Source organism: Oncorhynchus mykiss, chromosome 2, assembly GCF_057628025.1.
Source record: "Oncorhynchus mykiss isolate SJ-2025 chromosome 2, ASM5762802v1, whole genome shotgun sequence".
Taxonomy (NCBI): domain Eukaryota; kingdom Metazoa; phylum Chordata; class Actinopteri; order Salmoniformes; family Salmonidae; genus Oncorhynchus; species Oncorhynchus mykiss.
In genome coordinates this window covers 90,744,117-90,888,295 of record NC_143023.1, presented here as the reverse complement: position 1 = coordinate 90,888,295, position 144,179 = coordinate 90,744,117, and the positions used below count along the sequence as shown (strand labels likewise).

Below are 144,179 nucleotides of genomic sequence, written 5' to 3'. Positions count from 1 at the left end.
ATGGATATAATTGATAGAAAACATTCTAACGTTTCTAAAACTGTTAAAATTATGTCTGTGAGTATATCATAACTTATTTGGCAGGCGAAACCCCGAGGACAAACCATCCAGGAAAATGTTTTTTTGAGGTCACTCTCTTTTCAATGGATTTTCTATGTGGATCTAGATTTCTTTCAGGCACTTGCTTGCAGTTCTTATCGCTTCCGCTATATTTCAACAGTCTTTATAAATTGGTTAATGTTTTTCCTTTGAGAAATTAAGAAGTAGGGCTGTTCAGAACAAGGGTCGAGTCTAGTGTACTGTTGTGGTTGGGGCGCACGACCTGAAAGCTCACTTCACTTTGTTTTCGTCCGGTATACAGTTTATCCCGTCTTAAATTTGATTGATTATTTGCGTTTAAAAATACCTAAAGATGGATTAGGAAAGTTGTTTGAAATTTTTGGATCAAGTTTAGATACTTTGTAGTCATGTTGCGCGAGTTGGAACCAGTGTTTTTCTGGATCAAACGAGCCAAATAAATTTACATTTTGGAGATATAACGACAGAATTTATCGAACAAAAGGACCATTTGTGATGTTTGATGGACATATTGGAGTGCCAACAGAAGAAAATCTTCAAAGGTAAGGCATGAATTATATAGTTATTTCTGACTTTTGTGTCGTGCCTGGCGGGTTGAAATGTGATTTTCATGTGTTTGTTTGATGGGGTGCTGTCCTCAGATAATAGAATATTTTGCTTTCGCCGTAAAGCCTTTTGGAAATCTGACTTCTCAGAAAACTGTGATAGTATCTCGGGGACAGCTTCATAGAGTTCCGACTACTGAAGGGTAAACTAAACTCAACAAGCCTTAATCCCTACCACTTGAAAGACCTGTCAAGGTGGCTTCAAGATAAGGCTCAGCAGCAGCGAATCTCAACCAGACTTGTCCAGCACAATCATCAAGAACAGTGGTAGAGCACCCGCAGAGAGAGGCAGACCCCCAGGTTCAGCATTACATCCCCAGGTGTCCAAAGATCAAGGGAGAATTCAAGAGCAAGACAGGTGAGTGGATTAAAGAGGGCAAACAATGCTGGAGGAATGGCCAAACCCACTTGCCTGAAGAGTGTACCACGAAGAAGCCATGTCACGATTGTGGTGGGATACATTTACAGGTGCTTCATAGAGTGGCCCAGAAAGAATCCTCTGCTCCCCCAATAATTTATCTCCAATGGCAGCGTGTACCTCCCCATTCCAACCAAGTTGGTTGGGTTCTCCAGAATGTGGTTCCAGTGCTCTTGAGAAATGGTCACTCAAGACTTTTGCGATTCTGGACGATGGAGCAGAGAGAACAGTGTTACTGCCTGAAGCTGCCCAACATCTCCAACTGTCAGGAGACCAGGAGACCCTTATCCTCCCCACTGTCCATACAAGACTAGGGTGGAACCTACAAGGCTTTGAGGGCCTCCCTACCAGTCACACACGACGCCAGTGCAACAGTGCCATCTAACTTCCACTGTCATGCCCTTTTGGACTCGATACCGTCAAGTGGAGAAGCCAAGCTCATAGGTCCTTGATGACCCTGCAGATCTAAAATGACAGCTTTACTGTCACAGACTTAAAGAATCATATCCCAGATGCTGATCAGTGTGTTTCTAAAGGCACAAAAAACAGCTCCTCGGAGTAGCCGGCTCCGTAACCCTGTTCCTGAGCTGGATCACACAACTGGTCTCCAGAGAATGCAGGGAAGACTCAGCCGAATTGTGGAAAATAGCCTGGAGGAGTTACATTCAGTCATATTGGACTCATGCTGTTCAGCCACAAGGCTCCTTATCAAAGACTTTGATGACCAGTTGCTGCATCCAGGATCTGACCAGGTCTTGGCAGATATTTGTCGGCAGTATTGGATTTTACACGGAACACCACACAAAATCCAGATGTGCAGGTCTGGTCTAGTCTAAACTGTTCAGGTATCTGATGGTTGCCCCAGAGATGGGATTTTAAAAAAAATGTTGCTTCTATCTGCTTATTGTAACATGTTTGATTTTCTTTTCTTCAGCGTCGTTGTTGTGTGTTTTGTGTATGAGGTGTATGTGTTATGTTGTTATTGTTGATAACTGTGGTATGCTGAAAATATTACTGTTTGAAAAAAACGGTAGAGAAACAGACTGTACCATCGTCATTGTTGAAACCTCAAACTCAACTCTGGACCTCAAGCCAGTTCGACTGCATTTTTGCATTGTTCCCCTCTAATCAGGGACATTTAGACCAGGGACACCAGGTGTGTTCAATTAATTATCTGGTAGAACAGAAAACCAGCAGGCTCCGGACCTCGTAGAATTAGGTACCCATTAAATTGCACTTTTACTGTAGCTATACTGTAGCAAAATGATATCAGAAATCATGTTGTCTGCTATATATTATAATAATGATTACATTGAAATAAATGGTTGAAACATTTATAAAGTAAATTCAAGTTTATGCATGGTGGTTGAAAAGCTATGCACCACTGTACCCATAATGTCATGGCTAGCAGTACTTACTGTCCATAGTTCGAAAGAAAGTATTAAGCAGCTCTCAAGGTTCACAACCCTTCAGGTCATTGCATGGTACAAGGAAATAGATGAATCAATTAGATTGGATTAGTGAATGCTTTGTCTCCCCTGGACACTTTCAGTCAGAGCCAGTCTGTGTGGAGTCGTCTAGCTCTTAGTTGGGCCTTAGGCTGGCCTGGCCCATTGGGAGCGCTCCCGACTCCTGACTATATACAGTACCCTCTGGTGACAGGGATTCAAGACCCACCATTGCTGCTCACCTGTGAATAATTGCCTGTCTAATAGTACTACAGGTACTTAGCTCACTGCAGGTACGCATTCAGAATAGTAACATGTTGCCTTAGCTTCTCTGCAAATATGCGTTAAATTAAAACAGTGAAAGGTGGCAAAATAAACACCCATGACCTGATGCTGTTTAAGATTTGTCAGTAACTTCAAAAGCTTTATTTCTTGAGATGCTGGCTAAATTTGGCATAGTTCAGAGAAATGTGATTGACAACAGGAAAGTTCATTTACAACCATCAAATACGTTAGTTTACGGTGCACTAAGTGCCTGTAAATGAAACCTTCCTTTACAAACTGTAGAAAGGCTTCAAGGGTTCATCAGTTTCAAACATACCGTAATCCAACATTAGGCTTTCACTAAATTACCCTGGCATATGGAGCTAGTTTCCAAGTTTTTAGAATTATATTCACTACTACTGTGCTCCTGCCAAATGTCCACGTTGATGCATTCTGTATGTTACAGTGAGCAATACCATGTGTGTGGAGAGAACACGGTGAAGGAGAGGTACGATGAGGCAGCCAATAGAACAGGTCAAATCTAAGACTGGGTAACGCTTTACCATAAGTTGCTTTTTTCCCCGTGTGTATTTACACAGTAATGATTACAGTGAGCCTAGTTTGTGACACAGTGGTATTATGTTATTACACCAGTGGAATAAGCTTAAACTGCTCAACCCTTTAATTATGCAATTTTAATTAGATTACTAAGTAGCTACCATAACATGTTAACACTATGACGCCCTAACGACAGGATTAAGCTTGGAATGAAGTTTATGCTCCTCTTGCCTAACTGTAAACTGCTCAACTCCTTTATTAAGCAATAATAATGGGATTACTAAGTAGCTACCACAACATGTTAATACTATGACGCTATAGCGACAGACACAAGCCATGCACTCTGAACTTCCAAGTGAAGGAAATCCAATGCCCAACAGTACAGTTGAGACGGTTTCTAGGAGAGATCGTCCACTCTTTTTTTTTTTTGCCTGTTCCAAAGTTCCGGACTTCATTTTGCCATCCAGACAGACATGGGAGTGGGTGAAAATATACACTAGACCACCACTTTCATGTATGGCCATCATTGTAAATAATAATTTGTTCTTAACTGACTTGCCTAGTTAAATAAATAAAGGTTAAATAAATAAAACATGAAACAAAATGTATGGGAGTTGCTATCATCTTTCCAGGAATCTACAATGACTATACTAGATAAGCAAAAAGTGAAAACCTTTAGTAACACCGGCCGACTCTCTTGAAAACAATTTCTTTGTTTTTGATCTATTTTTTTATTTTTTTCTGAAAGTGATACACTAGTCAAATAACCCTAAACTATCATAATGCGTTCAAGACATTCTGATTCCTGAGGACCTTTGTGGGGTCAAAGGTCAAACAATACACCCAGACATCTAGGTGGCAACTGGTCCAGCTGTGGGAGGACAGGTGACTTTTGCTCTCAGCATGTCTATTCACATACCGTAGTATTTGTTTTTTTCCTGAACCCAGTATTCTTTTTTTCACTTTTCCTTGCTTCATAATTGTAAAATTATAGTGTTATTTGAGATGCATTATAGAACTGTTTCAGACATGCATACAGTCCAGTTGAGTCACACTGAAAACACTCAAGAGGCTGCGAATACATTAAAAAGGATAACAAATTGCAACCCTGGGAAAGCAACATCAATGTATTGTATCTTATATTGTGAAAATCATCGCATCATCCATCTTTGCGGTCCCATTCACACACTCCCTCATCCTGCTAGCATGGCCTCTGGGAAATGTAGGAAAACCTATTGCCTGTCTAGGAAACTAATGGAAAATGGGAAAAAAATCTATATAGCCTCTAATATTTTATATTCCTGTGTGAATGGGGAGTGTTCCTTTGTACTCTTACTGGAAGCAGAGAATCCAGAGGCATTGATACATGACCACAACAACAATGTTTTCAGTTCATAGTGCTATTTCTTTAATTTTTTTTTTATAGCTAAGAGTCCTATAAGGGTCAATAAAGGGGGACTAATTAGGGTGTCATGTCCAACCATATGCGTCTCTGGCCAAATATTCCCAGTGTTTCATAAAAACAGATTAGTTTGTGGTGCATGTCCAAAAACCAACTGGTTATACTCATACTGTACCAGGACCTCTCCTGGTCATACCACTGGTTATACTCATACCAGGACCTCTCCTGGTCATACCACTGGTTATACTCATACTGTACCAGGACCTCTCCTGGTCATACCACTGGTTATACTCATACTGTACCAGGACCTCTCCTGGTCATACCACTGGTTATACTCATACTGTACCAGGACCTCTCCTGGTCATACCACTGGTTATACTCATACTGTACCAGGACCTCTCCTGGTCATACCACTGGTTATACTCATACTGTACCAGGACCTCTCCTGGTCATACCACTGGTTATACTCATACCAGGACCTCTCCTGGTCATACCACTGGTTATACTCATACTGTACCAGGACCTCTCCTGGTCATACCACTGGTTATACTCATACTGTACCAGGACCTCTCCTGGTCATACCACTGGTTATACTCATACTGTACCAGGACCTCTCCTGGTCATACCACTGGTTATACTCATACTGTACCAGGACCTCTCCTGGTCATACCATTGGTTATACTCATACTGTACCAGGACCTCTCCTGGTCATACCACTGGTTATACTCATACTGTACCAGGACCTCTCCTGGTCATACCACTGGTTATACTCATACTGTACCAGGACCTCTCCTGGTCATACCACTGGTTATACTCATACTGTACCAGGACCTCTCCTGGTCATACCACTGGTTATACTCATACTGTACCAGGACCTCTCCTGGTCATACCACTGGTTATACTCATACTGTACCAGGACCTCTCCTGGTCATACCACTGGTTATACTCATACTGTACCAGGACCTCTCCTGGTCATACCACTGGTTATACTCATACTGTACCAGGACCTCTCCTGGTCATACCACTGGTTATACTCATACTGTACCAGGACCTCTCCTGGTCATACCACTGGTTATACTCATACTGTACCAGGACCTCTCCTGGTCATACCACTGGTTATACTCATACTGTACCAGGACCTCTCCTGGTCATACCACTGGTTATACTCATACTGTACCAGGACCTCTCCTGGTCATACCACTGGTTATACTCATACTGTACCAGGACCTCTCCTGGTCATACCACTGGTTATACTCATACTGTACCAGGACCTCTCCTGGTCATACCACTGGTTATACTCATACTGTACCAGGACCTCTCCTGGTCATACCACTGGTTATACTCATACTGTACCAGGACCTCTCCTGGTCATACCACTGGTTATACTCATACTGTACCAGGACCTCTCTTGGTCATACCACTGGTTATACTCATACTGTACCAGGACCTCTCCTGGTCATACCACTGGTTATACTCATACTGTACCAGGACCTCTCCTGGTCATACCACTGGTTATACTCATACTGTACCAGGACCTCTCCTGGTCATACCACTGGTTATACTCATACTGTACCAGGACCTCTCCTGGTCATACCACTGGTTATACTCATACTGTACCAGGACCTCTCCTGGTCATACCACTGGTTATACTCATACTGTACCAGGACCTCTCCTGGTCATACCACTGGTTATACTCATACTGTACCAGGACCTCTCCTGGTCATACCACTGGTTATACTCATACTGTACCAGGACCTCTCCTGGTCATACCACTGGTTATACTCATACTGTACCAGGACCTCTCCTGGTCATACCACTGGTTATACTCATACTGTACCAGGACCTCTCCTGGTCATACCACTGGTTATACTCATACTGTACCAGGACCTCTCCTGGTCAAACCACTGGTTATACTCATACTGTACCAGGACCTCTCCTGGTCATACCACTGGTTATACTGTACCAGGACCTCTCCTGGTCATACCACTGGTTATACTCATACTGTACCAGGACCTCTCCTGGTCATACCACTGGTTATACTCATACCAGGACCTCTCCTGGTCATACCACTGGTTATACTCATACTGTACCAGGACCTCTCCTGGTCATACCACTGGTTATACTGTACCAGGACCTCTCCTGGTCATACCACTGGTTATACTCATACTGTACCAGGACCTCTCCTGGTCATACCACTGGTTATACTCATACTGTACCAGGACCTCTCCTGGTCATACCACTGGTTATACTCATACTGTACCAGGACCTCTCCTGGTCATACCACTGGTTATACTCATACTGTACCAGGACCTCTCCTGGTCATACCACTGGTTATACTCATACCAGGACCTCTCCTGGTCATACCACTGGTTATACTCATACCAGGACCTCTCCTGGTCATACCACTGGTTATACTCATACTGTACCAGGACCTCTCCTGGTCATACCACTGGTTATACTCATACTGTACCAGGACCTCTCCTGGTCATACCACTGGTTATACTCATACTGTACCAGGACCTCTCCTGGTCATACCACTGGTTATACTCATACTGTACCAGGACCTCTCCTGGTCATACCACTGGTTATACTCATACTGTACCAGGACCTCTCCTGGTCATACCACTGGTTATACTCATACTGTACCAGGACCTCTCCTGGTCATACCACTGGTTATACTCATACTGTACCAGGACCTCTCCTGGTCATACCACTGGTTATACTCATACTGTACCAGGACCTCTCCTGGTCATACCACTGGTTATACTCATACTGTACCAGGACCTCTCCTGGTCATACCACTGGTTATACTCATACTGTACCAGGACCTCTCCTGGTCATACCACTGGTTATACTCATACTGTACCAGGACCTCTCCTGGTCATACCACTGGTTATACTCATACTGTACCAGGACCTCTCCTGGTCATACCACTGGTTATACTCATACCAGGACCTCTCCTGGTCATACCACTGGTTATACTCATACCAGGACCTCTCCTGGTCATACCACTGGTTATACTCATACTGTACCAGGACCTCTCCTGGTCATACCACTGGTTATACTCATACTGTACCAGGACCTCTCCTGGTCATACCACTGGTTATACTCATACTGTACCAGGACCTCTCCTGGTCATACCACTGGTTATACTCATACTGTACCAGGACCTCTCCTGGTCATACCACTGGTTATACTCATACTGTACCAGGACCTCTCCTGGTCATACCACTGGTTATACTCATACTGTACCAGGACCTCTCCTGGTCATACCACTGGTTATACTCATACTGTACCAGGACCTCTCCTGGTCATACCACTGGTTATACTCATACTGTACCAGGACCTCTCCTGGTCATACCACTGGTTATACTCATACCAGGACCTCTCCTGGTCATACCACTGGTTATACTCATACCAGGACCTCTCCTGGTCATACCACTGGTTATACTGTACCAGGACCTCTCCTGGTCATACCACTGGTTATACTCATACTGTACCAGGACCTCTCCTGGTCATACCACTGGTTATACTCATACTGTACCAGGACCTCCCCTGGTCATACCACTGGTTATACTCATACTGTACCAGGACCTCTCCTGGTCATACCACTGGTTATACTCATACTGTACCAGGACCTCTCCTGGTCATACCACTGGTTATACTCATACTGTACCAGGACCTCTCCTGGTCATACCACTGGTTATACTCATACCAGGACCTCTCCTGGTCATACCACTGGTTATACTCATACTGTACCAGGACCTCTCCTGGTCATACCACTGGTTATACTCATACCAGGACCTCTCCTGGTCATACCACTGGTTATACTCATACTGTACCAGGACCTCTCCTGGTCATACCACTGGTTATACTCATACTGTACCAGGACCTCTCCTGGTCATACCACTGGTTATACTCATACTGTACCAGGACCTCTCCTGGTCATACCACTGGTTATACTCATACCAGGACCTCTCCTGGTCATACCACTGGTTATACTCATACCAGGACCTCTCCTGGTCATACCACTGGTTATACTGTACCAGGACCTCTCCTGGTCATACCACTGGTTATACTCATACTGTACCAGGACCTCTCCTGGTCATACCACTGGTTATACTCATACTGTACCAGGACCTCTCCTGGTCATACCACTGGTTATACTCATACTGTACCAGGACCTCTCCTGGTCATACCACTGGTTATACTCATACCAGGACCTCTCCTGGTCATACCACTGGTTATACTCATACTGTACCAGGACCTCTCCTGGTCATACCACTGGTTATACTCATACTGTACCAGGACCTCTCCTGGTCATACCACTGGTTATACTCATACCAGGACCTCTCCTGGTCATACCACTGGTTATACTCATACTGTACCAGGACCTCTCCTGGTCATACCACTGGTTATACTCATACTGTACCAGGACCTCTCCTGGTCATACCACTGGTTATACTCATACCAGGACCTCTCCTGGTCATACCACTGGTTATACTCATACTGTACCAGGACCTCTCCTGGTCATACCACTGGTTATACTCATACTGTACCAGGACCTCTCCTGGTCATACCACTGGTTATACTCATACCAGGACCTCTCCTGGTCATACCACTGGTTATACTCATACCAGGACCTCTCCTGGTCATACCACTGGTTATACTCATACCAGGACCTCTCCTGGTCATACCACTGGTTATACTCATACTGTACCAGGACCTCTCCTGGTCATACCACTGGTTATACTCATACCAGGACCTCTCCTGGTCATACCACTGGTTATACTCATACCAGGACCTCTCCTGGTCATACCACTGGTTATACTCATACTAGGACCTCTCCTGGTCATACCACTGGTTATACTCATACCAGGACCTCTCCTGGTCATACCACTGGTTATACTCATACTGTACCAGGACCTCTCCTGGTCATACCACTGGTTATACTCATACCAGGACCTCTCCTGGTCATACCACTGGTTATACTCATACTGTACCAGGACCTCTCCTGGTCATACCACTGGTTATACTCATACCAGGACCTCTCCTGGTCATACCACTGGTTATACTCATACCAGGACCTCTCCTGGTCATACCACTGGTTATACTCATACCAGGACCTCTCCTGGTCATACCACTGGTTATACTCATACCAGGACCTCTCCTGGTCATACCACTGGTTATACTCATTCCAGGACCTATATATCAGGCGGTGTGAAAGGAAGGCCCGGAAAATCATTAACGATTCCAACCACCCAAGCCAGAGACTGTTCTCTCTGCTTCCTCACAACCAGCGGTACCGGTGCGTCAAGTCTGACACCAACAGGCTCCTGAACAGCTTCTATCCGCATGCCATAAGACTGCTAACTAAATAGCTAACAAAATGACTATCTGAGTTGACCTTTGTATTCTATTGTTTGTTATTTTTTTTAAAATCTATGCACACTCACAGGGCCCTACACAGTACACACACTGATAATCCAACACACATACAAACACTCACTCCATCATTTGCTCACAGACAAACAATATGCACATACATTTATACTGACTCTACACACACACACACCCACTCACATACAATCATTATATATATATGCTGCTGCTACTTTCTTTATCATACAGTACATCCTGATGCCTAGTAACCTTACCCCTCTATGTATCTACCTCTATCGATCCAGTATCCCTCCACATTGTACTATCGTGTTCTTCTTCTTTCTCAATGTTATATCTTGTGTGTTTTTGTTCTACCTTGTTATTTTTAGTACTACATTGATATTGATTACTGCATTGTCGGGTTTAGAGCTTGTAAGAAAGGCATTTCACTGTACTTGTGCATGTGACATTACAACTTGAAACTTGGTACGTGTGGCTACTTTCCAACATATGCACTGTGATTATATGGCCAGAAATACATATGCTGTATGTCTAGATGCAAGACAACCTAAAGATTTACCCTTTAAAATGGATATATCCGTTTTGAAGAGGCTGCACTGTTGTGAACTCCCAAGGTAAACAATGTTCAAGTACTGAATTAAAGATGAGTTCGCCTAAAGCAGACTGATTGGTTAGTGTACGAACTCGGGAAAACAGACAATTGCTAGCAAAAAGATAATGACAGAGAGCCAATGGTGTAATGCTCAAGAAAATAGGACTTGTTGCCTTCTCTCTGAATACTTTTTCTACTCTTCAAGGTCTGATTTTTATAAGAAATACATCTGATATGTGTGACGTGTAAGACTACATTCTTCTGATTAGTATAGGCCCATGACTGAATTCAAATTCAAATTTGTTTCGTACTGTGTAAGTATTGTTTTGTAGAGTAAATGTGCTTTCCTGCTCTCCACAAACGAGGTTGTTTTTCCACATTCTTTAAATCTTTTTATAGGCTTTGATTCAATAAAGTAGTGTACAACCAACAGTCCCTTTATTAATCTATTTACAGTTAGGTTCACTCAGTGTGCTCGGATCAATGCAAATGCCCATGTACACAGAATTTGAACAAAAGAATGACTTGTACACATTTGCACATTGTAAAATGTTCTTAATGACCAACATATGCCAGCGATTTCTTGTATGGTAATTTATGAGTGCTTGTCAAATGGTCAACTTGTGAAGGATGTTTTCTTTTGTCTTGTATTTTATTAGGATCCCCATTAGCTGTTGCGAAAGAAACATGACATAATACATTAATTTAAAACAAAAGGACAATTTAGGTTCACACATTGCGCTCTCTCTGATCTAACCAAAACTCTATGAGTATCGTTCTTAACGAACAACATACAGGGCCTATAGAAAGTCTACATCCCCTTGAACTGTTTTCACGTTTTGTTGTGTTACAAAGTGGGATTCAAATACATTTAATTGTCATTTTTTGTCATTGATCTACACATAATACTCCGTAATGTCAAAGTGAAAACAAATTCTACACATTTTTACAAATGAATACAATTAAATAAAACAATAGTTGTGAAATAGTTATTCAACCTCTTTGTTTAGGCAAGCCTAAATTAGTTCAGAAGTTACATTTAGCTTAACAAATCACATAAGTTATATGGACTCACTCTGTGTGAACTAATAGGGGTTGACATGAGGTTTTAACTACCTCTTCCTCTGTCCCCCATACACACAACATCTGTGAGGTCCCTCAGTCAAGTATTGCATTTCAAGCACAGATTCAACTACAAAGACCTTGACAGAGCTTGAGGAATTTTGAAAGAATACTGGGCAAATATTGCAAAATACAGGTGTGCAAAGCTCTTATGAGACTTACCCAAGAAGACTCCAAAGGTGTTTCTTATTTGTATTGACTCAGGGGGGTGAATACTTATCTAATCAAGGTACTGTATATTAGTGTTTTATTTTTTCATTCATCTTTTTTTTTAAATGTTAAAATTTTTCTTCAACTTTGACATTACATAGTATTTTTGTGGATAGTTGACAAAAAAAGACAAATCCCTTTTAATCCCACTTTGTAACGCAACAAAATGTGAAGGAAAGAGGGGTGTAGACTTTCTATAGGCGGTTTAGGCCCGAGATTTCTCCACCAGTGTATGTGGTAATATATGCAGGTGTGTCAAATGGTCAGCTTGTGCTTCAGGATAATTTTCCTGCTCCATGTTAGGCTGTGAGCTTCAATGCTCTCCGAGGAGCTATCAGTCCAGGAGAATCTATCATCGGCTGATGTGTGCTAACCTTGCTACCTCCTTTATAAGCTGAATCACAGCCTGGTTCCTCTCTAGGTTTCTTCCTAGGTTTTGGCCTTTCTAGGGAGTTTTTCCTAGCCACCGTGCTTCTACACCTGCATTGCTTGCTGTTTGAGGTTTTAGTCTGGGTTTCTGTACAGCACTTTGATGTGTCAGCTGATGTACGAAGGGCTATATAAATACATTTGATTTGATTTGAATCATTAATTTGTTGTCTTTAAACCTAAAAATAATTTATGACATGAAACGGACCACAGACATGTCCTTGTTTGATGGAAACCTGAATCTCTCCTAACTTTCTCCCTCGCTCAAAATTCTCTCTCTCCCCTTACCTCTACAGTATGTGATTTAAGTCCTCATTCGTTCTCATTCGGACCTACCAATCAACAAGATATTTGGGTATAACTTATGAGGGCTGTGAAAAACAGGTGTAGTAGACAGTACTAATCAATGCGTATGGGCAGATACTAGCGTGTGAAGGTTTTGGGAGGCGGTAAGAGATAATAGTGTGAATGTAAATCACTGAACCTGTTGGAGCAAAGCCAGATAACATTGTGCCTCTAGTGAAGTGGAAAGTTTATATTCCACTGGGTGCATGCCAAAAGCCCCGCGTCTATGACACAGTGTGTATCCCAAATGCACCCTATTTATCATTTAGTGCACTACTTTTTTTTAAACCAGAGCTCCATTGGCACTGGTCAAAAGAAGTGCACTACAAAAGGAATAGGGTGCCATTTCAGATGCATACCATTTGTGCTGGATGGGTTAGCATTGATTTACAATTGCCCCGAAGTCTAATGTCTTTAAGGTGATGGTAACACAGCTCGTAAACTACGTTGATATCTTGACACAAGGAGAGATAGTGGAAAAAGTTGCAGCTGGATTTAAAGACCCAGTGCAGTCAAAATTCTGTTTTTCCTGTGTTATATATCCTATTGTACAACAGTTGATGAAACTAACACTGTAAAAGTGTGAAAAAAATGTGTCAGTGTTATTTCCTGATAGTTTATGGGAAATTACAAAATACACAGGACCTTGTAATCAGCTTCGCATGGGCGGGAGGGGCGGGAGTTTCAGTTTTCCATGGTGACATCACCATGCGGTAAATTGGTTAATAACCAAGAGTTCCAAAACTGTCTGCCAATAACAGCTAGTTTTCAATTTCCCCTTCCCAACTCAGACCTCTCACTATCAACATTCTTGCTTGAGAAATAGTTTTTGGTACTTTTTAAGGTACTTAATTGTAACCCAGAAGTGATTTGATATTAATACTTATGTGTGATCTTAATTGGTGCCAGTTTTCTACAGCAGGAAAATAATCCTGTTGCAACAGGAAATGTGGGAATGTGGATTTTTAGTAAAGGGTGATTATTGTTTTGTTAACAGCAAATTAAGTCCAAAATGGAAATTACAAACTTTAGAAACCTGTTTAAACCTCAAATAAACTACAAGTTAGCATTTCCTGCTTAGCAGGAATATTCTCAGCAACCAAAAAAATGCCTAGTTAAATAAAGGTTAAAAAAAAGGAAAAAAATCATAAAAAAGAGTGACCTTACTGGTTTAATGGGATGCGATGTACAGTGTAGTTTATAACACGCACATTCAACCCTTGGATTACTCCTTTGCCCTCAGTACACTGGGTCAAGGGTTAATTCCATTTGTATGTTGGTGTTCATCATTCACTCAGTTACATCCAAGACTGTAGACTAGATGTGGGTAAAGTAAGAACAGGCAAATCTTGGAGATCTGGTGCATTCCAAAAAATGTAGTCAAAGAAAATGACATTAGCGACATTAATGACATATTCCGTCCCCCTCCTCCCACCGGCTTAAACTTTTAGAACTTAATTATTGCCAGCTACCTTTGGAAATCCCCACATTTTACATGTTCACATTTTACTCGTTCCGTATAATACCCAAGTTCTTCCTTTTGGTGAACAGTGGAGGTTTGTCCTCAGCCCAAATCTAATAGGATCACTTACAGACAATTGAAGCCATGCCAGGAGCATCATGACTCGTTTAAGGAAGAAATTCCAGCTGCCAACCTCTAGGCCAGCGGCCAGTAATTCAATATGATGTACTTTTGGGCACAGTAAAGCTGGATAAAGGTGCTTAACATAGCCCAAGAGGTACAGTAGTTAAGGCAACAGCAGCCCAATGTTTTAAGTGTTGTTCTCCTGCCCTGTAAATATGTTGTTCACCTGCATTCGATGGCAGGTTGTCTTCCTCATTGTGGTTTTAGAGACATGTGTAATACGATTTATGTATAAACTCCTATTTGAATATTTATGAAATGCACATTCTTATAATTGGCAACACGGTTCTTTTTACTTTTGGCTCCAGACCTACTGTATTCGCTGCACTAAACGGATGTGGGTGGAGCAATACCTACTTATGGGTGCAAATAAGAAACACTCACAAAAGCTCAGACGAATGCCAAGAGGCTGACATATACATTTTTAATAAAATAAGTGATACTAGTAAGAGTAGTGTGCAGGTTTCTCTTTTCTTAGAAGTGGTCCTATGTGTACTGTACATAACAATAAGGTGGAAATGGTAACTTATGACATGCTCTGTATTATTGATTGGTATGGCATGTAACAATTGTTTGATTGCTGCCATCCCGGAAATAGGTATTTTATATGACAGATATATTTCAATGTAACATATTGAAATTGCTTAATTCAATCTAATATTCATGATGAACTTTCTCTAATACCTCATGTTCCGAACTCTATTTTCATATCGTGGCAGGAGCTTCTTCACTTAATGAACCTATGCATATGTCGATAGGGCACAATCCTGTACATCTATTTGTGATTAGGATGGCTATAATCCTGTTAGATTTGTGCCAGCACTGTTGCTAGGCTGGACAACCAGGCACCACCATGAAGTGGAGCGAGGCTAAGACACACACTAGCCACGTAAATCAAGGCAAATTGTCTAATCTGTATAAGCGTTGCAGAGAAAAGCTGAGAGAACTAAGAGAAGACTGAATCCTAAAATGCGCGTAACTCTAATGTTTCACCATTTTCCCACAATATCCTACATAATATACACAAAAGTCAGATACAACACAATATATTCCTAAATTGTCCAATGTAGCCATTTTTATCTCAATATCAAATCACTTCTGGGTAACAATTAAGTACCTTACTGTGATTGTTTTCAATTAAAATGTTCAAAAATAAACAGAAATATACTAGGACTGTCTGGGAGTGGTCTGAGAGAGGGGCCTAATTGAAGGAGCCTAATGGGGGGGATGTGTAACCTGAAAAGGAGCTGTAATCAAACCTTTTCAAACGGCTACTGCACTAAAAGTGCATTATCATAATTTTCACAATTTCACAGTATTATTCCAACCTCATAGTGTGGAAATAAATATAAAACACAGGGAAATCGTGTTTTTGACTGGACTGCTCCTTTAAACAATGAATTGGCAATGTAAGACCTCACACTTCATCCCTTTGCCAAGCATGCGTTGCAAAATCTGTGTGTATGCTTTTATGACAAAACCAATTAAGCAATATTTATCGGTGACCTGGATAGATTGTAGAAGGGTGTGCACTCTTGATTGCATGTTCATTGATATTTTTTTGTGCCAGTTTATTCATTGTAAAAGGAATAAGTAAGATATAATAATTGGGTCGCTTATAAGAAATCCCGCTACGACGATCCATTCAACAGGCAAAGCGTCAATAGAGGACTAAGATCGAATCTTATTAAGCTGGCTCTGACACTCAACGGATGTGGCAGGACTTGCAAACTATCACGGATTACAAAGGGAAACACAGCCGTGAGCTGTCCAGCAATCCGAGCCTACCAGACGAGCTTAATGCCTTCAATGCTCGCTTCAAGCATGAGAGCACCAGCTGTTCCGGATGACTGTGTGATCTTGCTCTCCGTAGCCGATGTAAGACCTTTAAACAGGTTCAAATTCACAAGACAGCGGGGCCAGACGGAATACCAGGACGCAAAGTCAGAGCATGCGCTGAACAGCTGGCAAGTGTCTTCACTGACATTTTTAACGTATCCCTGACTCGGACTGTAATAACGACTTGTTTCAAGCAGACCACCATAGTCCCTGTGCCGAAGAATGCCAAGGTAACCTGTGGCCGCACATGATTCCAACACCATTATCAAGTTGCTGACGATACAACGTCGGTAGGAGTGAGCACCGATGATGATGTGGCAGCTAATATAGAGGAGGTCAGAGACCTGGTAGTGTGGTGCCAGTCAACCAACTTCTCCCCCAACGTCAGAAAGACAAAGGAGCTGATCGTGGACTACCGGCAATGGAGAGGCAAGCACGCCCACATTCACATCAATGGGGCTTTAGTGGAGCGGGTCGAGTGCTTCAAGTTCCTCAGTGTCCACATCACTAAGGAATTAACATGGTCCACACACCCACACAGTTGTGAACACCGCCTCCTCCCCCGCAGGAGGCTGAACAGATTTGGTATGGGTCCTCAGATCCTCAAAATGTTTTACAGCTGCACCATTGAAAGCATATTGACTGGCTGCATCATCGCTTGGCTCTGATGCCGAGCTCCCTGCCTTCCAGGACCTCTATACAAAATTGTCAAAGACTCCAGCCACCCAAGCCATATCCTGTTCTCTCTGCTACCGCAAGGCAAGCGGTACCAGTGCACCGAGTCTGGAACCAACAGGACCCTGAACAGCTTCTAGCCTCAAGCCATGAGACTGCTAAACAAGACTGCTAAATAGCTAATCAAATGGCTACCCGGACTACCTGCACTGACCTTTTTGTGCGCTAACTTGTGCACAAACAGATCAATAAAAACAATGTTATCTGATACAAAATAAAAAATTGGCGAAATAGCCAATTGTTTTTTTGGGGCATCATGTATTAATTGTGATAGGCTCACGTTTTACCAGTACCTCGTTCCCCCCTATTTATTTTGATGGGAGGCCATACCGGACAGTACAGCCTTACTTTCACCCCTGACTAACTCTCTTGCACTGACTCTATGCACACACACTGGACTCTACCCACACACTCATACATACTTACACAGACACCCCAACACACACATACACACACACACACACACTTTCCCACTCACCACATATGCTGCTGCTACTGTCTACTATCTATCCTGTTGCCTAGTGACTTTTCCCCTACTATATGTACAGTACATAGCTAACTCAATGACCTAATATCACTGCACATCAACTCATACTGGTGCTCCCTGTATATAGCCATGTTATTTGTACTCGTTATTGCTATTCGTTATAGACTCGTGTCACTCTTTCTATTTTAATTTTATCTTTAACTCTGCATTGTTGGAAAAGGACCTATAAGTTAGCATTTAATTTTTAGTCTACACCTGTTGTTTACAAAGCATGTGACAAATAAAATATGATTTGATTTGGTAATTGCATTTTGTAAGATAATTTGTTCCATATCTTCAACACACACACATTTTTTCAATTTTTTTATTTTTTTATTTCACCTTTATTTAACCAGGTAGGCTAGTTGATAACAAGATCTAATTTACAACTGCGACCTGGCCAAGATAAAGCAAAGCAGTGTGACACAAACAACAACACAGAGTTACACATGGAATAAAGAAGCGAACAGTCGATAACACAATAGAAAAAAAGAAAGTCTATATACAGTGTGTGCAAATGGTGTGAGGAGGTAAGGCAATAAATAGGCCATAGTAGTGAAGTAATTACAATTTAGCATTTTTTTTATTGATACCCAATGGTAGAAAGGAACCCCACAAGTGCCAGTAAAAGAATGGAACAGCCTAAAATAACCTTACACTGTATGGTAGATTGTGTGAAGGCTAGAGACCTGTGGGGTTTAAGTCCTGCACAGAGTTCAGTTCACCAGAATAATGTAATGAGGACAGCATGCAGTCAGAAAGATGTTTTGTCATTTGAATTACACTATATATACAAAGTATGTGGACTCCCCTTCAAATTAGTGGATTCCAATATTTCAACCACACCCATTGCTGACATTCGAGCACACAGCCATGCAAACTCCATAGACAAACATTTACAGTAGAATGACCTTACTGAAGAGCTCAGTGACTTTCAATGTGGCACCGTCACAGGATTCCACCTTTCCAACAAGTCAGTTCGTAAAATTCCTGCCCTGCTAGAGCTGCTCCGGTCAACTGTAAGTGCTGTTATTGTGAAGTGAAAAGTCTAGGAGCAACAATGGCTCAGCCGTGAAGTGGTAGGTGCAGCGCATAAAAATTGTGTGTCCTCGGTTGCAACATTGACTATCAAGTTCCAAACTGCCTTTGGATGCAACTTCAGCACAAGAACTGTTCGTCGGACGCTTCATGAAAGGGGTTTCCATGGCTGAGCAGCCACACATAAGCCTAAGATCACCATGCTCAATGCCAAGCGTCGGCTGGTGTGATGTAAAGCTCAGCTGGCCATTGGACTCTGGAGCAGTAGAAACGCGTTCTCTGACATTATGAATCACGCTTCACCATCTGGCAGTCCGACCGGCGAATCTGGGTTTGGCGGATGTCAGGAAAACGCTACCTGCCCGAATGCATAGTGCCAGCTGTAAGTTTGATTGAGGAGGAATAATGGTCTGGGTATGTTTTTCATGCTTTAGGCCACTTAGTTCCAGTGAAGGGAAATCTTAACGCTACAGAATACATATCAGATTATCAGATATACATATCAGATTATTCTGTGCTTCCAACTTTGTGGCGACAGTTTGGGGAAGGCCAATTCAGCGAGGTCAATACAAATATTGTTTGTTAAGATCCGTGTGGAATAACTTGACTGGCCTGCACAGAGCCCTGACCTCAACCCCATCAAACACTTTTGGGATGAATTGGAACGCAGACTGCGAGCCAGGCCTAATTGCCCAACATCAGTGCCTTTTCTCACTCATGCTCTTGTGGCTGAATGGAAGCAAGTCCCCCCAGCAATGTTCCAACATCTAGTGGAAAGCCTTCCCAGAAGACTGTTATAGCAGCAAAGGGAAACCAACGACCATGTGTCCATATACTCTTGGTCATGTAGTGTATCTGTAGGCCCCCGTCTCTCAGGAAATTAGCCTCTGCATCTACAGGTTCATTTACAGTAATAGATCCTGCTCCCTGCTGGCTGCATTTCCTCCCTTACTGGTTCCTATTAGCTTGAAAAATGCAAAACCTACAGGAGTAGGTCATAAAGCCTCAGGAAGCAGTAGCTTCTTTAGGAAAGGCAAAACATGACTGAGGAATGGGTGCGTTGTAAGCCAAAAGAAGACAAGTCTACTGATTGCAAACCTTGAGTCGCTAACTTCTCAGGCTTCAGGATGAATCATGTATCTTTTTTGGGGGGTCCAGTGACGTCAAGTGCAAACTTCAAGGATCCACATTGAATTTAGAAATTTGACACAGCTGCACTCAACAGCCACATTAAATTTGTTGTGATGTTTATTTTTTCTGGAAACAATATAATCATAGTTCTTTTAGAAGATTTTACCTACCTACTTGGGTCTGTCAGAAACCCCTAAATGCTTTTGTTGCTGTTGTTTTATGCGGTCAATGTCAAGAGTAGATATCAGATGCCAGTGCTAGTAGGGCTTGCCTTTTGGGATGTTTTATTAGCTCTATTGATGTTATTATTGTGACCTGACTAACTTTGCTTTGTTACATATCTTCCCGTTATGCCCTATGAATCAACTTTAGTTGAGTTTAGCCTTGTGATACTGGAGGCCTATGCAGGCACAAAATCAGACGAGTCAAGAGACCTTCTAAAAATACAATTGTGCATTTGTCTTGAGACAGAGATGAAAGGTTTTGCAGACTCTCGGATGTCACACTAGATTTTGGGATCAGGGACAAAATATTCCATTGCATCCAAGAGCGCTTGTTTGATACGTAACCTTGCCTAAGAGCTGAAGCTGTGCGCTAACGCAAACTCGCGCCTTGACATACAGGAGAGCCAAATTGTGTCTTCATTATAAGCTAATATAGTTTTGATAAATTGGTACAGTATGTATGATTACTGCACCATAATGCAATATATCAGCACAGATATCCTATTTAATCATAATTCATGTAAAATCATGGCATGATTCTATATGTAATTCTATCCCTATCAGTTTTAAATAAAGCTAGCTTATTCCTATGGTTTACGACTGAACTGCTGACAAGGTAGGCCCACTGAATGATGTGTGTCTTGATAAATCCCTGGTTTTCATCCTCATAACTGTTCCTAAAACCAAATTCATTTTGCTAGGCTCATAGGCCCCAAGCCGAGTTGATGGTGCTAGAAGATAAATCCTTTGAAATCCAAACTTCTTCCTGCAGCTTAAAAAGCATTGGAAAGCATGGAAGAAAGTCTTAAATACCTGTGAAGATTGAGGGATGTGACTTGAATGGGCTACATGTTGTAACAAATACTGACAACACCTCATTAATACTTTTCAATGATATTAAACAAGAGTGGCACTTATCTTTTCTACAGTCTCATGTAAAAACAGAGATTTGTGAAGAACCCTTGTCATGACATAATGCCAACTCGGTGGCTTTGTGGTTAGAGTGTCTGCCCTGTGATTAGAAGGTTGGGAGTTTGATTCATAGCCAAGTCATACCAAAGACTGTCAATTGGTCCTAATTTGTCTCTTCCTGGCACTCAGCAAAAGGAGATGGATTGGGGGTGTACTTGAACATCATGCTACAGTTGTGTCAAGTTGGCAAGATGTCTTTTGGGTGGTGGACCATTCTTGATATTATATAGGCTCTGGCTTGTGCAATGCTACTTACTTACTTTACTTGTCATAACATAAGGAATATATAGTATATCAGGTTTATTGATGACACATGCATTAGTCAACCAATCCCCTTCCATCTTGTTAGTCTCAGTTCAAAAACATATACAAAAGGTCATTTGGAAGAGTAAAGTAAAACGGTATAAGAACTCAACTGTACAAAATAAGCTGCAATGATAAAATCCACAATGGAATGTTTAGAGCAGTGTTTATTATGGTTGGATTCAACCCTTATCGCAGAAGAACCGCGTTAAAATGTAAAGCTAATTTATGATTGAGCTGACATATGCAGTGTTTACCATGAATGCAGTCTGTGCGAACGTGGGAACATTGCCTTTATATTTCAAGCTATAACGTGGATCTTCCGCAATACTTCTGTGATACGGATTGAATCCCGTCCTTAATCCTGGTCCTGGGAACCCAAAGAGGTGCACATTTTTGTTTTTACCTTAGCACTACATACCGTGCTGACAAGATACAAATCTGTCGTTCTGCCCCTGAACAGGCAGTTAACCCACTGTTCCTAGGCCGTCATTGAAAATAAGAATTTGTTCTTAACTGACTTGCCTAGTTAAATAAAGGTAAAATAAAAAAATTAAAAATTTGAGACATGAATACTCTTAATACACATTTCAGATGCACCAATCTTAGCCCTTTATGTGACTTGAAAGTTCATTTGAATGATGATAATGGATACATCTGTCTTCAAGTCTCATAAAGGGCTAAGATTGGTGCATCTGAAATGTGTATTAAGAGTATTCATGTCTCAAATGTTTAATTTTTACCTTTATTTAACTAGGCAAGTCAGTTAAGAACAAATTCTTATTTTCAATGACGGCCTAGGAACAGTGGGTTAAATGCCTGTTCAGGGGCAGAACGACAGATTTGTATCTTGTCAGCTCGGGGATTTGAACTTGCAACCTTTCGGTTACTAGCCCAACACTCTAACCACTAGCTACCCTGCCGCCCCAAATGGACTTGACATTTGTGTACAGGATGCAAATCCTGACATCTTGGTATTGTTTGAAACTTGTCTAAATGATTCGATCGCTGATAATGACAGCTAAATTCTTATAATGTATTTACATGTTACAAGATAAAAAGTGGGTGGAATGTCCATATACACTAAGTGTACAAAACAAGCTCTGTCCAAGACATAGACTGACCAGGTGAATCCAGGTGAAAGCTATGATCCCTTATTCATGTAACCTGTTAAATCCACTTCAATCAGTATAGATGAAGTGGAGGAGACAGGTTAAAGAAGGATATTTAAGCCTTGAGGCAGTTGAGGCATGGATGTGTACGTGTGCCGTTCAGAGGGTAAATGAGCAAGACAAAATATTTAAGTGCCTTTGAACAGGGTATGGTAGTAGGTGCCAGGCGCACCAGCTTGAGTGTCTCAAGAACTGCAACGTTTCTGGATTTTTCACGTTCAACTGTTTCTCGTGTGTATCAACAATGGTCCACCACCCAAAGGACATCAAGCCAACTTGACACAATTGAGGGAAGCATTGGAGTCAACATGGGCCAGCATGCCTCTTGAACGCTATCGACACCTTGTAGAGTCCATGCCCAACAAGTTGAGGCTGTTCTTGGGGCAAAAGAGCATGCAACTCAATAGTAGCATAGTAGCAAGATGTTCCTAATGTTTTGTACACTCAGTGTGTTTTATATATTGTTGAGAAAACATTCCATTAAAGAGGACTGAACTGGCTGATTTAGCCTCGGTTTCAATCATCCTCAATGAGAAATGCGACTGTGAACGAGATTTGGGACAGTATTTTCTATAAATTCTCTCATTAAATGCTTTCAATATTTGTATACGAAATCTTACAATTTATAGTTGGTTTGATGTTTTAATATTGTCCCATGTACATTGTGTAATTTACTGATCGTCCCGAACTAGCCACATAGGGATATCCAAAGTCAAACCAAATTTACCACGGGCATTACGATCGGGTTGCTTGCAGCTGTGCTCCGAAATCATATAAAAGTTTATTGGTAGCGTACCCAGTTTAGAAGGTGTTATAGTGGGTGCAGCGAAATGCTTATGTTACTAGCTCCTAACAATGCAGTAGAATGTCAAACAAGTACACAAATAATTAAAATGTTACAAAATATATAATTCAAAAGAAACAAGAATCAAGAACGGTGGGACAAATCCAATTAACAACGCAAATAACACTGTAGCAGTTGTCAAAATGCAATCTACACATACAGTGGGGAGAACAAGTATTTGATACACTGCAGGTTTTCCTACTTACAAAGCATGTAGAGGTCTGTAATTTTTTATCATAGGTACACTTCAACTGTGAGAGACAGAATCTAAAACAAAAATCCAGAAAATCACATTGTATGATTTTGAAGTAATTAATGAGCATTTTATTGCATGACATAAATATTTGATACATCAGAAAAGCAGAACTTAATATTTGGTACAGAAACCTTTGTTTGCAATTACAGAGGTCATACGTTTCCTGTAGTTCTTGACCAGGTTTGCACACACTGCAGCAGGGATTTTGGCCCACTCCTCCATACAGACCTTCTCCAGATCCTTCAGGTTTCGGGGCTGTCGCTGAGCAATACGGACTTTCAGCTCCCTTCAAAGATTTTCTATTGGGTTCAGGTCTGGAGACTGGCTAGGCCACTCTAGGACCTTGAGATGCTTCTTATGGAGCCACTCCTTAGTTGCCCTGGCTGTGTGTTTCGGGTTGTTGTCATGCTGGAAGACCCAGCCACAACCCATCTTCAATGCTCTTACTGAGGGAAGGAGGTTGTTGGCCAAGATCTCGCGATACATGGCCCCATCCATCCTCCCCTCAATATGGTGCAGTCGTCCTGTCCCCTTTGCAGAAAAGCATCCCCAAATAATTATGTTTCCATCTCCATGCTTCACGGTTGGGATGGTGTTCTTGGGGTTGTACTCATCCTTCTTCTTCCTCCAAACACAGCGAGTGGAGTTTTGTCCAAAAAGCTCTATTTTTGTCTCATCAGACCACATGACCTTCTCCCATTCCTCATCTGGATCATCCAGATGGTCATTGGCAAACTTCAGATGGGCCTGGACATGCGCTGGCTTGAGCAGGGGGACCTTGCGTGCGTTGCAGGATTTTTATCCATGACGGCGTAGTATGTTACTAAAGGTTTTCTTTGAGACTGTGGTCCCAGCTCTCTTCAGGTCATTGACCAGGTCCTGCCGTGTAGTTCTGGGCTGATCCCTCACCTTCCTCATGATCATTGATGAGATGAGATCTTGCATGGAGCCCCAGACCGAGGGTGATTGACCGTCATCTTGAACTTCTTCCATTTTCTAATAATTGCGCCAACAGTTGCTGCCTTCTCACCAAGCTGCTTGCCTATTGTGCTGTAGCCCATCCCAGCCTTGTGCCGGTCTACAATTTAACCCTGATGTCCTTACACAGCTCTCTGGTCTTGGCCATTGTGGAGAGGTTGGAGTCTGTTTGATTGAGTGTGTGGACAGGTGTGTTTTATACAGGTAAAGAGTTCAAACAGGTCCAGTTAATACAGGTAATGAGTGGAGAACAGGAGGGCTTCTTAAAGAAAAACTAACAGGTCTGTGAGAGTCGGAATTCTTACTGGTTGGTAGTTGATCAAATACTTATGTCATGCAATAAAATGCAAATCAATTACTTAAAAATCCTACAATGTGATTTTCTGGATTTTTGTTTTAGATTCCATCTCTCTCACAGTTGAAGTGTTCCTATGATAAAAATTACAGACCTCTACATGCTTTGTAAGTAGGAAAACCTGCAAAATCGGCAGTGTATCAAATTCTTGTTCTCCCCACTGTATGTACACCGGGAGAATTTACACAAGATATACAAAGAATAATAGGTACAGCTACAGTATGTCAAGAATCCAGTATATAAATAAATAAACAGTGTAACTAAAATACGATGTACAGAAGTAGAAATATTATAAGCAGCTTTGTCGGGATGTAGTATTTTAATACACCATGTGAAACAGGAAGTGTCCAGTAGTTCAATGTCTCTATAATATGTGACACGAGCATCGGCTGTGTGTGTGTGTATGTTAGTGTGTTTGTGATTATGAGGTGTGTGTGTGTGATAGTTTGTGTGTTTTGTGTGAGTGAGTGTGTATGTTAGTGTGTTTGTGATTATGAGGTGTGTGTGTGTGATAGCTTGTGTGTTTTGTGTGAGTGAGCGTGTATGTTAGTGTGTTTGTGATTATGAGGTGTGTGTGTGTGTGTGTGTATGTTAGTGTGTTTGTGATTATGAGGTGTGTGTGTGTGATAGCTTGTGCGTTTTGTGTGAGTGAGTGAGTGAGTGAGTGAGTGAGTGAGTGAGTGTGTATGTTAGTGTGTTTGTGATTATGAGGTGTGTGTGTGTGTGTGTATGTTAGTGTGTTTGTGATTATGAGGTTTGTGTGTGTGTGTGATAGCTTGTGTGTTTTGTGTGAGTGAGTGTGCATCACCTGGCTAGTGATGGCTGTTGACAAGTCTGATGGCCTGATAATAGAAGCTGGTTTTTGTCTCTCTGTCTTGGCTCTGATGAACCTGTACTGTCTCCGTCTGTCAGACGGTAGCCGAGTGAACAGTCCGTGGATCAAGTCATTGAGGTCCTTAATGATGTTCTTGGCCTTCCTTTGACATGAGTGCTGTAGATGTCTTGGAGGGCAGGCAGAGTGTTCCTGGTGATGCGTTGGGCTAATGGCACCACCCTCTGGACAGCCATGCGGTTGTGGTCTGTCTACTGTGGTCCACAATAAGCTCCTTTGTTTTGCTGATTTTGAGGGAGAGGATATTTTCCTGACACCACTCCGCCAGTGCTCTAACCTCCTCACTGTCATGTCGTCAGCAAACTTGATGATTGAGTTGGAGTCGTGCGTGGCTATGAAGTTATGGGTGAACAGAAAATACAGGAGGGGGCTGGTGGGCCCCCGTGTTGAGGATCAGTGTGGCAGAGGTGTTGTTGTCTAACCTCACCACCTGGGGTCGGCCTGTCAGGAAATCTAGGATCCAGTTGCACAGGGAGGAGTTCAGATCCAGGGCCCTGAGCTTAGTGACGAGTTTGGATGGGAACTATGGTGTTAAAAGCTGAGCTGTAGTCAACAAACAGCATTCTCACGTAGATAATCCTCTTGTCCAGGTGAGATAGGGAGGTATGCAGTGCAACGCTGATTGTGTCGTCCGTGGATCTGTTGGGGTGGTATGCGAATTGTAGTGGGTCATGGGTGTTGGGTACGGTGGAGGTGATATGGTCCTTGACTTTCAAATATCATGATGACAGACGTGAGTGCTACAAGGTGATTTTAATTTTGTTTTATTTTGATCTCTTTTAGTCCCCATTTGGGCTAATCTTCCAAGAGACCTTAAACATTAAAATACAATTTATAATACAAACACACTTTCACATTTAAACACACTATTACAAACATACATAATATACTAGCATAATGACCCCAAAAATATTGATTCTTCATCTACTATAGTCCCACAACATTTCTATATACTATATTTAAATTGTTTTAAAATAATGTTGAAATGTATATATTGAAAGGTTTCTAGTTTGCTCAGTTAATTTATTCCATTTCTGTATTGCTCTAAATCTAAATGTTATTTTGCCTATTTCTCTTTTCAGTCTGGATAACGCATAGATGTTGGACAATCTATTCCTAGTATTTACGGAATGTCTGTCTCTTACCAACTGAATACCGTTGTGAATAGAACTTGGCCGTTTGAAATGATGTATATGATAAAATAAAATAAGCATGTTTTTTTCAATGACGTTGTCGATTGATGACCAACCAAGAACACTGCACATGACTGCAACAGAAGAACCATATCTTCACCTTAAAACAATCCTTGCTGCTTTATTCTGTGCATTCTGCAGCCTCCTAACTTTACTTGATGATGCATTTCCCCAGACCACCGAACAGTAGTTCACCTGACTCTCAATTAATGCTTGTGTTATTTGCTGAAAATTTTTCCTGGTAGATATTTAGCTATCCTTCTGATTATGCATGCTGTTTTATTTTTTAAAGAATTTTTTTTACATAGATTAGTTATTTGAGACGACCATGATAAACAGTTGTCTAGCTGCACTCCCAATAGTTTGGTTTCTGCCACTTCTTCAATTTGTACTCCTCCCATACTTAATTGTATCCCATGCTGTTTTAGCCTTTTCCTAGTTGAACAGACCAACATAACTTTGGTTTTCTTGGTGTTTAAAACAAGTGTGTTTTGGCAAACCCACTTCCTGATATTCTCAAAATGTCCTTGTAAAACCTGCTGTACCTGTTGAACTGATTGTCTTGCTGCATAAATTGTAGTATCATCTGCAAATATAGTAGAATGAGTTTCAACCAAGGCATAGGGAAGGTTGTTGGTATATATTAAATGGAGAAGTGGTCCAAAGCAGCTGCCCTGCGGTATTCCACAGTTTAACACATTGGGGGAAGAAAATGAACCATTGATATAGGTGGACTGTTTCCTGTCAGTTAGATATGACTGTACCTCCTTAAAACCATAATGCATTAATTTTGTCAAAATTATTTTGTGATCCACTAAATCAAATGCTGCACTGAAATCCAAAAATAGTACACCTACATAGTACATTTGCCATTATCCATAGCATTGAGCCACTGGTCAGTCATGTCAACCAATGCAGTGGAGGTGGAATTGTTTTTGCGATAAGCATGCTGATTGGCTGTTATCAGATCATTCTTTTCCATGTACTCCCACATTTGTGTACTCACAATACCCTCCAATATCTTACTGAGTGTAGGGAGTATACTAATTGGTCGACAATTGGCAGGAGTAATGGGTTCTTTGCTGTCTTTCGGAATAGGACACAGTTTCGCATGCTTCCATACATTTGCAAACATCCCCTTTTCCAGTGACCAATTAAATATGTATCTCAGTGGAACTGCAATCTGGGGAGCAGCAGAGCGAAGCAAAAAAATGTCCATAAGACCAGGTGATAGTCATTCAGTTCAGTTAACTTAGCTTGCTTGGGTACAGGAACAATGGTGGCCATCTTGAAGCAAGTGGGGACGACAGACTGGGATAGTAATAGGTTGAAAATGCCATTAAAGGAAAAAGAGGACCGAGCACGCTCCCATTCTCATCGACGGGGATGTAGTGGAGCAGGTTGAGAGCTTCAAGTTCCTTGGTATCCACATCACCAACAAACTAACATGGTCCAAGCACACCAAGACAGTCGTGAAGAGGGCACAACAAAACCTATCCCCCCTCAGGAGACTGAAAAGATTTGGCATGGTTCCTCAGATCCTCAAAAAGTTATATAGCTGCTCCATCTAGAGCATGACTGACTGGTTGCATCTTCTGCCTGGTATGGCAACTGCTCGGCCTACGACCGCAAGGCACTACAGAGGGTACATCACTGGGGCCAACTTCCTGCCATCCAGGACCTCTATACCAGGCGGTATCAGAGGAAGGCCCTAAAAATAGTCAAAGACTACAACCACCCTAGTCATAGACTGTTCTCTCTGCAACCGCACGGCAAGTGGTACCGGAGCGCCAAGTCTAGGTCACAGAAGCTTCTAAACAGCTTCTACCCCCAAGCCATAAGACTCATGAACATCTAATCAAATGGCTACCCGGACTATTTGCATTGCCCCCCCTCTTTACACCACTGATACTCTCTGTTGTTATCATCACTTTAATAATTCTACCTACATGTACATATTACCTCAATTACTAACCGCTGCCCCCGCACATTGACTCTGTACCGGTACCCCCCTGTGTATAGTCTCGCTATTGTTATTTTACTGCTTCTCTTTAATTACTTGTTACTTACATTTTTTATTCTTAATCATATATTTTTTTTAACTGCATTGTTCGTTATGGGCTTGTAAGTAAGCATTTCACTGTTGCATTCAGCGCTTGTGACTAATAAAATTAGATTTGAAACACTCCAGCCAGCCGGTTTGCACATGGTCTGAGAACGCGGCTTGGGATGCCGCCCGGGTTGAGAAAAAGTTGTGCATGGAAGTGCAGAGCAATGTCGGCGGGTGAATTCAGATGTAGTCCTTGGAAAAATGATACCTAAAATTATTATTTTAGGATATGAAGACAACACTGTATAAAAAAAAACGTATTGCAACTTGCAAAACATGCGGGAAGAAAATTATAGACGGAGGCGCAACAATTTCTAACTTTGTTCGACATTTGAAGCTGCACAAAGAACGGTAAGTCGTGGCTAATATAGATGACAGCTATATAATTTATAACTTTGCTAGTGTAGCATGTAGGCTAACGTAACGTTAAATCAATGAGCCTCCACACAGTCAGTCAGTGCAGGAATGTGATCATTGCACCCAAGATTGAGCTACACCTGGCTAGGCAGTTGGTAGCCTAAATCCTGCCTGATGTTACTGCTGTTCCTAAAACCATTGACATACGTTAGCCTACTGTAACCACACACAGAGATTGTGTGTGTGTGTGTGTTAAGGTTGGGCGATTGTGTACAAGCCTACATCGCCCGATTGCGCCCCATAGCGATCCTCGATAGTCGATCACTATTGGGTGGGGGGTATGGGGTCTTTCTCAAGGCTACCCATGTATTTCCATGGAAATATAACATTTATTTGGAAAGTAATAAATATATAGATATTTTTTAAATCATTCATGATTTGAGTAAATGTAATAATCGAACTATTACTCTTGTTAAAAATGTGAAATGGTATTACATTTGGCGAAGAGCACATTATGACTTGTTTAGGACTCGAAACTCAAAGTTTAGGACTTGAGAATTGACTTGATACTTGCCTGTCTTGACTTGGGACTTGACTTAGGACTTGAGTACTAAGACTTGAGACTTCCTTGTCACTTGTAAAACAATGACTTGGTCCCTCCTCTGCACTTGCGGGGGATTTACATGGCTGTGACGATAACCGCGGAGAGTTCTCTTGGGAGATAGTACGGTCGACATTGATGGTGCGGAATTCTAGGTCAGGTGAACAAAAGGACTTGAGTTCTTGTATGTTGTTACAATTACACCATGAGTCGTTAATCATGCAACATACACACCTGCCCTTCTTCTTACCAAAGAGACGTTTGTTCCTGTCGGCATGATGCACTGAAAATCCCGTTGGCTGTACGGACTCCGACTGCATGTCCCCAGCTAGCCATGTCTCCGTGAAACAGAGTATGTTACAATCCCTGAATGCTGGATGTAACTGAGACAGATGCTGGATGTAACTCTGAGCCGGATGCTGCATACTGGATGGAACTCTCAGTTGGATGCTGGCTGTACCTCTGAAACAGATGCTGGATGTAACTGTGAGCGGGATGCTGGATACTGGGTGTAACTCTGAGCCGGGTACTGGGTGTAACTCTGAGCCGGATGCTGAATGTAACTCTGAGCTAACTGCTGGATGCTGGATGTAACTCTGGCTGGATGCTGGATGTAACTCTGATCTGGATGCTTGATTCTGGATATAACTCTGAGCCTGATGCTTGATGCCAGATGTAACTCTGAGCCGGATGCTGGATGTAACGCTAAGCTGGATGCTGGATGTAACTCTGAGCCAGATGCTGAATAATGGATGTAACTCTAAGCTGGATTCTGGATGTAACTCTGAGCTGGATGCTGGATGTAGCTCTGAGCTGGATGCTGGATGTAACTCTGAGACAGATGCTGGATGTTACTCTGAGCTGGATGCTGGATGTAACTCTGAGCCGGATGCTGGATAATGGATGTAACTCTAAGCTGGATGTTGGATGTAGCTCTGAGCTGGATGCTGGATGTTACTCTGATCTGGATGCTGGATGTAACTCTGAGCCAGATGCGGGACGTAACTCTGAGCTGGATGTTGGTTGTAACTCTGAGCTGGATGCTGGATGTAACTCTGAGCTGGATGCTGGATGTAACTCTGAGATGGATGCTGGATGTAACTTTGAGCTGGATGCTGGATGTAACGCTGAGCTGGCTGCTGGATGTAACTCTGAGACAGATGCTGGATGTAACTCTGAGCTGGATGCTGGATGTAACTCTGAGCTGGATGCTGGATGTAACTCTGAGCTGGATGCCTGATGTAACTCTGAGCTGGATGTTGGATGTAACTGAGCTGGATGCTGGATGTAACTCTGAGCTGGATGCTGGATGTAACTCTGAGACAGATGTTGGATGTAACTCTGAGCTGGATGCTGGATGTAACTCTGAGACAGATGCCGGATATAACTCTGAGCTGGATGCTGGATGTAACTCTGAGCTGGATGTTGGATGTAACTCGGAGCTGGATGCTGGATGTAACTCTGAGCTGGAAGCTGGATGTAACTCTGAGACAGATGTTGGATGTAACTCTGAGCTGGATGCTGAATGTAACTCTGAGACAGATGCTGGATGTAAATCTGAGACAGATGCTGGATGTAAATCTGAGACAGATGCTGGATGTAACTCTGAGCTGGATGCCTGATGTAACTCTGAGCTGGATGCCTGATGTAACTCTGAGCTGGATGCTGGATGTAACTCTGAGCTGGATGCTGGATGCAACTCTGAGCCGGATGCTGGATGTAACTGAGACAGATGCTCGATGTAACGCTGAGCCGGTTGCTGAATGTGTCTGAGCTGGATATAGCTCTGAGCTGGATGCTGGATGTAACTCTGAGCTGGATGTTGGATGTAACTTTGAGCTGGATGCTGAATGTAACTCTGAGACAGATGCTGGATGTAACTCTGAGCTGAATGCTGGATGTAAATCTGAGACAGATGCTGGATGTAACTCTGAGCTGGATGCCTGATGTAACTGAGTTGGATGCTGGATGTGTCTGAGCTGGATATAGCTCTGAGCTGGATGCTGGATGTAACTCTGAGCTGGATGCTGGATGTAGCTCTGAGCTGGATGCTGGATGTAACTCTGAGACAGATGCTGGATGTTACTCTGAGCTGGATGCTGGATGTAACTCTGAGCCGGATGCTGGATAATGGATGTAACTCTAAGCTGGATGTTGGATGTAGCTCTGAGCTGGATGCTGGATGTTACTCTGATCTGGATGCTGGATGTAACTCTGAGCCAGATGCGGGACGTAACTCTGAGCTGGATGTTGGTTGTAACTCTGAGCTGGATGCTGGATGTAACTCTGAGCTGGATGCTGGATGTAACTCTGAGATGGATGCTGGATGTAACTTTGAGCTGGATGCTGGATGTAACGCTGAGCTGGCTGCTGGATGTAACTCTGAGACAGATGCTGGATGTAACTCTGAGCTGGATGCTGGATGTAACTCTGAGCTGGATGCTGGATGTAACTCTGAGCTGGATGCCTGATGTAACTCTGAGCTGGATGTTGGATGTAACTGAGCTGGATGCTGGATGTAACTCTGAGCTGGATGCTGGATGTAACTCTGAGACAGATGTTGGATGTAACTCTGAGCTGGATGCTGGATGTAACTCTGAGACAGATGCCGGATATAACTCTGAGCTGGATGCTGGATGTAACTCTGAGCTGGATGTTGGATGTAACTCGGAGCTGGATGCTGGATGTAACTCTGAGCTGGAAGCTGGATGTAACTCTGAGACAGATGTTGGATGTAACTCTGAGCTGGATGCTGAATGTAACTCTGAGACAGATGCTGGATGTAAATCTGAGACAGATGCTGGATGTAAATCTGAGACAGATGCTGGATGTAACTCTGAGCTGGATGCCTGATGTAACTCTGAGCTGGATGCCTGATGTAACTCTGAGCTGGATGCTGGATGTAACTCTGAGCTGGATGCTGGATGCAACTCTGAGCCGGATGCTGGATGTAACTGAGACAGATGCTCGATGTAACGCTGAGCCGGTTGCTGAATGTGTCTGAGCTGGATATAGCTCTGAGCTGGATGCTGGATGTAACTCTGAGCTGGATGTTGGATGTAACTTTGAGCTGGATGCTGAATGTAACTCTGAGACAGATGCTGGATGTAACTCTGAGCTGAATGCTGGATGTAAATCTGAGACAGATGCTGGATGTAACTCTGAGCTGGATGCCTGATGTAACTGAGTTGGATGCTGGATGTGTCTGAGCTGGATATAGCTCTGAGCTGGATGCTGGATGTAACTCTGAGCTGGATGTTGGATGTAACTCTGAGCTGGATGCTGGATGTTACTCTGAGACAGATGCTGAATGTAACTCTGAGACAGATAGTGGATGTAACTCTGGATGTAACTCTGAGCTGGATTCTGGATGTAACTCTGAGCTGGATGCTGGATGTAAGTCTGAGCTGGATGTAACTCTGAGCTGGATGTTGGATGTAACTCTGAGCTGGATGCTGGATGTAACTCTGAGCTGTACAAGGCTCTATGTGATCTCTAGTCTGCCTTAAGTGATTTTGAAAAAACTATTAATGACCTTAAATTTGTATTGAACGTGGGAAAAACTAAGTATATGTTGTCTTCCGGACCGCATAAAAAATGACAAACTATTATCTCGGATGGTGCCCACTGAGATTGTGTCCTTGCTTACAAATATCTGGGCATCTGGATAGACAACGGACTGTCTTTTAGAAAGCATATTGATGAGTTAGTGAAGAAATTAAGAATAAAAATGGGCTTCTTCTATATAAATAGGTCCGCCACTTACTTAACAGTAGAAAGAAGGTCATTCAATCGACATTCCAGTCGGTTCTAGGCTATGGTGACATCATCTATATGAATGCAGATGCCACTTCATTAAAGCCATTAGATGCAGTTTACCATAGCACACTTCGTTTTATTACGGGAGACAAATTCAGTACACATCATTGCATTCTTTACCAAAAAGTAGGCTGGCCCTCTTTGAAGTCACGCAGGTTGATTCATCGGCAGGCTGTATCACATCCAACCGTGATTGGGAGTTCCATAGGGCGGCGTACAATTGGCGCAGCGTTGTCCGGGTTTGGCCGGGGTAGTAAATCATTGTAAATAAGAATTTGTTCTTAACTGACTTGCCTAGTTAATAAAGGTTAAATAAAAATACAAAAATCGCCCTATTTTTATTTAAAAGCGCTCTTACAAAAACTCCTGCCATACCTTAACTCCGTCTATAACCATTAGACATACGAGTTACCATACTCAGTATCAGGGATGGCTAAATCTAGAAAGGCCTCCAGTCTCCTCAGAGTTAGGTACAACTGCTTTTAGTTTCTTTGCACCCCATGTATGGAACAATCTACTGAGTTCCCCACAACTGAATGTTATGGTACCTCGTTGAGTTAAAAATGTTGATTGGGGACCTGAATGTGATTGTTTTTCTTTAATAAATGTGTATTTTTAAAATTTGTATTAGCAGGGTGATATAGACCTTGGTCCCAATGGGAATCCCTGTTAATATCAAAGTTAAATTAAATGAAATAAAAAAAAGAGTTTAATGTTTGAATCAACGGTGTAGTGTCAGGGCAAAATCAGTCTGAGCCCTTTACGTGGTTTGAAGACAGATGGAATATCCGTGATCATCATCAAACGTTGATCATCATCAAGCTGGTATGGTATCCAAATGGTATCCATCATCATCATCATCATCATCATCATCATCATCATCATCCTCATCAAGCTTTGATGATTTGAATCAGGTGTGTAGTGCTAAGGGTCCCCAGGTACAGGGTTGAGAAACATTATTTAGAAGAATAGCCCTTTATCAGCGAAGTTGATCAATTGCAGAAATAATGTGCAATGTCAAGGTGACTAGTACATATAATATCCACACTAGCATATTACTAAGTATACTTGTCCAACACATCACTTAATACTTTGTAGTGAACGAGTTTGGATATTGTGAGAGTATCTTTTTTTTGTGTTTCAGGTTCAAAAAGGTTCAATTAGTTCAATTAGTTGGCAGACGCCTTCTTTTCACAAAGATTTGGCTGATAAGGCACATTCATCTTTGAGGTATATGACAACCAACATAACAAAATGAAATTGACAAAGGACCAAAGTCTTGACTTAAATATGTAATTTATTTGCATTTGCGAATTCTCCCCCTCGCTTCCAGTGCAATGGAAAGTAATTGCATTGGATTTTGACAAATAAGAGAGAAGAACCAGGTGTGTGACAGTTCCAAGTCTGTACCCACCACCCTGTGTTATGATGCCATTGGCAGTAAAGCCACAGCTGCTGGCAGACTCAGTCTAAAAGTGTGGTGGAGAATACTAGTGGTGCTAACAGTGTGCTAATCACAAGTTCTTTGTTCTTTATTCTTCAGATCTCCATTAGTTGGCACCTTAGCCACCGCTAGTCTTCCTGGGGTCCAGTTAAGTCTGGAGACATTCTTATGTTCTAAGTTCTGGAGACTTGTAAGATGGAAGGAAAGGCAGGTACCGGAAGAACTTGAACCTCTGTAAACAGTTAGTACAAAAAGGTATATCGTAGCAGGACCGTTCTGTCATCGTGCTGCCTTCCTCTGTCACTTTCTTACGCCAACTTTTAATGCCCCTCTCTTTTTCAGTGCCTGTAAAAATTAAAATCATTGCAACTTCCTCATGAATCCATGCAAATCCAATTGTGTCCATAACATGACTGTGAAATCAGTGTCTGGATGATCTTTTAAGCTTGCACATGTGGAATGTAATCATATGGATGTATACTGTTGTTGTATTGGCTCACCTGGAATCGTATTGTCCAATACAAATCCAAAGAACCCACCGATGAACATATGCGTAGTGAAGAGAACAACTATAACTTGGTCCAGTTCTTTTACCCCTGTGAATACAAAGATATGGTTAACTACAGTACAAACCAGCTTTGTTTCACCTATCATTGCATGGTTCTCCGCCTTACTGGTTTCAATAGATGATTTTGGAACAAGAGAACCAGGATATTGCTTTGGGGGCATTTGTGCCTTACCTGGAAATCAATCTAGCAGAATGTCTAATGTGGACAACATGTACAGTACCTTCAGAAAGTATTCACACCCCTTGAATTTACTGCCTGAATTTCAAATTGATTCAATTGAGATGTGGTGTCACTGGACTACACACAATACCTCATAACGTAAAAGTGTAATTATGTTTTCAGAAACGTTTACAAAATAATTCAAATGAAAGCCGAAATGTGTTGAATCATAAGTATTCAACACCTTTCTTATGGCAAGCCTAAATAAGTACAGGAGTAAAGATTTGCTTAACAAGTCACATAAATGGCATGGACTGACTGTGTGCAATAATACTGTCTTAACATGATTTTTGAATGACTACCTCATCTCTGTACCCCACACATACAACTATCTGTAAGGTCCCTCAGTTGAGCAGTGAAATTCAAATACAGATTCAACCACGAAGACCAGGGAGGTTTTCCAATGCCTCGCAAAGAGCACCTATTGGTAGATGGGTAAAAATAAATAGAGAAAACATGGAATATTCATTTGAGCATGGTGAAGTTATTAATTACATGTTGGATGGTGTATCAACACACTCAGTCACTACAAAGATACAGGTGCCTTTCCTAACTCAGTTGTCGGAGAGGAAGGAAACCACTCAGGGAATTTAAAACTGTTACAGAGTTTATGGCTGTGATAGGAGAAAACTGAGGATGGATCAACAACATTGTGGTTACTCCATAATACTAACCTAAATGACAGAGTAAAAAGATGGAAGCCTGTACAGAATAAAATATTCCTAAACATGCATCTTGTTTGCAATAAGGCACTATAGTAAAACTGAAAAACATGTGGCAAAGAAATTAACTTTATGTCCTGAATACATATAATTGTGTTTGGGGCAAATCCAACACAACACATCGCTGAGTACCACTCTTGATATTCTCAAGCATGGTGGTGGCTGAATCATCTTATGGGTATGCGTGTCATTGGCAAGGACTAGAGAGTTTTGTAGGATAAAAATAATAGAGCTAAGCATAGGTAAAATCCTAGAGGAAAACCTGAATGTCTGCTTTCCAACAGACACCGGGAGACAAATTCACCTTTAGCCAGACAATAACCTAAAACACAAGGCCAAATATACACTGGAGTTGTTTACCAAGACGACATTGAATGTTCCTGAGGCACCTAGTTAGAGTTTTTACTTAAATTGTCTAGAAAACCTGTGGCAAGACTTTGCTGTCTAGCAATGATCAACAACCAACTTGACAGAGCTTGAAGAATTATTTTAAGAATAATGTGTAAATATTGTACAATCCTGGTTTGCAAAGCTCTTAGAGACTTATCTAGAAAGACTCACAGCTGTAATTGTTGCCAAAGGTGATTCTAATATATTGACTCATGGGTGTGAATACTTCTCTATTTAACTTTGAAATAATTTGCTACAAAAAAAAATGTAAACCATGTTTTTTCTTTGACATTTTGGGTTATTGAGTGTAGATGAGTGAGAAAAAAACCCACATCAAACGGACCTGTACAGTAAACAATAATCCGGGAAGGTGGTGAGGCATCAGTCAATAGTTCAGATACACGGCTTAGCTCCTGTAATTCCCAGGGGTGTACTTTGTGCATGTAACAAGATCCTGTATAATAACCACCATGTTTAACCAATGCAGCAGCTGTGCTGTGAGAATCCTAACAGGATGGTGAAGGGGGTGGGAGGTGAGGACAGGTGAAGTCAATAAGTAGCACTAGTAAGCCGGCTGGCCGTCGTAGCCGACTGTCCAGGTGGAGCCTAAACCGAGTCAACTGCCAGATTTTTGTCACGCAGTGACACAGGTTGGCCAAGAGGATTTGGAGGTAAGCAGTCCTGACCTGATGAAACCAGACAAGACTGGTGCGTATGTGTGTCATCGCATACAGTCAGCTTATCCCATATATTAATCCTATATACTACAGTGATAAGATGACGCCAAAGAGGATGGCTGACGTTTTACATGCCCGTAACGAATTGTGCTATTTTTGTGATTTTTGTATGTTGCTGCTATCGTCTCTTATGAGCAATAATAACTTCCGGACATCAGAACTGGAATTACTCACCACGAACTGGAAGAAGCTTTTTCCTTTAACGAATCTGACGAGAAGGATATACTGCTTTCCTGGGAACAGACCCAGATCCCCGTCATTTGCGTGAAGAAAAGACGGAGGAAAAGAGGATACTGATCGGGCTGCCTTTTGAGAATCCGTAGGCAAGCGAGTAAACTCCCACTGCTATCAATTCTACTTGCTAACATGCAATCATTAGAAAATAAAATTGATGACCTACAATTCCAATTATCCTAAAAAAGGGACATTAAGAACTGTAATATCTTATGAACGACGACACGGATAATATAGAGCTGGAGGGATTTTCAATGCACCCCCTGCAGAACAGAGAAGCTACGTCTGGTAAGACGAGAGGTGGGGGTTTTCTGTCTTTCTGTCAATAACAGCTGATGCACGATGTCTAATATTAAAGAATTCTTGAGGTATTGTAGAGTACCTTAAGCTGTAGACCACACTATCTACTAAGAGAGTTCTAATCTATATTATTCGTAGCCATCTATTTACCACCACAGGCCAATGCTGAGATACCGCACTCAACCAACTCTATCTGACCATAAATCTGACCATAATTCTGTCCTCCCGATTCCTGCTTGCAAGCAAAAACTAAAGCAGGAAGTACCATTGCTCAATATGGTAGTGGTCAGATGACGCGAATGTTACGCTACAGGACAGTTTTGCTAGCACAGTCTGGAATACGTTCTGGGATTCATCCAATGGCATTGAGGAGAATACCATCTCAGTAATCGGCTTCATCAATAAGTGCATCAACGACGTCGTCCCCACAGTGACCGTATGTACATATCTCAAACAGAAGCCATGGATTACAGGCAACATCCGCATCAAGCTAAAGGCAAGAGCTGCTGCTTTCAAGGAGCGGGACAATAATCCAGATGCCTATAGGAAATCCCTCTATGCCCTCAGACAAACCATCAAACAAGCAAAGTGTCAATACAGGATTAAGATTGAATCCTACTACACCGGCTCTGACGCTTGTCGGTTGTGGCAGGGCTTGAAAAATATTACGGACTACAAAGGGAAACCCAGACACGAGCTGCCCAGTAACAGGAGCCTACCAGATGAGCTAAATGCCTTTTATGCTCGCTTTGAGGCAAGCAACACTGAAGCATGTACAAAAGCACCAGCTGTTCTGGATGACTGTTTGATAACGCTCTCGGTAGCCGATGAGAGCAAGACCTTTGAACAGGTCAACATTCACGAAGCCGCGGGGCCAGATGGATTTTTTTTCTTCAACTGACTGAGTTTGACTGAGTCTGACCATAGTCCCTGTGCCCAAGGAAGCAAAGGCCACCTGCCTAAATGATAAACCGCCCCGTAGCCATAAAGTGCTTTGGAAGGCTGGTCATAGCTCACATCAACAGCATCATCCTGGATACCCTAGACCCACTCCAATTCGCATACCACCCCAACAGATCCACAGATGACGCAATCTCAATTGCAGTCCACACTGCCCATTCCCAACAGGACAAAAGGAAGACCTATGTGAGAATGCTGTTCATTGACTACAGCTCAGCGTTAAACACTGGCATCTGATCATAAGGTGCTACAGAGGGTAGTGCATAGAGCCCAGTACATCACTGGGGTCAAGCTTCCTGCAATCCAGGACCTATATAACAGGCAGTGTCAGAGCAAAGCCCATAAAATTGTCAGAGACTCCAGTCGCCCAAGTCATAGACTGTTTAAACTGCTACCGCACAGCAAAGCGGTACCGGAGCGCCAGGTCTAGGACCAAAACGCTCCTTAAAACAGCTACTACCGCCAAGCCATAATACTGCTGAACAATTCATCAAATGGCCACCGGACTATTACATTGACACCCCCCCCCCCCCCATTTCTTTTGTACACTGCTGCTACTCTCTGTTTAATATCTATGCATAGTCACTTCACCCCTACCTACATGTACAATTTACCTCAACTAACCTGTACCCCCGCACACTGACTCTGTACCGGTACCCCCTGTATATAGCCTCATTATTGTTATGTTATTGTGTTACTTGTTTTTATTTTTTACTTTAATTGATTGGTAAATATTTTCTTAACTCTTCTTGAACTGCACTGTAGATTAAGGGCTTGTAAGTAAGCATTTCACGGTAAGGTCTACACTTGTTGTAGTCGGCACATGTGACAAATAAAGGTTGATTTGATTTGATGTGACATAATCACCTGTGTCAATGATGCCTGGGTTTGAGTGGAACCAGGTAGGCAGCACCAGGCCACTGAAGGTTGAGAAGCCCAAGATGAGTAAGTTCCTGGAGGAGTTCAGGTCCACGTACTGTGGGGAGCAGAGTAACCCATTAGATTTGTATCTACTTCAACTTTAAGTTAAGTTCTTGAGAAAAATCATATTATCTTAAGCAATAACGACTTGACCAAGAGTTGTCTGATTTTACATCAGCCTTATCCTGGCTTCCTGATCATTTCACCACTCTACTGAATTAGTGACAGGTCAGCTTCTCCGGTATCACTTGCTGTGCGGTAGCAGAGAGAACAGTCTATGACTTGGGAGGCAGTGATGCTCTCGACGGTACAGCTGTATAACTTTGGAGGATCTGGGGACCCATGCCAAATCTCCTAAGGGGGAAAAGGTGTTGTCTTACCCTCTTCATAACTGTCTTGGTGTGTTTGGACCATGATAGTTTGTTGATGATGTGGACACCAAGGAACTTGAAACTCTCGACCCGCTCCACTATAGCCCCGTTGATGTTAATGGGGGCCTGTTCAGCCCACCTTTTCCTGTAGTCCACGATCAGTTCCTTTGTCTTGCTCACATTGAGGGAGAGGTTGTTGTCCTGGCACAACACTGCCAGGTCTCTGACCTCCTCCCTATAGGCTGTCTCATACTTTTTTGGTGATCTGGCCTACCACTGTTGTGTCATCAGCAAACTTAATGATGGTGTTGGAGTCGTGTTTGGCCATGCAGTTGTGGGTAAACAGGGAGTACAGGAGGGGACTAAGCATGCACTCCTGAGGGGCCACAGTGTTGAGGATCAGCGTGGCAGATGTGTTGTAGCCTACCCTTACCACCTGGGGGCGGCCCGTCAAGAAGTCCAGGATCCAGTTTCAGAGAGAGGTGTTTAGTCCCATGTTCCTTAGTTTAGTGATGAGCTTTGTGGGCACTATGGTGTTGAACGCTGAGCTGTAGTCAAGAAAATTCTCACATAGGTGTTCCTTTTGCTGAGGTGTGGAAGGCTAGTGTGGAGTGTGATTGAAAATGTGTCATCTGTGGATCTGTTGGGGCGGTATGCAAATGTCAGTGGGTCTAGGGTTTCCAGCATGATGTTGTTGATGTGAGACATGACCAGCCTTTCAAAACACTTCATGGCTACCGACGTGAGTGAGGCCGGTAATCGTTTAGTCAGGTCACCTTCACTTTATTGAGCACAGGGACAATGATGGTCTGTTTGAATCTTAGTCCTGTATTTACGCTTTGCCTATTTGATTGTTCATCTGAAGGCATAGAGGGATTTCTTATAAGCGTCCGGATTAGTGTCCCGCTCCTCTAGCCTTTAGCTCAGTGTGGATGTTGCCTGTAATCCATAGCTTCTGGTTGGGATATGTATGTACGGTCACTGTGGGGATGACGTCATCAATGCACTTATTGATGAAGCCGGTGACTAAGGTGGTATACTCCTCAATGCCATTGGATGAATCCTGGAACATATCACAGTCTGTGCTAGCAAAACAGTCCTGTAGCATAGCATCCACTTCATCTGACCACTTCCGTATTGAGCGAGTCACTGGTACTTATGGTCAGATCTGCCAAATGGAGGTCTAGGGAGAGCTTTGTATGCATCTCTGTGTGTGGAGTAAATGTGGTCTAGAGTTTTTTATCCTCTGGTTCCACATGTGACATGCTGGTAGAAATGAGGTAAAACGGATTTAAGTTTGCCTGCATTAAAGTCCCCAACCACTAGGAGCACCGCTTCAGGATGAGCATTTTCTTGTTTGCTTATGGCTTTATATACTGTAGCTCGTGGTGAAGAAGGCGCAACAGCGGCTCTTCAACCTCAGGAGGCTGAAGACATTTGTCTTGGCCCCTAAGACCATCACAAACTTTTACAGATGCACCGCTGAGAGCATCCTGTCGGGCTGTATCCCCGCCTGGTATGGCAACTGCACCATCCACAATCACAGGGTTCTCCAGAGGGTAGTGCGATCTGCCCAAAGAATAACGGGACATCTAAAGCACCCGGTATTACGGGAAGACCAAGAAGATCATTTAAGACCTGAGCCACCCGAGCAACGGCCTGTTCATCCCGCTACCATCTAGAAGGCGAGGTCAGAACAGGTGCATTAAAGGTGGGACAAAGAGACACTACACTATATGACTAAAAGTATGTTGACACCGGCTCGTCAAACATCGTCAAACATCTCATTCCAAAATCCCCACTTTGCTGCTATAATAGCATCCACACTTCTGGGAAGGCCTTCCACTAGATGTTGGAACATTACTGCGCGGACTTGCTTCCATTCAGCCACTAGAGCCTCAGTGAGGTCTGGCACTGATGTTGGGCGATTAGTCCTGGCTTGCAGTCTGCATTCCAATTCATCATAGAGGTGTTCGATGGGGTTAAGTTCAGGGCTCTGTGTAGGCCAGTCATGTTCTTCCACACCAATCTCGACAAACCATTTCTGTATGAACCTCACTTTGTGTATGGGGGAAGTGTCATACTGAAACAGGAAATGGCCTTCCCCAAACTCACAGTTGTAAGATAGCATTCTACTGGCATCCTCTAAACCCAGATTAATCCGTCAGGCTGCCAGATGGTGAAGCGTGATTCATCACTGCAGAGAATGTGTTTCCACTGCTCCAGAGTCCAATTCTTGGCTAGCTTTACACCACTCCAGCCGACGCTTGGCATTGCGCATGGTGATCTTAGGCTTGTGTGCGGCTGCTCCACCATGGAAACCCATTTCATGAAGCTCCCGACAAACAGTTATTTGCTGACGTTGCTTCCACAGGCAGTTTGGAACTCAGTAGTGAATGTTGCAACCAAGGACAGATGATTTATATGTGCAACGTGCTTCAGCACTCGGTGGTCCCATTCTGTGAGCTTGTGTGGCCTACCACTTCGCGACTGAGCAGTTGTTGCTCCTAGACTTTCCACTTCACAATAACAGCACTTACAGTTGACTTGTTGGAAAGGTGTCATCTTATGACAGTACCACGTTGAAAGTCACTGAGATCTTCAGAAAGGCCATTCTACTGCCAATGTTTGTCTTTGGAGATTGCATGGCTGTGTTCTCGGTTTTATACACCTGTCAGCAATGGACGTGGCTGAACTAGCCGAATCCACTAATTTGAAGAGGTGTCCACATACTTTTGTAGATATAGTCTATTTATACTCCGGACTGACATTGCCGTCCTAATATTTCTATATTTCTTAATTCCATTTGTTTGCTGTTTAGATTTGTGTGTATTGTTGTGTATTGTTAGATATTACTGCACTGTTGGAGATAGGAACACAAGCATTTAGCTAAATATGTGTATACGACCAATACAATTTGATTTGATTTGTGGTCCACAGGAGACCCAGGTTCAAACTCATCAGGTCATAACGGCTTACAACTGGATCCTGGATCATAAAAATATAATTTATGTTTTCTTGGAAAGACTCAATACAAGTCCATAAGCTTTGGGTCACAGACAGTACAGAATTCTTTGAGGAACCACTGCTCTAGTTTGCCTTATAGCAGCCATGCAGCTTGACAGCAAGCGCACAGCAGCCCCAGACCCCTGTTCAGGTGCTAATGCTTTATCAGTGCTTCGTGGATGAGCTGATTAGAATAATGGTTAGAAAATGTTTCAGTGTGAGAGGCTGCCCTCCCTAAACTCGCTTGCCAGCGGCATACCACCCTGCATACCGCTGCTGGCTTGCCTCTGAAGCTAAGCAGGGTTGGTCCTGGATGGGAAACCAGATGCTGCTGGAAGTGGTATTGGAGGGCAAGTAGGTGGCACTCTTCCCTCTGATTTAAGGAGATCCCAGGGCAGTGAAAGGGACATTGCCCTGTGTAGGGTGCCATCTTTCAGTTGGGATATTACACGGGTGTCCTGACTCTCTGTGGTCACTAAGATCCCATGGCACTTAACATAAGAGTCCTGGCAAAATTCCTTACCTGGCCCCATTCCATCATGGCCACCTAATCCTCCTTCCTAATTGGCATATGTCACTGCTTACCTCTCCTGCTGAGGGTTGAGGCTTACCTCTACTCATGGTTGCCATGAGGTGAGTTTCCTCCTTACTATGCAAAGGACTTTGAGTACCTGAGTTGGTAGAAAAGCTCTATATAAATGCAATCTATTATAACCTCTTCATGACGCTTCTGTGATGTTTGATAATACAGTCAGATCCAAAATGATTGGCACCCTTGATAAAGATGAGCAAAAAAGACTGTATAAAATAAATAATATAAATACTGAGCTATAATTTGTAAGCTAAAAAAAATTGTGGAATTATATTATTTAAAACTAATATAATTAAAATGTAAATAAGTTTGTTTTCAAAACTATTGGCGCCTCTAAATATTGTTATAAATGAAATCAAACAAAATCAAATCTGCATCACAATTAAACTTTTTTAAGTTGTAGCTTATAGAAGCTTAAGGGACTCTATTGTGGCCTTCCATGGCTTCCTGTTTCACTGGGGAATAAAAATGAGGTAACACGCATGTAAAATCCCTTTGTCATTCATCACCATGGAAAAAGGGAAAGAACTCATAAATGAAAAGAAGGAAGTCACCCCCCTCCACAGACAACATATAATTATGAACACATAAGTTACGGCAAAAACATTTTTAGAATTACACGACGCCACTGCCTGACAAAGGACAGAAGTCTTGTAGAGATGTATGATTCATAATGATATTTTAAGCATAAACATATATCTATGCAGGTGTATTTTATCCTTGATGATACTTTATCAATAAACAGATGTATTGATCTAAACAGAACTTCAGTCGACCCATTTTTTCTATTACATGTTTTTTACCTGAAGGTTGGAGATTCCCACAGCTGCAATCATTCCAAACATGACGAGGAACATGCCTCCGATGACCGGGTCTGGGATGGTGATGAAAACGGCCCCGAACTTCCCAACGAGTCCTAGGATAATCATCAGGAGACCAGCGGTCTGAAGGACCAGTCTGCTGCCAACCTGGCATGATGGACACAACGAAGAGGGCACAGCATTACAAGTCATTAATCATTAAGGTATGGGGGCTATCAGTCATGATATCTGTGGCAGGCTGACAGGCTGGCAGACTTATTTGGGCCCTGAGACATCAGGGCCCAAATAAAAAAGCTTAGATAGTCCTGCATGTTTTATCAAGTCATCATCACATTCCTATACTGAACGTGGCACAAAATAGTCTATGGAGGACATACTTTAGTGATGCCCAGTGCTGCAATGTTCTGGCTATAGGATGTGGTGCCATTCCCACTGCCCCACAGCGCTGCCAGGATGCAGCCAATGCCCTCCACAGCGATACCCCGGTTGATTGCGTGGGTGGGCGGAGGAGGGGCACCGGACAGACGGGCACAGGCATAGTAGTCCCCAATGGACTCCATGGTGGAGGCAAGGACGCCAGCCATCATGCCCAACACCGAGGACACACTCACTGTGGGCATGCCCCATTGGCCTAAAGGGACAGAGAGTAGACAGATTATCACACACACATTCATCTGCACACACATACACACACAAAATATGTATGTTTTCAAGCACATACTGTACATTACCTTTTAAGGAAAATTATTTGGTGACACTGACAGAAATATTACAGTTGTCTACAGTTTTTTTTTGTTGAGACTTTCAACATTGTAAAGTATTCTTTGACAGGTGCAAATGCTACAGTACAGAAGAGGTGAACTGAGAGAGATAAACTATGAATTCCTTGCTCTTTGTGTGGTTTGCTCACAAATTCTTTGAGGCTGGGACACATAAACATATACTGCATGCTAATTAAACTGTGTAAACAACTGCCAAATGATGAAAACCAATAATTAGTTGGAAGTCATGTTCTATTCAAAAAGGTTGTGGTAGACGACAAATAGTTTATTTTTGTTCCATCCAATACTTTCATAGCATTTGTATCACTTGCAGTTGCAGGAATGCTAGTTTAATGAGCTAGGTTATCTTGTTTGGCAGGTTCTAGGTTTGCGTCCAAAATGGCACCCTATTCCCTACATGGTGCCCTACTTTTGACCACTAAGGGCCCTTGTCAAAATTATTGCAGTATGTAAGGTAAAGGGTAACATTTGGGACACATACCTAGATGAAAGAGGCTAACTACAGTAGGGGAACTGACAGACAAGCCTCGATTACCTACCCTATTTTATGCAACAATCTCTCACAGTGTCACCGCAGAATTTTTCCTATCCAGAAGTCACATTTCAAAGTGTTTTTGACACTTTTGAGTTGCTCCCTCTGCTCAGTATCGTTCTGTTTCTCCAAACGTCAAATTTTGAAGTTGCTTCAATCGTGAAATTTAAAAGTTTTAAGGTTTAGGATAGGGTTAAAACTTTAAGATTAGGCATTCATCCCAAATGGTTAAAGAAGGGTTAAAGGCCCAGTGCAGTCAAAAACATGATTTCTCATGTTTTACACACTATGAGGTTGGAATAATACTGTGAAATTGTGAAAATTATTATAATGCCCTTTTAGTGTAAGAGCTGTTTGAAAACATTTCTGCCTGTTTTGGTGGGATAGAGTTTTGGCCTGCCTGGATACATTACCAGGCAATAAAATGCTTAATAGAACAATAAGAAAGTGTTCCAAACTTCTCTGCCAACAGAAATTCTTGCTTGAGAAATTGCTCTTGCTAAGAAGGTATTTTTGCTTCTTTTTGACCAATTTAATTTAAAACAGTCACAGTAAAATACTTAATTTTATATTGCGATTAAAATTAGGCCTTGAAGGTTTGGGATATATATACACACACAAAAGGAGGGGATGGTAATAGAGGGGAGGTACGTGAGGCGACGTTGACTCTCTCTGCTGGGAATACGGGACCTGGGAACCACGATACAGACAACTCTAAGTGGAGGTAATTAGAAGAAAGTGCCAACCAGCTGTGGAAAAGTGATTTTCTTTGTTATGTTTATTTTCTGTCTTAGTAAAGTTGTTTTTGCAGACTAAAACCTCGCTGTCTCTGTGTCAATCTCTGCAAGCTCAACCAAACTCCCCACGGTTTACCAGATTTGGTGGAGAATGCGGGCAGCTCAGTAGCTTTGGGTGCCGTGGGGTTGAGTGTACGGAGATTACCATGGAGGAGCTGGTGGCTCAGTTCATCCTCAGCCAGCAGAAGCAACAGGCTCTCCAGGAGCAAGCACTGGAGGAGCAGCACCAACAAAACCGCAGACTGGTTGCGGAGGTACAGTGCCTTGCGAAAGTATTCGGCCCCCTTGAACTTTGCGACCTTTTGCCACATTTCAGGCTTCAAACATAAAGATATAAAACTGTATTTTTTTGTGAAGAATCAACAACAAGTGGGACACAATCATGAAGTGGAACGACATTTATTGGATATTTCGAAATGTTTTAACAAATCAAAAACTGAAAAATTGGGCGTGCAAAATTATTCAGCCCCTTTACTTTCAGTGCAGCAAACTCACTCCAGAAGTTCAGTGAGGATCTCTGAATGATCCAATGTTGACCTAAATGACTAATGATGATAAATACAATCCACCTGTGTGTAATCAAGTCTCCGTATAAATGCACCTGCACTGTGATAGTCTCAGAGGTCCGTTAAAAGCGCAGAGAGCATCATGAAGAACAAGGAACACACCAGGCAGGTCCGAGATACTGTTGTGAAGAAGTTTAAAGCCGGATTTGGATACAAAAAGATTTCCCAAGCTTTAAACATCCCAAGGAGCACTGTGCAAGCAATAATATTGAAATGGAAGGAGTATCAGACCACTGCAAATCTACCAAGACCTGGCCGTCCCTCTAAACTTTCAGCTCATACAAGGAGAAGACTGATCAGAGATGCAGCCAAGAGGCCCATGATCACTCTGGATGAACTGCAGAGATCTACAGCTGAGGTGGGAGACTGTCCATAGGACAAAAATCAGTTGTATACAGTGCCTTGCGAAAGTATTCGGCCCCCTTGAACTTTGCGACCGTTTGCCACATTTCAGGCTTCAAACATAAAGATATAAAACTGTATTTTTTTGTGAAGAATCAACAACAAGTGGGACACAATCATGAAGTGGAACGACATTTATTGGATATTTCAAACTTTTTTAACAAATCAAAAACTGAAAAATTGGGCGTGCAAAATTATTCAGCCCCTTTACTTTCAGTGCAGCAAACTCTCTCCAGAAGTTCAGTGAGGATCTCTGAATGATCCAATGTTGACCTAAATGACTAATGATGATAAATACAATCCACCTGTGTGTAATCAAGTCTCCGTATAAATGCACCTGCACTGTGATGGTCTCAGAGGTCCGTTAAAAGCGCAGAGAGCATCATGAAGAACAAGGAACACACCAGGCAGGTCCGAGATACTGTTGTGAAGAAGTTTAAAGCCGGATTTGGATACAAAAAGATTTCCCAAGCTTTAAACATCCCAAGGAGCACTGTGCAAGCGATAATATTGAAATGGAAGGAGTATCAGACCACTGCAAATCTACCAAGACCTGGCCGTCCCTCTAAACTTTCAGCTCATACAAGGAGAAGACTGATCAGAGATGCAGCCAAGAGGCCCATGATCACTCTGGATGAACTGCAGAGATCTACAGCTGAGGTGGGAGACTCTGTCCATAGGACAACAATCAGTCGTATATTGCACAAATCTGGCCTTTATGGAAGAGTGGCAAGAAGAAAGCCATTTCTTAAAGATATCCATAAAAAGTGTTGTTTAAAGTTTGCCACAAGCCACCTGGGAGACACACCAAACATGTGGAAGAAGGTGCTCTGGTCAGATGAAACCAAAATTGAACTTTTTGGCAACAATGCAAAACGTTATGTTTGGCGTAAAAGCAACACAGCTGAACACACCATCCCCACTGTCAAACATGGTGGTGGCAGCATCATGGTTTGGGCCTGCTTTTCTTCAGCAGGGACAGGGAAGATGGTTAAAATTGATGGGAAGATGGATGGAGCCAAATACAGGACCATTCTGGAAGAAAACCTGATGGAGTCTGCAAAAGACCTGAGACTGGGACGGAGATTTGTCTTCCAACAAGACAATGATCCAAAACATAAAGCAAAATCTACAATGGAATGGTTCAAAAATAAACATATCCAGGTGTTAGAATGGCCAAGTCAAAGTCCAGACCTGAATCCAATCGAGAATCTGTGGAAAGAACTGAAAACTGCTGTTCACAAATGCTCTCCATCCAACCTCACTGAGCTCGAGCTGTTTTGCAAGGAGAAATGGGAAAAAATGTCAGTCTCTCTATGTGCAAAACTGATAGACATACCCCAAGCGACTTACAGCTGTAATCGCAGCAAAAGGTGGCGCTACAAAGTATTAACTTAAGGGGGCTGAATAATTTTGCACGCCCAATTTTTCAGTTTTTGATTTGTTAAAAAAGTTAGAAATTTCCAATAAATGTCGTTCCACTTCATGATTGTGTCCCACTTGTTGTTGATTCTTCACAAAAAATACAGTTTTATATCTTTATGTTTGAAGCCTGAAATGTGGCAAAAGGTCACAAAGTTCAAGGGGGCCGAATACTTTCGCAAGGCACTGTATTGCACAAATCTGGCCTTATGGAAGAGTGGCAAGAAGAAAGCCATTTCTTAAAGATATCCATAAAAAGTGTTGTTTAAAGTTTGCCACAAGCCACCTGGGAGACACACCAAGCATGTGGAAGAAGGTGGTCTGGTCAGATGAAACCAAAATTGAACTTTTTGGCAACAATGCAAAACGTTATGTTTGGCGTAAAAGCAACACAGCTGAACACACCATCCCCACTGTCAAACATGGTGGTGGCAGCATCATGGTTTGGGCCTGCTTTTCTTCAGCAGGGACAGGGAAGATGGTTAAAATTGATGGGAAGATGGATGGAGCCAAATACAGGACCATTCTGGAAGAAAACCTGATGGAGTCTGCAAAAGACCTGAGACTGGGACGGAGATTTGTCTTCCAACAAGACAATGATCCAAAACATAAAGCAAAATCTACAATGGAATGGTTCAAAAATAAACATATCCAGGTGTTAGAATGGCCAAGTCAAAGTCCAGACCTGAATCCAATCGAGAATCTGTGGAAAGAACTGAAAACTGCTGTTCACAAATGCTCTCCATCCAACCTCACTGAGCTCGAGCTGTTTTGCAAGGAGGAATGGGAAAAAATGTCAGTCTCTCGATGTGCAAAACTGATAGAGACATACCCCAAGCAACTTACAGCTGTAATCGCAGCAAATGGTGGCGCTGCAAAGTATTAACTTAAGGGGGCTGAATAATTTTGCACGCCCAATTTTTCAGTTTTTGATTTGTTAAAAAAGTTTGAAATATCCAATAAATGTCGTTCCACTTCATGATTGTGTCCCACTTGTTGTTGATTCTTCACAAAAAAATACAGTTTTGTATCTTTATGTTTGAAGCCTGAAATGTGGCAAAAGGTCGCAAAGTTCAAGGGGGCCGAATACTTTCGCAAGGCACTGTAGCACAGATGAAGGTTGTGAGGGCTCAGGAGTCTGGCCCAAATCAGTTCCTGGTTCCGTTAAGGGAGGAAGATGATGTGGAGTCATATTTGTGCACCTTCGAGAGGACGGCCCAGAGGGAAGGATGGCCCCAGCCCAAGTGGATCAGTCTGTTGACACCCTAGCTCTCTGGGAAGGCCGAGAAGGCCTACTTTGATTTGAATACTGACCAGGACACGAATTATGAGGGACTCAAATGTGAGATACTGAGCCGTTATGGGTTCAATCTCGCACGCCGTGTACAACTGGTCCACGACTGGGCCTTTGACCCCACCCTTTCCGCCCATACTCAGATGAGCGACCTGGTGCGCCTGACCAAGGGCTGCCTACTGACAGAAGTACCGTCCCTCCCGATGCTCGACAAGATCCTCCTGGATAAATACCTTCGGGCCCTGCCATACGAGATGAAAAAGACGGTGAGCATGCAGAACCCCCAGAGCCTGGAGGAATTGCTGACCACTGTGGAAATTCATCAGAACACCCAGGACCTGCTGAGAGGGGCCCGAGCAGAGAGAGGAGACGCAGGGCCCGCAGGGCCCGCCCTCAGTCGAAGTTGCAATGGGGGAAGACCTTAGCCCGACCCAACGACAAGAGTTCAGAGAGTTGGTCCAGGGTAATACGGCCGTGTTCTCCGAGGTGCCGGGGCGCAAGGATCTCGTGAAACATCATATCCACACCCATCCAGGAGAAAAAGTACGTAAACGGCCATACCAGATACCAGGGTGGCGGTCCAGCAGGAAGTGGCGACAATGCTAGAAATGGGGGTACTGGAGGAGTCACACCGTGAGTGGTCTAGGCTCATAGTGCTGGTTTTGGACGGAACCGTCTGCTTCTGTAATGACTTCCGGGGCCTGAACAAGGTCAGTTATTTCAATGCCTAACCCATGCCCCGGGTGGACGAACTGATCGACCGCTTGGGGATGGCGAGATACGTCAGCACCTTGGACCTGACGAAAGGGGTACTGGCAGGTGCCACTGGCCACTGGCAGCCACTGGCAGCGGCCTCCCGGAAGATTTCTTCACCCCGGGGGGGCTATACCACTACCGGGTTCTGCCTTTCGGGCTCCACAGGGCACCAGTGACCTTTCAGTGACTCATGGACCGCGTCCTAAGGTCACACAGTGAGTATGCTGCTGCTTATCTGGATGACATAATTGTGCACAGTGACAGTTGGGAGTCACATCTTTGCAGGTTACAGGCAGTGGTGGATGCGCTAAGGGATGCAGGTCTGACCGCGAACCCCCACAAGTGCAACCTGGGCTACGCCGAGGTGGAGTACCTGGGCTATCAGATCGGGAGGGGAAATGTGAAATCTAAAAAAAAATCGCTGCCATTAGGGGATGGCTGGACCGCCGAACCAAGAGGCAGGTGAAGTCATTCCTGGGGTTAGCAGGGTACTACAGTAGATTTGTACCTACATTTTCAGCAATAGCTTCTCCCCTCACAGACTTAACTTCTCTAGGGTAGCGGGCAGCATTCGGAATTTTGGATGAAAAGCATGCCCAAATTAAACGGCCTGCTACTCTGGCCCAGAAGATATGATATGCAGATAACTGGTAGATGTGGATAGAAAACACTCTGACGTTTCCAAAACTGTTAAAATAGTGTCTGTGAGTATAACAGAACTGATTTGGCAGGCGAAAACCGGAGAAAAATCCAGTTTCAAGCTCCTTGGTGTCCACATCACCTACGATCTATCATGGTCCAAACACACCAAGACAGTTGTGAAGAGGGCACGACAAAACCTTTTCCCCCTCAGGAGACTGAAAAGATTTGGCATGGGTCCCCAGATCCTCAAAAATTTGCCACAAAGTATTCTGCATTCTGACCGGTTACATCACAGCCTTGTATGGCAACTGCTCGGCATCTGACCATAAGGCGCTACAGAGGGTAATGCATAAGGCCCAGTACATCACTGGAGCCAAGCTGCCTGCGATCCAGGACCTATATAATAGGCTGTGTCAAACGAAAGCCCATAAAATTGTCAGAGACTCCAGTCACCTAAGCCAAAGACTATTTTCTCTGCTACCGCAATCATGGTACATAACTGATTCTAATACAACATATGTCTGTCCTTGAAATCATTATTTTAAAATCGCACACAGAAGAAGTTATAAGGATAATTTAGTTGCTAATGGCAGCCTACAGTACTCTGGTCAGCCTTCAACTTGAGTTACTCAATGAGAGGGGGCAGCACTAAACTAGCCTGCAACAATATTTCCATCTTAACCGACATAATTTGGCTTTTGCGCTATTGCGTCTTCACATAGGAATGAATGGTGTCACATGATCAATGTCTTTGTTTATCCATTCGCTAGCCATATTCAGTCAATGGATTACACCTATCCACCACCCCGTCCATAACGCCCTAGAAAAACCCAAGCCTACTCAATGGTGCTTTTCTGCTGTTTTGTTTTACATTGTATTGTTTTTTGTGTTACTGGGATTAGGGCAGTATTGGGAATGAAACCCTGGTCTCAATGGGTTTTCCCTGAATAAAGAAAGAACACAAATAAAAAATAAAATAATGAATGATATTGCTCCATCTCACCTGGATATGGGACGTGGAACCATGGTGCGCTGGTGATGGCATCCAGGTTCACGTCAGTCCTGGCTGTGTAGCCATACTGGTCCGGCTGAGAGGGAAGGGCTTCAAAGATGGTTAGCAAAAAGCAGACCAACCAGGCACCACACATCCCAAACAAAGCCTGTGGATGAACAGAAAGGAGAAATGTATTGTTTAGTTTACTGGTCATGCTCTAGATTGGTTTATAAATTACCTATCAAATCGTACACAATGTATAATGGCGGATGGTTGTAAATCTGAGTCCATAGAGGTGTACTCAGGTGTTCCGCAAGATTCTATTTTGGGCCCAGTGTTGTTCATTTTGTATATCAATAACATTGGGGATCTTATTGAAACAGCAGATGTTCATTTTTAGGCAGATTATACTGTTCTGTATTCAAGTGGTAGTAGTTTATCTTTAGCTTTTGAAAATGCCCAAATAGCATTTAACATCATACAACAGAATCTGTGTGATTTAAAGCTGATTCTAAATTCGGGTAAAACAAAATGCATGGTATTTTCAAATGCCTGGCATGTTGCAAATCATGTCATTGCTACATTGGCTGGACATACTATAGAGCAAGTTAAAGTGTGCAAATATTTGGGTGTGTGGGTTGATGATAAGCTGAGCTTCACTGTGCATGTAGAGAACTTGATAAGGAAGCTCAAGCTGAAAATAGGATTTTATTACTGGCATAAGGCTTGTTTTTCTTTTGAGGCCAGGAAGGCGCTGGTATGATGTACGTTACTGTCGGTTTTAGATTTTAATGATGTTATATACAGTGGGGCAAAAACGTATTTAGTCAGCCACCAATTGTGCAAGTTCTCTCACTTAAAAAGATGAGAGAGGCCTGTACTTTTCATCATAGGTACACTTCAACTATGACAGACAAAATGAGAAAAAAAATCCAGAAAATCACATTGTAGGATTTTTTCTGAATTTATTTGCGAATTATGGTGGAAAATAAGTATTTCGTCAATAACAAAAGATTATCTCAATACTTTGTTATATACCCTTTGTTGGCAATGACAGAGGTCAAATGTTTTCTGTAAGTCTTCACAATGTTTTCACACACTGTTGCTGGTATTTTGGCCCATTCCTCCATGCAGATCTCCTCTAGAACAGTGATGTTTTGGGGCTGTTGCTGGGCAACACGGACTTTCAACTCCCTCCAAAGATTTTCTATGGGGTTGAGATCTGGAGACTGGCTAGGCCACTCCAGGACCTTGAAAAGCTTCTTACGAAGCCACTCCTTCGTTGCCCAGGCGGTGTGTTTGGGATCATTGTCATGCTGAAAGACCCAGCCACGTTTCATCTTCAATGCCCTTGCTGATGGAAGGAGGTTTTCACTCAAAATCTCACGATACATTCATTTTTTCCTTTACACGGATCAGTCGTCCTGGTCCCTTTGCAGAAAAACAGCCCCAAAGCATGATGTTTCAACCCCCATGCTTCACAGTAGGTATGGTGTTCTTTGGATGCAACTCAGCATTCTTTGTCCTCCAAACACGACGAGGTGAGTTTTTACCAAAAAGTTATATTTTGGTTTCATCTGACCATATGACATTCTCCCAATCTTCTTCTGGATCATCCAAATGCTCTCTAGCAAACTTCAGACGGGCCTGGACATGTACTGGCTTAAGCAGGGGGACACGTCTGACACTGCAGGATTTGAGTCCCTGGCGGCGTAGTGTGTTACTGATGGTAGGCTTTGTTACTTTGGTCCCAGCTCTCTGCAGGTCATTCACTAGGTCCCCCCGTGTGGTTCTGGGATTTTTGCTCACCGTTCTTGTGATCATTTTGACCCCACGGGGTGAGATCTTGCGTGGAGCCCCAGATCGAGGGAGATTATTGGTCTTGTATGTCTTCCATTTCCTAATAATTGCTCCCACAGTTGATTTCTTCAAACCAAGCTGCTTACCTATTGCAGATTCAGTCTTCCCAGCCTGGTGCAGGTCTACAATTTTGTTTCTGGTGTCCTTTGACAGCTATTTGGCCATGGCCATAGTGGAGTTTGGCGTGTGACTGTTTGAGGTTGTGGACAGGTGTCTTTTATACTGATAACAAGTTCAAACAGGTGTCATTAATACAGGTAGCGAGTGGAGGACAGAGGAGCCTCTTAAAGAAGAAGTTACAGGTCTGTGAGAGCCAGAAATCTTGCTTGTTTGTAGGTGACCAAATACTTATTTTCCACTATAATTTGCAAATAAATTCATTAAAAATCCTACAATGTGATTTTCTGGAACTTTTTTTTCTCATTTTGTCTGTCATGGTTGAAGTGTACCTATGATAAATTACAGGCCTCTCTCATCTTTTTAAGTGGGAGAACTTGCACAATTAGTGTCTGACTAAATACTTTTTTTGCCCCACTGTATATGCAGGCTTCAGCCACTACCCTGAGAGCACTTGATTCAGTGTATCATGCAGCCCTCAGGTTCATTACAAATCAGAAACATCTAACACTTCATTGTGATCTCTACAGCGCTGTTGGCTGGTCGTCATTGAACTTGCGTAGGCTTAAACACTGGTATACACTGATTTATAAGGCCATATTGGGTAAAATGCCATTGTATCTCTGTTATTGTTTTGTCAGGTCAGTAAATAAATACTAATTACGGTCCCATTCTGATTTGCTTCTAACAGTTCCAAAAATTAGAACAGGTCATGGTAAAAATAGTTTTGGTTACTTAGCACCGTGGTCCTGGAATTCCCTCCTGAACATTTTAAAATGTGATGATCTAGTGTCGTTGGTGGAGTTTAAACACTTGATCGATGTATATATCATAGAAGAGTGTAATTGTTTTTAGGCCAGCTGTCTTTTAGTCAGGATGTAAGTGTTTTTAATGTAATATGTAATTGTTGTACTGTATGTGTATAGTTTTGTTTAATGTTGTGTTAGTGTATGTAAGTTGTTTTGTCTGGAACGTTGTTCCCCCTGCTGCTATTGGACCAGGTCTCTCTTGGAAAATAGATATTATCTCTGAGAAAAACTCTGCATAAATAAAGGTCAAATAAAATAAATAAATAAAGTTTAAACTTTGTTTCAACATATTGTTTAGTTTAGACATCTCATTAAGACATCGTTTAGACACATAATTTAGAAACATTGGTTAGTTTAGACATCTCAATCATTTAAAAATACAATTTAGATACATTGTTTAGACATATCATTTAGTTTAGATGTCGTTTAGACATCGTTTAAAGACATAGTATTTATGCTGCTACTTTGTGGCATGTTTTTGTTTGTATTCATTGTGTCATTTCCATCAGACGTCAAGTTGAAATGTGAATGGTAGGTATCCATGCAGAGAGGTGACAACTCTAAAGTGCTGCTAAAATGTAAATGTAAGGTGTGTGCTTGTCTTGACATACAGTACCTCTTCCACATTATCACAAGTGAACTCCAGAAGTTCCCTAGCTGCAGGGTGGAACATCCTCATTCTGATACTAAACTCTAGGCTTGTTAGGCTCTCTTACAAGCTTTTTGTTGTGATGTTGACACCTGAGTGACACTTCCCAACTGGCAAAATTTGAGTTCTATAGAGGTGCATCGAGGAGTAGATCGGTGTGCAAATAAGAATGACTAGACCCTGCTGTGAACTCCTTTTCATCTATGGTTTAGCTTTTTTTCTATCCCATCCTTTTTTAACTTGCCTTTGGCATAGACTGTCCATTAATCATCACTCCCAAAGGAATGTATTGCTACTAAATTGGTGTTAAAAGAGAAGGCACTGAGAGTGACATTCATATTATGCTTGGCTCCAAAAGTGTTCTGTTCCTGTAGCGCACAGTGGGCCAGTTTCCTGGACCCAGATTAAATGTAGTCCTGGACTAAACAACAAGCTCTCACATCAGAATCAGACGTTCATCCATGTTTCTCCAACGTCAAATTTAGATGTTCTTTAAACACGTCAAATTTCAAAGTGTTTAAGGTTAAGTTTAGGCATTAACTCCACATTTTTAAGGTTAGGGTTAGATTTAGTCATTAACACCTATATCTTAAGGTTAGGTTTTAAATCAGAATGGTTAAGGTTAAGGATAGGCTTAAACCAAAACTCAAAAACTACTTTCTATCGCTGGATTTGAACATGCAACTTTTAGCACCAGAGGCAGATGCTTACACCCATCCGCCACGTCCTAGTAAAACTGAAACCTGCAGTGGTCTAAGGCACTGTATCGCAGTACTAGCTGTGCCACTAGAGATTCTGGGTTCTAGTCCAGGCTCTGTCACAGCCGGCCGCGACCGGGAGACCCATGGGGGGCGCACAATTGGCCCAGCATCATCCGGGTTAGGGGAGGGTTTGGCCCTGTGGTGGGCCCGGCGCAGTGCACATTGACACAGTCGCCAGGTGTACGGTGTTTCCTCTGACACATTGGTGCGGCTTTGTTGGGTTGTGTTTCGGTGTTTCCCCTGACACATTGGTGCGGCTTTGTTAGGTTGTGTTTCTGAGGACGCACGGCTCTCAACCTTCGACTCTCCCGAGTCCGTACGGTAAGATATTTCTGGTTTAAGTATACATTTAATTTAGAACAATAGAGTTTTTATGGTAACAGATGTGTGAATGGTAACAATGTTCATACATTTTCTTGTAAGAAACGCATTTTCTTTAAACAGAAGTTGTATACTGCAGGTGTTTATGCAAGGGCTACGAACGTCTACGAAGGGCTACGAAGGGCTGTGAAGGGCTACGAAGGTCTACGAAGGTCTACGAAGGTCTACGAAGGGCTGTGAAGGGCTACGAAGGTCTACGAAGGGCTACGAAGGGCTGTGAAGTGCTGTGAAGGGCTACGAAGGTCTACGAAGGGCTACGAAGGGCTACGAAGGTCTATGAAGGGCTACGAAGGGCTGTGAAGGGCTACGAAGGGCCAAAAAGTACACGCAGTCTGTGTCTGAAACGTTGTAACGTGTGCAGAATTAAAGTGTGATTTACAAAACGGTGATGTACTGTATATATGAAGCAAGTATCTTTCAGCACAGAAAACAGATATAGTAACTTACTGAAAACAGCTTAAAGAGAGGATACTGGAACACTTCCCACTTCTTATCCTTGTAAGCAATCAAAGGAACTTCAACTTTGCTCAGGTACTGAGAAAACAGAAGGATGAGGCACACTGTCCTGTGGGAAGGAAAGACAAACACAAGGATTCTCACGCACATTGGACCACCTTAAGCCAGTGGTTTCTAACCCAGGGCCAAAATAACTTACACATTTGAGTAATTTAGCAGACACTCTTATCCAGAGAGATTGCAGTAGCAATCGGGGTAAAGTGTCTTGCTCAAGGGCACATCAACAGATTTTTCACCTAATCAGCTCGGGGATTCAAACCAGCGACCTTTCGGTTACTGGCCCAACACTCTTAACTGCTAGGTTACCTGTCGCCCCCATATATAGACTTGACATGTTTTCATACACATCAACTTGGAGTGAATTAGCTCGAAGAATAACATGTCATTACATGCGGTTGTGCGAGTGTGATCCCACCCTTTATTTAAGACATTAAGACGTTGCTTAAAGCTCACAACAAAAGGGAGATTACGGCTAATCCTGGGTGATAAAACTAACTGAAATTCATAGTGTATTAAAGATAAACCCCAGAACATATTATGACAATCAAATGCATGTTATCTTATGTAATTGTGGGATACTGATGGTAACTATTTGTAGATTGATAACAGCGCTCAGATGAGTGATAACCTGTTCACTAAGTTTGCATCCCAAATGGCACCCTATTCCCTATGCGGTGCACGGGCAAAAGTAGGGCACTATATAGGGAATAGGGTGCCATTTGGGGCATATTTCCTAACACTACACTGCCTGGCCTTGGGTGCTATCGGTGCCGTCTAATATTGTGACAGCTGTATGAAGCCGGTCAAGGGTGTTCCCCACGATGCAGATCCTCTCTTCAACTCCCAGCACTGTTTCCAGGAATAAAGCCTATCTAATTCACTATCGATACATCCAACCATGCAACCACAGTTTTTGCCTCCATAGCAAACCTTCCCAGAACACAGGCTAGATATGTGACCCCTATTTTCATTATTTACCTTTATTTCAACATGGAAGTCATGTTGAGACTAAAGTCTCTTTTTAAAAACGAGCACTGGCCTGCGCATTACAAAACAAGTCCATCAATAGGCAAGTATAGATAAGCATAAATATACACAATACACATATTAACATACAAAACACAGTCAATTAAAACAAACACATTCTTGATTATAAAAATCAGTCAGTTGTCAGTTGTCAGATTTGCCTTAGGGACACTGAAGCATCCAGTCGAAACGTACTGTATTTTGGAGATTATTCCAAACATAGGGTACAAGGAAATTAAAAGCTGATTTACCTAACACTCTAGACACACCTGTGAATGGGTTTGATAACTTGTAATTTGATGTTAGGTAAGTCGGAAGTTTGTGGAGCAGAGCTTTGTAAACAAAAATAGCTTGTGACTTGAAAGCGGTCCAGCCAACCTTTGGTAAAGAATGCAGTGATGAGTAATTAAAATGTTTCCTGTGATAAAACAAAGGACGCTATGATAAACAGCATCCAGGGGTTTGAGAGTAGTGGCAGCTTTGGTTCAGAGATTGACAGTTTTCCAGAATTTAGACGGATTCCCCTTACTACCAGAAAGAGTGGTTACATAATAATTTCCCCAGCATAAAGGGCACTTGACAGAGGTTCCAAGGAAGGGTGTGGATGCCTGTCTGCCAGCAGTGGAGGCAGGTGAAGGAAATGAGGATGGCTGGAATGGAATTAATGGAACGGTATCAAATGTAGACATTGGTCTAGAAGCTCAGTGGTCACTTTTGCAGCTTCCATTCATAAACCGACACTGTCTGGCACAGCAACAACAACAGTGGCCTCCCCGTGACTCGGCTAAGCTCCTGAGCATGCAGGAGGACTCAAGATGGTAGGAGAGAGGGAGGAAAGGGGCACTAGGCTAAGTGGGATGTGGCTGATTAGTAGCCAGACATGGAGACAGGATCCCACAAGATTCTCTCACCGTAATGCATTTAGTTATGACATTATCCAGAGACGCCCACCCGCCCGCCCCTTTGTAAATAAAGATTCAACATTTCACAGGGGTTGGGGTGGGGTTGGGTGGGGGGGGTAAGAGTTGAAGGAGAGGCTGAGCGAGGGGTGCAGTGAGTTGGCTGGTGACAGTTCTGTCTGCAGGGCACTTTTTAAGATCTGAGGCAGTTGGAGCTTTGTCAGATTAACTGGTAGGGAGCAGATGTCGTCCGTTCGCTGGGCAAAGAGCCTGTACAGACGGGCATTTAGGACAACACAGATCAATAAATCGGAAACATTTGCTTAAATTGTCATTTGGGGATGAGAGTTGAATAGCATGACTACTGAAGTCGGGACTGAAGTTGTGTTACTTGAATCAGAACCAACTATTGTGACACAGATAAAGCCTGAACATTGGGTCAATTGAAGCTGTGTCTCCTGGGAAAATATTTTGTTTTCTCCTTGCTTACTGTGAGTTACCTCTTAGAAGAGACTGTCACATGTTCTACTGGCTTGTTTGTTAGACCACACGGATCATATGTGACTCATTTTAGGAAACTACTTCACAGGAGAGGCATTTGGAAGTAAACATTTGTTTATCAAAATGCGTTTTTTAGCAGAAATGCCTTCTGGAACATGTGCCTTAAAAACAAACTTGTATGCCATCTGTAAATACTGTGGTAAACCACAGGGTGTTGGATTTGAGCGCACAGGGATGGACACAGAGACAGGGAGATTCTAGTCAGAAGGCACGCCTTTATGACTAGAATCTCAACTTAAAACATACATTTCAACATAAAATAAATGTAACAACAAAATAACTTTCTGGGCCACCTCCTCGTATTTGGTTCCGTGCCCCGGGAGCTTTGTTCCCGCCTCTTGGCTCACTCTCTGCCTCTCTTTTTATCTCCTACGGTGTGCCATGGTGCTCCCTATATGTGGGCTGCACTGCTGGTTGGCATTCTCCCCTAATTGCCCCTAATTTGTGCCATCAGCTTAGTGACCTGCAGTGTTTGCCATTATAATATACCCTGATGAAGACAGCTTGTCTGTAGGAATGTTGGTTATTAGGTTATTACATTATTGCATCTGAGCTCCTAAAGTGTGCGGCTCACATTTTCTTTTTTGAGTGTTCTACTCCACTAACCAGAACCTCGCCTAAACGGGTGTGCATTTCTTTCGCCTCCAGACCTCCCGGGATACCATAATACAAATAAAATTGTTAAATTATGAGCCTAGTTGGTTTAGCCACGGAAAAAGTCAGGAACCTTCACCCTAGCCATACATGATTAGCTGAGATAAAGGATGGGCTGGACATGCCGGGAGATGAGTTCAGATTGGTCTGCCATGTCTATAACATGAGCTGCTCAGTATGTGTAGGTAATCCTCTCTAACACAGCTTTTTTTTAAAGATATCACGAAGAACTACAAAAAAACACCTGTCTCCGGATTATATTTATGAAATAAGGGCAACCGTGGCATCCGTAACAGAGAGGGAGAAGCGTTCATCCATGTATACAGGTAAGAGAGTCTAGTTAGCTACATTTTCAGATATTATACGTTATTACTTTTGCCAGAAAGTTATTTTCTTTGCAGGTTAAGGTGTACTGTTAGCTAGCTAGCTAAAGTTAACTGGCTGGCTGGCTCACTAGCTAACGTTACGTGTATGATCTGTGTAGTAATATTATTCGTATCTCAGAGACATTTGCATTGCTAGTTAAAGCCTAATGTTAGCTAGCTAGCTAACATTGAACCTAGTTGGTTAGCTTTAGCTACCTGTAGATTCATGCATGGTAGTAACGTTATGATTTGGGATTATGGCTCATTGTCTAGCTAGCTATATGTCTAAACAAAAGACCCCACTATGCAAGGAACCATTTCATTGTACAGTTTACGCCTTCTGTGTTTGTGCATGTTACAAATAAACATTGATTTAATTTGATATGGTGTGTGTTTGTCTGGAGAAATAAATGAAAGGTTCCATCGCTGTAGGAGCTGTATCTATTATGCTTTGTTTCAGGGCAAACCGGATCACTCAGAGTTCCATTGTGGCAATTGTGTGACCGTTCCTGGTGCAAGAACAATGTCCTATCCCGGAGCTTGGGTGAATGACATTACAAAGCTGCTCCTGAATGTACCACGTCAGAACTTGGAAATCAATTCTATCGTAGTCCACGTGGGTTTTAATGACATTATGAAGGGCAGCTCTGAACAGTTGAAACTGGATTTGACTCTCTGCTACTGTAGACACTAATAAAAGACCCATCATATCTGGCCCCGTGCTCTCTCTGAATTGTGGCATTGAACGCTTTAGCGAGATTTTTTCTCTTCCCAACTGGCTGCGTGATTATTGCAGCTCCATGGGTGTAACTTTTGTTGACAATTTTGATGCCTTTTGGAAACAAAACACGTCTTATAAGTAGTTTTGGATCCACCCAAATCATTTGGGTTCCTGGATCCTTTCACAGCATTATAGAGACAATGAATGATCAATGACCCGAGCCCAGCTCAGTTAATCCCTATCATTGTGACACTGAGCTGTCATGAATCTTCAGCAAATGTACATTATACCATGGGCATTGGTAGACACAATGTAAGTACCCTAATTTATGTCCCTCTAACTGCCCTGAATGCCTCTGCTGATCCTACAACTATTGTATGCAATAATCATGTGCCTATGAACCAGATGTATACTGTTAACACTGAGGTGGTGTGCCCTAGTAGGAAGTCCACTGTGTGCAGCTCACCCTGCACAAACATAAATAACATGAACATATCTACATCTGCTAAGCTTCCTAGTAAAGCAATGAAAATAAGCAAGCATCCCAGAAGAAAAGTGCGCAAAATAGCCCACATTAACACAGCTTAAGAAACAAGGTTCATGAAATCAATTATTTCATAGTAACAGATTAAATTTATATTCTGACTATCTCTGAAACTCACTTAGATAATACCTTTGATACAGTGGTAGCAATACATGTTTATAAGATCTACAGAAATGCCAAAGGTGGAGGTGTGGCCATTTTATTTTCAGAACCACATTCCTGTAAAGCTTAGAGAGGATTTCATGTTAAATACTGTTGAAGTAATATGGGTACAAGTTTATCTACCTCGCCTAAAATCCATTCTTGTGGGAAGCTGCTATAGGCCACCAAGTGCTACCAGTCAGTATCTGGATAAAATGTGTGAAATGCTTGATAATGTATGTGATATCAACAGAGAGGTATATTTGCTGGGTAATGTAAATATTGACTGGTTTTCATCAAGTTGCCCACTCAAGAGAAAGCTTCAAACTGTAACCAGTGCATGCAACCTGGTTCAGGTCATCAGTCAACCTACCAGGGTAGTTACAAACAGGAATGAAATCATCAACATGTATTGATCACATCTTTACTAATGCTGCAGAAATTCGCTTGAAAGCAGTTTCCAGATCCATCAGATGTAATGATCACAATATAGTAGCCATATCTAGGAAAAATACAATTCCAAAGGCTGGGTCTAATATAGTGTACAAGAGATCATACAGTAAGTTTTGTAATGATTCCTATGTTATTTGTCAAGAATATTTGTTGGTCTGTTGTGTGTAATGAGGAGCAAACAGACGCTGCACTTGACACATTTATGAAATGCTTATTGCAGTTACACACCCATTAAGAAAATGTCTGTAAAAACTATTAAATCTCCATGGATTGATGAGGAATTTAAAAATTGTATGGCTGAGAGGGATTAGACAAAAGGAATGGCAAGTAAGTCTGGCTGCACAATGGATTGGCAAACGGATTGCAAATTGAGAAATCATGTGACTAAACTAAATAAAAAGAAGAAGAAACTACAAAAAAACTAAGAAACTATGAAACAAAGATAAATTACATAAAGAATGATAGTAAAACACGTTGGAGCACCTTAAATGACATTTTGGGAATAAAGGCAAACTCAGCTCCATTATTCATTGTATCAAATGGCTCATTCGTCACAAAACCGACTACTTAATGATTTTTTCATTGTCAAGATTAGCAAACTTAGGCATGACATGCCAGCAATGAGTACTGACACTACACATCCAAGTATATCTGACCAAATTATGAAAGACAAGCATTGTAATTTTGAATTCCGTTAAGTGAAAAAATGATTGTTGTCTATCAACAATGACAAGCTACCGGGGTCTGACAACTTGGATGGGAAATTACTGAGGAAAATAGCGGACAATATTTTCAATGTAAGCCTACTAGAAAGTGTGTGCCCTCAGGCCTGGAGGGAAGTAAATGTAATTCCGCTACCTAAGAATAGTAAAGCCCCATTTACTGGCTCAAATAGCCGACCAATCAGCCTTTTACCAACCTTTAGTAAACTTTTGTAAAAAATTGTGTTTGAGCAGATACAATGCTATTTTACAGTAAACAAATGTCCTTCCGTTTCAGCATGCTTAAACGGAAGGACATTCAACATGCACAGCACTTACACAAATGACTGATGATTGGCTAGAGAAATTGAAGACAAAAAGTATTGTGGGGCTGTTTTTTTATACTTCAGTATGGCTTTTGACATGAATTGATCATAGTTTGCTGATGGAAAAACGTATGTGTTATGGCTTTACACTCCTATCTATCCACTATATTGTGGATAGATAGTTACCCGTCTAAAAAAACACAGATGGTGTTCTTTAATGGAAGCCTCTCCAACATAATCCAGTTAGAATCAGGAATTCCCCAGTAAAGCTGTCTAGGCCCCTTACTTTTTTCAATCTTTGAGTAAAGCCAGTGTGTCTATGAATGCGTATGACTGAACATTATACATTTCAGCTACTACAGCAACTGAAATGACTGCAACACATAATTAACAAAGAGCTGCAGTTAGTTTCAGAATGGGTGAAAAGGAATAAATTAGTCCTAAATGTTTCTGAAACTAAAGGCATTGTATTTTGGACAAATCATTCACTAAACCTCAACTAAATATTGTAATAAATCATGTGGAAATTAAGCAAGTTGAGGTGACTAAACTGCTTGGAGTAACCCTGGATTGTAAACGGTCATGGTCAAAACATATTGATACAACAGTAGCTAAGATGGGTAGAAGTCTGTCCATAATAAAGCGATGCTCTTCCTTCTTAACAGCACTATCAACAAGGCAGGTCATACAGGCCCTAGTTTGGTCGCACTTGGACTACTGTTCAGTCATGTGGTCCAGTGCCACAAAAAGGGAGTTAGGAAAATTGCAATTGGCTCAGAACAGGACACCACGGCTGGCCTTTGGATGTACACAGAGCGCTAAAATTAATGATATGCATGTCAATCTATCCTGGCTCCAAGTGGTGGAGAGATTGACTTCATCCCTACTTGTATTTATGAGCGGTATTGACATGTTGAGTGCACCGAGCTGTCTGTTTGAACTTGTGGTGCACAACTCGGACACCCACGCATAGCCTACAAGACATGCCACAAGAGGTCTCTTCACAGTCCCCAAGTCCAGAACAGACTATGGGAGGCGCACAGTACTACATAGAGCCATGACTACATGGAACTCTATTCCACATCAGGTAACTGATGCAAGCAGTAAAATTTGATTTAAAAAACAGATAAAAATACACGTTATGGAACAGCGGGGACTGTGAAGCAACACAAACATAGCCATAGACACATGCATACACACACACGATAACATACGCACTATACACACATGTACACATGGATTTTGATTGTAGATATGTGGTAGTGGTGGGGCAGGGGCATGAGGGCCCACAGTGTGTTGTGAAACCTGTGAATTTATTTTAATGTTTTTGTAACGTCTGCTTCCAACTCACACCCACAAACACGTAGATCCCCTGAACGCAGGCCACTTTCCAGCCCACTTTCCAGCTCACACTCTCAAACACCTAGATCCCCTGAATGCAGCTCACTCTCCAGATCCCAATCACCTGAATTCTAATCACCTGTTCACACACCTGTATGTCATTATCACACCTTATTTAGTTCAGTTCTTTGCACCCCATCACTGAGGTATTGTTTGTTTTGTGACACACGTCTTTCAGAGCGCTGAGTTTCCTGTGATTTACACCTGTGTATGATAGATTTTGCCTGCCTCACTAATGATGCCTTTTTGCCTATACTTTAGCCTATTGGATTTCCTGTTATCTTCCTATTGCCTGATCTCCCGGACTACGTTTCTAGCCTTTTCCCTGCCTGTACTGTTGCTTTTTTGGACCCCCTGTGTATGACCTTCTGCCTGCCCCTGGACCCAGCTACCTGCCTCCTCCTGTGTATGACCTTCTGCCTGCCCCTGGACCTAGCTACCTGCCTCCTCCTGTGTATGACCTTCTGCCTGCCCCTGGACCCAGCTACCTGCCTCCTCCTGTGTATGACCTTATGCCTGCCCCTGGACCCAGCTACCTGCCTTCTCCTGTGGGCCTTTGCAATAAACACCTACTGAAACCAGCTCTCTGTCTCCCCTCTGTGTTTTACAGTTTTTAAAATTGTATAACTGCTCTAATTTTGCTTTACACCGGGAAGAGTAGCTGCCTTGGCAGCAGCAAATGGAGATCCATAATTAATACAAATACCAGAGACGTTGTTCTTCACATTACCATGACCTGCATCAATGTCAAATTAGGATATAACGTTAGGCCAACGAGACAGTATCCAAGTTCTAAAATTCTACAGTAGAAAGGCCTGCTTTAATTTTGTCACACTCACAACCGTAAGCTATTTTCTGTAATTAGCTCGCCATTAACTTGTAAATAATGATCTTGTAGTGAGTTTATTTTCCTGTAATAATGAATACAAATGAGCTAAAGTTAAGACATTGTCAGCTATATGATATAGCCATTATTTGAACTGGCTATCCAGCTAACTTAACGTTGGTTAGCTAGCTAACAGGCTAGAAATAAGCCAAAACATTGTTTAGAATGTTGCTTTCAGTTGCCTGGTTTGCTAGATTTACATAATACTAAATACATTTTTAAACAGATGGGTTTATTGGTGTTAAAATACACCAGTCATGCAATTTTGGACCACCAGGCTGCTGATGTAATGTAGCTTGTTTTTGTGTATAATCTTTCATAACGACAAGTTTGATGTCAATATAATTTTATTTTACTTTTATTTAACTAGGCAAGTCAGTTAAGAATGCATTCTTATTTAACAATGACGGCCTACACTGGCCAAACCCTCCCCTAACCCGGAAGGTGCTGAGTCAGTTGTGTGCCACCTTATGGGACTCCCAATCACAGCCAGTTGTAATACAGTCCGGGATCAAACCAGGGTCTGTACTGACACCTCTAGCACTGAGATGTCGTGCCCACTCGGAAGCCCTAAAAACATTAATGATGTGAATGAGACAACTGTATACAGACATGTCGATAGACAAAGTATAAACCATTCGTGAAAGCTTTGGTTGTTTAGTGTCACACCCTGATCTGTTTTACCAGGCTTCAAATCAAATCAAATGTTATTTGTCACATGCACATGGTTAGCATTTCACGAGTGTAGCGAAATGCTTGTGCTTCTAGTTCCGACCATGCAGTAATATCTAACAAGTAATCTAACAATTTCACAACAACTACCTTATACTAGAGATTTGAGTCAGTATGTTGGCAGCAGCCACTCAATGTTAGTGATGGCTGTTTAACAGTCTTATGGCCTTGAGATAGAAGCTGTTTTTTAGTCTCTCGGTCACAGCTTTGATGAACCTGTACTGACCTGACCTCACCTTCTGGATGATAGTGGGGTGAACAGGCAGTGGCTCGGGTGGTTGTTGTCCTTGATGCACTTTTTGGCCTTCCTGTAACATCGGGTGGTGTAGGTGTCCAGGAGGACAGGTAGTTTGCCCCCAGTGGTGCGTTGTGCAGACCTCACTACCCTTTGGAGAGCCTTACGGTTGTGGGCGGAGCAGTTGCCTTACCAGGCGGTGATACAGCCCGACAGGATGCTCCCGATTGTGCATCTGTAAAAGTTTGTGAGTGTTTTTGGTGACAAGCCAAATTTAATCAGCCTCCTGAAGTTGAAGAGGAGCTGCTGCGCCTTCTTCACCACACTGTGTATGTGTGGACCATTTCAGTTTGTCCGTGATGTGCACGCCGATGAACTTAACTTTCAACCTTCTCCACTATTGTCCCATCGATGTGGATAGGGGGCTGCTCCCTCTGCTGTTTCCTGAAGTCCATAATCGTCTCCATTGATTTGTTGACATTGAGTGTGAAGTTATTTTCCTGACACCACACTCCGAGGGCCCTCACCTCCTCCCTGTAGGCTGTTTCGTCATCGTTGATAATCAAGCCTACCACTGTATTGTCATCTGCAAACATGATGATTGAGTTGGAGGCGTGCATGGCCACGCAGTCATCGGTGAACAGGGAGTACAGGAGAGGGCTGAGAATGCACCCTTGTGGGGCCCCAGTGTTGAGGATCAGTGGGGTGGAGATGTTGTTTCCTACCCTCACCACCAGGGGGCGGCCAGTCAGGACGTCCAGGACCCAGTTGCACAGGGCGGGGTTGAGACCCAGGGTCTCGAGCTTAATGACAAGTTTGGAGAGTACTATGGTGTTAAATGCTGAGCTGTAGTCGATGAACACCATGCTTACATAGGTACTCCTCTTGTCCAGATGGGTTAGGGCAGTGTGCAGTGTGATTGCGATTGTGTTGTCTGGGGACCTATTGGGGCGGTAAGCAAATTGGAGTGGGTCTAGGGTGTCAGGTAGGGTGGAGGTGATATGGTCCTTGACTAGTCTCTCAAAGCACTTCATGATGATGGAAGTGAGTGCTATGGGGCGAGTGCTACGAGTGCTACGATAGTCATTTAGCTCAGTTACCTTAGCTTTCTTGGGAACAGGAACCATGGTGGCCCTCTTGAAGCATGTGGGAACAGCAGACTGGGATAGGGATTGATTGAATATGTCCGTTAACACACCAGCCAGCTGGTCTGCGCATACTCTGAGGATGCGGCTAGGGATGCCGTCTGGGCCGGCAGCCTTGCGAGGGTTAAACACGTTGAAATGTTTTACTCACGTTCGCTGAAGTGAAGGAGCGTCTGCAGGTTTTGGTAGCGGGCCGTGTCAGTGGCACTGTATCGTCCTCAAAGCAAGCAAAGAAGTTATTTAGTTTGTCTGGGAGCAAGACATTGGGGTTCGCGACGGGGCTGGTTTTCTTTTTGTAGTCCGTGATTGACTTTAGACCCTGCCACATACCCCTCGTGTCTTAGCCGTTGAATTGCGACTCTACTTTGTCTTTATACTGACACTTAGCTTGTTTGATTGCCTTGCGTAGGGAATAGCTCCTCTGTTTGTCTTTACTCATGTTTCCGGTCGCCTTGCCCTGATTAAAAGCAGTGGTTCGCGCTTTCAGTTTTGCGCGAATGCTGCCATCAATCTATGATTTCTGTTTGGGGAAGGTTTTAATAGTCGCTGTGGGTACAACATCACCAATGCACTTGCTAATAAACTCGCTCCACGAATCAGCATATTCTTCAATGTTATTTTACGACGATATGCGGAACATATCCCAGTCCAAGTGATCGAAGCAATCTTGAAGCATGGAATCTGATTGGTCGGACCAGCGTTGAACAGACCTGAGCACGGGCGTTTCCTGTTTTAGTTTCTGTCTATAGGCTGGGAGCAGCAAAATGGAGTCATGGTTAGATTTTCTGAAAGGAGGGTGGGGGAGGGCTTGTATGCTGATAAAATTTAGGGAGCCTTGTTTTCAGATTAGCCTCCCCAGCTACAATAAATGCAGCCTCAGGATATGTGGTGTCCAGTTTACACAGAGTTTGTCTCCACCCCCCTCCAGGTGTCGCCAATCTTCCCCATTATCCCCCAGTGTATTTATACCTGTGTTCTCTGTTTGTCTGTTGCCAGTTCATTTTTTTTCTGTGAAACCTACCAGCGGTTTTCCCCTTGCTCCTGTCTGTTCTAGTTCCTGTTTTTCTCGGTTTTGATCATTCTGCCTGCCTGCTTACTTACTGACTTTATTGTCCCCATAGGGAAATGTTGTTGTAGTGTCATGTACACATTTAAAGTTAAATTCAAAACAAAATTGACAATACAACTTTCATAACAGTTACATAGCAATAAAAAAATTATATATAATAATAATAAAAAAATTAAAAAATAAAATAAAAAGACTTGCCTGGTGGCCTTACGGAGTCGATAGGAACATTAGCCCGAGCTATTTAGGAGGGATATCACACCTGGCACAAATGATTGTCTAGTTCTGTTTTTCCTGCTCAGCGGTGCCCTATACCTGCGCCCAGAGAGGAATAGTTTAAAGTCCAGGTACAGAGGGTGGCTTGGGTCTAAAATGATTATGTGAGCCTTACGGAGGGCCCTGACCTTAAAGATCTCATCCAGGCCTGACTGTTTGACTCCAATTATCTTGCTTGCTGTGGTAATAATCCTTCTCAACATATTTATCTGGCTGACAGTGGCATTGCCAAACCAACAAACAATACAAAAGTTAAAATACTCTCAATAAAAGATTTGTAAAACAGAGTCAATATAGTACAGTCTACATTAAAAGATCCCAGCTTGTAGATCAGGTCTGTACATTTACTTCACTGAAGCTTATTGTCCAAAAGGACATCCAGATATTTGTATTCCTCAAAAATGTCTGATAGATGTTGCAGAGGTAGGTGTTGTATGCTTCCTGAAGTCTATGCACATCTCTTTGGTCTTGTTGGTATTGAGGACCAAGTGGGATTCCTCACACCACTCTTCAAAGTCATCTAGGACCGGGCCATGATGTTCCTCGTCATCATGCAACAGGCTGATCAAGGCAGTGTCATCAGCGAACTTAACGAGGTTTCTGTCAATATGGGAACTAGTACAACTATTAGTGTACAAGATGTACAGGAGTGGGGACAAAACACATCCCTGAGGAGAGCCTGTGTTGTTATTGCGTATATCCGACACGTGGGGACCTATTTTGACTCGCTGTGAGCATGGCTCAGGAAGTCCAACAGCCACAAAACCAGCCCCCCATCTAAGGAGAAGTTCCAAATGAGTCACTGTGCCAGGAATGTAAGGCTGGTTTGTATTGAAGGCAGAAGAAAAGTCAACAAACAGAACCCTGACATGGGATTTGGCACCCTCTAGATGTCTATAGACCATATAATGGAGGGTAAGAATGGCATCATCAACTCCTCTGGTAGGCTGATATGCAAACTGAACTGGGTCGAGAAGCTTCTGAGTGACACTGAGAATATGACTTTTCACAATTTTCTCAAGGCATTTCATCACTAAGAATGTCAAGGCGACAGGGCGGCAGTCATTCAGCACAGAGGGATTAGATGCTTTAGGAATTTGTGTAATTATTGAGATTTTCCACAATACTGGCACGTGTTGCTGGTTCTATACTTTGCCACACCACACTAGATTATTAACCCCTGCCTGCTCTGACCTTGAGACTGTCTGCCGTTCTGGATCTTTTGCACCCTATCTGGATTACCAACCTCTGCCTGCCCTTGACCTGTCATTTTGCCTGCCCCTGTACTAGTAATAAACTGGTGTTACTTCAACACTGTCTGCATCTGGGTCTTACCTGAAATTTGACAGTTTAGTACACTACCGTACTCACTCTGTTTAGCACATGGCCTTATATGTGAAAGAGATGGGTGGGGTTAAGGCTTAAGAGGGTGTGAACAATTGTCATGCCCTGACCATAGACAGCTGTTTAATCTCTGTTGGTTGGGGCATGATAGTGACTAGGGTGGGTCATCTAGGTGATTAATGGTTTATGTTGGCCTGGTATGGTTCCCAATTAGAGACAGTTGTTTATCGTTGACTCTGATGGGGGATCATATTTAGGCAGCCATTTCCTCATTGTGCTTTGTGGGATCTTGTCTACAGATAGTTGCCAGTGTGCACACCAGTAGCAGCACGTTTCGTTTGTGCTTGTTTGTTTTGTTAGTGAGTTTCTATTAATTAAAATATGTGGAACTCTACGCACGCTGCACCTTGGTCCAATCATTATGACTATCGTGACAACAATGCTGAATGGGTGTAGACAAAGAGCTCTCCAGTAGGTGTACTCAAATATTCACAGGCAATTTTCTCAAAGTTTCTCAACCTTTCAAGCATAATTACTTTCCCATTGTTCCTCAACTGTAGTGTATGATATACAATTTTCTAGCTCTGAGTCTCTACTTTTATCCAATGTAAAAAACACTATTTAAAATTTTGCTACATAAGACAGAATCGAGCCAGTCGGTCACATATTTGGTTTAGCATTCAAAAGGCTACAAAAACAGAGCGTATTTAGACATACAAGAAGGCTTGGTCATTGTCAGGCCCCTCTTATTATTAATGGTTTGCTCGCCTCAAGGTTGCATTGGTCACAGAACAAGTGTCATATTATCTGAACATTGAGTGCTGTGGCGCCAAGTGAAGCCTCAAGGTTGCATTGGTCACAGAACAAGTGTCAAATTATCTGAACATTGAGTGCTGTGGCGCCAAGTGAAGCCTCAAGGTTGCATTGGTCACAGAACAAGTGTCATATTATCTGAACATTGAGTGTTGTGGCGCCAAGTGAAGCCTCAAGGTTGCATTGGTCACAGAACAAGTGTCATATTATCTGAACATTGAGTGTTGTGGCGCCAAGTGAAGCCTCAAGGTTGCATTGGTCACAGAACAAGTGTCATATTATCTGAACATTGAGTGTTGTGGCGCCAAGTGAAGCCTCAAGGTTGCATTGGTCACAGAACAAGTGTCATATTATCTGAACATTGAGTGCTGTGGCGCCAAGTGAAGCCTCAAGGTTGCATTGGTCACAGAACAAGTGTCATATTATCTGAACATTGAGTGCTGTGGCGCCAAGTGAAGCCTCAAGCAACCTGTTCAAAACCTCTGCAAACCTCCATTGAATATACAACAACAGTGAAAGTCAGTTTTCACAGGAATATTGCAAAATGCCTTTTACTCACAGGGCAGCTATTCCCCAGTGGGCCCCAGATTTCTTCCCAGCTTCTATGAAGAGTGAGAGGCCAATGAGGTTGATGGTGGGAGCGATGGCCAGGGGCCCGATAAACTTCAGCACCAGACCAACTAGACCTGACAAGCCCAGTACTAGCTGGAGCATGGAAGACACCAAGATGGCCCCCTGGATCTGTGAATGACAAGGCAAAGAGATTAGCGTGAGACTGGATTAGCTTTATTCTCTGGAAGCTAATATATTTCCTATGTAAGAGGGTTGGTTATGTTTCAACTTGCCACTGCAGCAATAAACTTAGGGTACAAAACATTAGAAACACCTGCCTTTTCCATAACATAGACTGGCTAGGTGAATCCAGGTGAAAGCTATGATCCCTTATTGATGTCACCTGTTAATCCACCTGTTAATCCAATGTAGATGAAGCGAAGGAGATGGGTTAAATAAAGATTTTTAAGCCTTGAGACAATTGTGAAATGGATGGTGTACAGTATGTGCGCCATTCAGAGAGTGAATGGACAAGACAACATATTTAAGTGCCTTTGAACGGATATGGTAATAGGTGCCAGGTGCACTGGTTCGAGTGTGTGAAGAACTGAAAAGCTGCTGGGTTTTTCCAGCGCAACAGTTTCCTGGTTGTATTAAGTATGGCCCACCACCCACTGGACATTGAGCCAACTTGACAACTGTGGGAAGCATTGGAGTCAACATTGGCCAGCATCCCTGTGGAACTCTTTCGCCATTGGTCATGCTTACAGATAGGGGGAAAACTTCAATAAATCCCAGTCTGATATTGACATGCAAGTGGTAGGTCACAATCTAAAATAGTGCATTCTAATTACGTATTTACAATGTGTACGAGTTCACCATGTACATGTCCTGATGTATATACAGTGCCTTCAGCAAGTAATCCCACCCCTTTACTTTTTCCACATTTTGTTGTGTTGTTACAGCCTGAATTTCTATTATATTGAGATTTTGTGTCGTCGATCTACAAACAATAACCCATAATGTCAAAGTGGAATTTTGTTAGTATATCTCTTTTTTTATTAATACAAAATTAAAAGCTGAAATTTCTTTAGTCAATAAGTATTCAATCCCTTTTTCATGATAAGCCTAAATAAGTTCAGGAGTAAAAATGTGCTTAAAACAAATCACATGATAAGTTGCATGAACTCATTCCGTGTTCAATAATAGTGGTTAACATGATTTTTGAATAACTACCCCATCTCTGTACCCCACACATACAATTATCTGTAAGGTCCCTCAATCAAGTAGTGAATTTCAAGCACAGATTCAACAACAAAGACCAGGGAGGTTTTTCAATGCCTCGCAAAGAAGGGAACCGATTGGTAGATGTGTTTAAAAAATGTAAAAAATAAGTAGACGCTGAATGTCCCTTTGAGCATGGTGAAGTTATTAATCAGGCCTTGGATGGTGTATCAATACGGGGTGGCAGGTAGCCTAGTGGTTAGAGCGTTGGACTAGTAACCAAAATGTTGCAAGATCAAATCCCTGAGCCGAAAAGTTAAAAATATGTCGTTCTTCCCCTGAACAAGGCAGTTAACCCACTGTTCCTAGGCTGTCAATGAAAATAAGAGTTTGTTCTTAACTGATTTGCCTAGTTAAATAAAAATAAATACACCTAGTCACTACAAAGATGCAGGCGTCCTTCCTACCTCAGTTGTCGAAGAGGAAGTAAACTGCTTTGGGATTTGACCAATGTTGATTTAAAAACAGTTACAGAGTTTAATGGTTGTAATATGAGAAAACTGAGGATGGATCAACAACATTGTAGTTACTCCACAATACTAACCTAAATGACAGAGTGAAAAGAAGGAAGCATATACAGAATAAAAATATTCCAAAACATGCATACTGTTTGCAACAAGGCACTTTGGCAATACTGAACAAAATATTGGACAAAGAAATTAACTTTTTGTCCTGAATATGAAGTGTTTTGTTCGGGGCAAATCCAACAACAAATCACTGAGTACCACTCTTCATATTTTCAAGCATAGTGCTGGCTGCATTATGTTATTTGTATGCCTGTCATCGGCAAGGAATAAGGATTTTTTTTTTGATAAAAAGAAAAAGGAATACTAAAAATCCAAGAGAAAAACTTGATTTCAGTCTGCTTTCTAACAGACACTGGGAGACTAATTCATATTTCATAAGAACAATAACCTAAAACACAAGACCAAATTAACACTGGAATCACTTACCAAGACAACATTGATACCGGAGCGCCAAGTCTAGGACCAAAAGGCTCCTTATAACAGCTAGAACCCCAAAGCCACAAGACTGCTGAACAACTACTCAAATGGCCACTGGACTATTACAGTTTTGTACACTGCTGCTACTCGCTGTTTGTTATCTATGCATAGTCACTTCACCCCTACCTACATGTACAAATTACCTCTAACCTGTACCCCGCATACTGAATCGGTACCGGTACCCCCTGTATATGTTCTCATTGATGTTATGTTATTGTGTTACTTTTCATTATTTTTTTATTTAGTTTATTTGGTAAATATTTTCTTAACTCTTCTTGAACTGAACTGTTGGTTAAGGGCTTGTAAGTAAGCATTTCACGGTAAGGTTTACACTTGTTGTAGTCGGCGCATTGTGACAAATAAAGTTGGATTTTATTTGCTTTTATTTGATTTGAATGTTCCTGAGTGGCCTAATTACAGTTTTGACTTAATTAGGTATTGGCAAAACTTGAAAATGGCTGTCTAGAAATGGTCAACAATCAACTTGATAGAGCTTGAAGGATAAGAAATAATGCTCCAAAAGACTAACAGCAGAAATCAACACCGAAGGTGCTTCTATAAAGTATTCACTCAGGGGTCTTAAGAATTATGTCAATTAGCTATTTATTCATTCAATTATCTAGAAATGTTCAAACATTTCTAAAAACGTGTTTTCACTTTGTCATTATGGGGTATTGTGTGTAGATGAGTGAGAATTATATATTTTTTCAATCCATTTTGAATTCAGGCTGTAACACAACAAAATGTGGAATAAGTCAAGGGCTACTGTATGAATACTTTCTGAAGGCTTCGGAAATTATTCAGACCCCTTGACTTTTTCCACATGTTGTTAGGTTACAGCCTTATTCTAATATTGATTAAACAGTTTTTTGTCCTCATCGATCTAAACTCAACAAAAAAAAGAAACGTTCTTTTTTCAGGACCCTGTCTTTCAAAGATAATTCGTAAAATCAAAATAACTTCACTGTAAAGGATTTAAACACTGTTTCCCATGCCTGTTCAATGAACCATAAACAATTAATGAACAAGCACCTGTGGAACGGTGGTTAAGATAATAACAGCTTACAGACGGTAGGCATTTAAGGTCACAGTTATGAAAACTTAGGACACTAAAGTGGCCTTTCTACTGACTCTGAAAAACACCAAAAGAAAGATGCCCAGGGTCCCTGCTCATCTGTGTGAACGTGCCTTAGGCGTGCTGCAAGGAGGCATGAGGACTGCAAATGTGGCCAGGGCAATAAATGGCAATGTCCATACTGTGAGACACCTAAGACAGCGCTACAGGGAGACAAGAAGGACAGCTGATCGTCCTCGCAGTGGCACACCACGTGTAACAACACCTGCATAGGATCGGTACATCCAAACATCACCCCTGCGGGACAGGTACAGGATGGCAACAACAACTGCCCTCCATCAGTGCTCAGACTGTCCGCAAAAGGCTGAGAGAGGCTGGACTGAGGGCTTGTAGGCAACAACGTCGCCTATGGGTACAAAACCACCGTCGCTGGACCAGACAGGACTGGCAAAGTCCTCTTCACTGACAAGTTGCGGTTTTGTCTCACCAGGGGTGATGGTCGGATTCGCATTTATCGTCAAAGGAATGAGCATTATACCGAAGCCTGTACTCTGGAGCGGGATCGATTTGGAGGTGGAGGGTCCGTCATGGTCTGGGGTGGTGTGTCACAGCATCATTGGACTGAGATTGTTGTCATTGCAGGCAATAGACATCCTCCTCCCTCATGTGGTACCCTTCCTGCAGGCTCATCCTGACATGACCCTCCAGCATGACAATGCCACCAGTCAATATAACTATTTGTTCAGCACTTTTTAAATTTAAAAATTATACTAATAATTTAAGCTATATTTAACTAGGCAAGTCAGTATCTCAGACAACTGAGATAGGAAGGACGCCTGTATCTTTGTAGTGACTAGGTGTATTTATTTTATTTTATTTTAACTAGGCAAGTGAGTTAAGAACAAATTCTTATTTACAATGACAGCCTACTGGGGGAACAGTGGGTTAACTGCCTTGTTCAGGGGCAGAGCAACAGATTTTTACCTTGTCAGCTCGTGGATTCAATCCAGCAACCTTTCGGTTAATGGCCCAATGCTCTAACCACTAGGGTGTGTGGCCTCCACGTGCCTGTATGACCTCCCTACAACGCCTGGGCATGCTCCTGATGAGGTGGCGGATCGTCTCCTGAGGGATCTCCTCCCAGACCTGGACTAAAGCATCCGCCAACTCCTGGACAGTCTGTGGTGCAATGTGGCGTTGGTGGATGGAGCGAGACATGATGTCCCAGATGTGCTCAATTGGATTCAGGTCTGGGGAACGGGCGGGCCAGTCCATAGCATCAATGCCTTCCTCTTGCAGGAACTGCTGACACACTCCAGTCACATGAGGTCTAGCATTGTCTTGCATTAGGAGGAACCCAGGGCCAACCGCACCAGCATATGGTCTCACAAGGGGTCTGAGGATCTCATCTCTGTACCTAATGACAGTCAGGCTACCTCTGGAGAGCACATGGAGGGCTGTGCGGCCCCCCAAAGAAATGCCACCCCACACCATGACTGACCCACCGCCAAACCGGTCATGCTGGAGGATGTTGCAGGCAGCAGAACGTTCTCCACGGCGTCTCCAGACTCTGTCATGTGCTCAGTGTGAACCTGCTTTCATCTGTGAAGAGCACAGGGCGCCAGTGGCGAATTTGCCAATCTTGGTGTTCTCTAGCAAATGCCAAACGTCCTGCACGGTGTTGGGCTGTAAGCACAACCCCCACCTGTGGATGTCGGGCCCTCATACCACCCTCATGGAGTCTGTTTCTGACCATTTGAGCAGACACATGCACATTTGTGGCCTGCTGGAGGTCATTTGGCAGGGCTCTGGCAGTGCTCCTCCTGCTCCTCCTTGCACAAAGGCAGAGGTAGCGGTCCTGCTAAAACATCAGCCAGGAAGCATAGGAACTGAGAAGTGGTCTGTGGTTACCACCTGCAGAACCACTCCTTTATTGGGGGTGTCTTGCTAATTGCCTATAATTTCCACCTGTTGTCTATTCCATTTGCACAACAGCATGTGACATTTATTGTCAATCAGTGTTGCTTCCTAAGTGGACAGTTTGATTTCACAGAAGTGTGATTGACTGTGAGTTACATTGTGTTGTTTAAGTGTTCCATTTATTTTTTTGAGCAGTGTATATGTTGCAGCATACAAGACATTTCTGGACTCGTTGTTGTGCTGTGCTTACTCAAATAGGAAGGTGGAGCGGCGGTTCTTTTTGTGGGCAAATTTTGTCATCAAACTTTGTCATCAAAGTTTGGCATCCTCTGGATTTATGGTGCTTTCAAGACAACTGGGACCTTGGAAAAAAACTAGGTTGAATCATGACATCAGTGATCTTCAGGTCAGAGGTCTAGAATGAGGCTTGAGTTCCCGACTTGGAATTCTGGATGACCATCCAAAACGTATTTTCCCAGTCAGAGCTAATTTTTTCCCAGTTGACTTGGACTCACTGAAGTCTGAGATTTTCCAGTTCCAATTTTCCAGTTGTCTTGAACGTGGCAGAAGTCATGCTGGATTGACAGCATGGCCACCGTATTCAACCTTTTCTGGCGCATGGTGTTGTGTGTGAATGTTTATCCTTTTAAGAATGGAAAAAATATCCTTTCAGATAGATGTTTTAAATCCTTTAACCCAAACTTGGAACACACTCCCGCTCCACTGAATAGCAGGCATGGGACGCAAAATAGTGATTGCTTTGCAATGCTTGCAGTTAGCCACTGTTTCCTTCAAAAACCAATCACTGTTGAATTTGTTATTTCCGATGAGCACCGATACATTTAATCTAGAATTTATTTTCATATGACAAGGATTGAAAAGGATTTGCCAGTAGATTTGTCAACATGATTCATGATGATAACTGCTTGTCTAGCTTGCTAGCTAAGGTTTGAAAATATGATGTTGACAAGATCAGTCCAATCAAAGCTATGGTAGATATAACGTGATTTGACAATTTTATCTGTGGCCAATGACCTTGAGCCTTCTTGGATGGGCACTTCTAATTTACATCTATTGCAGCATCCAAGGGGGCTTGAACTGCCTAGCTCGCCCTGTAGATTCTGCAGTGACGTAGTGTCCCCATGAGTGACAGTACACTGCGCCAATCACAGCGCAACTAGTGAAGATTACCAATATATACACTCTGTATTTTCTGCTGGATGCCCCTCCACCACAGAAAGCACTGAGATAGGCTTGAACACCTGCACTTTGGAGCTGCCTTACTCAATATAGCAAGAAAGAGACCATGGTTGTATGAGGCTTTATTCACTCAATTAATTTGTTTTTACAGTGTTCGCAAACTGATATGTGACTCATTTATTTATTTTTCTTTAGCTAAACAGGTGGAGCTCTGAATGACGGCTTGCCACTGTATTGGGGGCATCCTGGGATGTGCTTTTGTATGTAATTGCTGTAAGAGCAAGTTAGCTAGCACGCTCTAATTGTAATGTTCACATTATTTCATATTTGTCAAATTCAACTCCATCTTTCATCGAATCAGATGGCTTATTCATCACAAAACTATTTGATGTTGCCATTTATTTTATGATTATTTCATTGGCAAAGTGGGCAAACTTAGGCAGGAAATGCCCACAACGAACAGTAAGCAATTGTATTCATGAGTAAAAAAACAAATAATGAAAGAAAAGCATTGCAAGTTTGAATTGTGTCAAGTTAGTGTGGGAGAGTGGTAAAAATTATTGTTATCGATCAATAGTGACAAACCTCGCATTGACGACTTAAATGGAAAGCTACTGAGGATGGTAGCTGATTATAGCCACTCCTATCTGTCATATTTTTAATCTGAGCCTAGAGGAAAGTCTTTGTCCTCAGGCCTGGAGGGAAGCTAAAGTAATTCCGCTACCCAGGAGTGGTAAAGCGGCCTTTACTGGTAGACAACTGGGACCTCGCTTAATACTTTGTAGCGCCACCTTTTGCTGCGATTACAGCTGTAAGTCGCTTGGGGTATGTCTCTATCAGTTTTGCACATCGAGAGACTGAAATTTTTTCCCATTCCTCCTTGCAAAACAGCTCGAGCTCAGTGAGGTTGGATGGAGAGCATTTGTGAACAGCAGTTTTCAGTTCTTTCCACAGATTCTCGATTGGATTCTGACCAGAGCACCTTCTTCCACATGTTTGGTGTGTCTCCCAGGTGGCTTGTGGCAAACGTTAAACGACACTTTTTATGGATATCTTTAAGAAATGGCTTTCTTCTTGCCACTCTTCCATAAAGGCCAGATTTGTGCAATATACTGATTGTTGTCCTATGGACAGAGTCTCCCACCTCAGCTGTAGATCTCTGCAGTTCATCCAGAGTGATCATGGGCCTCTTGGCTGCATCTCTGATCAGTCTTCTCCTTGTATGAGCTGAAAGTTTAGAGGGACGGCCAGGTCTTGGTAGATTTTCAGTGGTCTGATACTCCTTCCATTTCAATATTATCGCTTGCACAGTGCTCCTTGGGATGTTTAAAGCTTGGGAAATCTTTTTGTATCCAAATCCGGCTTTAAACTTCTTCACAACAGTATCTCGGACCTGCCTGGTGTGTTCCTTGTTCTTCATGATGCTCTCTGCGCTTTTAACGGACCTCTGAGACTATCACAGTGCAGGTGCATTTATACGGAGACTTGATTACACACAGGTGGATTATATTTATCATCATTAGTCATTTAGGTCAACATTGGATCATTCAGAGATCCTCACTGAACTTCTGGAGAGAGTTTGCTGCACTGAAAGTAAAGGGGCTGAATAATTTTGCACGCCCAATTTTTCAGTTTTTGATTTGTTAAAAAATTTCGAAATATCCAATAAATGTCGTTCCACTTCATGATTGTGTCCCACTTGTTGTTGATTCTTCACAAAAAAATACAGTTTTATATCTTTATGTTTGAAGCCTGAAATGTGGCAAAAGGTCGCAAAGTTCAAGGGGGCCGAATACTTTCGCAAGGCACTGTATGTAGGCTACGTGTACCTTTAAAGAAAATGGAAGTAGTTCTGTCCTTGAGCTGTTCTTGACTATTGATGTTCTGTATTATGTCATTCTGTATTATATTTCATGTATTGTGTGAACCCCAGGAAGAGAAGCAGCTGCTATTGCAACAGCTAATGGGGATCCTAATAAAATACCAAAATACCAAATACCAAATCTCCCTGCTAATGCACAGTTATTTCCATGCTAACAGACTAATCATGAATCTACAACCATCAACATACTGTTGTCTAATGTGCCTCCTGGTGTCTATCGTCAGGTGTTTACATTTATTGTATTTTTAAATGTTTTGTCATTGTTATGACATTTGATTACAAAATACCTAGTCTGATATTGACATGGATGCGACGAATCACAAATCTACAGCCATCAACATCCTGTTGTCCTGCACATCTACACTGCATTCAGAAAGTATTCAGACCCCTTGAATTTTTCCACATTTTAAGTCACAGCCTTATTCTAAAATGTTTTTTTTTAACTCTACAATCTACACACTATATCCCATAATGAAAAAGCGAAAACAGGTTTTTAGAAATGTTTGCATATGTATTTAAAAAAAAGAGATACCTTATTTACATAAGTATTCAGACCCTTTGCTATGAGCCTCGAAATTGACCTCAGGTGCATCCTGTTCCCATTGATCATCCTTGAGTCCACCTGCGGTAAATTAAATTGATTGGACATGATTTGGAAATCCACACACCTGTCTATATAAGGTCCCATGATTGACAGTGCATGTCAGAGAAAAAAACAAGCCCAGAGGTCAAAGGAATTGTCCGTAGAGCTCTGAGACAGGATTGTGTCGAGGCACAGATCTGGGGAAGGGTATCAAAAAAGGTCCGTAAGTACACATTCTCCCTAATTTTGATCTTGTCTCATCGCTGCAAATCCCCAACAGGCTCGGGAGGCAAAGGTCGAGTCATGAGTGCTCCGAAACATGACCCGCCAAGCCACGCTTCTTAACACTTAACCCAGATGCCAGCCGCACAAATGTGTCAAAGGAAACACCTTTCAACTGACGACCGTGGTCAGCCTGCAGGCGCCTGGCCCGCCCCAAGGAGTCGCTACAGCGCCATGAGCCAAGTAAAGCTCCCTGTCCAAACCCTCCCCTAACCCGGATGATGCTGGGCCAATTGTGCACCGCCCTATGAGACTCCCGATCATTTCCACCTAAAGGACTCTCAGACCATGAGAAACAAGAATCTCTGATCTGATGAAACCAACATTGAACTCTTTGGCATGAATGCTAAGCATCCCATCTGGAGGAAACCTGGCACTATCCCTACGGTGAAGCGCGGTGGTGGAAGCATCATGCTGTGGGAATGTTTTTCAGTGGCAGGGACTGGGAGACTAGTCAGAATCGAGGGAAAGATGAACAGAGGAGAGAGATCCTTGATGAAAAAAGAGAGATCCTTGATGAAAACCTGCTCCAGAGCGCTCAGGACATCAGACTGGGGCGAAGGTTCACCATCCAACAGGACAACAACCCTAAGCACACAGCCAAGGCAACACAGGAGTGGCTTCAGGACAAGTTTCTGAATGTCCTTGAGTGGTCCAGCCAGAGCCCAGACTTGAACACAATCAAACATATCTGGAGAGACATGAAAATGGCTGTGCAGCCTTGCTCCCCATCCATCCTGATAGAGCTTGAGAGGATCTGCAGAGAAGAATGGGAGAAACTCCCCAAATACAGGTGTGCCAAGCTTGTAGCTTCTACCCAAGACTCAAGGCTGTAATCGCTGCCAAAGGTGCTTCACGGTGTACTGAGTAAAGGGTCTGAATACTTGTGATATTTAATTTTATAAATATATTTATATATTTGAAAAATGTCCCAAAAATATTTTTGCTTTGTCATTATGGGGCATTGTGAGTAGATTGATGAAGAAAAAAAAACAATTTAATACATTTCAGTATAACGCTATAACGTAATGAAATGTTGAAATAGTCAAGGGGTCCGAATACATCCCAAATGCACTGTAATGTGCTTCTATTGTCAGAATAAATACCAAGCAACTGGGGCTGCTGGCTGGGCATTGTACGATCACATCTGTTACACCTATTAAAATCAATCAATATTCCCTATGAACATCCATCAACATTCACTATAAACATCTATCAACATGTTTTAGGGTGAACGTTTTAGGTTGAATGTTTTAGGGTGTGTTGTGAATTGTACAACAAAAAAAAAACACATAAAACCTGTCTTGTCAATGTGTAAAAGATGTATTGGGTGGAATTACTGTCCAGACTTGTCTTCGCTAAACTACCAATGTTTTCAATCAAATAGTTTGGGTGAAGCAGTGAACACACAGCACACATGCAATGAATTGCAAACTATTTAAGGTAATTAATCTTACCTAAGCCCTAAAATCGTCAATGTCAAGTATATTTGTAAGGGCCTCCCTTGAGGACTAGGTGTAGTTTCTAATTACTTTTAAGGCTTATATAAGAGGCAGTGACTCATACCTGATGGGGGCTAAAATATTTGAAGTGCTCTGTGACAAGTTGCAGCTGAGGATACATATTGAATTTTTAAAGTCTTACAGTCAGAAGTGTAAGCATGTAAACAACAGAAACTTAGTGAAAGAAAAGACAGTTTGATTTAGAGTCCTGGGTTTCTTGGATGTGAGTAATTTCAGACAGTTGGTTAGCTTTTTAGCACTCACTATTGGATATAGACACAGTACATACAGAGTTGCAGTGGGGGATATACGCAGGGATATTAAGATGTACAGTATACCCCCAAAAATGTCATTGGGCATTGCAAATACTCATACTCATATTCTTAATCTCCACTGATGCGTATACAAGTAGTATAGCGGAAGTATACCCCGTATCAATTATGTAATTCAATAGAGAAATAATGTACAAAGTAGCCTACACAATCGCAAAGCACGATGAACTATATTCACATGCACCAGGCACACATAGCTAGTTTCACCGGAATATCAGACAACAAGAGCCTGCAGCTCTCAACTGGTTGTGGCATGGAGCAGCTCACAGAATTAAACGACATCGGTAGCGGTAGGGTAGGAAAGACGTTTCAATTATGATATCTACCAGTAAACGCTAACTAAGGCAACAATGGGTATGCAAACCAGGTATTCAAAAATGTTGGTCTGAAGTATTCGTTAAATCTTTGCCATGCGCAATTCAGTCGTCATACACTGTAAAATAATATATATAGTTTCAACGAATTATTATTAAGTAACTGGTTCCACAGCCTTGTTTTGATCACTTAACTTTTCGGTCCAAGTATTACCATTGTTGGCACAAATTTAGCTCCAACTTGAGAAAACGTAGGCAAAATATTCAGTCAATTTAAAATGATTTGTTTGCTCAATCTGTCTCATATGCTCATTCAACTAGAAATTATAATTTGTGAATTTTACCTACAAAAGGCTGTGGAATTAGTTAAACACACAATGCTTTTAACATATAATGTTTTCAACGTACATATTTGACACACGTTAACGTACAGGATTACATTGTGCATGTTCATTTACACACTTAACTATTATGCATCATGTCTTCACCTGGGATTTGAACTTCAAACCTCCAGCTACACCACCATGTCTGTGTCAATCATCAGTTAATCTGACTATTCTCTCATCATTGATTTGATTTACACTACCTATTTCAGCTATTTTCGTTGTTTAGTTATGGTTGTCTAATGTTGGTGGGGCATATTACTCTGTTTAAATTGTACTCCTTAATCACAATGCTAAATAAAATAATCATGTTGAACATGAATTACTTTATAAATGAACATGCACAATGTAATCATGTAAATTGAAAATGTTGTTATTAATAGCACTGTGTGCTACTTCTGTGTGCTACTTCTGCAGCCTTTTTTTTAGGTAAGATGCTCAGATAATAATTTGAGTTAAATGAACATATGAGACAATTTGAGCAAACATAATTTTAAGTCGACAGATTTTTCTGCCTATGTTTTCTCAAGTTGGAGCTAAATTTAGGACATTTTTTTTAGGCAACACTAGGACCAAAAAGTCGAGTAAACAAAAAAAAAGCCTGTGGAACCAGTTACTTAATAATAATTGTTTGTTTTTTTACATTGGGTGCTGTTTGAGTGAACATTTCTAAAGGCTTTACCCCAAAATCTTCCCAATTAATTATTGACTGCAAAGTCTGATATCATGATGATTCGTATCAATCCGGAGGGCATTTGTTTAGCAAATTCTGCCATCCCATGTAGCCAAGGTGGAAAAATCTGCCTTTCTGGCCCTGAGAAAAGGCAGTTAACCCCAACAACAACTGCTCCCCGGGCACCGATTATGTTGTTTAAAGAAGCCCTTATGTTGATTAAAGAAGCCCTTATGTTGATTAAAGAAGCCCCCCCACCGCTCTGATTCAGAGGGGTTGTATTAATTAATTAACACACATTTCAGTTGGCTGCATTCAGTTATGCAAATGACTAGGCACCCTCTTTCCTGACATTGTAAAGTTCAGAAACATCGCAAGCCAAACAATATTTTGCTAGGTGCACAATTTAATGAAAGTGCACCCAACTATTTTATTTTACTAGGCAAGTCAGTTAAGAACAAATTCTTATTTACAATGATGGCCTACCCCAGCCAAACTCACGCTGGGCCAATTGGGCCCAGCCAAACCCACGCTGGGCCACGCCAGCCAAGCCCACACTGAGCCACGCTGGAGCAATTGTGCGCCGCCCTATGGGACTCCCAATCACACCAAGTTGTGATACAGCCTGGAATCAAACCAGGGTCTGTAGTGATGCCTCTAGCACTGAGATGAAGTGCCTTAGACTGCTGCACAACTCAGGAGCCTCAGTTTGAGACAGTTGACAATTTCATGCATGGAGAGAAGTAACATATTCTAACAAGTCATAAGTCAAATCATTATACCTGGATGCTGGATGTAAGGTGCTATCGACACTTAGTACAATTGATTTAGTGTACAGAGTGGTATGTACATGAGTTCAGACAGTGTGTTAGCAATATATCACTTACTCCCGACAAAAAAATACAATTTTATTTAGTCTTGATTTATATTGCTATGTGATATTAGTTCAGGAAGTTTTTTGTATATCACTTGTTGGTTCTAGACCGCAAACATACCTCTCTCATGCGTAACTTCCACACCTCATCAGAGTCCATTAGCAGGGAGCCAGTGGCATTTTGAAGCTGCTGGGACATTGCACTGGGGGCAGGGCACTGCCACTTAGGCAGAGCAAGTATGGCCAGAGTGGGGGTGATGAAGCTAAAGGTACCCCCCTGGAGGATTGGCAACCTGTGGAAAGAAAGAGGCAACCAGTAGCATGCATGGGTTATGGAATGGTCTGGTTCACCTACCAGTGGTCTGCCTGGTAGCAAATACGTTTTAAGATTAAAAGAGTACAACTACCCTGGGCTTTTTAGATGAGTTTAGTTAACCTTTGACCTAAAGGTGTAGATGCAGATTGTCAAAGAAGCTCAAGTTAACTCGATCACGACATACCCAATATTATCCCAATGTCGTCTCAATGGCCACGGAATGATTCCTGATATCTGGAGCCAAGAAATTATGTTTAGTAACGATAAGCTTAATTGAAATGGGTAGGTGGTTGGGTCGCTAGTAAGGTAGCTGGTTGGGTCGCTAGTAAGGTAGCTGGTTGGGTAGCTACTGTAGGTGCCTATTTGCCTGATTTCTTCCACTGGATGCATCCCTGGTCCAGTAGTTTTAGCCCTATACAACCAACCCATTTTGGTCTTACAACAGTTGAGATACACTGAGTGCAAAAAACATTAAGGACACCTGCTCTTTCCATGAAAGACTGACCAGGTGAATCCAGGTGAAAGCTTTGATCCCTTATTGATGTCACTTGTTAAATCTACTTCAATCAGTGTAGATGAAGGGGAGGAGACAGGTTAAAGAAGGATTTTTAAGCCTTTAGACAATAGAGACATGGATTGTGTATGTGTGTCATTCAAAGGGTGAATGGGCCAGACAAATATTGAAGTGCTTTTAGTAAGTTCCAGGCGCACTGGTTTGTATCAAGAACTGCAACGCCATACTAAGAAGGTGTTCCTAATGTTTAGTCTACTCAGTGCATATTCAGTGTCATTACTGTATACTACTACAGGGTACACGTATTAGTTCAAACCAGCTTGAATAAATAAGGTTGCAATTAGGTTATGTTTATGATACATAACTGCTGGGCTGTGATAGACTCATCTGGGTGATTGTCGAGTCTTATAGTGATATAATACCATACTGACCAATCCTGCACCTGGGCTCTTCAGCTCTAACTCATGGAAACTCAACATATGGCTTTGGACAGGAATCATTCTTAAACTGTGGTAGGCCCAGGCCCTAAACCTGTCTTCACTATACTGTACATTATGGCATTAAGCTGTCGGGAACTTTACTTTACATAGAACTGGAGACAGATATTTCCAAAAGGATTACCTAGATGGAAATAAACTCAGCCAAAAAACAACGTCCCTTTTTCAGGACCCTGTCTTTCAAAGATAATTCGTAAAAATCCAAATAACTTCACAGATCTTCATTGAAAAGGGTTTAAACACTGTTTCCCATGCTTGTTCAATGAACCATAAACAATTAATGAACATGCACCTGTGGAACAGTCGTGAAGGTCACAGTTATGGTCAGAGTTATGAAAACTTAGGATATTAAAGAGGCCTTTCTACTGACTCTGAAAAACACCAAAAGAAAGATGCCCAGGTTCCCTGCTCATCTGTGTGAAAGGGCAATAAATTGCAATGTCTGTACTGTGAGACGCCTAAGACAGCGCTACGGGGAGACAGAATGGACAGCTGATTGTCCTTGCACGGGCAAACCATGTGCAACAACACCTGCACAGGATCGGTACATCCAAACACCACACCTGCAGGACAGGTACAGGATGGCAACAGCAACTGACAGATTTACACCAGGAACGCACAATCCCTCTATCAGTGTTCAGACTGTCCGCAAAAGGCTGAGAGAGGCTGGACTGAGGGCTTGTAGGCCTGTTGTAATGCAGGTCCTTTCCAGACATCATCGGCAACAACGTCGCCTAAGGGCACCAACCCACCGTCGCTGGACCAGACAGGACTGGCAAAAAGTGCTCTTCAATGACAAGATGCGGTTTTGTCTCACCCGGGTGATGGTCGGAGTCGCGTAGATCGTCGAAGGAATGAGCGTTACACCGAGGCCTGTACAGTAATCTGGAGCAGGATCGATTTGGAGGTGGAGGGTCCGTCATGGTCTGGGGTGGTGTGTCACAGCATCATCGGACTGAGCTTGTTGTCATTGCAGACAATCTCAATGCTGTGCGTTACAGGGAAGACATCCTCCTCCCTCATGTGGTACCCTTGCTGCAGGCTCATCCTGACATGACCCTCCAGCCCGCCAATGCCACCAGCCATACTGCTCGTTCTGTGCGTGATTTCCTGCAAGACAGGAATGTCAATGCTCTGCCATGGCCAGCGAAGTGCCCAGATCTCAATCCCATTGAGCACGTCTGGGATCTGTTGGATCGGAGGGTGAGGGCTAGGGCCATTCCCCCAAGAAATGTGTGGGAACGTGCAGGTGCCTTGGTGGAAGAGTAGGGGTAACATCTCACAGCAAGAACTGGTCAATATGGTGCAGTCCATGAGGAGGAGATACACTGCAGTACTTAATGCAGCTGGTGGCTACACCAGATACTGACTGTTACTTTTGATTTTGACCCCCCCCCCCCCCCTTTGTTCAGGGACACATTATTCCATTCCTGACAGTTACATGTCTGTGGAACTTGTTCAGTTTATGTCTCAGTTGTTGAATCTTGTTATGTTCATACAAATATTTACACATGTTCAGTTCGCTGAACATTAACGCAGTTGACAGTGAGAGGACGTTTCTTTTTTTGCTAAGTTTAGAGAAGGATTTATGTTAAGTTCAGATCGTTGTTTGGGTTCAGATCTCTGTTTCGGTTCAGATCTCTGTTTGGTTTCAGATGTGTGCACGATTGCGTGTCTACTCAAGCATGCATGCACACAGCCTTGTCTGTGTGTTCTTCTAAGCCTCTGTGGGTTTAAAGTAGGCTCCTACATGTGTTTGCATTTATACATCCTTGTGTCTATACACTGAGGCCTATACACTGAATGTACAAAACATTGAGAACACCTTCCTAATATTGAGTTGAACGCCCTCACCCCCCCCCCCCCCCCTTTTTGCCCTCATAACAGCCTCAATTCCTCGGGGCATGGACTCTACAAGGTGTCGAAAGCATTCCACAGGGATGCTGGCCCATGTTGACTCCAATGCTTCCCACTGTTTCAAGTTGGCTGGATGTCCTTTGGGTGGTGGACCATTCTTGATACACACGGGAAACTGTTGAGCGTTAAAAAGCCAGCAGGGTTGCAGTTCTTGACACAAACCGGTACGCCTGGCTTCTACTACCATACACATTTCAAAAACACTTGAATATTTGTCTTGCCAATTCACCCTCTGAATGGCACACATACGCCATCCTTGTCTCAATTGTCTCAATGCTTAACAATCCTTCTTTAATCCGTCCCCTCCTCTTCATCTACATTGATTGAAGTGGATTAAACAAGTGACATCAATATGAGATCAAAGCTTTCTCCTGGATTCACCTGGTCAGTCTAAGTCATGGAATGAGCAGGTGTTCTTTTTACAGTTTTTTTTGATTGCTTACACACTAAAATTAAAAGTAGTACACTATTATCAAAACCTTACACTCAAGAATCAAAACATCAGCCCATATTTGCACAACTATAAGCACATTGTCAACCTCACACTTGTTGCAAAACTATACACACAGTGATTTGCAAAACACTAAACACACTTAACATACATTACACACAAAAATCTATCATGAAGTCACGTCCTTGCAATACCAAAGCACTGACTGTCAAATTACCACACCGTCCAACCAATTGGTTCAACACAGTCATCAGGTGTGCAAACACTCGTTTGATTAATTGTAGACACACCAATCAGGTGTATAAGCACTATAAAAAGCAGCAGGTGAGTTCATCGGTCTTCAAGCACAATGGAAAGAGTCAGAGAAAGAGTAAGACGAGGAGGAGGAGGAGGAGGAGGAGGAGGAGGAGGACGACGACGAGGAGAACGAGGAGGAGGAGAACGAGGAGGACGAGGAGGAGAATGAGGAGGAAGAGGAAGAGGAAGACAAGAAGGTGCTCATAGAGGACCGAATCTGACAAATGAGATCCGCGCAACACTGGTTGACCACGTTTTCAACCACGGCCTGACGCTGAGGGAGCCAAATCTAAGCCGATATACAGTGGCAAGTGTGATGAGAACATTTCGACTGGAAAATAGGTATTGTAAAAATATCATCATATCAAAAACATCTGCGCGGTTTCAGTAACTGCTTACAGTACTGTATTCTATGCACTATCAGCACTTCTGTTACCTTTTCCTGTGAAATTACTGTACTATTGTACACTGTTTTTTTCTACATAGGATTGAGGGTCAGGGACGACAAGGGGGAAGGTCTCCTATGTTCACAGAACAGCAAGAGAGGGAGATAGTAAACATGGTTTTGGCCAACAATGCTATAACACTCAAGCAGCGCCAAGCTAACATTGTCAATAACCACGCCATTTTCAGCGATATCCATCAGGTCTCAACATCAACACTGGCACGCATCCTAAAAAAAAACATATTCAAATGAAGCAAATTTATTGAGTGCTTTTCGAGCACAATTCCGAAAGGGTGAAACGACTGCGGCATGATTATGCAGTGGTTTGTATTCACTTTAGCAGTGTGATCTTGCATACTGTCTCACAATCTTTTACTGTACTGTAATATGTATACTAGATCTACACCGAACTACACAATTTTGCCTGACACTGTTTTTCAGAGAGTTTTACGAATGGATGGAGAGGAGATCCAGCATGAGTTAATTTACGTAGATGACGCTGGGTTCAACCTGACGAGTACACGAATGAGGGGAAGAAACATCATTGGCCACAGGGCTATAGTCAATGTCCCAGGGCAACGTGCAGCCATTACCCAGAATGGGGTCCTCCACCACCATGCCCATATAGGCCCTTACAACACAGCACTCATACTTACATTCTTGGACCAATTGCACAACATAACAGCAGCAAATCAAATCAATCATATGCAATACATTGTTGTCTGGGACAATGTGTCTTTCCACCGCTCTGCTCTGGTTCAGAACTGGTTTCAGCAACATCCACATTTCACAGTCCTATATCTTCCACCATACTCTCCATTCCTCAACCCTATAGAATATTTTTTCTCGGCATGGCGGTGGAAGGTATATGATCTCCGTTCCAGGCTGAGGTACCCCTCATCCAAGCCATGGAGGAGGGCTGTGACCAGATGGAGGTAGCAGCAATGCAAGGATGGATTCGTCATTCAAGACATTTCTTTCCAAGGTGTCTTGCTAATGACAACATTGCCTGCGATGTTGATGAAATTCTCTGGCCAGATCCAGCTAGGCGAAGAGACAATGTCTAGTTATTTTTTATTTTATTTTTTTGAACTTACAATATGTAAAGTGACGTTTGGTTACAGTACTATGAATCTTCATCATCAACATTTTGGGCGTGTTGAGAAATAAATTAGTTTCTTCAGTCTACAACAGTCTTGTGTAGTGTTTGGTGAATTTACATTATATTTGTACTTTGTTGATAGTAGCCTACTCTAATCATAGGGAAGTAGAAGTGCTAAAAGTGTTTTAGGTTTATCACAGCAGAGTGTAACTCGTGTAAACAGAGTATAGTAATGTGAAACGTGTGTGTTTCATATGGTAACAAAGTGTGGTTTTTAAAAAGAAGTGTATAGTTTTTACAAGAGTGTTTAATTTTGCAAAGGATCTGTAGTGTTTAGCTAATTGGGTGTGTGGTTGTGCTAATTGTGTGTAGTGTTTTGAAAACACGGGCCCTGTTTTGAAAATCGTGCTTAAGCAATCAAAAAAAACTGTAAATCATTTGTATTTATCCTTTATTTAACTCTGCAAGTTATCACAGGTTAGGGTTTCTACATGGAGTGTACTACCTGTGGTTGGCACTGGAGAGCACCCGTGGGTTTCCTCTAGTATCCAGGTGACCCTGATTGGGCTTATTGGGATCACCTGCTTGATGACTATTTAGGTTCCTCTGTGGACTGGGCCAGCTGCTCAAGTCTCGTTCAGTGTTCCCTTGCGTTGTTGTTTTGATATGAAGCCCTTAAGTAAATATTCTGGATTTACTCTGCCTGCTGTGAATCTGTGCCTGGGTCAAAGTTCATACTAGCACTAATGTCAAACAAGTCAGTTAAGAACAAACTTTTATTTTCAATGACGGCCTACCCTGGCCAAACCCGGACGATGCTGGGCCAATTGTGCACTACCCTATGCGACTCCCAATCACAGCAGGATGTGATTCAGCCTGGATTTGAACCAGGGACTGTAGTGATGCCACTTACACTGAAATGCAGTGCCTTAGACCACTGCGTCACACCGGAGTCCGAGTGGTGCAGCGGTTTTGTACAATCAGTGTATATATAAGTCGGAAGTTTACGTACACCTTAGCCAAAAACATTTAAACTCAGTTTTCACAATTCCTGACATTTAATCCTAGTAAAAATTCCCTGCTATAGGTCAGTTAGGATCACCAATTTATTTTAAAACTGTGAAATGTTGGAATAAAAGTAAAGAGAATGATTGATTTATTTCAGCTTTTATTTCTTTCATCACGTTCCCAGTGGGTCAGAAGTTTACATACACTCAATTAGTATTTGGTAGCATTGCCTTTAAATTGTTTATCTTGGGTCAAACGTTTCGGATAACCTTCCAGAAGCTTTCCACAATGAGTTAGGTGAATTTTTGGCCCATTCCTCCTGACAGAGCTGGTGTAACTGAGTCATGTTTGTAGGCCTCCTTGCTCGCACACGCTTTTTCAGTTCTGCCCACAAGTTTTCTATAGGATTGAGGTCAGTGCTTTGTGATGGCCACTCCAATACCTTGACTTTGTTGTCCTTAAGCCATTTTGCCACAACTTTGGAAGTATGCTTGGGGTCATTGTCCATTTGGAAGACCCATTTGCGACCAAGCTTTAACTTCCTGACGGATGTCTTGAGATGTTGCTTCAATATATCCACATAATTTTCCTGCCTCGTGATGTCAGCTATTTTGTGAAGTGCACCAGTCCCTCCTGCAGCAAAGCACCCTCACAACATGATGCTGCCACCCTCGTGCTTCACGGTTGGGATGGTGTTCTTCGGCTTGCAAGCCTCCCCCTTTTTCCTCCAAACAGAACAATGGTCATTATAGCCAAATACCTTTATTTTGTTTCCTCAGACCAGAGGACATTTCTCCAAAAAGTACGATCTTTGTCCCAATGTGCAGTTGCAAACTGTAGTCTGGCTTTTTATGACGGTTTTGGAGCAGTGGCTTCTTCCTTGCTGAGTGGCCTTTCAGGTTATGTCGATATAGGACTCGTTTTACTGTGGATAAAGATACTTTGGTATAGTAGATGTCCTAACCGACTTGCCATAACTATAGTTTGTTAACAAGAAATGTGTGGAGTTGTTGGGGTCATTAAAACTCATTTTTCAACCTAAGTGTATATAAACTTCTGACTTCAACTGTATGTGTGTGCCCTTATGTGAAAGGTAAGCTATTAAGGAAATGCCAAGAGGACTAACTACCTGGTTCCGATAGTGGTCTGGAGCAATGTGCACACACCCGACACAAAGAATATGGTGGAGATGAGTAGGCTCTTGGCGGCGTTGTTGTTTCCAATACAGAGAGGCTCGGCCAGGATCAGAGGCACTGCAATTATGCCACCGAATGCCAGGATATAATGCTGTTGACAGAAGCAGAAGAAAGACCGAAAGGCATACGCATGAAATGTCATGGTCCGAGTCACAGTATATTGTAAACAGATAACCCGTAACAACAGAACAACCCCTGAAAGACACATTGACATACCTGTCATGTCTTGACATCACACACAAATACAAATGTCAGAACACACTGTTCTAATACTATTATGATTAGGCTACATTCACCTTTACTATTTTCCCCATTCTTTTTCAGTCCAAACGTTTAAAGGGATAGTGAATAAGCCCTTTTTCTAGCTAACCAAAGTCAGAGTAACTCATGGATAACATTTATATGTTTATGGTACGTGAAGACTTCCAGCTGTTGCGCTCAAGCTAGTTAGCGATGGCTCACAAAACTACCTCCAAATTCCTTCAATCTGCCCTCAATCAGAGACATAAAAATGGTATCCATATGTTCATCTGACTCTGGGTAAGTAGAAAAAGGGCTTCATTGCCTAAATCTATCACTATCCCTTTAAAGCTCTTCACAGGTTTTGGTTTAGCCTAGATCTCCCTTGGCCCAGGCCAAAACCACATTTCGCACATAACTTCCGCATAATGCGTTAATTGAAGTTGGATAACACCAACATTGGCCCAGGTCTTAGCTGGCCCTCCTCTTTTCAGTGATAGCCTTAATCACCCTAAACATCCGCCTGACCTTACAAACACATTGTTGAAATCAGTAGTGTGAAAACATATTTGCTGAATGACTACAGGATATGCATTTAATTGTCCCCTCAGCTCCTCTGTTACTTTCTTTGAAATGTTAGCCCTGGGCTTTAAGCATGTAGGTGTGCCAATGCTTGTGTTATACTAGCATAACACAAGCATGGCAAAACATTTTAGTGGCCTCCCTCTTGACGGTGTAGAGATTTTTTTTAATGTTTTACAGTTAATTTCCTGCAATTCTACTCATTTTGCCATGGGGTAGAAAGCAAAAATGTGCTGTTTTGCAGGTAATTTCCTGCAATTCTGCACCTTTTGTAATGACTTATGCCATGTTAATATAATATGAGTGAGAATGACTAACAAAATCAATGGGGGCCCCCTGGAGGTTAGGGCCCTGCATGCCCAGTTGGTATTCGGCCATGGTTAATACAAGTTTAGATAGCTGGCTAGACTAACTACCAATCTAAAAATTGGCAAAACTGCTGATGCACAACCAAATTTTGAATTTGCACCTGGTGTATTATTACTGCCAAGAGACCCCAACTGGGGCCCTAAGTGACCGATTATGTCGCTTATGCCTGGAACTGGATAGTCCAGTGTTGACACAGTGCAGTGGGAAAATACCCTATTAGTCGATAATGACATTTGGTTTAAAGGGATAGGTCAGGATTTTGGCAATGAAGCTACATTAACAGCAACAACAAAAATGTTAGCACAAAATAAGTTGTTAAATTACTAATAGGCCTACAATTAATATAACTACCGCTACTATTAATAATATAAGTTACTACATACATACAGTGGCGTCCAAACTTATTGACACCCTTGATAAAGATGAACAAAAAGTATGTATAAAATAAGTCATTCAAATACTGAGCTATATTGTATGCTAAAAATACATATTATTTTATACTAATATAATTGCTCAGAGAGTCATATTTCTTTTATCAAAAAGGTAGGGTTCAAAATTATTGTCACCCCTGTTTTCAATACCCATCAATGTCTAACCTTGCGAGGATAACGACACTGATACTTTTTCTAAAATGTTTTATGAGTTGGAGAACACATTGGAAGGGATCTTAGATCATTCCTCCATACAGAATCCTTCCAGATCCTTGATATCGTTTGTCTGCGCTTATGGACTGTCCTCTTCAATTCAATGGGTTTTAAGCCCGAAAACTGAGATGGACATTGAAAAATTATAATTTTGTTGTCAATTAATCATTTCTTTGTGGATTTTGATGTGTGTTTGGTGTTATTGTCTTGCTGGATGATACTGTTCACTTACTGTCAAGTTTCAACCTCCTGGCTGAGGCAACCAGGTTTTTGATTAAAATGTCCTGGTACTGGATAAAGTTCATGATGCGGTTGACCTTAATAAGGGCCTGAGGACTAGTGGAAGCAAAATAGCCCCATAACATCAAATATCCACCACCATATTTTACAGTAGGTACTGGGTAATTTTTTGCTCATGCATTCTCATTTCGATGCCAAACCCGCCCCTGGTGTGCGTAGCCAAAGAGCTCTATTTTCATGCTGTCCAACAAATGTAAAAACCTGGACTTCACTAATGACATTGGCACTTAGATTGGAACCGGTGCTTTGGTCAGATGACATGAAATTAGAGCTTTTTGGCTCTTTTGGAGCTTCTCCCATGTCCTGTTGTAAGGTGAACTTTCGCCCCAGGCTGAGAGGTCCTGAGTGCTCTGGAGTAGGTTTTTATCAAGGACTTTTCTCCGTTCATCTTTGCCTTGATCCTGACTAGTCTCCTAATCCCTGCCGATGACATCAGTCTGGCTACTCTACCATAAAGGCCTGATTGGGGGTTGTCCTTCCTTGTCCCATCTCCACAGTGAAACTCTAGAGCTCTGTCAGAGTGACCATCGGGTTCTTGGTCACCTCCCTGACCAAGGCCCTTCTCCCCCGATTGCTCAGTTTGGCTGGGCGGCCAGCTCTAGGAAGAGTCTTGGTGTTTCCAAACTTCTTTCATTTAAGAATGATGGAGGCCACTGCGTTCTTAGGGACTTTCAATGCTGCAGAAATGTTTTGCTACCCTTCCCCAGATCTGTGCTTCAACACAATCCTTTCTCTGAGCTCTAAGGACAATTCCTTCAACCTCATGACTTGGTTTTTGCTCTGACATGCCTTGTCAACTGTGGGACCTTATATAACTTGTCAACTTGGGGATTCGATCTTTTGGTTACTGGCCCAACGCTCTAACCACTACACTAGGCTACCTAGACAGGTGTGTGCCTTTCTAAATCATGTCCAATCAGTTGAATTTACCACAGCTGGACTCCAATTAAGTTGTAGAAACATCTCAAGGATGATCAATGGAAATAGGATGCACCTGAGCTAAATTTTGAGTCTCATAGCAAAGGGTCTGAATACTTATGTAAATAAGGTATCTGTTTTTTATTTTTAATAAATTAGAAAAAAAATCTAAAATCCTGTTCTCACTTGGTCATTATGGGATATTGTGTGTAGATTGCTGAGGATTAATGTAAGGTAACAAAATGTGATAAAGTCATGGGGTCTGATTACTTTCCGAGGGCACTGTATACTATATATCCTGACCTTATGCTGAGCCTTTGAGCTTATGCATCCTTGATGTCTGCTCAGGTCTTCCAGAAAGTGCTGGTCGATGCTATACACCAGAACTTCATGTTAAAGGGTCTGTCCAACCTCCTCATTATGGGAAATGTAACCCTATCAGTCCCGAGACCCAAGCAAAAATCTGCTTTTCATTTATCGAGTAATATTTATATTTAGCCTCACAATTAAGTATTTCACCATTTTATTTTCAGGACAACCAGGGCTACAGGTAGAACACAGAACAATTTGATACAAACATTAGCATTAATGAGTGGTATTGTCAATTTAACTAATGAGTGGTAATGTCAATTTAACTAATAGCAAAAACCTGATAAGACAATGATTTTATATGAATGCTGTCAGTCTGGGATGGGCGACTTTTGTAGGCCTGCAAACCAATGTTTTTTTGTGGGGGGGGCTCAGTCGGTCTAAACTTATTGTTCAGAGTTAAAATAATAGAATACACAAGGTGCAATTTCGAAATGTGTTCGTGCATCAGCAGTCACTCAATAGGCCCATGTCAGCTAAATTATTTTAGATAGAGGCCAGCTATCTGAAATTGTAGTAAGCATAACCGAATTACCGACTGGGGTGGACCCATTGATCATCAGTTGTCATATTAAAAACCGTAAACATTTGCCTCCACCCCCTTTGGCAAAATGTGTAGAATTGAAGGAAATAGTGGCCCCACCCAATAAAACGTTTCCCCTCCCGGCTGGAAGTACAGAAATGGTTTGCTCTGTGGGAAATTCATATCCAGTGACAACTGTGTGAAGTTTGGAGTTTTTGACAGCAACTATGTGAGCTTATTACAGTATCATAGACACAATGTCCTGGGATTTCCTATGATCTTCTGTGTAGAAGAACCCCTTACTGTAACGATTCTCTTCTTGTGAAGTAGAGGCGGACCAAAGCGCAGCGTGGTGGTTGTTCATTGTAATTTATTGACGACACTATACATGAACAAACTAACGAAAAAACAAGAAACGTGAGAACTCAAAACAGCCCTGTCTGGTGCAAACACAAAAACAGGAACAATCACCCACAAACACACAGTGAAACCCAGGCTACCTAAATATGGTTCCCAATCAGAGACAATGACGAACACCTGCCTCTGATTGAGAACCATATCAGGCCGAACATAGAACTAGACAAACTAGACATGAAACATAGAATGCCCACTCAGATCACACCCTGACCAACCACAACATAGAAATATACAAAGTAAACTATGGTCAGGGTGTGACAGTACCCCCCCCCCCAAGGTGCGGACTCCGGCCGCAAAACCTGAACCTATAGGGGAGGGTCTGGGTGGGCATCTGTCCGCGGAGGCGGCTCTGGCGCTGGACGTGGACCCCACTCCATAATAGTCTTTGTCCACCTCCTTAGCGTCCCTAGATAGGTGACCCTCCTAAGAGACAGCTCGGGACAGAGGGACAGCTGCTCGGGACAGAGGGACAGCTGCTCGGGACAGAGGGACAGCTGCTCGGGACAGAGGGACAGCTGCTCGGGACAGAGGAACAGCTGCTCCGGGCGGAGGGGCTCTAGCGGCCCCTGGCTGACTGGCGGCACTGGCGGCCCCTGGCTGACTGGCGGCCCCTGGCTGACTGGCGGCACTGGCGGCCCCTGGTTGACTGGCGGCGCTGGCGCTGGGCTGACTGGCGGCACTGGCGGCCCCTGGCTGACTGGCGGCACTGGCGGCCCCTGGCTGACTGGCGGCACTGGCGGCCCCTGGCTGACTGGCGGCACTGGCGGCCCCTGGCTGACGGGCGGCACTGGCGGCCCCTGGCAGACGGGCGGCATTGGCGGCTCCTGGCAGACGGGCGGCACTGGCGGCGCTGGGCAGACGGGCGGCACTGGCGGCGCTGGGCAGACGGGCGGCACTGGCGGCGCTGGGCAGACGGGCGGCACTGGCGGCGCTGGGCAGACGGGCGGCGCTGGCGGCGCTGGGCAGACGGGCGGCGCTGGCGGCGCTGGGCAGACGGGCGGCGCTGGCGGCGTTGGGCAGACGGGAAGCTCCGATGGCGCCGGGGAGACGGGAAGCTCCGGCAGAGGCGCCGGGCAGACGGGAAGCTCCGGCAGAGGCGCCGGACAGGCGGGAGGCTCCGGCAGAGGCGCCGGACAGGCGGGAGGCTCCGGCAGAGGCGCCGGACAGGCGGGAGGCTCCGGCAGAGGCGCCGGACAGGCGGGAGGCTCCGGCAGAGGCGCCGGACAGGCGGGAGGCTCCGGCAGAGGCGCCGGACACGCGGGAGGCTCCGGCAGCGGCGCCGGACAGGCGGGAGACTCCGGCAGAGGCGCCGGACAGACGGGAGACTCCGGCAGAGGCGCCGGACAGACGGGAGACTCCGGCAGCGCTGGAGAGGAGGAAGGCTCTGGTAGCGCCGGAGAGGCGGGAGACTCCGGCAGCGCTGGAGAGGAGGAAGGCTCTGGACGGATGGGCCGGAGAGACAGCCTGGTACGGGGAGCTGCCACCGGAGGGCTGGGGTGTGGAGGTGGTGACGGATAGACCGGGCCGTGCAGGCGCACTGGAGCTCTTGAGCACCGAGCCTGCCCAACCTTACCCGGTTGAATGGTCCCGGTCGCCCTGCCAGTGCGGCGAGGTGGAATAGCCCGCACTGGGCTATGCAGGCGAACCGGGGACACCGTGCGCAAGGCTGGTGCCATGTAAGCCGGCCCAAGGAGACGCACTGGAGACCAGATGCGTAGAGCCGGCTTCATGGCACTTGGCTCGATGCCCACTCTAGCCCGGCCGATACGCGGAGCTGGAATGTACCGCACCGGGCTGTGCACCCGCACTGGGGACACCGTGCGCTCCACAGCATAACACGGTGCCTGCCCGGTCTCTCTAGCCCACCGGTAACCACAGGAAGTTGGCTCAGGTCTCCTACCTGGCGTAGCCATACTCCCTGTTAGCCCCCCCCCAGGAAATTTTTGGGGCTGACTCCCGGGCTTCCATCCACGACGCCGCGCTGCCTCCTCATACCAGCGCCTCTCCGCTTTCGCCGCCTCCCGTTCTTCCTTGGGGCGGCGATACTCTCCTGGCTGAGCCCAAGGTCCTTTACCGTCTAATTCGTCCTCCCATGTCCATACCTCCTCGCGCTGCTCCTGCTGCTGCTTTTTCCTTTGCCCATTACCACACCGCTTGGTCCTGTTGTGGTGGGTGATTCTGTAACGATTCTCTTCTTGTGAAGTAGAGGCGGACCAAAGCGCAGCGTGGTGGTTGTTCATTGTAATTTATTGACGACACTATACATGAACAAACTAACGAAAAAACAAGAAACGTGAGAACTCAAAACAGCCCTGTCTGGTGCAAACACAAAAACAGGAACAATCACCCACAAACACACAGTGAAACCCAGGCTACCTAAATATGGTTCCCAATCAGAGACAATGACGAACACCTGCCTCTGATTGAGAACCATATCAGGCCGAACATAGAACTAGACAAACTAGACATGAAACATAGAATGCCCACTCAGATCACACCCTGACCAACCACAACATAGAAATATACAAAGTAAACTATGGTCAGGGTGTGACACTTACAGTATCATAGACACAATGTCCTGGGATTTCCTATGATCTTCTGTGTAGAAGAACCCCTTACAGTATCATAGACACAATGTCCTGGGATTTCCTATGATCTTCTGTGTAGAAGAACCCCTTAGAGTATCATAGACACAATGTCCTGGGATTTCCTATGATCTTCTGTGTAGAAGAACCCCTTACAGTATCATAGACACAATGTCCTGGGATTTGCTATGATCTTCTGTGTAGAAGAACCCCTTACAGTATCATAGACACAATGTCCTGGGATTTCCTATGTTGTTCTGTTGAAGAACCCCTTACAGTATCATAGACACAATGTCCTGGGATTTCCTATGATCTTCTGTGTAGAAGAACCCCTTACAGTATCATAGACACAATGTCCTGGGATTTCCTATGATCTTCTGTGTAGAAGAACCCCTTACAGTATCATAGACACAATGTCCTGGGATTTCCTATGATCTTCTGTGTAGAAGAACCCCTTACAGTATCATAGACACAATGTCCTGGGATTTCCTATGATGTTCTGTGTAGAAGAACCCCTTACAGTATCATAGACACAATGTCCTGGGATTTCCTATGATCTTCTGTGTAGAAGAACCCCTTACAGTATCATAGACACAATGTCCTGGGATTTCCTATGATCTTCTGTGTAGAAGAACCCCTTACAGTATCATAGACACAATGTCCTGGGATTTCCTGAGATCTTCTGTGTAGAAGAACCTCTTACAGTATCATAGACACAATGTCCTGGGATTTCCTATGTTGTTCTGTTGAAGAACCCCTTACAGTATCATAGACACAATGTCCTGGGATTTCCTATGATCTTCTGTGTAGAAGAACCTCGTACAGTATCATAGACACAATGTCCTGGGATTTCCTATGATCTTCTGTGTAGAAGAACCCCTTACAGTATCATAGACACAATGTCCTGGGATTTCCTATGATCTTCTGTGTAGAAGAACCCCTTACAGTATCATAGACACAATGTCCTGGGATTTCCTATGATCTTCTGTGTCGAAGAACCCCTTAGAGTATCATAGACACAATGTCCTGGGATTTCCTATGATCTTCTGTGTAGAAGAACCCCTTACAGTATCATAGACACAATGTTCTGGGATTTCCTATGATCTTCTGTGTAGAAGAACCCCTTACAGTATCATAGACACAATGTCCTGGGATTTCCTATGTTGTTCTGTTGAAGAACCCCTTACAGTATCATAGACACAATGTCCTGGGATTTCCTATGATCTTCTGTGTAGAAGAACCCCTTACAGTATCATAGACACAATGTCCTGGGATTTCCTATGATCTTCTGTGTAGAAGAACCCCTTACAATATCATAGACACAATGTCCTGGGATTTCCTATGATCTTCTGTGTAGAAGAACCCCTTACAGTATCATAGACACAATGTCCTGGGATTTCCTATGTTGTTCTGTTGAAGAACCCCTTACAGTATCATAGACACAATGTCCTGGGATTTCCTATGATCTTCTGTGTAGAAGAACCTCTTACAGTATCATAGACACAATGTCCTGGGATTTCCTATGATCTTCTGTGTAGAAGAACCCCTTACAGTATCATAGACACAATGTCCTGGGATTTCCTATGATCTTCTGTGTAGAAGAACCCCTTACAGTATCATAGACACAATGTCCTGGGATTTCCTATGATCTTCTGTGTCGAAGAACCCCTTAGAGTATCATAGACACAATGTCCTGGGATTTCCTATGATCTTCTGTGTAGAAGAACCCCTTACAGTATCATAGACACAATGTTCTGGGATTTCCTATGATCTTCTGTGTAGAAGAACCCCTTACAGTATCATAGACACAATGTCCTGGGATTTCCTATGTTGTTCTGTTGAAGAACCCCTTACAGTATCATAGACACAATGTCCTGGGATTTCCTATGATCTTCTGTGTAGAAGAACCCCTTACAGTATCATAGACACAATGTCCTGGGATTTCCTATGATCTTCTGTGTAGAAGAACCCCTTACAATATCATAGACACAATGTCCTGGGATTTCCTATGATCTTCTGTGTAGAAGAACCCCTTACAGTATCATAGACACAATGTCCTGGGATTTCCTATGATCTTCTGTGTAGAAGAACCCCTTACAATATCATAGACACAATGTCCTGGGATTTCCTATGATCCTCTGTGTAGAAGAACCCCTTAGAGTATCATAGACACAATGTCCTGGGATTTCCTATGATCTTCTGTGTAGAAGAACCCCTTACAGTATCATAGACACAATGTCCTGGGATTTCCTATGATCTTCTGTGTAGAAGAACCCATTACAGTATCATAGACACAATGTCCTGAGATTTCCTATGATCTTCTGTGTAGAAGAACCCCTTACAGTATCATAGACACAATGTCCTGGGATTTCCTATGATCTTCTGTGTAGAAGAACCTCTTACAGTATCATAGACACAATGTCCTGGGATTTCCTATGATCTTCTGTGTAGAAGAACCCCTTACAGTATCATAGACACAATGTCCTGGGATTTCCTATGATCTTCTGTGTAGAAGAACCCCTTACAGTATCATAGACACAATGTCCTGGGATTTCCTATGATCTTCTGTGTAGAAGAACCCCTTACAGTATCATAGACACAATGTCCTGGGATTTCCTATGTTGTTCTGTTGAAGAACCCCTTACAGTATCATAGACACAATGTCCTGGGATTTCCTATGATCTTCTGTGTAGAAGAACCCCTTACAGTATCATAGACACAATGTCCTGGGATTTCCTATGATCTTCTGTGTAGAAGAACCTCTTACAGTATTATAGACACAATGTCCTGGGATTTCCTATGATCTTCTGTGTAGAAGAACCCCTTACAGTATCATAGACACAATGTCCTGGGATTTCCTATGATCTTCTGTGTAGAAGAACCCCTTACAGTATCATAGACACAATGTCCTGGGATTTCCTATGATCTTCTGTGTAGAAGAACCTCTTACAGTATCATAGACACAATGTCCTGGGATTTCCTATGTTGTTCTGTTGAAGAACCCCTTACAGTATCATAGACACAATGTCCTGGGATTTCCTATGATCTTCTGTGTAGAAGAACCTCTTACAGTATCATAGACACAATGTCCTGGGATTTCCTATGATCTTCTGTGTAGAAGAACCCCTTACAGTATCATAGACACAATGTCCTGGGATTTCCTATGATCTTCTGTGTAGAAGAACCCCTTACAGTATCATAGACACAATGTTCTGGGATTTCCTATGATCTTCTGTGTAGAAGAACCCCTTACAGTATCATAGACACAATGTCCTGGGATTTCCTATGTTGTTCTGTTGAAGAACCCCTTACAGTATCATAGACACAATGTCCTGGGATTTCCTATGATCTTCTGTGTAGAAGAACCCCTTACAGTATCATAGACACAATGTCCTGGGATTTCCTATGATCTTCTGTGTAGAAGAACCCCTTACAATATCATAGACACAATGTCCTGGGATTTCCTATGATCTTCTGTGTAGAAGAACCCCTTACAGTATCATAGACACAATGTCCTGGGATTTCCTATGATCTTCTGTGTAGAAGAACCCCTTACAATATCATAGACACAATGTCCTGGGATTTCCTATGATCTTCTGTGTAGAAGAACCCCTTAGAGTATCATAGACACAATGTCCTGGGATTTCCTATGATCTTCTGTGTAGAAGAACCCCTTACAGTATCATAGACACAATGTCCTGGGATTTCCTATGATCTTCTGTGTAGAAGAACCCATTACAGTATCATAGACACAATGTCCTGAGATTTCCTATGATCTTCTGTGTAGAAGAACCCCTTACAGTATCATAGACACAATGTCCTGGGATTTCCTATGATCTTCTGTGTAGAAGAACCTCTTACAGTATCATAGACACAATGTCCTGGGATTTCCTATGATCTTCTGTGTAGAAGAACCTCTTACAGTATCATAGACACAATGTCCTGGGATTTCCTATGTTGTTCTGTTGAAGAACCCCTTACAGTATCATAGACACAATGTCCTGGGATTTCCTATGATCTTCTGTGTAGAAGAACCTCTTACAGTATCATAGACACAATGTCCTGGGATTTCCTATGATCTTCTGTGTAGAAGAACCCCTTACAGTATCATAGACACAATGTCCTGGGATTTCCTATGATCTTCTGTGTAGAAGAACCCCTTACAGTATCATAGACACAATGTTCTGGGATTTCCTATGATCTTCTGTGTAGAAGAACCCCTTACAGTATCATAGACACAATGTCCTGGGATTTCCTATGTTGTTCTGTTGAAGAACCCCTTACAGTATCATAGACACAATGTCCTGGGATTTCCTATGATCTTCTGTGTAGAAGAACCCCTTACAGTATCATAGACACAATGTCCTGGGATTTCCTATGATCTTCTGTGTAGAAGAACCCCTTACAATATCATAGACACAATGTCCTGGGATTTCCTATGATCTTCTGTGTAGAAGAACCCCTTACAGTATCATAGACACAATGTCCTGGGATTTCCTATGATCTTCTGTGTAGAAGAACCCCTTACAATATCATAGACACAATGTCCTGGGATTTCCTATGATCTTCTGTGTAGAAGAACCCCTTAGAGTATCATAGACACAATGTCCTGGGATTTCCTATGATCTTCTGTGTAGAAGAACCCCTTACAGTATCATAGACACAATGTCCTGGGATTTCCTATGATCTTCTGTGTAGAAGAACCCATTACAGTATCATAGACACAATGTCCTGAGATTTCCTATGATCTTCTGTGTAGAAGAACCCCTTACAGTATCATAGACACAATGTCCTGGGATTTCCTATGATCTTCTGTGTAGAAGAACCTCTTACAGTATCATAGACACAATGTCCTGGGATTTCCTATGATCTTCTGTGTAGAAGAACCCCTTACAGTATCATAGACACAATGTCCTGGGATTTCCTATGATCTTCTGTGTAGAAGAACCCCTTACAGTATCATAGACACAATGTCCTGGGATTTCCTATGTTGTTCTGTTGAAGAACCCCTTACAGTATCATAGACACAATGTCCTGGGATTTCCTATGATCTTCTGTGTAGAAGAACCCCTTACAGTATCATAGACACAATGTCCTGGGATTTCCTATGATCTTCTGTGTAGAAGAACCTCTTACAGTATTATAGACACAATGTCCTGGGATTTCCTATGATCTTCTGTGTAGAAGAACCCCTTACAGTATCATAGACACAATGTCCTGGGATTTCCTATGATCTTCTGTGTAGAAGAACCCCTTACAGTATCATAGACACAATGTCCTGGGATTTCCTATGATCTTCTGTGTAGAAGAACCTCTTACAGTATTATAGACACTATGTCCTGGGATTTCCTATGATCTTCTGTGTAGAAGAACCCCTTACAGTATCATAGACACAATGTCCTGGGATTTCCTATGATCTTCTGTGTAGAAGAACCTCTTACAGTATCATAGACACTATGTCCTGGGATTTCCTATGATCTTCTGTGTAGAAGAACCCCTTACAGTATCATAGACACAATGTCCTGGGATTTCCTATGATCTTCTGTGTAGAAGAACCCCTTACAGTATCATAGACACAATGTCCTGGGATTTCCTATGATCTTCTGTGTAGAAGAACCTCTTGCTGTGAAAAAGTATTTGCCCCATTCTGATTTTCTCTGTTTTTGCATATTTTTATGATACTAAATGTTGTCAGATCTTCAACCAAAACCTAATATTAGATCAAACGAACCTGAGTTTACAAATATCAACAACAATAAATATATATATTTTTAAATGTAATTAACAAAGTTATGGAACACTCAATTCCCCTGGGTGAAAAAGTCATTTCCCACATACGCTCAATAACCAGTTGTGCCACCTTTAGGTGCAATGACAGCAACCAAATGCTTCCTGTTGATCAGTCTCTCACATCGCTGTGGAGGAGTTTTGGCCCACTCTTGCATGTAGAACTGCTTTAACTCAGCAACATTTGTGGGTTGTCAAATATGAACTGCTTGTTTTAAGTCCTGCCACAACATCTCAATTGGGATTAGGTCTGAACTATGACTAGGCCATTCCAAAACTTCAAATGTGTTGCTTTTTAACCATTTTCATGTAGACTTGATTGTGTGTTTTTAATCATTGTTTTGCTGCATGACCCAGCTGTGCTTCAGCTCACAAACGGATGGCCTGACATTCTCCTGTAGAATTCTCTGATACAGAGCAGAATTCATGGTTCTTCTATTAAGGCAAATCATCCAGGTCCTGAGGCAGCAAAACATCCCCAAACCATCACACTACCACCACCATGCTTGACCGTTGGTATGAGGTTTTTACTTTGGAATGCAGTGTTTAGTTTTCGCCAGACATAATGGGACCCATATCATCCAAGAATTTGACTCAAGATTGCAAAAACACGCGGGGAAGCACCTGGATGATCATCAAGACTCTTGGAAGAATGTTCTATGGACAGATGAGTCGAAAGTATAACTTTTTTTTTTGCAGCTCAAACCATTCTGACTACAGACGTTTTTGTAAAATATAACCGGCCCCTGGCTTCTTCGGGGTCCACCCTTGTCTCACAAACATCAGATGCAGAAGAAATAGAAGAAAAAGACTAATCCAATGGTACAACCCAGAAGTCTGTAGCTCAAGCAAACAATGTTTAAAATGTATAAAATTCTTAAATCACTCCGGCACAATGGTGGTACTTATTAATTAAGATATGGGCTGTTTCCTGTACATTATGTTTTTTACCTTTGAGGAATGGTGACATCAAATATGGGGTGACTTCGAAGTGAGTAAGGAAAGGCAGAGCAGGAGTGGCATGAGATGGGGACTTACAGTATATGACTGCTAGGAACCAGCATGCAGAACTATTTCCAAGAAATGCTAGATGGGAAATGGTTATAAGAGGGAGACTTAACTGTAGACTAAGATATATACAGTGGGGCAAAAAAGTATTTAGTCAGCCACCAATTGTGCAAGTTCTCCCACTTAAAAAGATGAGAGAGGCCTGTAATTTTCATCATAGCTACACTTCAACTATGACAGACAAAATGAGGGAAAAAAAACAGAAAATCACATTGTAGGATTTGTAATGAATTTATTTGCAAATTATGGTGGAAAATAAGTATTTGGTCACCTACAAACAAGCAAGAATTCTGGCTCTCACAGACCTGTAACTTCTTCTTTAAGAGGCTCCTTTGTCCTCCACTTGTTACATGTATTAATGGCACCTGTTTGAACTTGTTATCAGTATAAAAGACACCTGTCCTCAACCTCAAACAGTCACACTCCAAACTCCACTATGGCCAAGACCAAAGAGCTGTCAAAGGACACCAGGAATTTTTTTTTAGACCTGCACCAGGCTGGGAAGACTGAATCTGCAATAGGTAAGCAGCTTGGTTTGAAGAAATCAACTGTGGGAGGAATTATTAGGAAATGGAAGACATACCAGACCACTGATAATCTCCCTCGATCTGGGGCTCCATGCAAGATCTCACCCCGTGGGGTCAAAATGATCACAAGAACGGTGAGCAAAAATCCCAGAACCACACGGGGGGACCTAGTGAATGACCTGCAGAGAGCTGGGACCAAAGTAACAAAGCCTACCATCATTAACACACTACGCCGTCAGGGACTCAAATCCTGCAGTGCCAGACGTGTCCCCCTGCTTAAGCCAGTACATGTCCAGGCCTGTCTGAAGTTTGCTGGAGAGCATTTGGATGATCCAGAAGAAGATTGGGAGAATGTCATATGGTCAGATGAAACCAAAATATAACTTTTTGGTAAAAACAACTTGTCGTGTTTGGAGGACAAAGAATGCTGAGTTGCATCCAAAGAACACCATACCTACTGTGAAGCATGGGGGTGGAAACATCATGCTTTGGGGCTGTTTTTCTGCAAAGGGACCAGGACGACTGATCCATGTAAAGGAAAGAATGAATGGGGCCATGTATCGTGAGATTTTGAGTGAAAACCTCCTTCCATCAGCAAGGGCATTGAAGATGAAACGTGGCTGGGTCTTTCAGCATGAAATGATCCCAAACACACCGCCCGGGCAACGAAGGAGTGGCTTCGTAAGCATTTCAAGGTCCTGGAGTGGCCTAGCCAGTCTCCAGATCTCAACCCCATAGAAAATATTTGGAGGGAGTTGAAAGTCCGTGTTGCCCAGCAACAGCCCCAAAACATCACTGCTCTAGAGGAGATCTGCATGGAGGAATGGGCCAAAATACCAGCAACAGTGTGTGAAGACCTTGTGAAGACCTACAGAAAGCGTTTGACCTCTGTCATTGCCAACAAAGGGTATATAACAAAGTATTGAGATAAACTTTTGTTATTGACCAAATACTTATTTTCCACCATAATTTGCAAATACATTCATTAAAAATCCTACAATGTGATTTTCTGGATTTTTTTTCTCATTTTGTCTGTCATAGTTGAAGTGTACCTATGATGAAAATTACAGGCTTCTCTCATCTTTTTAAGTGGTGGCTGACTAAATACTTTTTTGCCCCACTGTATATACAGGGGAAGAGGAAGTAGGTAAAGGATGTACATTTACATTTTAGTCATTTAGCAGACAATCTTATCCAGAGCAACTTACAGTGTATTCATCTCAAGGTAGCTAGGTGAGACAATCACATATTACAGTCGTAGTAAGTCCATGTTTCCTCAATAAAGTAGATGTCTGGTTCACAGCAGGTTTTGGGTCCATCACATTTAAATTCAGTCAATTCAGGAAATAAATTGACATTCAAATTCCAATTTTCCTCTAAGCTTCTTAATTTTCAATTGGAAGGGGGATTTCAGTTCACTTCCTGAATTAACTAAATTAAAATGAAATTGAGCCCAACCCTGGTGGTTAATACAGGGTACAACCTGCACTGTGTTGTTCCCTTACCTGGAAGCCCAGCAGGATGCAGAGATACCATGGTGGCCTATCATTGATGGAGTAGACCAGGTCCAGGCCTTTGTTCTGGTCCTCCTGACCTTCTTCCAGACCCTCCGTGTGAGCCCCATCCATGTCAATCCTCTCTGACTGACCACTGTCTGGGCCCTGTGGAGGAAAACTGTCTTTAGAGGGGAAGTTGAAATGTGCGGTTTTGTTCGTTGTTCCATATAGTTCAGAGCCTAAAATTGACAATCTACAGTTGAAACATTAACGAACTGTCTCCCACCACTATTTCGGTAAAAAGCTGAGGGGTGGGGCTGGAGAAATGATACCACTCTCAAATTCATAGACACAGCTATGGGTGTAAGGACTGACCATCAATGATATCAAAATGATAGTTTTAACTACGTTTTGAGGCTATATGGTGTTTGTTTATATTTACAAATATTTGAGTAAAACGCGCTTATATTTTGGTATTTCTAAGTTAAATTCTTCAAGAATCAATACAATACTGTACATACTTACATAAGCTTACATGCTTTGACATACATTTTGTGACCTACAAATAACCCTCTGAGGCTACCCGTCAAGCTAGAAAAATAGACATCAAAGTAAATTATTATTATTATCATAAGAAATTCCCAAAACAATCTAAAAATGTACAATTCTTGATGAATTAGTTCACTGACCATTCACTTCCATGACGCCATACAGTACAGTATACTTCAGCAATAAGGCCAGAGGAGGTGTGGTATATGGCCTATATACCATGGCTAAGGGTGTTCTTACGCACAACGCAACGCGGAGTGCCTGGACCCAGCCCTTAGCCGTGGTATATTGGCCATATATCACAAACCCCCTCGGTGCCTTATTGCTATTATAAACTGGTTACCGATGTAATTAGAGCAGTAAATATAAATGTTTTGTCATACCAGGGGTATACCTGGTATACTGTACCACGGCTGTCAGCCTATCAGCATTCAGAGCTCGAACCACCCAGTTTATAATCTTACATATACCATTTCCTGGAGAAGAAAAGTTAACGAGAAAAGTATAGCCCTCTTCAAAGACTAAGAATCATTTTTAAAGTAAAACATATATCTCAAGATACAGTTTTTAGTGGTTTTCTGAGAAAAACAGAAACAGTCCTACGACAACCACACAGGATTGTGTTACCTCCCTTTAACATTCTTCTCTGATGTCAAATTCATTCTAAAAGAACAGTATGCCAAAGACTAAAAGAGAAAACAAGAAACATCTGCCTGTGAAGGAAGTCTAAGTGGTATTCCTACTATCCCAAAATATTTGTATTTTACCACAAAGAAAAAGGGTATGTCTAATATGTGCTAGTGCTACTGTGTAATGGCCACAGTGCTTGTTTAATCATTGAAATGACCCGTAGGAATCCATATCCATGTCACTATTATGGCCTGAGCTATGGAGCCCATCTTCTGTCCCATGTACCCTGTGACCGTGAAAGGGAAATCTATACGGAGTCTGATGGGAGCATGTGATTGGCGATATGGTAGAAAATGGCACCGGTGTGGGCAGCTAGTAATCCATTCTGACAGTAAACAAGGCCATATAACCCACCGAAGCTACTTCAAACCAGTCAGTGTCCTAAAGATAAAGAGGTCAGGTACATGTTAACACGTATCCCACAAGATGTATTACCTTCCCTATGCTCTGTGTGTTCTTCCGCAATGTTTTAACTAATTCAATATGGATTAAATCTTGTTTAAAAAGCTCAGTCTTTGTTGACTGAGCTCAAGTAATGTTAGCAATGTTTAATCGGGCAAGAAGTTGATTTGACCAATTATACAGTAGCAGGTATAGATATTCCTTGCATTCTAGAGACACGCACATGATAACGCTTATGTTCAGTCATACACCTTATTTGTGTCTACAAACACCTGTATCTACAAACAGCTGTTACATCTTCTTTTGTAACTATTGCTAACATAGCTACCTTCATCATGATGCCTAATCTCTCTTTGAGGTAAATGATACGTATCAAATGTGTGGTATGAATATGTTTTCACTGGCAAGAGGTGGAGAGGAAGCAGGTGCTGTATTGGGGAAAAAGGTTCAAGCAGAAATGGATAGCAATGTGTTCAACAGGTACAGAAATCTTACAACTGTCACAAGAAAAGCCTTAAAACCACTCTGAAAGCCTTTAATCTGAGAACAGTACCTCTGATGCTTCATCACATGAACACAGTTAAAGAATTCAACAGGATTTCTCAGAACCAATCCATGTGTCTTTGCTTGTTTGAGCCACAAAAGGTAGACTTATCCAACAGCTGGTTTCAGCGGGATGCTCAGGCTACGATCTGCTAATCTTTTGCTGCCACCTAATGGATTTCCCTTCCACCTCCACCATGTGGCCATCCCAAAACCAGGGATGGGCAACTCCAGTCCTCAGGGGCCGGAGTGGTGTCACACTTTTTCCCCATCACTAGCAAATACAGCTGATTAAACTAATTGCATTTTAAACTGAAGATCTTGATTAGATGATTATTGGAGTCAGGTCTGCTAGATGGGGCTGGGGAAAAAGTGTGACTCCAATCAGGCCAACGAGGATTGGAGGTGCCCATCCCTGCCATAGACATTGATAGAAATGTTCTAATAGCTTGGTAGAAGGGAGTTTTTCACTGCACGTGGGTGTGTAGCCTACTGTACAGCATGACATGAGCATAATGACCCTCTAATCTCGAATCATAACCATGTGCCTTCCCACTAGAACTTCCTTCACTTCCCTCATTCCATTTTAGAAGTATAAGAGTCCAGAGTCTTGGCAATCAGTTACTAATTTGCCACATTACTAACACAACCAACTGTGGCTTTTCAACAACCTCAATAACCATATATGGGCAAATTACACTACATGACCAAAAGTATGTGGACACCTGTTCATCGCACATCTCATTCCAAAATCATGGGCATTAATATGAAGTTGATCCCCCCTTTGCTGCTATAACAGCCTTCACTCTTCTGGGAAGGCTTTCCACTAGATGTTGGAACATTACTGCGAGGACTTGATTCCGTTCAGCCACAAGAGCATTAGCGAGGTCGGGCAATGAATCGGCCAACAGGTGTTTGATGGGGTCAGTGATCTGTGCAGGCCAATCAATTTCTTCCAAACTGATCTCAACAAATAATTTCTGTATGGACCTCATTGTATACTGTAGCGTTAAGATTTCCCTTAACTGGAACTAAGGGGCCTTGCCCGAACCATGAAAAACAGACCCAGACCATTATTCCTCCTCCACCAAACTTTACAGATGGCACTGTGCATTGGGGCAGGTAGCATGTCCTAGCATCCTCCAAACCCAGATTTGTCTGTCGGACTGCCAGATGGTGAAGAGTGATTAATTAATCCAGAGAATGCATTTCCACTGCTCCAGAGTCCAATGGTGGTGAGTTTTACACCACTCCAGCCAACGCTTGCCATTGCACATGGTGATCTTAGGCTTGTGTTCAGCTGCTCGGCCATGGACAACCATTTCATGAAGCTCCCGATAAACAGTTATATATCTGACGTTACTATGACGGTGCCACGTTGAAAGTCACAGAGCTCTGGCCATTCTACTGCCAATATCTGTCTTTGGAGATTGCATGGCTGTGTGCTCAATTGTATACACCTGTCAGCAACGGGTGTGGCGGAAATATTTTAATCCACTAATTTGAAGGGGTGTCCACATACTTTTGTATATATAGTGTATTATGGATATTTCTCTTTTTTAAGTAGACAACATCACTTCCATTTCTGAGCACAGTATTTAGTGCAGATCAGATGTGGAATGCAACATTTACATTCATGTTTAATGCATCATGCTGTTGCTGAATTGATACTGAATACACCATATTTGTTATTTCAAAACTTGGGGACTTGGGGACTTGGAGTCTGTCCCCCGGACCATTTAGCTCTAAATGCTGGGATCTATCTCGGACACACAAGCTGTTGGTTCAGATACTTTCCACTTGTTGTCATGAAGTCGGAAAAACATTCCAAACCTTAATTTAAACATTATCTCCAGACAGTCATGGACTCTAGTCATGGTCTCAATGTTTATCTTTTACACTTGTGAGACATTTTTACTCTGTGAGATTTTGATCCTGGTAAAAAATATTTGACCAAATGTTATTTATTCACAGCAAAGAGCAAAAGTCATTGTTGGAAATACTGCAGTGGAGATACAGTGTAGGAATTAAAAAACATTCTTCAACGTATACATTTCTTTCTTTTTTTTACTCAGATAATTGTAAAATAATGTGCTATTCATGATTTAGCTGATTTGATTTGACAATGTTAATGTGTGGTACCTGGTCTTAGGGTTATTAACGGTGGGATTTGCCTGTTCTTGGCATTTTCCCAACTCAATGTGCTGGGAAAATACCACGAGATGAAGAAAGATGTATAACACTGCAGTTTAGTCCACGCATACATTTATCATGAACGTTTGCTTTGGCTCAGCCAATTGTTGCTATTTAGATTTTATGCAGGTAGCTGTTATTTTAGTTGTCTTGTTAGGTTGAGGAGAAATATGCTTGGAGGGGTGAAAATAAATACAGTCTCAATCCAGCTGTGTACACTAAGCGCTCCATTCAGTCTGAAATAAATACAAATTGTAATTCAGCAACATATACTTTAGCTCCATAACTATAATGCATTTTTAAGCGATTGCAAAACATTTTAAGACTTGTTTGTCATAAGTACGCACAGTACAACCACTTTATCATGTCTTATTATCATCTTATAATTCAGCAATAAGGCCTGAGGGATGTGGTATATGGCCAATATACCATGGCTAAGAGGCTGTTCTTATGCACAATGCAACGTGGAGTGCCTGGACACAGCCCTTAGCCGTGGAATATTGGCCATATACCACAATAGCCTTACTGCTATTATAAACTGGTTACCAACATAATTAGAGCAGTAAAAATAAATGTTTTGTCATCGATGCCTTTGTAGCGTGAATGGAGAAGTTTTTATGTGCGAACCGGTCCACAGGGGATACCAGTGTATAGCCGGCTGCATGTATTTCCCTTGGACGTTAAGATGAAACAATTCAATATCACAAGCTGCCGGCCTTAGGGTTAATTATAAGGATGATTATAAACTAGGTGGTTCGAGCCCTGAATGCTGATTGGCTGACAGCTACTAGCATGGTGGTGGAAAATGGTGTTTCATAAAGAAAGTATGCATATTTTCCCAGTTTTTCCCTTCTCCTCGCCATTAAATTGAGGAAAGGAAATGAACTCCTTTGCAGCCTGAATGGAGAAGGTTTTATGTACGAAACGGTTACCGGTGCATGCATTCGCTTTGGACGGTAAGATGAAACCACTCAATATAGCTATCTGATGGCCTTTTGTGTACCTTATAATCATCCTTATTGTCATCTTAATTCATCCTGGCTAACTGCTTTTCTGAGTCACTTTTCTAGACATTGATTACCATTAAGGCTTTGCAGTGGGAGAGAAAACGTACGCATGTAATTAAATAAAAAGGCCAATTGTATGGAGAGAATATTTCAATGATTCCTTATGAGTCAAACAAACAGTTTATAGGTTAGAACTGTGTTATTACCATTTTAATGTCATTTCTTGTCATATCTATATATATATATATATATGTTGGTTTTGGATTGCATGACTGTATTTGATAACAACATATCTATGCTACATGCTGTGGTATCAAACAATGTCTTCCATTGAGCTACCCAGTCTGTTCAGTATGCTCTGGGAAAATTACATTCCACAGTAGCTTAAATTCAGCTCTAGTTTCTAAGATGAATAACTCAGCCCTTTGTTTTTCTCCTGCACCGAAGTAAACCAGCATGAATGCATTGGGAAAAAGTTCCCACATCCCACTAAAATTGTGTTCAATTGAGACCCAACTTCATGAAATTCAGCTTAAGAAACCAAAGATTTCAAGGAACCAATGAACACTGAACTGAAGGCATTCACATACATTTGAGATTCTGTGATACTAAAGGCAGTGTGATTTGGCAGTTCTTCAGTTGTTTTGAGAGAGTGACGCAGCACTTACCCCAAAGGCAGGGTTGACCGTCCCCTGATCGCTCAATCCTATCTCAACTTTCGGGTCCTGGGTAAGATGCATGCTGGTGCGTAGGCACAGAGACAGTGGTGGCTGGACGCTGAGGCTCACAGGGACCCCTCAAACTTCTCCACACACTACACACTCACTGGAAAACTCAGAGAAACTCTGGACCTTAGGAAAGCATGAAGAGTCCCGTCATGTTGTCAAGGGAACCAAAGTTGAATCACTAGCAAAAAGTTGTTGTATAATCCCTCCAAACTATTTGTTGTTTTAGCCTATGACCTTTTGTCATGTGTCTATTGTGATGTTGTAATGAGTAATATTTGATATATATGCATATTATATACACCTCACATGTGGCTATTCAATTAATATGTTAACAAAGTCTATTAAATTAAGAATCTGACTCCACCAGATGATCTATCATTATGCAAGAGACTGTAGTTCAGTGACAGTAATAGGCAATCAAGAAATGTCTGAGAATGGAATTCTAAATACAAGTATATTTAATTCATTTGTAAATTGAATGATTACATTTACAAGGCATAAAGCTGAAGTTACAAAGCATTAATTAACAAGCATTACAAAGCATTATTCTAAGCATGACCAGAGTGGGAGAGAGACAAAGAAGCCAAGGCCCATAGCTCATGGGAGAGGGAGAAAGAAAGAAAGAGTATCTCACCACAGCAGTTCAGGAACAAAAAAAGAGAAAGATACAATGAATCTGAGACCCCTTTACAACATCTGAGTTGTTGACCAACAGCATTACTGTAAAGTTAACCTCCAATCAGATATGAGACGTACAGACCTGTAAAGACAACATAACCTTTGCTACCCAGAGGTGTTACAATGGGGGTTGGTGAGATCAACACTGAGGAATCCTTGCACACAGTTGATAAGAGTCACTTCGGGGGCTGGGCTGTGTGATATATTTGCAGACCAAACCCCTTCCTTTAATTCATTGATGTGAGATGATGATACACTATACACAGGCACATGCTAACACGTGCCGGAGAGCACACACACACACACACACACACACACACACAAGCATGCACACAACACAAGCAGGAGCACACACGCAGTCTTGTACAACTTGTACAACTAACTTTATGGACACACACAATTTAATCCCATTTAAAAAACCTATTTTTCCTAACCCTTCTTACCCTAATTCTAACACTAATTCTAACCCTAACCCTAATTATAACACTAATTCTAACACTAATTCTAACCCTAACCCTAATTGTAACACTAATTCTAACCCTAACACTAATTCTAACACTAATTCTAACCTTAACCCTAATTCTTTTTTTATAATTTTTTTTAATTTTTTTTTTTTTAATTTTTACCCCTTTTTCTCCCCAATTTCGTGGTATCCAATCCAAGCTACTATCTTGTCTAATCGCTACAACTCCCGTACGGGCTCGGGAGAGACGAAGGCTGAATGTCATGCGTCCTCCGATACACAACCCAACCATCCCTAGAGGGTCCTCAATCAGCTTTCTGAATTTCCCTAGAGGGTCCTCAATCAGCTTTCTGAATTTCCCTAGAGGGTCCTCAATCAGCTTTATGAATTTCCCTAGAGGGTCCTCAATCAGCTTTCTGAATTTCCCTAGAGGGTCCTCAATCAGCTTTCTGAATTTCCCTAGAGTGTCCTCAATCAGCTTTCTGAATTTCCCTAGAGGGTCCTCAATCAGCTTTCTGAATTTCCCTAGAGGGTCCTCAATCAGCTTTCTGAATTTCCCTAGAGGGTCCTCAACCCGCTTTCTGAATTTCCCTAGAGGGTCCTCAATCAGCTTTCTGAATTTCCCTAGAGGCACCACAACATCATATTTAAGAACTGAATAATCTGCTTCCTACTATTTAGCGAGAGGCGAGACCAATTTCTATAGAAGAAGCCCATTTTTATTATCAACTAACTCTTTTTAAAAGACAGCTTTTTATCTATCCAGATGCCCAGACACGATCAATATAGACACCAACCAAAATACATATGCTTAAATCATCAGACTTGTTATTTTACCAGGTAAGTTGACTGAGAACACGTTCTCATTTACAGCAACGACCTGGGGAATAGTTACAGGGGAGAGGAGGGGGATGAATGAGACAATTGTAAACTGGATATTATTAGGTGATCGTGATGGTTTGAGGGCCAGATTGGGAATTTAGCCAGGACACCAGGGTTAACACCCCTACTCTTACGATAAGTGCCATGGGATCTTTAATGACCTCAGAGAGTCAGGACACCCGTTTAACGTCCCATCCGAAAGACAGAACCCTACACAGGGCAGTGTCTCCAATCACTGCCCTGGGGCATTGGGATATTTTTGTAGACCAGAGGAAAGAGTGCCTCCTACTGGCCCTCCAACACCACTTCCAGCAGCATCTGGTCTCCTATCCAGGAACTGACCAAGACTAACCCTGCTTAGCTTCAGAAGCAAGCCAGCAGTGACATGCAGGGTGGTATGCTGCTGGCATAACTTGTTTTTTAGCGCTCTAGAGAACAACATATACTTAGTTTTACCTGAATTTAGTACTAATTCCAGGTCAATAAAGTTTTTCTATTTTACAATGCATGTAACACCTATGAAAAATGGATCCAATATAATGACACTACATATTGTTGTTAAATTGTTATTTCAACTGATCTCCCAAGATTACAGAATTTACTTTGAATTGACGCCAACACAGTTTAAGTATATCAATCTGATGTTCATCAAATGGGTAACAACATAATTTGAGCTCACACAAAAAACATTGACTTAAAATAGAGCCTAGGCAATGTCAACTTAGCCCTAGCGCTTTGCCTTGGTTTCCAGAAGTTGTCCTCTCTGTTCTGTTGTCTATTGACATTTGGAATAAAACATCATTTTAACTTTGAAATGTTAACAATCAATGAAATCTATCATACCAGTTGTTACTTCTGGGTATTATTCTGACTTAAGATCTGCGCAAAAAGCTCGAGACGTTGGCGTTTATTGATCCTGGACGTCAAGCCAGTTTCAGGATTTGGCCTTAAGATACTAAACATAAAATATATTACAACCACCAGTTCTCTAAATAGGCTGGCTTTCCCAGTAAGTACATCCTCTCCTCTTTGCTCTCCTCCAAACCTCCTTGACCCAAAAACACACGTTCCTCCCTCGTGGTTCTGTAGTCACGGATGCTCAAGTATCAGACACGCTTTAGAGAGACATGGATATTAGACAAAGGACTTAGAAACACTATGTATGTGTTCCAAATGGAACCCTATTCATTATATGCAGTAGTGCACTACTTTTGACCAGGCCCCATAGGGCTTTGGTCAAAAGTAGTGTACTATGTAGAGAAATGGGTGGCAATTGGGATGTAGCCTAGATCTAGTATGTTCCACCAAACTGTATGCATTTACTTGAAAAGGGGATGTAAAATCCCTTCACTGCCATGTTAAGATATAGATTGGTGGTCATTGTTCTGAGCTGTGTCGGAAAATTGAGATTAGATCTAGTGAATCATATGAAACTCTCACATGTTTTGGAGAGCCACACAGATGTGAATAGGTACCTTTCAGATGTCTAGAATAGTTGTTTAAAACATTACAACATAATCATTCAAGCATGTGTATGTTGTCTCGTGTGGCTCAGTTGGTAGAGCATGGCGCATGCAACATTAGCAGGGTTGGAAATGAATACCTGCCACCAGCCAAATGAGGATAGTTTTTTAAATTAGTGGTAAGAACGCCTATTTCATCAGCCATGTTGGTGGGTGGTCACACAGAGCATTTGGGAACCCTTTTTCTTCTCCAAAGGTCACATGTAGAATTTGAGAGTGTGTTTACAGTCAGATACACCGTCAGTCCCCAGTGACAATAAATTCATAAAACCAAAAGCTTACTTTGGCTTGGAAGAGTTCCAGTGTTGGATAGCCATAGCCAGCTACTTAACATAGTATCCCTCTCTGTTTGCGCCTGGTGTTTAAGTAGGCTAGAATTTGAATAATTAATGCTATAGGTTCGTAATTTATGAAAATGAACCATGTGTCAACATCACAATGTTGCGCAACCACAATATTTTCCCTTACAATATTAATCGGACTAAATTGGATCACATAATAGCTGCATTAACTATCATTTTCTCATCTCACTTTAATGGGAATGTGGTAGGAGATCTTTCTCACCCTTTTCAATGACTTCATGCTTAGCCCGACCAATCAGGTTCGCTCCAGCTGTCCTTGTCATGCGCGCTCCTCGTGCCTTGATAGAATAAAAGTCTTCATTCTCTTCGCAAATGGAAAACTCATCATGCTTATCACATTTCCATGGCATAAGGTATTTGACCACCAGAATAATAAAGATAAAAACATAAATGCAACATGCAACAATTTCAAAGATTTAAAGTACATATAAGGAAATCAGTCAATTTAAATAAATTAATTAGGTCCTAATCTATGGATTTCACATGACTGGGAATACAGATACGCATCTTTAAAAAAAATGTAGGGCCGTGGATCAGAAAACCAGTCAGTATCTAATCTGACCAAATAAAAAACAAATCAAGCAACACCTCACGGCACAAAGCCTCTCCCCCATGTGACCAACTTGTTGTGTGTATGTACTGACATGTATGTGTAACTGATGCACACACACTACATGTTCATGTTTTTAAATGCATGTAATTGTAAAGTCTTGTCTGTAATGTATTTTTCGTTATATGTCGGACCCCAGTAAGACTAGCTGTTGCCATTGGTGTCGGCTAATTGGGATCCTAGTAAATCAAATCAAATTTGTCTCATGCAGCTCTTTCATGTAGAGTTAATCAGGCTGTTACTTGTGGATTGTGTAATGTTGTCCCAGTCCTCTTCAACAGCTGTGAGAAGATGCTGGATATTGGCAGGAACTGGAACGCTCTGTCGTACATGTCGATCCAGAGCATCCCAAGCAGGCGCCATGGATGACATGTCTGGTGAGTATGCAGGTCATGGAAGAACAGGGACATTTTCAGCTTCCAGGAATTGTGTACAGATCATTGTGTCATGGGGCCGCGCATTATCATGCTGAAACATGAGGTGTTGGCAGTGGATGAATGGCACTATAATGGGCCTCAGGATCTCATCATGGTATCTCTGTGCATTCAGGTTGCCATTGATAGTTTATGTCAATAGTTGTCAATAGTTTATGCCTGCCCATAACATAGCCCCACCGCCACCATGGGGAACTCAGTTCATAACGTTGAGATCAACAAACTGCTCGCCCATAAAACGCCATACACGCAGTCTGCCATATGCCGGTACATTTGAAACCATAATTTATCCATAAAGAGTGTTAATTTATACAGATATACATTCAATAATGCCTTGAACACTCTTGCCTACATCTTGCTAATCTAGGGTGTAATCATTATTTTAACAGTTGCAAACGAGAGTTTCTATATTACAAATTCAGATATGTTGATCCCTGTTTAGTTCGGTTTGCTTACGTTTAAGAAATGTTTTTCAACAGAAACGTCAGAATGAATACAACCCTGATCACACGCAAACACAGTTCACTTTCATAGCAGCCACATACAAACAGCATGATCACTTTGTTCATTGTATGATTCTTTCTCGCATCTACGCGCTCTCTTCCTCTCACCTTTACCCTTTGTTTGTTGACTTCAGTGTGCAACACATCAGCTGTCTGTGACCAGGCGAAAAAACCTTTCCAAACCAAACCTTCATATCATACTGTAAGCGCTAACCGTTACACACAGCCTACATTGTCGTCACCATATTAGATAACGTCATAGTCAACATAGCTAATAGAGTTAACGTCATAGTGAACCCTCTTCAATAATGCAGTAGAGTGAGTGTACAGTCAGCAAGCAGTTTAGCAGATACACCGTTGGGCCCCAGTGACAATAAATTAATAAAACAAAAAGCTTACTTTGGCTTGGAAGAATTCCAGTGTTGGCTAACCATAGCTAGCTAGCTAACATAGTATCGCTCTCTGTTTGAACCTGGTGATTAAGTAGGCTCAACTATTCACTAGAGGTTAGAGTGGTGGGCCAGTAACCGAATCCCCGAGCTGACAAGGTAAAAATCTGTCGTTCTGCCCCAGAATAAGGTAGTTAACCCACTGTTCTCCGGTAGGCCGTCATTATAAATAATAATTTGTTCTTAACTGACTTGTCTAGTTAAATAAAGGTTAAATAAATTAAAGCTAGCTGCATTCACTAGCTTAGTAAGAGAAAGTGAAAAAAAATACAACGATATATACACTATATATACAAAAGTATGTGGACACCCCTTCAAATTAGTGGATTTGGCTATTTCAGCCACACCCATTGCTGACAGATGTATAAAATTGAGCACACAGCCATGCAATCTCCATAGACAAACATTGACAGTGGAACGTTTATAGTTTTTTTGCAGGGAGGTCGTCTTCCAAATTAGGAACGTGCTGACTTCACTACGTCATTCAAGCTTCGGAGTTATCTGAGAAAATAGGCGTTTTGATTTTTTATTCAATTTTTTTAGAGGCTTTAATATTCCATCAATCCCAAATATTGTATTATGTAAATATATACCGTTCACCTACTCTGCGTTCACCTACTTTGAGTCTCACAAAGGCAGTTGGAACCAAAAATCTCAAATTTGGACTCATCAGACCAAAGGACAGATTTCCACCAGTCTAATGTCCATTGCTCGTGTTTCTTGGCCCAAGCAAGTCTCTTCTTCTTGTTGGTGTCCTTTAGTAGTGGTTTCTTTGCAGCAAATCAACCATGAAGGGCTGAACAGTTGATGTTGAGATGTGTCTGTTACTTGAACTCTGTGAAGCATTTATTTGGGCTGCAATCTGAGGTGCAGGTAACTCTAATAAACGTATCCTCTGCAGCAGAAGTAACTCTGGGTCTTCCCTCCTGTGATGGTCCTCATGAGAGCCAGTGTCATAATAGTGCTTGATGGTTTTTGCGGCTGCGCTTGACAAAACTTTCAAAGTTCTTGAAATTTTCCAGTTTGACTGACCTTCATGTCTTAAAGTAATAATGGACTGTCATTTATCTTTACATATTTGAGCTGTTCTTGCCATAATATGCACTTGGCCTTTTACTTAATTGGGCAATCTTCTGTATACCACCCCTACCTTGTAAACACACAACTGATTGGCTCAAAAGCATTAAGGAAAGAAATTCCACAAATTAACTTTTAACAAGTGTCATGACGTGCCCTTGGGGGGACGATCATAGGCGGCCCACTCTCTCTCTCTCTCTCTCTCTCTCTCTCTCTCTCTCTCTCTCTCTCTCCCTCTCTCTCTCTCCCTCTCTCCCGCTCTCTCTGTCTCAATTCAATTAAACTCAATTCAAGGGGCTTTATTGGCATGGGAAACATATGTTAACATTGCCAAAGCAAGTGAAGTAGATAATATACAAAAGTGAAATAAACAATAAAAATGAACTGTAAACATTACACATACAGAAGTTACAAAAGAATAAAGACATTATAAATGTCATATTATGTGCATATACAATGTTGTAATGATGTACAAATGGTTAAAGTACAACAGGGAAAATAAATAAGCATAAATATAGGTTGTATTTACAATGGTGTTTGTTCTTCACTGGTTGACCTTTTCTTGTGGCAACAGGTTACAAATCCTGCTGCTGTGATGGCACACTGTTGTATTTCACCCAGGAGATATGGGAGTTGATCATAATCGGGTTTGTTTTCAAATTCTTTGTGAATCTGTGTAATCTGAGGGAAATATGTGTCTCTAACATGGGCATACATTGGGCAGGAGGTTAGGAAGTGCAGCTCAGTTTCCACCTCATTTTGTGGGCAGTGTGCACATAGCCTGCCTACGGTGGCCTTTCTCATTAGCAAGGCCATGCTCACTGAGTCTGTACATAGTCAAAGTTAGTTTGGGCCAGTCACAGTGGTCAGGTATTCTGCCACTGTGTACTCTCTGTTTAGTGCCAAATAGCAATTTATGTTTGCTCTGTTTTTTTGTTAATTCTTTACAATGTGTCAAGTAATTCTCTTTTTGTTTTCTTGTGATTTGGTTGGGTCTAATTGTGTTGCTGTCCTGGGGCTCTGTGACGTGTGTTTGTGTTTGTGAACAGAGCCCCAGGACCAGCTTGCTTAGGGGACTCTTCTCCAGGTTCATCTTTCTGTAGGTGATGGCTTTGTTATGGAAGATTCGGGAATCGTTTCCTTTTAGGTGTTTGTAGAATTGAACGTCTCTTTTCTGGATTTTGATAATTAGCAGGTATCGGCCTAATTCTGCTCTGCATGCATTATTTGGTGTTCTATGTTGTACACAGAAGATATTTTTTGCAGAATTCTGCATGTCTCTCTCTCTCACCACAGTTTTATGACTTCATGACAGGTCGTAAATTCCTTACAGAAACTCTCTTCACTGGACATGCAGTATTGAGAGAGGATTTACTCTGTAGAACAAAGGCATTCCTCCCACCAAAACTTTAAAATAAAGAGGTTGAATAATGAAACAATATTTCTGTATTCCAACCAGTTGAAGTGGTCCGTGGATATTTAAATACAGTCCAGTTACATGCAGCGCCAGCTGAATACGTTACATATGGTTAAGAAATCTATCACTCTATAGACCAATATACGAACGGTGTGAACCGGACGTCACGAATGGTTAAGTAATCTATGAAACTGAAGACTACACAGGAACATTCAGCTGTTTAAGTACTGGTCTAGTACTAGTCTAGTAAAGCGACCGATCAAACGACTGAATGGCACTCTGAAAGAACCATTCTGGAGAACATTTCCCTGTCAAACTGTAACGGTTTTCTTTATGAGAAGGAGAGTCGGACCAAAATGCGGCGTGTAGATTACGATCCATGTTTATTGTGACTATAGCAACACGAATCTAAATACAAACAGTGCAAAATAATAAATGTAATGAAAACCGAAACAGCCTAAACTGGTGCAAACTAACACTAAGGACAGGAACAATCACCCACAAACACACAGTGAAACCCAGGCTACCTAAATATGGTTCCCAATCAGAGACAATGACGAACACCTGCCTCTGATTGAGAACCATATCAGGCCGAACATAGAACTAGACAAACTAGACATGTAACATAGAATGCCCACTCAGATCACACCCTGACCAATCAAAACATAGAAAATACAAAGTAAACTATGGTCAGGGCGTGACACAAACAACCATTGGTACGTCTGACACACCCGATTTAACATACAGTACCAGAGACTTCTGATAAACTACTCTCCCCAGATGGACTGGCAATTTCAGAGTAACAACAAAGACATACAAGCATAAATATGTGTTGCATTTCTAAATCCGAATGAGCGGTTGTTAGGGTGTTAAATAACCATATTTACGATGGGCGTATTTTCCACATGTATGTACAATAAGCCCACTCTCTGTCTCTTCCACTCTGTCTTTCCCACTATGATCTGTCCCCACCCCTTTCATTTGTCTACCAAGTTGTCATATCGCTTTAGTCACCTAGGGAATTTTCATTGTATCATGTTAGTAACCAATGTATAACCTATCCTGTGTGTTTTTATGTACTTCTTTGTGATTATTTAGTTAGTTAGTAAATAAATAATTAAGCCAATTGGTATATCGCTGATTCATCATTTATGCTAGGGTTCGTGCAGATATTCAAGTGTTCTCAATGTTCAGAACATGACTGATGAGGTAAGACATTAATAAGTGACTGTAATCAATAAGATATGAAAATATCTGAAGATAGTTCAAATCTGGAAATATTAACTCTTTTAACAACATTTTCCTGTGGTGCCCCGACTTCCTAGTGTCACGTCCTGACCATAGAAAGCCTATATTTTTTATGGTGGAGTAGGTCCGGGCGTGACTGGCGGGTGTTCTAGTTTATTATTTCTATGTGCTTTCTAGTTTTTCTATTTCTTTGTTGACCGGGTATGGTTCCCAATCAGAGGCAGCTGTCTATCGTTTTCCCACTTTTAGTTTGTGGGATCTTGTCTATGGATAGTTGCATGCTAGCACTATTATTAGCTTTCGTTTGGTATTTTGTTGTTTTTGTTCGGTGTTCATTTAATAAAGGAAAATGTACGCCTACCACGCCGCACCTTGGTCCACTCATTACGACGATCGTGACACCTAGTTAACTAATGTTTACATGATTAGTTTAATCATGTAATAATTACACCTAGAGAATTGATTTGACAATATAACAGTCTTCACATTAATGAGACAATGCACACCTGTATCTGTTGTGGCCACCAGCTGCATTTGGGGCACTTGCTTGAGACAATGTACTACTGTTAATTGAAATGCATTCCAGGTGAAGCTGGATGAGAGAATACCAAAAGTGTGCAAAGCTGTCATCAAGTCAAAGGGTGGCTACTTTGAATAATATAAAATATAAAATGTACTTTGATTTGTTTAACACTTTTTTGCTTACTACATGATTCCGTATGTGTTATTTCATAGTTTTGATGTCTTCGCTATTTACTCTTTTTACCTTTATTTAACCAGGTAGACCAGTTGAGAACAAGTTCTCATTTACAACTGTGACCTGGCCAAGATAAAGCAAAGCAGTGTGACAAAAAACAACACGGAGCTACACATGGGATAAACAAACATACAGTCAATAACACAATAGAAAAATCTGTAAACAGTGTGTTCAAATGAAGTAAGGAGGTAAGGCACTAAATAGGCAAATAGTGGTGAAGTACTTACAATTTAGCAAGTGATGTATGCGCAGGTGAGGATGTGTAAGTAGAAATACTGGTGTGCAAAAGAGCATAATTTTGCACACCCAATTTTTCAGTTTTTGATTTGTTAAAAAAGTTTGAAATATCCAATAAATGTTGTTCCACTTCATGATTGTGTCCCACTTGTTGTTGATTCTTCACAAAAAAATACAGTTTTATATCTTTATGTTTGAAGCCTGAAATGTGGCAAAAGGTCGCAAAGTTCAAGGGGGCCGAATACTTTCGCAAGGCACTGTATATAAAATATATTTTCCTTCATTATTTCCCCCTAACCCTACCACCCTTCCCCTAATTGGAGTAAACGAATGGACCCGTAGACTTCTACTTACACCTTTAATATACTATATCAATTTTATGGACACAGTATATTTTACAATAGCTCCACTCAACCCCTCCCATCTTCCATTTTTGATTTCTATTTTTAAACTGTGCTGTGATGTTTCACAAAAGTTTTGAAATGTTATATTCTCATAGATTCTACATATTGTAATTTAAAGACAAACCTTTTTGCTACGAGTATTATTATATTATTGATCGATTGACTATGACTTTTTAAATCACCTAGCAGTGCTATTTGCAGAGTTAGCTCCAGGTAAATGTTGGGCGTGTTACTTTCGGCATGTGTTACTTTGGTCCAGGCTCTCCCCTACTAGTGTGATTTTGTCCTCGTGTTTCTTGGCCAGTTCGATTGTTTTGTTCACACGCTAGGTTGTTTTTCAATGTTTTTCAACTGTCTGCTGTTAGGATGACATCTGCAGTCTGAGATTTTTTTTCATCACTGACAAGAAAGTTCCCAAGTTACCACAGTAATGGCCAGTCCCTTAAAGGGGCAGCTGAACATTTTTGTCTCACCTAATGATTATGCTTGATTGAGCATGGATCACTCCTAAAATCGTTTATTCATGAACTTTTAGTAATTTATTATCATGAAGACACTCAAGTACTTTAATTGTTATCCTAGATGTATGTGTGCTCCTACATTTCCACTTAGAAGCACATCATATAGGCCTACTCCTTATAAAAAATGTCAGCATAGAGTTCTGAACTACTATAATTAAAGAACACGACACGGGGGGTGTGGTATACAACCAATGGTGAAAATAAAAAGATTAACACATTTTTAAAAGGGAACAAAGTCTTCATTTTAACTGTGAATATTCAGTCTACAATATTTTAGAAATAATAATATACAAGTTGAGAATATTAAGTTGGTGCCACGGTGGCTGGTGGACGAAAAAAGTACATTTCCCACACTGAACGCCATGGTTGTGGATTTTGATTCCCACAGGGGAAACGTACAAAAATGTATAAACTCACTACTTTACTCACTCACTACACAGAAGTAAGTCGCTCTGGGTAAGAGCATCTGCTAAATTAATTCTAAACAAGTTATGAAAGCAATCAGATTCCAGGCATTCTACAGGTCACAATAAAACAGAATGTTAATACTTAACCAATCACATAACCTGCCAGTGCAATAAAGACCCTTTTCCAAGCCCCATCCCTCAGCTTTATACCAAACCAAGTGGCGGGGCTGCTGGTTAACGTTGATTGTGAGATACAAAAGAATGAGAAGAACATACAGAAGAAGAAGAGATAATATTTCCACAGCTCCACGAGCTCTTTTCACGATTGGCGAAAGCATCAGATTTGAAGTTTTAAGGTTTAGCATTGGGTTTAGGTTTCCTGAAAAACTTTATGAAAGTTGAGTCGCTGTGTAAGTTAACGTTAGACCTTTGGCTCCATTAACAGAGTTAATCAGATAAGAGAGATCGGTTCCCAATTTAGCCTAACATTATGTTTACATCTGTGCTAGTAATACACACATACAGTGCAGTGTCGCAAGTAGCAGTATACGAATGTTTAGCTTATGTGGGGTAACTAGTAGGCTACAGCTGTCAGTATTCGGCAAGTTAACATTCAGCAATTTGAAATCCATTAACTCAGTTAAATGTTTGTACTTGAACTCAAAACGAACAATTGTTATTATCAATCTGTTAACGTTACTCTAAAGATTACCACAATTTTCAGATAGCCTGTTTGCTATCGTAAAGGTGTAAGAACTTATAGCTAGCTAAGTTACTTACTGCAGAGTAGGGCTAGCCATGATCTAACTAGTAACTTAGGCTGGTAGTTGATTTTAAGGTATAGTCATGATAATGGGGATGTGTAATTAAGGTTGAGATTGGACTAAAGTGTGGGTAATTGGATGCTTAGATGTAACCATAGACTATCTTATTCTTTCATAGGGTCAATTAAACATGAAAAGAAAGGGAGAGATATCAGACTTCTTTTTAAAGAAGCACAACCAGGCAGATCAGGTGCAAACAGACCCCAGCCCGTGCATCACCACCAGACCCCAAAGTAGCTCCATACCTGAGGCTAGTCAGAGTCTATGTGGTCAGACTCTGAAGAGCATTATGGCCTTTCTCTTGCATTTCAAAGATGATGATACAAAAAAACTGTTTTTTTTTTCTTTTCTTTTCTTGTTATATTCTCCTACATTAATTTCACAATACCACAAACTTCCAAGTGTTTCCATTCAAATGGTATCAAGAATATGCATATCCTTGTTACAGGTCCTGCGCTACAGGCAGTTAGATTTGGGTATGTCATTTTAGGCAACATTGTTTTTTAAAGGGGCAGATCCTTAAGAAACAGTAGCCATGTAATTGCGACAGCGTTAAAAATATTCTAAGAATAGTGTAATTGACAAATAACTTGCTGTGCATAGATCTCCCCCGAAACATGAATAGTTGAGCCTTCTATATAAACATGTCTAGTTAGATACCTTGCTTTGATGTAGCCCACCTTATCCATTTGATCCCTGATTTATTGAAGGAGGGAATAATTGTATGTTGACAACATGTGACTAACACTTTAGTTCTATGTGGGGCTAAGTGCCTTGATCAAGGGCACAACGGCAGGAGGTGGTAGCAGTTTTCCAGTGTCAATAGTGGTTACTTGTCATGTAAGCTATAAGAATAGTCATGAAGAAATGGAAAATGTGTATAAATCATAAACAGTGAATAATCAGAGGTCTCTATCGCATAATGTCATTTGTGAATTTTGGTTAACATAATGTAGTCTAATGGACCGACTTGGAAAAAGACAGCTCCTGCTCTTCTTCCATCCCAAGTCAAGCACTGCTCATTATATACTTCTGTCAGGTAAGCCTACTCTGCGGTTAACATTTAATTAGGAAGGTTTAAGGGAAAGTATTTCTGTCATCCCACAAGTTGGTTATAACATCAACTGGCTACACACAGAGTGATAGACAAACGCACGTGCCACATACAGACATGGGCAATACTGCTGGAAATGAATTGTTAGATTTTGTGTTACGTTTGGCTTTTTAAACCAATTGTGGCTAACCAGGGGTGGGATAATGTGAACATTGCGTTGATTAGATAGTAGCTGTGAGCTTGCGGAATCTGATGCCTGTGAGATTTGTTTCTGGCAGTTTGTGGTGGAACACGTGAAAATTGCATGTACTTTCAGAATTGTTTGGTGAGCTACTCATAGGTGGGCTGTGAGCATCTGGTAGCTGACGATCGACCTATTGGAGACCCTTGGTCTATATAAACCCCATCTTCAAGGAAAATAAACACGTAAAATGCTTAAAAAGCAGTGAGATGTTTAATAATTGAATCAGTCCAAGGACAGTCCATTGACATATGTACAAAAAATGGCCAAAAGTATGTGAACACCTGCTCATTGAACATCTCATTCCAAAATCATGGGCATTAATATGGATTTGGTCCCCCCTTTGCTGCTATAACATCCTCCACTCTTCTGGGAAAGCTTTCCACTAGATTTTGGAACATTGCTGCGGGTACTTGCTTCCATTCAGCCACAAGAGCATTAGCGAGGTCGGGCACTGATGTTGGGCGATTAGGCCTGGCTCACTGTCGGCGTTCCAATTCATCCCAAAGGTGTTCAATGGGGTTGAGGTCAGGGCTCTGTGCAGGCCAGTCAAGTTCTTCCACACCGATCTCGACAAATCGTTTCTGTATGGACCTTGCTTTGAGCACCGGGGCATTGTCATTCTGAAACAGAAAAGGCCTTCCCCAAACTGTTGCCACAAAGTTGGAAGCACAGAATCGTCTAGAATGTCATTGTATGCTGTAGTGTTAAGATTTCTCTTCACTGAAACTAAGGGACCTATCCCGAATAAGGAAAAGCAGCCACAGACCATGAATAATCTTCCACCAAACTTTACAGTTGGCACTATGCATTGAGGCAGATAGCATTCTTCTGGCATCCGACAAAGCCAGATTAGTCCATCGGACTGCCAAATGGTGATCACTCCAGAGAACGCGTTTGCACTACTCCAGAGTCCAATGGTTGCGAGCTTTACACCACTCCAGCTGACGCTTGGCATTGGCTCCTCAGTAATGCCATTCTGCTGCCAATGTTTGTCTATGGAGATTGCATGGCTTTGTGCTCAATTTTGTACTCCTGTCAGCAACGGGTGTGGCTGAAGTAGCCGAATCCATTCATTTGAAGGGGTATCCACATACTTTTGAATATTCTGTGTATCAAAGAAAAAAGGAATGTCCGCAACTCTGGCATGCTCCCATGGTGATTTAATGCACACAAAAGACAACGATCTTCATCAGGTCAAAATCACAAAGGGACTATATTTAGGTTTTAAACACACATGCTCGCTTACTGCTGAAAAAGCCACTAGTTTCTACAGAACCTCTGAGGGCCACTAGTATCACCATGGAATAATAAAATAAGGTGCTACCATATCTACATTCCTCTAGATGGCAGCATAGTCTAAATCCTGAAGTGAAACGTGGACTCAGTCTTGTATTTTTTACACCAATGAGGAGAAACCAGCTCATATCGAGGACGGCCATTTATAACAAATGCTATGTTTCTGTGGGTGAAATCACACAAAACATGTACAAAATTCACTTTCAGTTATGTCATTGTTTGCTTATTAGACTATTTGATTCCTGTTAGTGAAGGTTTCAGAACAAATTAATTTTTAAGAAGAAGATGACTGTATTTAAATGTTATATTCAAGACACGCACTTTATAGAGAGAATACACTCTGACCTGTTAATTCTCCATGTCTATGACATCAGAGGAAGGCCAATAAGGTTGTGACAGACCAATTATGCCAGACAAGTTTCAGATTGACGCTTCCATTTTGTCTGGTTCCCAAATGGCACCCTGTTCCCTATTTAAAGCACTACTTTTGACCAGGGCCCATAGGATTTAGGGTGCCATTTGGAATGGAGCCTTTCTATGCCTTTCATCAGCAGAGACGGACATAGTGTCCTAGCTTGGCCCTCTGTTAGAAAGTGGGTGGTATTGATTAGAAACTCAGTTCAGGGCTGGTCCCTTGTCTGCTTGAGCAGCTGAGCTCTGTCTCATGCCTGGTCTCCTAGTGGAGAAGGTTATTAATAGCCATAGCACTCATCAGAAAGATGGATGTTATTGAACAAAGAGGAGCGCTATGTGTATGGGTGAAAACACACAAACTGTCCACAGTTAATGATTTGTGTCACGAATGTTGTTGATAAGACAAAGAAACATGCAGTACACACACACACGCACACACACACACACACACACACACACACACACACACACACACACACACACACACACAAGATTCTGAGAACAGAATATTCTCAGCTGTAACCTATGCACTCAGAAAACACCCACACAAACTGGCAAGAGTTAATAATTTCGCAAGACTCTTAGCTACAATTACTATCACTAGAAATGTTATTTTCCAATATTTAGGATCTTTGAAATCATGTCTTAGATGGATATTGTTAACAAGGAAACTTATAGACGCTTGCTTGTCTGGGCCTATGATGTGAAATTAAGTGATGTAATTAAATTAATCTTTAACCTCGCATTTCTCACTGCTGGAAATTACAGACATGTTGTTAAAGACCTTATTGGACTAACTAAAAACCCTAATCCATAAGAGTAAGAATGTAAAGTAAAACTCTTTATGTCATGGTATGTCATTGAGAAAAGTAGGGTACCACTTTCACAGTGGCCCTTGTACATGATTCCTCTACATGGGTACACTCTTAGAATTTGTTTTGCTATCTAGAACCTAAAAGGGTTCTTTGGCTGTCCCCATAGGATAACCGTTTGAATAACTATTGTGGGATCCAGGTAGAACCCTTTCCACACAGGGATCTACCTCGAACCCTAAAAAGGGTTCTCACATGGAGACAGCCAAACAACCCGTTTGGAACCTTTTTTTCTACAAGTGCCAGTAGGCAAACATGCGTAGTGATGAATTCTAAAAGAAATATGAGGAAGACGGAGGAGGCAGCAGAAGGAGGGGGAGAAGGAAGATGGGAATAAGGTGGGCTGATAATGGAAATAGCAGAGGAGAGGTTCCTTGTGATTGTTCCTGAATGATTATGTGGTAGGTCTGTGAAAGGATATAGAAAGGCAGAAAGGGTTCTATGGTAAATCACAGATAGACCAGGTTTTACCATCTTGGGTTTTACCAATTTTTTTGATGGGATTGATGCCATACTGTCCCAATTCAATCAATTACAGGAGATGAAATGAAACCCTAACCCTTGGCTTTGCTTTATGTCCACACCCCAGTTAAACCTTAACCCAAGCCTCAGCCCTAACCTTAATCCTAACCCTAACCCTAACCTTAACCCAAGCCTCAGCCCTAACCTTAATCCTAACCCTAACCCTAATCCAATGAAAAACTTGAAAAGGCCTATTTACAGGACTAGCTCTCAAAGGTACACCTGCATACCAATGAAACAGAACATATAACAAAGAGACATGTAAACCTTTGATTTATGAATAGGATAATAATCCTGCAGCAACAGGAAAAATGAATTATTATGGGGATTACAATTAATGGACATTTTTACATATTTCTCTAGGGCAAATCAAGTCGGAAACACGCTACAATTTGCATTTCCTGCTGCAAACATTGTCTGCGACAAGAGGGTGATCAAATTAAGATAGCAGATCTGTACCATAAAGACACTGCAAATATCAAACCTTTAAATCATTCTACCTCCACATGCACCTACTACCCATTTGAAATGGGTTCTATGTAGCATAGTACTATATAGAACCGAGACAGACACACAGCATGATACAAAAAGTAAACAGGCCAAATATATGTCCAGTAAATATCAAACAGATGTAGCTTACTAAGGCAGTGCTTATACAGGCAGACCAGTTCTAAACTTTTTTCCACTAAATGGTCCTTGACCAATCACATCTTATCTTTTTTCAGAGCAGATAGACCAATTAGTGAAAATAAGATCAGAATTGGGCTGCCTGTGTAAAACACCTATATAAAGTGTGTGTGTGTGTGTGTGTGTGTGTGTGTGTGTGTGTGTGTGTGTGTGTGTGTGTGTGTGTGTGTGTGTGTGTGTGTGTGTGTGTGTGTGTGTGTGTGTGTGTGTGTGTGTGTGTGTGTGTGTGTGTGTGTGTGTGTGTGTTATTTGAGCTTTTCTCAGGCTCCACAAGCACAGGAAGTAAAAAGGTGATTTAATGTCAGATCCCCTGTGGACATGCAGTCTTACAGGCATCATGGTGCGTGACTGTTTTGGTTTGTAATTTCGTAATTTTGACAGACTTATTTTCAGAAAATAGTGTAGAAAGCCAGGCATTGTGTAGACCTACTGTATAGACATACTTTGAAGACCTTGTAGACCAGTGCTGACACTTTCACTCTAACAAACCAGGTCGATCAGCTTCCTGCTTCCTGTAGAGCCCAGTCAATAGACACACAAAGACAGACAGACAGACAGACAGACAGACAGACAGACAGACAGACAGACAGACAGACAGACACATACACACATGCTGACACAGACACACAATCAATGCCCACTGTGCACTGACACTCTCTCTCGCTCTCTCTCTCAATTCAATTCAATTCAATTCAATGGGCTTTATTGGCATGGGAAGCATATGTTTACATTGCCAAAGCAAGTGAAATGGATAAACAAAAGTAAGAAAAAAAATATTACAGACAAGTTCCAAAATAATAAAGATATTTCAAATGTCATGTAATGTCTATCTACAGTGCATGCAATGTGCAAATCAAAGGGAAAGCAAATAAATACAGGTTGTATTTACAATGGTGTTTGTTCTTCACTGCTTGCTCTTTTCTTGTCCAAATCCTGCTGTTGTGACAGCACACTGTGGTATTTCACCCAGTACATATGGGAGTTTATCACAATTGAATTTGTTTTCAAATTATTTGTGGGTCTGTGTAATACATTTGGCAGGAGGTTAGGAAGTGCAGCTCAGTTTCCACCTCATTTTGTGGGCAGTGTGCACATAGCCTGTCTTCTCTTGAGAGCCAGGTCTGCCTACAGCGACCTCTCTCAATAGCAAGGCTATGCTCACTGAGTCTGTACATAGACAAAGCTTTCCTTCATTTTGGGTCAGTCACAGTGGTCAGGTATTTTGCCACTGTTCTCCCTGTTTAGGGCCAAGTAGCATTCTAGTTTCCTATTGTTTTTGTTAATTCTTTCTAATGTGTCAAGTAATTATCTTTTTATTTTCTCGTGATTTGGTTGGTTCTAATTGTGTTGCTGTCCTAGGGCTCTGTGGGGTCCGTTTTTGTTTGCATGCAGAGCAGAATTAGGCCGATACCCGATCTAAATCTAAAAATTTGACTTTTTACAACCACCTAAAAGGAAGAGATTCCCAAACCTTCTATAACAAAGCCATCACCTACAGAGAGATGAACCTGGTGAAGAGTCCCCTAAGCAAGCTGGTCCTGGGGCTCTGTTCACATTATTTTGTGTTTTACGTTGTACACAGAGGATATTTTTGCAGAATTCTGCATGCAGAGTCTCAATTTGGTGTTTTTCCCATTTTGTGAATTCTTGGTTGGTGAGCGGACCCCAGACCTCACAACCATAAAGGGCAATGGGTTCCATAACTGATTCAAGTTATCAGGAATCAAGGGAAGACCCAGATGCAGACGTCGATGTCGAAGTAACAATGTTGATTAGAGCAACAGGGGCAAAGGAACAGGGCAGCAGGCAGGCTCAGGGTCAGGTCAGGCAGAGGTCGGTATTCCAGAGGTGGGGCAAAGGTACAGGACGGCAGGCAGGCTCAGGGGCAGGCAGAGTGGTCAGGCGGGTGTGTACAGGGTCAGGACAGGCAAGGGTCAAAAACCAGGAGGACGAGAAAAGAGAGACTGGGGGAAAGCAGGAGCTGACACAAAAACACTGGTTGGCTTAACAAACAAGACGAACTGGCAACAGACAAACAGAGACACAGGTATAAATACACATGGGATGATGGGGAAGATGGGCAACACCTCGAGGGGGGTGGAGACAATCACAAAGACAGGTAAAACAGATCAGGGTGTGACAAATATTTTTAGCCAGATCCTAAAACGAAACCTAATTGGATCCTAGTTTTATGTTCCTTAGATGGCATAGAAGGCCCTTCTTGCCTTGTCTGTCAGACTGTTCACAGCTTTATGGAAGTTACCTGTGGTGCTGATGTTTAGGCCAAGGTATGTATCGTTTTTTGTGTGCTCTAGGGCAACCTTGTCTAGGTGGAATTTGTAATTATGGTCCTGGCAATTTTTGTCTAACTGAGATTTACTGTCAGGGCCCAGGTCTGACTAAATCTATGCAGAAGATCTAGGTGCTGCTGTAGGCCCTCCTTAGTTGGGGAGAGAAGAACCAGATCATCTGCAAACAGTAGACATTTTATTTCAGATTCTAGTAGGGTGAAGCCGGGTGCTGCAGACTGTTCTAGTGCCCTTGCCAATTCGTTGATATATACATTACCAGCTAAACGTTTGGACACACCTTCTCATTCAAGGGTTTTTCTTTATTTTACAATTTTTTACATTGTAGAACACATCTACATTGTTCATTAGTGAAGACATCAAAACGGTTAAATAACAGATATGGAATCATGTAGGAAGCAAAAAGGCGTTCAACTGTCACGACTTCTGCCGAAGTTGGTGCCTCTCCTTGTTCGGGCGGCGTTCGACGGTCGACGTCACCGGCTTTCTAGCCTCCAGTGATCTACATTTCTTTTTCCATTTGTTTTGTCTTGATTGTACACACCTGGTTCCCATTACGTTTGAATTATTTCCCTATTTAACCCTCTGGAGCCATCACGGTTTTGTGCGTGTTTATTGTTGTCTGTTGTCTCGTTTATGTGATTCTGGATTTTCGTTCTCCTTGTTGGAAGATTATTTTTTAGTAAAGTTACTATTATTACTCATCTCTGTGTCCTGCGCCTGACTCCGCCTTACCCACATCACATAGACTCTGACATAAACAAATCAAAATATATTTTAGAATCTTCAAAGTAGCTTCCATTTGCCTTGACAACAGCTTTGCACACTCTTGGCATTCTCTCAACCAGCTCCATGAGGTAGTCACCTGGAATGCATTTCAATTAACAGGTGTGTAAAAGGGAATTTGTCGAATTTCTTTCCTTCTTAATGCGTTTGAGTTGTGACAAGGTAGGGGTGGTATACAGAAGATAGCCCTATTTGGTAAAATACCAAGTACATATTATCGCAAGAACAGCTCAAATAAGCAAAGAGAAACGACAATCCATTATTACTTTAAGACATGAAGGTCAATCAATACAGAACATTTCAAGAACTTTTAAAGTTTCTTCAAGTGCAGTCGCAAAACAAATCTAGCGTTGTGATGAAACTTGCTCTCACGAGGACCGCCACAGGAAGGAAGACCCAGTGTACCTCTGCTACAGAAGATTAGCTCATTAGAGTTACCAGCCTCAGAAATTTCAGCCCAAATAAATGCTTCATGGTGTTCAAGTAACAGACACATCTCAACATCAACTGTTCAGAGGATATTGCATGAATCAGGCCTTCATTGTTAAATTACTGCAAAGAAACCACTGCTAAATTATAGCAATAATAAGAAGAGACTTGCTTAGAAACACGAGCAATGGACATTAGACCGCTGTAAATCTGTCCTCTGGTCTGATGAGTCCAAATTTGAGATTTTTGGTTCCAACCGCCGTGTCTTTGTGATACGCAGAGTAGGTGAACAGATGTGTGGTTCCCATCGTGAAACATGGAGGAGGAGGAGTGATGGTGTGGGGGTGTTTGCTGGTGACACTGTCTGTGATTTCTTTAGAATTCAAGGCATACTTAACCAGAATGGCTACCACAGCATTCTGCAGCGATACGCCATCTTATCTAGTTTGTGGGACTATCATTTGTTTTTCAACAGGACAATGACCCAAAACACAACTCCAGTCTGTGTAAGGGTTATTTGACCAATAAGGATAGTGATGGAGTGCTGCATCAGATGACCTGGCCTTCACAATCACCTGACCTTAACCCAATTGAGATGGTTTGGGATGAGTTGGACCGTAGAGTGAAGGAAAAGGTGCCAACAGGTGCTCAGCATATGTGGGAACTCCTTCAAGAATGTTTGAAAAGCATTTCAGGTGATGCTGGTTGAAAGAATGCCAAGGGTGTGTAAAGCTGTCATCAAGGCAAAGGGTGGCAACTTGGAAGATTCTAAAATATATTTTGATTTGTAAAAAAAAAATGATTGCTACATGATTCTATATGTGTTATTTCATAGTTGTGATGTCTTCACTATTATTCTACAATGTAGAAAATAGTAAAAATAAAGAAAACCCCTTGAATGAGTAGGTGTGTCCAAACGTTTGACTGGTACTGTATGTTGAAGAGAGTGGGCCTTAAGCTGCATCCCAGTCTCACCCCACGGCCCTGTGGAAAGAAATGTGTGTGTTTTTTGCTTATTTTAACCGCATACTTGTTGGTGTACATGGATGTCATGATGTCGTATATTTTTCCCCCAACACCCCTTTCCATCAATTTGTATAGCAGACGCTATTGCCAAATAGAGTCAATAGGTTTTTTTGAAGTCAGCAAAGCATAAAAAGATTTGGTAAAAAGCCAATTTGACATTTGCTCAATACATTGTTTTCGCTGAGCAAATGTACAAGTCTGCTGTTAATGATAATGCAGAGGATTTTCCCAAGGTTGCTGTTGACGCATATCCCACAGTAGTTATTGGGGTCAAATTTGTCTCCACTTTTGTGGATTTGGTTATCAGTCCTTGGTTCCATATATTGGGGAAGATGCCAGAGCTGAGGATGATATTAAAGAGTTTTAGTATAGCCAATTGGAATTTGTTGTCTGTATATTTTATAATTTCATGTAGGATACCATCAACACCACAGGCCTTTTAGGGTTGGAGGGTTTGTATTTTGTCCTGTCGTTCATTCAATGTGATTTGAGAATCCAGTGGGTTCTGGTAGTCTTTAATAGCTGATTCTAAGATTTCTAATTGATCATGTATATGTTTTTGCTGTAGTTATTTGTTATAGAGACAAAAAGATTGGAAAAGGGGTTTATCCACACATCTCTGTTTTGGATAGATAAGTCTTCATGTTGTTATTTGTTATAGAGACAAAAAGATTGGAAAAGGGGTTTATCCACACATCTCTGTTTTGGATAGATAAGTCTTCATGTTGTTATTTGTTATAGAGACAAAAAGATTGGAAAAGGGGTTTATCCACACATCTCTGTTTTGGATAGATAAGTCTTCATGTTGATATTTGTTATAGAGACAAAAAGATTGGAAAAGGGGTTTATCCACACATCTCTGTTTTGGATAGATAAGTCTTCATGTTGTTATTTGTTATAGAGACAAAAAGATTGGAAAAGGGGTTTATCCACACATCTCTGTTTTGGATAGATAAGTCTTCATGTTGTTATTTGTTTATTGTGTTCCAATTTTCCCAGAAGTGGTCAGATTCTATGGATTGTTAAATGACTTTGAGCTGATTTCTGACGTGCTGTTCCTTCTTTTTCCGTAGTGTATTTCTATATTGTTTTAGTGATTCACCATAGTGAAGGCATAGACTCAGGTTTTCTGGGTCTCTATGTTTTTGGTTGGATAGGTTTCTCAATTTCTTTCTTAGGTTTTTGCATTCTTCATCAAACCATTTGTCATTGTTGTTAGTTTTCTTAGGTGCTCTGCTTGGAATTTTTAGATTTGATACGGAAGCTGAAAGGTCAAATATACTGGTTAGGCTTTCTACCGCCTAAGTTACACTTTCACTAAGTGTTTTGTCCAGGAAGTTGTCTAAAAGGGATTGAATTTGTTGTTGCCAAATAGTTTTTTGGTAGGTTTCTACACTACTTTCCTTCCAGCTATAGCATTTTTTATATTGTGCAGTTTCTTTGGCATTGATGCCTCATAATTGACTATTTCACTGTTCAGGTAGACTGTGACTTTGCTGTGATGTGATAGGGGTGTTAATGGGCTGCCTGAGAACTCTCCGAGAGACTCTGGGTTGAGGTCAGTACTACTGCCAAGGGATGAGCTCCCCCCCCCCCCCCCCCTCTCTCTCTCTCTCTCTCTCTCTCACTCTCTCTCACTCATTCACTCTCTCACTTCACTTACCCACTTTCAGCATTCTACTATTACCGTGGGTATGTGACAAAGAAAACAACAAAATCCTATCCATCCAAATGGCTCTAATGGATCCTGTAGTATTCAAACTTTTTCCGCAGGGACCCCATTTATTCCACCGGAATTTCTGAGGACTGTTTGTTATTTGTTTATTTTTTATTTGCCCAAGAACAAAAGTGAGTGATCAAATTAAGATCTTACATCTGTAATAAAACAGGTCACTGGAAGGTACCATTATATTGTAGGGGAATCCTTCCTCCAATATTCCTCATTATTTAGTATATTATATTTATATCCACAATATTCCACATTTTGGTTCAATAATTTGGTCTGTGTTCTCCCAGTTTCACACTCCTCAGAACCATGTATTGTACTGTATAGCTGTCGTGTATTTATAGACCATATTGCACAGGAAGGGATGATAAGGATAAAAGTCTATTTCCCTCTAGTTCTACAGATTCTCTCTTCTCATTTCCATCTTGCACCCCGCATAGTCTTTTCATAGCAAGCAACTGTAAAGGAAAAATGCATTGCATCCACTAATTCAAACATATTGCCATAAATGTGCAAGCCTCTTTCTCTCTCTATCTCCATCTTTCTCTATGATGACTGATTTTTTAATGAGCGTATGAGCACATTAACTCAGACAAAGCATTTCTCTGTTAATCCTGAGTCCTGGTGTGGCTCTTACTCTTTCCCGTCTGGTTTTTCATCAATGAACACGTGAGTCCATTCATTTGAATAGCATAGAAGAGAATGGCATTTCATTTGAATATCATAGAAGAGACTGACAATCTATTTCTGCCCTCTTCTACATCCCTTTCCTCCCTCTCCTCTCTCCTCCTTCACTCCTCCTTTTCTCACCTCTTTCTCAGCAGATATGAACACCTTCAAATGCATTTCACAGACATAAAAAATATTTCTCCTCTGCACATTTCTGTGCATGTACCTTTGCAACTTGTTTACACAAAATTATCTTCCTTTCTGTCTCTGTCAAAATACTCTATATTTCTCTCCCTCTTTCTTTCCCTCTCGCTCTCTTTGGTCATCCTTCCTCCCACCCGGCTGATGTTTTGCTGAATGAATGCTGACATTGTGTGAATCCTGACCTTCCCTGGTGGTGCCACAGCTGTATCCCTCACTCCTCTGATAGAGGGATGATGATGATATGGAGGGGGAAGATGGGAGGATGATAGAGGAGAGAGGGGTGGGGTGAGGGGGGTTTGGTCATTACCGTTGTCATGTCATGAGCCAGCCAGAAACATCCGGATCGCCCTGTCTCACACACACACACACACACACACACACACGCACACACACTACCAAGGGATTACAGCCCATAATCTGCACAGCAACAGCCCCCTCACCGCTCCATACTGAGCTGATGGGAGAAAAGAAGGGAGGGGGAGGTAAAGAGAGAGCAAACATGGGGGACGGAGTGAGGAAAGGCAGAGAGAGACAACATTAAGAATGTCTGCAGATTCATTCAGATACCCTGTCGGCCAGCGGGCAGCAAGATCACCCTGTTACGTGAGTGAGGGTATGAATGAACGAGGGAGGGAGAAGAGAGGAGAAGGAATACGCTATGGTCTCCGCTAGCCTTCTTCCGTCCATCATCACACAGTACAGCCAGTCACCGTGGTCACTTTACACTGTGCCCGATGGTGATGGTGATGATGGTGTCATGGGATGCAGAGAAGGGTGCAGGGAGGCAGGAGGCTGGAGATGAATGTGGTGCGCTGCGTTGCAGAAACAGAACGCCGTGTCCATTTTGACTCAGACGTACACAGCCATACCATGATAGAATGCAGTAGTCCAAATGGGTAACACTGCTAAAATATATTGCTATATTTATATTAGGCATTCAGTTAAACACAGAAGCAATTATTTGATATTGTAATGCCCACTATATTATTTTATTATGCATTCAGAATAGAATAAGAATAATAATACTAATATTAATAATAAATCATTCTGATTGTGGACCTCAATGGTAGTCATATTCATTATCAGTAGAGGTTTTCCAGGAAATACCCCTTTTTACCAGTTTTTTTGTTTTAAAGATGCAATCCGGCAATTTATTTACTTTTCCGGTTGAAAAACAATATCCAAAGTATGAATACAGTAATGTACACACACGTAACAGTTATACAAATACATATTGAGAAAAATTGTCAAGGAGTAGGCCATTCAAGGAGTTGGTCTGGAGGTCTGATGTCATCGGCCTTGAGGGAAACAATAGAGGCACAATAGTGCAACAATATAATAACAATAGAGGAACAATATAATGACAATAGAGGAATAATGTAATGACAATAGAGGAATAATGTAATGACAATAGAGGAACAATATAATGGCAATAGAGGAACAATATAATGACAATAGAGGAGTAATAGAGGAACAATATAATGACAATAGAGGAGTAATAGAGGAATAATATAATGGCAATAGAGGAACAATATAATGACAATAGAGGAACAATATAATGACAATAGAGGAGTAATAGAGGAACAATATAATGACAATAGAGGAGTAATAGAGGAACAATATAATGACAATAGAGGAGTAATAGAGGAACAATATAATGACAATAGAGGAACAATATAATGACAATAGAGGAGGAATAGAGGAACAATATAATGACAATAGAGGAACAATATAATGACAATAGAGGAGGAATAGAGGAACAATATAATGACAATAGAGGAGGAATAGAGGAACAATATAATGACAATAGAGGAACAATATAATGACAATAGAGGAGGAATAGAGGAACAATATAATGACAATAGAGGAACAATATAATGACAATAGAGGAGGAATAGAGGAACAATATAATGACAACAGAGGAACAATATAATGACAATAGAGGAGGAATAGAGGAACAATATAATGACAATAGAGGAACAATATAATGACAATAGAGGAACAATATAATGACAATAGAGGAGGAATAGAGGAACAATATAATGACAATAGAGGAATAATATAATGACAATAGAGGAATAAAATAATGACAATAGAGGAACAATATAATGACAATAGAGGAATAATATAATGACAATAGAGGAATAATATAATGACAATAGAGGAACAATATAATGACAATAGAGGAACAATATAATGACAATAGAGGAATAATATAATGACAATAGAGGAGTAATATAATGACAATAGAGGAACAATATAATGACAATAGAGGAACAATATAATGACAATAGAGGAGTAATAGAGGGACAATATAATGACAATAGAGGAATAATATAATGACAATAGAGGAGTAATATAATGACAATAGAGGAGTAATATAATGACAGTAGAGGAGTAATAGAGGAGTAATATAATGACAATAGAGGAATAATAGAGGAGTAATATAATGACAATAGAGGAGTAATATAATGACAATAGAGGAGTAATATAATGACAATAGAGGAATAATAGAGGAACAATATAATGACAATAGAGGAGTAATATAATGACAATAGAGGAGTAATATAATGACAATAGAGGAGTAATATAATGACAATAGAGGAATAATATAATGACAATAGAGGAACAATATAATGACAATAGAGGAGTAATAGAGGAGTAATATAATGACAATAGAGGAATAATAGAGGAGTAATATAATGACAATAGAGGAGTAATATAATGACAATAGAGGAGTAATATAATGACAATAGAGGAATAATAGAGGAACAATATAATGACAATAGAGGAGTAATATAATGACAATAGAGGAGTAATATAATGACAGTAGAGGAACAATATAATGACAATAGAGGAATAATATAATGACAATAGAGGAATAAT

The 144,179-nt window shown here is 42.0% G+C and overlaps 1 protein-coding gene across 1 annotated transcript; it reads right to left on the bottom strand.

Moving 5' to 3' along the window:
• Positions 1-35,143: 35,143 nt before the first annotated feature.
• si:dkey-106n21.1 (solute carrier family 23 member 2) lies at positions 35,144-117,127 on the bottom strand. The gene is made up of 13 exons (XM_021576696.3): positions 117,020-117,127; positions 116,200-116,382; positions 110,157-110,312; positions 94,256-94,413; positions 86,701-86,872; positions 73,279-73,460; positions 58,362-58,479; positions 53,347-53,503; positions 45,528-45,781; positions 45,133-45,297; positions 40,307-40,415; positions 35,809-35,904; positions 35,144-35,653 (listed from the first exon to the last, which is right to left on the bottom strand). Exons 2-13 carry the CDS (start codon positions 116,269-116,271, stop codon positions 35,475-35,477), a joined length of 1,818 nt encoding a protein of 605 aa, XP_021432371.1. The 5' UTR covers positions 116,272-116,382; positions 117,020-117,127; the 3' UTR covers positions 35,144-35,474.
• Positions 117,128-144,179: the final 27,052 nt, after the last annotated feature.

Excerpts from the sequence above, each read along its gene's own strand:
- si:dkey-106n21.1 (XM_021576696.3), bottom strand. The coding sequence starts at position 116,271 with ATGCATCTTACCCAGGACCCGAAAGTTGAGATAGGATTGAGCGATCAG. Across the intron at positions 110,313-116,199 it reads CGGTCAACCCTGCCTTTGGG|GGCCCAGACAGTGGTCAGTC; the intron begins GTAAGTGCTGCG and ends TTTCCTCCACAG. Across the intron at positions 86,873-94,255 it reads CAGACCACTATCGGAACCAG|GTTGCCAATCCTCCAGGGGG; the intron begins GTAGTTAGTCCT and ends TTCTTTCCACAG.